This window comes from Chiloscyllium punctatum, chromosome 2 (genome assembly GCF_047496795.1).
Source record: "Chiloscyllium punctatum isolate Juve2018m chromosome 2, sChiPun1.3, whole genome shotgun sequence".
In the NCBI taxonomy this organism is placed as follows: Eukaryota; Metazoa; Chordata; class Chondrichthyes; order Orectolobiformes; family Hemiscylliidae; genus Chiloscyllium; species Chiloscyllium punctatum.
In genome coordinates, this window is record NC_092740.1 from 38,538,653 (window position 1) to 38,660,548 (window position 121,896).

Consider the following 121,896-nt stretch of genomic DNA (forward strand, 5'->3'; position numbering starts at 1 on the left):
AGTTCTTGCCTAATGCCGCCAAAATTGACCTTCCTCCAATTTAGAACTTCAACTTTTAGATCTGGTCTACCATTTTCCATCACTATTTTAAAACTATTAGAATTATGGTCGCTGTCCCCAAAGTCCTCCTCCATTGACATCTCAGTCACCTGCCCTGCCTTATTTCCCAACAGTAGGTCAAGTTTAGTACCTTGCTTAGTAGGAACATTCATATACTGAATCAGAAAATTTTCTTGTACACAGTTAACAAGTCCTCTCCATCTAAACCCTTAACAGTCCCAATCCCATAACCACCCTATTATTCTTACAAATAACTGAAATCTCCTTACAAATTTATTTTTCAATTTCCCACTGACTATTAGGGGGTCTAATAGGTGATCCAATAAAGTGATCATCCCTTTCTTATTTCTCAGTTCCACACAAATAACTGCCCTGAATGTATTCCCAGGAAAATCCTCCCTGCAATTAACTGCAGTAATGCTTTCCCTGATCAAAAACGCCACTCCTCCTTGTCTCTTGGCCCCTCACCTTTCTATCCTTCCTATAGCATTTGTATCCTGGAACATTAAGCTGCCAGTCCTGTCCATCCCTGAGCCACATTTCTGTTAATGCTATGATGTCCTGTTTTCCTAACCATGCCCTGAGTTCAACTGCCTTCCCTGTTCAGCCTTTTGCATCGAAGTAAATGCAGTTTAATTTATCAGTCCTGCTTTGTTCTCTGCTTTGTTCCTTCCTGCCCTGACTGCTTGATTCGCTCCCTTTCCCAACTGTTCCAGTCTCCTATTGATCTCTGTCCATACTGTTTTTCTGGGTTCCCCCCTCCCCCCACCATCTTATTAGTTTAAATCCTCCTGAGCAGCTCTAGCAAATCTCCCTGCCAATATATTAGTCCCTTTCCAATTCAGGTGTAATCCATCCTTCTTGTACAGGTCACCTCTACTCCAGAAAAGATTCCAATGATCCAAAAATATGAACCCTTCTCCCAAGCACCAGCTCCTCAGCCACACATTCATTTGCTCTATTCTCCTATTCCTACCCTCACTAGCTCATCGCAGTGGGAGTCATTTCTTTAAGGACACTGGGATAAAGATTATCAGGTCTTGAGGATTTCTCTTCCTTCAATCCCATCAATTTCCTGACTCATACTTCCCTACTAATACTGATTTTCTTCTATTCCACTCTCACTAGAACCTGCATGCCCAGTATTTTTAAAACCATAAGACATTGGAGTGGAAGTAAGGCCATACGGCCCATCGAGTCCACTCTGCCATTCATTCATGGCTGATGGACATTTCAACTCCATTTATCCACACTCTCCCTGTAGTCCTTAATTCCTTGCAAAATTAAGAATTCATCAATCTCTGCCTTGAAGACGTTTAATGTCCCTGTCTCCACTGCACTCCATGGCATTGAATTCCACAGGCCCACCACTCTCTGGCTGAAGAAATGTCTCCTCATTTTCGTTCTAAATTGACCCCGTTTAATTTTAAGGCTATGCCCACAGGTCCTAGTCTCCTCGCCTAACAGAAACAACTTCCCAGTGTCTATCCTTTCTAAGCCATCATTATCTTGTAATTTTCTATTAGATCTCCCCATAACCTTCTAAACTCTAATGAATACAATCCCAGGATCCTCAGCTGTTCATTGTATGTTAGACTTATCATTCCAGGGATCATCTGTGTGAATCTCTGCTGGACACAATCCAGTGCCAGTATGTCCTTCCTGAGGTGTGGGGCTATATTCCAACTCTCTTGATATAAATGACAACATTACATTCGCTTTCTTAATCACGGACTCAACCTGTAAGCTATCCCTTACAGAATCCTGGACTAGCACTCCCAGATCCCTTTGTACTTCAGCTTTATACTGTTTAGAAAATAGTCCCTGCCAGTATTCCTTTTTCCAAAGTGCAAGATCTCGCATCTGCTCACGTTGGATTTCATCAGCCATTTCTTGGACCACTCTCCTAAACTGTCTAAATCTTTCTGCAGCATCCCCATCTCCTCAGTACTACCTGCCTGTCCACCTAACTTCATATCATCAGCAAACTTCACCAGAATACCCCCAGTCCCTTCATCCAGATCATTTATATATAAAGTGAACAGCTGCAGCCCCAACACTGAACCCTGCGAGACACCACTTGTCACCCGGCTGCCATTCTAAAAAAGAACCTTTTATCCCAACTCTCTGCCTTCTAACAGACAGCCAAACCTCAATCCGTGCCAGTAACTCACCTCGAACACCATTGGCCCTCACCTTACTTGGCCGCCTCCTATGAGGCACCTTATCAAAGGCTCATGTCTAGGTAGATAACATCCACTGGGTTTCCTGGTCTAACCTATTTGTTACCTCTTCAAAAAATTCTAATAGGTTTGTCAGGTACGATGTCCCCTTATTAAATTCATGCTGACTTGTTCTAATCCAATCCTGCACTTCCAAGAATTTAGAAATCTCATCCTTAACGATGGATTCTAGAATTCTACCAACAACCAAGATTAGGCTAATTGGCCTACAATTTTCCATCATTTGTCTTGATCCTTTCTTGAACAAGGGGGTTACAACAGCAATTTTCCAAACATCTGGCACTTTCCCTGACTCCAGCGATTTTTGAAAGATCACAACCAATGCCTCCATTATTTCCTCAGCCACCTCCCTCAGAACTCTAAGATGTAGCTCATTGGGACCAGGAGATTTATCAATTTTCATATCTTTTAGCTTTCTAGTACTTTCACTTTTGTAATGCCTACCAACTCTGTCCCCTGACTCTCCTTAATTGTTGGGATATTACTCATGTCTTCCACTGTGAAGACTGATGCAAAGTACTTATTAAGATTTTCAGCTATTTCCTTATCTAACATCAGTAGCCTTCCAGCATCAATTTGGAGCGGCCCAATGTCTACTTTTGCTTCTCATTTGTTTCTTGTGAATTGAAAGAAACTTTTACTATCATTTCTAATATTACTGGCTAGCCTACCTTCAGATTTGATCCTCTCTTTCCTTATTTCTCTCTTTGTTATCCCCTGTTTGTTTTTGTAGTCTTCCCAATTTTCTGATTTCCCAGTGCTCTTGGCCACTTTATAGGCTCTCTCTATTTCTTTGATACATTTTCTGACTTCCTTTGTAAGCCATGGTTGTCTAATCCTCCCTGCCCTGATAATCTTTCTTTTCTTTGAGATGAACCACTGTATTGTGTCCTCAATTACACACAGAAACACTTGTCATTGTTGCGCTACTGTTTTCCCCACCTGCTCTGCTTCCAGTCGATTTTCGTCAGTTCCTCTCTCATGCCCCTGTAATTACGTTTCTTTAACTGTAACACCAGTATATCCGATTTTGTCTTTTCTCTTTCAAACTGCAGACTGAGCTCTACCATATTATGATCGCTGCCTCCTAAGTGTTCCCTTATTTTAAGATCTTTTAAGATCTATGGCTTATTACATAGAAGTAAGTCCAGAATAGACTGCTCCCTTGTGGGCTCCATTGCAAGCTGTTCCAAAAAGTCATCCTGTAAGCATTCCACTAATTCTCTTTCTTTGGATGCACTGGCAACATTATTCACCCAGTCCATTTGCATTGAAGACCCCTATGATCACCGTAACCTTGCCTTTCTGACATCCCCTATTTATTTCCTGGTACACCTTGCGCCCATGGTCCTGACCACTGCTGGGAGGCCTGTACATAACTCCCATGATGTTTTATTTGCCTTTGTAGTTCCTCAACTCTACCCACACAGACTCCACATCATCTGACTCTATGTCATTCAGGGCCAAAGATTTAATTTCATTCTTAACTAACAAGGCAACCCTGCCCCCTCTGCCCACTTTGTGGATTGTTTTTGGGATTGGATTTTGGGATGTTATTTGTATCGTTTTTGGGAAGGATGCTAAGACTAAGGCAGGTTTAAATGCTGTTGATTTACAGATCTAATACAAGTAAATTAATAGTTGAACATTTTCTCAGGGGCTGAATGACTGTGATAACTACTTGATATTTATTCATTTCATTATAGGACAAGATTTGCCTGACTCTTTCACATAAGCCCATCATAAGTAGAATTAGGCATCAAAGTTAATATATTTCAAAAAAATGGGCTGAATTTTACAGCCCAGGAGATATGATAGCAAAGGAGTTGAGCATAATTTTGAATGCCATGTCATTGGCACTGTGCCAACATCCACAAGCCCCCACCTTGGAGTAAGAAAGGCTTAAGGTGTATGCTAATTGAGTCCCCAAGTGCCACTCCCCCCCCAAGAAATACCCCACCTTTTCCTTCCCCATCTCCGGCTGTCCACCATGATCCCTCGAACTCTCATGTTGATCTGGGAACATGGTCCCACTGAGACCCTGCATTCACTTTGTCTGGATTGTAACTATAGCAGGCCTATGACTCCAGTTTGGAATCCATAAATGTTAGCTTTCAATTATATAACGCAGCCTAGAATTACAACAACTAATAAGATACTCTGAAGAAAAATGAAAATCTCTAACTTTCTGACCTTTAGAAAAAGAAAATCAGATGCAAGTTATTTGCAATGCAAGAAATATGTGTTGGGTTGAAAATGTTAATGAAAGTAACACATTTAAGGTGGAGACGTATATGTTTGGCACTAAAGCTGACAAACCTGTCAGAAAAATGAGGCATGTAATTTTCCACAGATCTTAGAAACTCCTTACCAAAAATACACTGCATCTCCACATCTTCTGGAAAGGAGTCTTGGGAAGTTACAAATTTCTGAAGGAATCAAGGTGAATTTTCAAGCTGTCATCAATGGTATTCTGGAGCAGCTGATTGGTATTTATTTTGATTGAAGTCAACGTTGACCAAAACCAGGAATTTGTTAGAACTGGTGTCTGTACCACATAATATAGTCGCAATTTGAAAATCATGATGTTTGGGAAATCAAATTCCTTAATTTGTAGTGATTTAAATTGGTTTACAGGAAGTTTCTGTCATCAGTAGAATTATAATGAAAGCTTATTACATTCCAAAATGAAGCACTAAGTTTTACAGCTCTAGGATGAGGTGAGGATTAAAATTAGGCAAATAATAATGACATCCTGATTGTTGTCAACATACCTCCCATTCTACTAGGTGAGGCAGACATTGGCCAGTCTGCTAGTACCTGAACCATTTGAGGCCCTTAAGTGGCTTGTTGAAGGGTTTCCCTGTGTTTCTCTACTCCATTCCTTGCTACTGTCTCTATCATGATCCCTCACCAGGACCCGCTAACCTGGCCCCAGTGAGATTCCAGATTTACCTTTATGGAGAAGCAGCAGTTTAGGTATAGTACATTAGTTAATTCAGCGATTCTGTAAAATGGAGGAGTAGAGGCAGCGCACATCCACTTTCCAAATGTCTTGCAGCCTTTAGTAGTGTTTGGTAGCAACAGTGTTTGGTCTTTCCTTGGGCTGGTGTAGAGGAACATTTTCCCAGAAGGAGATCATGGCTTGTCGCCCTGATTCCTTTTATACTCTGCTTTTCCTACCTAGCCCATTATTTTGGGCCTGGCCAGCTACGCTATGTCAATCAATTATCTGAAACTTTTGACCAATGACCATGGGCAGCTACTCATGATGATTGTTGTCCCCTTCTCCACCTCCATTTAAAGGTTATTTTTAATTCCTTCTAAGAAGAAAATCTACTTATTTTTTGAAACACTGCATTAATAATAGGGTTAATAATAATAATAATAATTTTTTTTTGGCAAATCATGAACTCATGTATTCATATACTGGAGATCTGTTTATATTTGCAGAAAGCTAGTTACTGCTGAAACACTCAGGCTACACAGAAAACACTAAATATGAAAGTCTGAAAGAATTTCTTTTTAAAGGAGGTTCCAATTTTCAACAACTCTCTATGGAAGATAATTTCAAAAACTAATGAACCTTTGAGAGAATAGGTCTCTCCTTGTCTTCATTTTAACTGTATTAAGGTCTGGAGCTGACTGGCACTGGTGAACTGCCCAAAATGCAGTACCTTATCAGTTTGCCTTTCTAATTAGCTGCATGGTAACTTTTAAAAATTATACTCTCCGTGTTTAATTATTTGGAAGTTACAAGTTGCTGTGCTTGTTCACGTCTGGAAAAGTTGACATTGATAAATCAGGTGCCAGTCAGAGAAGAATGTGGTAGGCAATGTGATAAAATGGCTAGATATAATATTTAATTATCTCATCTATATTTATGGAGCCAAGAACACATAAAGAGAAAACACTCAGAATGAAAGAACATTGATCCACAATATATAACCAGAGTTTTAAATTAGTTTGTAACTTTTTAATGACAACTGTAAGATTACTTTTGTGACTGGAGACATATGCATTAACGCAATATTTTCTGACTGTTTAGGGGAATTAAAGATGTATATGACATCTGGAAACAGACAACATAATCCAGCCATCATTTCACATTCTAATATACTAGGCTCATAAATTGCAAAAGCAAAGGTTCATGAACAGATGCAAGATAAAAACCACTTGGCTTGCATTTGAAGCTCCATTATCCTTGGCAACATGCTAAACTTCCTGTCGCGCGTTCTGAACCACTGAGGATACAGATGGTGGGTGGCTCTCCAACCAAACTAGGGCATGTGAAATGACAGGATGCTGCGCGTATAATTAGCAGAAAGTGTGGGGAGCCGTGCTGACGTCATCCGGTAATTGCTGTGCTCTGACGTCAGGGCCGAGCCGGAACGAGGCCGGCCGAGTCAGAGGTGGGTGACGGCGCTACGCCGTGACGCGCTGACGTTTATTTAAAGGTCGGGCGCACGCGGAGGGGGGGGGGAGGGGTGCGGGGAATTGGTATGGCCGGACAGAAGTGGTGGAGTCTGCGGGAGTGAGTGGAGCAGGAGCAGCGCTGCCCGCCTCCGACAAAGGCAGGGGGATGGATGGTGACGGTTGGAGCGCCGCGTGATTGGAATCTTGACCCGGCTGTTGCAGTCGCCTCGCGCCGGTTCGCTCACTCTCTGATTTTTTTGCAGCCGTTTCGGGGCCGCGGCTGGCGACCGCCCCCAACCTTCTCTCTTCACCCCCCCCCACCATCTCCCTCATTTCACCTCTAAGGCATCCGGACTGAAAAAGTGGGGGGAGGCGTCGCTTGGGGCACCGACGGGAGTTATCCGTGAGTGGCCGCTGTCTGTGGACGGGTCTCCGCGCCCCCCTCTCTCTCTCTCTCTCTCCCTGTATGTTCGGGGGTGAAATGATCCGCTCCGAGGTCTCTCTGAGCTGGGCTGAGAGCGCCTAAGTCTCGGCACCATCTCCCATCATTAACGCCATACAGCGAGAAGCGTCCCCCGCGGGCGGAGAATCGGCGTGTCTTCATCAGGAGGAGAGAGGAAAAAAATGGGGTGAGACGTTCCGTTCCTTGCTGCTGTTTGCGATATTGAGGGAGGAAAATAAAATAGACACTTTTTTTTTGCCCCCCCCGTGCTGGGTTGAGTCAGTCTGGGTTCTCGCCCCCTCGTTAAGTTTCAACATATACAGCTGCTTTCAGGTTAATGCCAGGTCGCTGACGCTGGTGCTTCGGGCGCTTGACATTAGTGAGTGTCCATGGACGAGGATCAGTTACAGCACCCACTCCAACTCATAGCGACGTCCCCATGGGTTTATGTTAGCACAGTTTTAGACACATAGTCGGGACTCTCCGGGGCATATTTTAGTCGCGTCAACCCTGCGAAGTTTCAGTGCACCTTTTTAGAATGTCCCGTTATAATAATTTGAAGTTTGAACGTTGGCTTGGTTTTGACCTGAGCATCGTTCCCGTAATTTATTGAGCGCTTTATTGCCTCAAATTGTGACCATATCCAGCAGCTCTGCATGAGCTCTTTTAAAACTTCTGTTCTAAGTGTTCACCGCCCTGAATCAAGGCTAGCCTCTGTATATCGACTACCCAGTTTATCTCCAGGAATGGTTATATAATTAAGCTACGAAAAGGGCTTAAAGTTAGATTATTGTTTAAACAAAAACGAAATATTCAAAATATTTTGAATTGAGGAAATCTCATCCTCTTTCTGGAAGGATCTTTCCTGAGCTTTTAGTACCCGAAAGGGCGAGAATTCTGTCTTCACTATACCGTTACACTTTAGCAGATTTATTTCGCTCTTATTTCAGTGTACTTCTCACATCTTTCAATAGGAAGCATTCTCCGAAAACTGCTTTGACATAGTTTCAGCCTTCACTGAAAACTTATTTAGTATAATTCACTACGTTAGTAGAACTTGAAAACAATTGTCACAGCATCTATTTTCCAATTTGGTTAGTTGAATGGTTTCTTGTCATATTTAATTAAAATGCAAAGCTCACTTGTATGGTTAAAACGCCATTCTACATTCATTGTTTATGTGAAGGAGCAGTGCTCCCAAAGCTAGTGCTTCCAAATAAACCTGTTGGGACTACAACCTGGTGTGTGATTTTTAACTTTGTACCCCCTAGTCCAACACCAACATCTCCAAATCATGACTTGTTTGTTGGTAGCTCTGGGTTTTATGGTTAAATTCTGAAACTTGCACATTACATTAGAGGAAACCTTAAAGGCAAGCTGCATGAAATGTGAAATCAGTTGTACCCATTTGTATTGTGGATGAAGTATCCACTGCACTTAAAATTTGTCATTCCACGGTGTCACTTGACCAGGTAATAATTGCTATTTGTCCTTGATAACACATGGTGACTACTGTTTGAAGTTTTTTTGCTTAACTTACACAATAATTAGTGCATTTACTGAAGTAAATGTGAATTAAATTGTGACTTTTATGAAATCTGTCTATTTTGTCGTTAAGTGGTCTGTCCAAATTATTTGTGCTAACTTTCTATAGTTAATTTTAAAAGTACTGACTTGACCTTTTTATCTTCAGGAGAATTGGTGCTTGAAGTTAACCTTTGTCAGTGAGCATCCAACGTTTGAGTTCCTCAGAAAATGAGCAGTTCTTCCAAATTGGTTTGAAGTCTATTCAGAATTTTTTTTGTAATCCAATTTATTTTCCTTCACTATTTTATAAGAATGGAAAACCTTTTGAATGTTTTCTGTAGAGCTACAGAAATATTTATACAGTGAAGGAATGCATTTTGTTGTAAATCATCTACTTTTATCTCAGAATTAATCCAACAGACATTATGCTAAGACTTGTGGCACTACAGGTTAGATGAGTTTTCTCCTCCAAATCTTAGCCAGCACGTTTGTGGATTTACTAACTGGTTGTATGTAATGGCTTTACTTGAGATGTAACAATGTGGTAGAGGAAAAGAGACTATCATTCCATGTTTATAGTCCCTTCAAGCTATGCTTCAAGCAGGGAGGCTATTGTTAGTTCTCTCCAGTTCTGCAGTGCATCCCACAGTTGTCATGTCTTCATTTAGGTTGATGTGCATTCAGTTTGTGATCTATGTTGTCCTTTTGGACACCGGTGTCTATCAAGCTGTCGTTGTCTACTTGCCGAGGAAAATCATTGAACAGCTGGGCACTTTTGAGAAATATTGCAAATGTGAGACTGAAATGTAAACAAAAACATTGGAAATGCATGGCAGATCTTTTAGCTAAAGTAGAAAGTTAGGCACATCAGGTTTACCTTTATGTGAGCTAAAATGTGTAATCTCTTGTTTAGTTTTACAAATTCAGTTGAAACTTGAAGTTCTTTGGAATTATTATTTGGATTTGATTGTTAAAATCAGTTATTTTTACTTTTTATTACATTAAGTTGCAGGCTAGATAGAGGAATCTGAAAGTGATGTATTTGGATTTGCAAAAGCATTCTATAACATACTGTACCAAGAGATTATTGCACAAAACTCAGACTTTACAGATTGGGGGTCAATTATCATGGATTAAGTTTTTGAAAATTGACAATATAGATGGTCAAAACGTAAATGTTCTACTTTGTGACTGTGTATCAGAGAGATTAGATTTTGGGTCTGACTATTAACAATCCATATCCAAGGCTTGATGAGGAGCAAAGCAGCACAATAGCAAAGCTTTGCCATTGCTGGCAATTTGAAATAAAGCACAAAATTAGGACAGATAATAGGGGTAGTTTCTTCACCCAGTAGTAGGGGCATGGAATGGTCTGTCTGCAACAGTAGTAGACTTGCTGACGTAAAGTGCATTTAAATGAGCATTGGCCATACATATGGATAATAAGGGTGGCACGGTGGTTCAGTGGTTAGCACTGTTGCGTCACAGCACCAGGGTCCCAGGTTTGATTCCAGCCTTGGGTGACTGTGGAGTTTGCACATTCTTCCCCCATGTCTGTGTGGGTTTCCTCCGGGTGCTCCGGTTTCCCCCCTCGGTCCAAAGATGTGCAGGTCAGGTGAATTGGCTATTCTAAATTGCCCATAGTGTTAGGTGCTTTAGTCAGAGGGCCATGGGTTTGGGTGGGTTTCCCTTTGGAGGGTCGGTGTGTGGAGCTGTTGGGCCAAAGGGCCTGTTTCCACATTGTAGGGAATCTAATCTAATAGAACGGTGTAGGTTAGATGGGCACAGGTTATTTTCACAGGTTGGTGCAACATTGAGGGCTGAAGGGCCTGTACTGCGCTATAACGTTCTACGTTCTATAAAATGCTTATCTGGTTGGCATGGACGGGTTGGACCAAAGGGTCTGTTTCCATGCTGTACATCTGACTATGTCTGACAGATTGAGATGTGGGGTGGATTGATGGCTAGTTTGCAGAAAACCTCAGTTTACTCCTTGGCTTTTATGTGGTGCTTCCAGAAAATATGTTGTTTTAATTGTCTACCTTGGTCTTTCTTGTCCCCTTGGTCCAATGAAGCTCCATTCAAGTTTGATGTAAGTAATGACTTGAGTCCTTTGCAAGCTACCTGACTCAATGTTGAGTGCAACAATTTCAGGCTATATCTTTACCCCCATTTTGTTTCCTTATCCATTATGTTTTGGTGTCTTATTTAATAACTAGTGAAGAGGAGTTTGTAAAAATGTTTGAGGGGCTTAGGCTAGTTGAGTGAGTTGCAAATGGAATATAATGTGGGTGAGAGATATTTTCCACTCTAGAAGGGAAAAAAGCTGCGTTGTGAATGGTGGGAAGCTGGGAAGTGTTGGTGTTCAAAGACATTTGGGTACTCTTATACATGAACCACAAAGTTGTCATGGAGATAAGGCAAGTACTTGATACAAGCAGGAGGCTGGAAGAGCACAACAAGCCAGGCAGCGTCAGGAGGTGAAGTCAACACTCAGCACTTAGGAAAGCAAATGGTCTATGTGATCAGGTTTTTTGTGATAAAGATGGGTGAAAAATTCTTAACAGCAATTGTGTAGGAAGGCCATTGATGGGAGGATATGTGGAGTACTGTGTACGCTTGTCTTGCATAAGTAATGGAAGCTGTGGAAAGAGTGCAAAAACTGTTTTTGCGTTGCAGTCCTTGACTGCCTGTCTTGATGAGAAGAGTGTGCATTGAAGAAAGACTTAATAGAATTGACTTTAAAGCATTTGACTATATTTCCTAGAATTTAGAAGGATGAAGATGATCTCATGGTAACACAAGATGCTTGACAATAAAGATGATGAGAAGATATGTGCCTTGGCTAGAAAGACTTGTGGCACAGTGGTCATGTCCATACCTCTGAGCCACTGGAACAGGGTCAAGTCCCGAAGTGTGTAATAACATCTCTGAGCTGGTTGATTTTAAAATATATCTTTTCCTTGGTTAGGGAATCTGGAGCTTGAAGTCACAGTCTCAGAATTAGGGCTTGGCTATTTAGGACTGCGGGTAAGAGAAATTCTTTTACTGCTTAAGGAATACTACCCTGGAAGGACATGGATGCTCAATTGTCAAACCTATTGCCTTTAAATCACTTTCTTAAATGTAATTGACAGCTCTGCACAGTGCAAAATATTATGGTTGGGTCATTTTCTTTGTAATCTGAAACAAATAATTGTCAAAATATTAATCAGATACTTAATTTGACCCACTTCTACAGTGTTATATTGAACATTCCTAACTGACCATGCTTATCATTATAATCTAAATATTTGTTCATTTCTTTTCTAAAAGCAGCTCTTTATTTTCACAATTTTCCCCAATCTTAACCTTGTTAACCATCTTTATCTAGGATTACTTAGAGTTATACATGTGCAAAATGGAAACTCACTTTGGTTCAATTCATCCATGCTGACCAGGTATTCTAAATTAATTTAGAATAAATTAATTAATTTGTCAGCATTTAGCCCTTATCCTTCTAACCTCCTCCTATTGATATATGCATCCAAATGCCTTTTAAATGTTGCAATTGTACCAGCCTCCACCACTTCCTTTGGCAGCTCATTCCATACAGATACCACCCTCTGTGTGAAAAGGTTCCCTCTTGGCTCCCTTATAAGTATTCCCCTCTCATCCTAAAACTATGCCTTCTAGTTTTGAACTCTACCACACAGGGAAAAGACCTTGTCTATTGAGCATATCCATGCACCTCATGATTTTGTAAAACTCTATAAGGTCACCCCCCCCCCCCCCCCCCCCCCAATCTCCAAACCTCCAGGGAGAACAGTCCCAGCCTATTTAGTCTCTTCCTATAGCTCAAACCATCCAACCCGGGCAACATACTTGTAAATCTTTTCTGAGCCCTTTCAAGTTTCACAGAGACCTCAATTGTGCATAATATTCCAAAAATGGCCTAACTAATGTCCTGTATGCTGCAGCATTACCTCCCAACTCCATACTTGATGCTCTGACCAAAATGGAAAGCATGCCAAATACTGCCTTCACTCTATCTACCGGACTCCATTATCTGCTATGTTTCCTTACTTTTTTTAATCGCATAATAACACAGTATACCGCTTGTCACTCTTTCTGTCATCTGTAGGAAAATGTGAAGATGCTTAAACTTAGTATCCACTTTAATTGCTGCCTTGTAACTGAAATTGGACCCACTCATTCAGTACACTCAATAAAATAAGTATGTTGTAGTGCTTTGGAATGCTGAAACGCAAAATAGTTTAACTAATTCCTTTACCTTCTCCACTTTTTGTCTTACCCCTCAAAAACACTGACTCATTTCATTTAATATTGTTCTATTTCTTTTTGGTTTGCAATTTGTTGTGCAACAGCTTTTTGACTAAACACAATTTACATATTGGGTCGTTTGTTCAACATATGGCATTTGTCAATTGCTTTGAGACATTTTACTGGCAATTACTCAGCTCTTGTGAGACATAGAAATATTAGGATGCATAAAATATTATTGGGAGAGGCAGCGGGATTTGAGGAAATTCTGTCCTATAATGTTCGTTCTTTGAATATTTAGCCATGCAAATACAGTTCATAATTATCCCAATAAATTAATGAATGACTTTGTCTGTCCCATTTAACTCACTCGTTCATGCAATTGACCAACTGGATACAACCCGCACATCTTGACAGCATAATGTCATCTTGAGTACAAAGAATTTCTTTACTCATGTACTTTACAGTTTGAGTAATTACATTGTAAAAGCACATCTGCATATTAACATTGGTGTAAGGTATTTGTTTTTGTACTCTGGACTGGCATACTCTTTATAGTGTCTACAAAAGTGAGTGAGTTTGCCTATATAAGTTAGTGACATCAATACTGATGTGTACATTGCTTTCTAGCTGTTGCATCAGTATTGTTGCTAGTCGATGCAAGAAAATCTTGAGACTTAATTGTGCATTTTCTTTAAAAGTTAATGCAAAGTTCCAAGCATTTTAATTCATGTTCAATATGGCTCACCAAGCAAGTTAGTTCATTGTAGAGAACCTAAATGCCATTGTTTTGATTTTCTTACATGTAAATTCTTACATCACTGCTTGGTGATGTCTAGTTGCGTGATAGGTGTCTTGAGTGCAGAATGTAACGAACTTGATCAAATTTTAATTTTAGAAGCAAGTTGACTGGTTACAAAATTAGTATGGGACACTTATCTGATCTTAACAGTTAATCACCACCTGATCAGATTGGAATAACTTGGATTTCTATAGTCACTTTTATAATGTCTGATCATCTGAGAATTACAACCTGTTAATAATTTCAATACTGTTATGGTTGCAGTGTAAGGAAACAAATCTGCCATGTCTATAGCAAGAAGCAATGATGTAAGAAAAAATTAGTCAGAACCCTGACAGAACTCCACACCTCTTCAAATTGTGCAAAGTGATCTCTTCCACCCACCTGACATGCCTGACCATATCTTAGTTTGGCATCATGTTGAACAGACCACACCTCCAGTGCAACATTTCCTTAGGATTAGACTGTTAGCATCAGACTGGATTGATTGTGTGCACAAGGCTATCAAGTGCAGTCTGAACTTTACGTCTTCTGACTAAGTGTCAGACTGAGCCAAGAACAGTTTGCTGTGTTGAAGATTGTGTGCATGTACTAGAATTGAAATGATCAATGTATGGTAATGTGTAGAACAAACTTACATGAAACAAGTTTATTTAAAAACCTGGGCACAATGTGACCTCTGAAAGTCACATTTGACTCCTGTATAAAATTTGTTAAAAGCCATTTAATCTACATGAAAGCTTCTCCATGTTGATAATGTGTGCTGACTTTTGAGATGCTCTCAATGTGGAAGATGGAAAATTAAAGTGATTTCAAAAGTTGACATCTTGATGGTTGATTAAGTTAGTTCTTCAACCTAATGGTTATTTCTGGATATCTCTGTACGTTTTGCACATTGAATACAGTTTGAGGTATTGGTGTGGCATTAAACAGGAAAACAAGATAAACAAAATTGTTTTGAGTGATTTAGGAGACGTGGGTATGGAGGGCACGAGTTACAGGAGATGCTTCTAGTGCAGTGCCATAACAAGATCAGAATAGATCAGTGTTCAGTTATGGAGAGTTTCTTGGCTGTTTATCTAATGTATAGCATCTGTGATTTACACTGCAGACAAGCTGATGTACTGTGTTTGTTTGTGTAATGCAAAAGCAAAAAATTAGATGCTGGAAATCTGAAATAAGGTGCTGACCAAACTCATCAGGTCATTAAGCATCTGTGGAGAGAGTTTATTCCAGGTTGATGACCTATCATCAGACATTTTTTACGAAAGGTCATTAACCTAAAACCTATTTCAGACACCGTCAAACCTGCTGAGTTTGTTCAGCTTTTTTGCTTATTCCTGTTTACTTTATTTGGATTTAAGCCCAATATCTGTCATCAGCCTAGTCTTATATCTAAACTGATGGTTTTCACCAATTCACTAAATAACTATAGAATTTTGGTATCAGCTGATTTGCACTAGTATTATTTGGTGTTGTCACATTGTAGACAGTCCCTTGGGGTTGTGGAGACTCTCTTCCATTCTAGTATTATGGATCCTGTGCTGACTAAATGGTACAATGCTGGATGGGTACACCCTCCTGCTCGTATGTGAAGTGATGAGTGGGATGCTCAAGTTTTCGCACCCTCCTCCTGTTTATGCTTGATACCATCTGTCCCTGTTGGAGAAATTCAAAATGGTTGGCACCTTGCGGCTGATGCTTCTCCAGTTTTGGTAGCCTTGGTTATAGATTTCCACATTGGACTATTTTCAAGGAGATTTTTAGGATGTCCTTGGGAGTGTTTTGTCTGCCATTCTGCTATCTGCTTGTCAATGTTGAGTTGAGAACTTTTTGTTTTTCTTTTTGGAAATCCTGTCCAGCTTATGGCTGATGTGGCCCACAATCAGATTGGAATCTGACCATAACTAGTGCCATGGGGATACTGGCCTGAGGGAAGATTTGCAGGATTTTGCAGAGGCATCATTGGTGATATTTCACAAGGAATTTGAGGCATCTGTTGTCGATACTCCATGTCTCCCATGCATATAGGAGGGCTCTAAACACTACTGTTGTGAAGGCTTATGATCATTGTGATCAAAAACACTTCATCAGATGGCTGAAAGCTGTGCTGGCACACTGAAGGCAATGTTGAATTATAAAATAATAAGAATAACATAACAAATGTCTGCACTGGACTTTAAACTTTGTTTTCTCTTCACAGATGCTGTCAGACTGGTTAATGTCCCTCAGCATTTCTTTTTGTTTTAGATCTACGGTATCTTCAGTTCTTTGTTATATTCTGTTTTTAATTATAGTGTGGAGGCCTCCAAAGTATGGGAAATGATCCACATTGTCCAGTGGACTCTTCCTGGATCCTAGTGGTTGGTAGACCAGTCTGGTAGAGGACCTTTGTTGTTTTCCAGGTGCTTAGTCTATCAAAATCTCAGAATCGTAGTTCGTCATAAACTTTAGAGTGTAGAAATACGCCATTGTGCCTAATATGCCTGTGCTTGCTCTTTAAAAGAGTAAGCGCCATTTGTCCCACTTCCTGACTTTGCTGTCAGTAGTCCTGCTATTTTCTTTGTGTCTGTAAGACCATAAGGTTTAGCAGCAGAATTACGGTTTTTTGTTAGCCTAACTGGTGTATCAGTATCTGAGGTGTGATCAGAATAATTATGTGGGAATCATAACTTGGATTCTTGGGCACAAATGTTGATTTTCTTTGAAAAGGAGAAAGCGAGGACTGCAGATGCTGGAGATCAATAGTGTGTGTGGTGCTCGCAAAGCACAGCAGTTCAGGCAGCATCCCAGAAGCAGGCGAATCGATGTTTCGGGCATAAGCACTTCAAATCAGAGCCTCATTCCTGATGAAGGGCTTATGCCCGAAACATTGACGCTCAGGTTTCCTGGATGCTACCTGATCTGCTCTGATTTGCTTTGAACTACTGTTCAGACATTGGCACATGTTAAGTTTTGTGATCATGGTTGTTATTCAGTATGAGTTAATCAGTGTTAATCACTTATTGAACCATTTCAGTGCACAAGGTTTAAAAAAAAAACTTTTTTTGGCAGGTTTGGAAATCAGGATATCCAAAAACATTCCCCATAATTCACTGTATCAAAAGTCTTAATTCAGAAGACCTCTCAGATTTTTCTCCCTGTGAGAATGTGTATCGGGTGTGAGCAGGTAGGGAAAGAATGAAGTTCTGAGTTTTGTGAAACAAAAGTTTCAGCTGAGCCTGATTCAGATCAGATGAGAACTTGCAGTTAACAATAGGGTGCTGGAGACACTGGTAATGGAAAAGGTGGAAAAATTCATTATGTAGAGCCATTGGAAGCATTCAGTAGGTAAGGTCAGTTTAACAAGGTGAAAGTATTCATTTAGTGAAGCCAGTTAAGGTTAAGAACATTCATTGTTTAACAGCACATGGCTTAATCTTTACTGTTGATGCTCGCTGATTGTAATGGCTACCCAATCAAATGTATATGCCTTATCTGGATGTGCCTCCCTGTAAAATGACTATATAATTCAGTAAGAACTGCTCTTCCAAAGAAGACAGTAAACTTGTGTCTCTGTGCACATGGCGATCGTTCTCTCTTCCCTACGGGCCCCAGAATAAAGATGGAGGAAAAGTATATGGTGTCTCTGAGCGTTTTGCTTTGATTGAGTGGGGGGCAGGGAATGGAACGACAATATTGGTTTAATTGGCAGGATCCAAATGAATAGTTATGATCGGACAGTATTGGCAGCCGCCCAGAGCATAGGTATCTCGAGACAGATACGCCCACAAGGTAATATTTTAAACCTTGGTCCCCCTCGAAATTCTGGTGTGTCTGAGATGGTTCCCTTGTTCCATTGCTAACTTCTAAGGATTCCTCAAAAGGTAAATAGTTCAGTTAAGAGACTCAGTTTTGCAAGCATGCTGCCAGGCAGAGGTTTGAGTCCTCTGCACTGTATTGGGGGTGGGGGGGGGGGGCGGGTAGAGGAGGTGTAACTGAGGTTCAATTCCTCCGCGTTGTGCTGAGGTCTGAGGCGATACAATGTTTGATTGAGGTTCGAGCCCCGGTGAGGAGTAAAGTGAGAAAAGTTAAAGTCGCCTAGTGATGAAATTTGAGTCTCTGCTCTGGTGGAAGAGAGTGGATTGGATTGCGGCGCCTTGTTGTCCACTGCGAAGGCTTTCTCTCTTAAAGTGTAATTTGAGTGAGAGGATGCAAAAAAAGTTGAAATTAAGGTTGTACTAATATTTGGGTTGAAAAAGGAAAGTTTTCAATGTAAATTGTGCCTTGCTGTGTTTCATGTTTAAAAATTTTGATTTAAAATACTGGTTTGGGAAATCCTTTTTTAAGTAACTGTTTTGTCTTGTTTGAATCAGGGTCTCCCTTCAGTGCGTTTTGTGGGCTGTGTGGTGGGGCAGTTGAAATTGTATGATAGAAATTGTGCAACATTGTCCTTTTTAAAATGATCAAACTTGTAACCTTAAAACTTAGTGCCTTCAGCCCCTGATTTGATTGAAATTCTACAATGCCTGTTCTTTTTAAAAAAAAATAGTTGGGTCGGTGGTTATGCTTTAGCCAGATGAAAGTATTTTGCTGCTGTGCTTTTAATGCAAAGCCTTCACAAAGAGTGCATTTTAGTTTGTTTTAAGATTTTAGAGCATATTAGAACTTGAGGCTGAGTTGTTTCAGCAAAGTTGCCCCTGTAATTTTGATTTTTATTTGGGACGTTTCATTTGGAGAAAATATTTTAAAATTATTTGTTTTACATATTTGAAATTTAAATCTGAACTGAAACTACCTCTTCAGTTGCTAAAGCACAGGAAACATTTTGTTTTCTTGCCGTTCCACATTTTTGAATTTTTTTTTCCTATAGGTTTCATAGGAGTCAAGTATCAATTTTTTTTAAAGGAAAATAATTTTTGAATAACCTGAATGGGGTCCCCTTAGGGTTTGATTTTAGGACCATTGGTTGTTGTTTATAATTGAATTGTTTAGGCAGTACAATTTAGAACTTTATGAATTGTATAAAACTTGATGTCATAAATAGTGAACAGAGTAACAGACTTCAAGAACTCAATGTTGAAATAGGCAGACACAATTTCGTGTAGTTAATTGTGTGACTGTCTTCGTACTGATAACCACCTTGCCACGGAAGGAATGAGAGAGGAAATGCAAAGATACTTTGGGCAGGGAACACCTTCTTTCGAGTTTCTCCTTTCACAAGAAAGCATGCTTTTGGACTACGGCCCACCCCTCCACAACCTGATCCAACAGATTGAATTAGCTCCCCAGTCATGAGCAAGGAAAGTGAAGAAATGAACAGTGAAGAGGAGATCGGTATGCTGTTTCAGTGACCTTCCCATGGACATTAAACCACGGGAGGTTTATCTTACCTTTCAATCATTTGAGATAAGAAGGTTCACTGATCAAGCTAACATCACAACAGCCAGTTGTCTTTGTTACATTTAACAGCAGAGTGGGATGAAAGAGTGGGGGGGGGGGGCGGGCAAGAGAAACGGATGACGTAAAAGGTGCAAAACCTGTGCCCGCACCCCTCCCTAGCCATCCGAGGCTACAAAGGATTATTCCACATAAAGACTTGCACATCCTTGAACCTCATTTACTGCATCCATTGCTCGAGGCGGTCTCCTCTATGTGGGGGAAACAGTGCAAACGCACGGAATGGTTCAGAGAACGTCTCTGCTTCATATGCACCCACCAACCTCATCTTCCTGTCACTATCCACTTCAACTCCCCACCCCACCCCCATATGACATGTCCATTCTGGGCCACCTCTACCACCTAACCAGGATCACCCACAAACTGGAGGAGGAACACTTGATTTTCCACCTTAAGAGCCTACAACCACGTGGCCTCAACATTTAAATTCACCAGTTTCCAAATCTCTGCTACCCTCACCCCATCCAGATCCAATCTTCCAATTGGACTTCACCCTCTTGACCTGATTTACCTGTCCATCTTCCTTTCCAGCCATTTGCTCCACACGTCCCACCACCCTAACGCAACCACCTCCCACTGTTGCCTACCTATTGCCATCCCAACTACCTTCCCCTAGCCTCATGCCCCCTCATTTATTTCTCAGCCCTCTTCCCCTTCCCCAATCCTGAGAAAGGGTTAAGCCTAAAACAGCAACTCTTGTGCTCCTCAAATGCTAACTGACCTGCTATGCTTTTTCCAGCGCAACACTTTATCAATCCCAGCATTTATTTTAACCAAAAAATTAAGTCATTGTCTATTCCCAGGAAGTGCCAAAGATGTGTACCTATTAAACTGGATGAAATGTTTTCAATCTATACAGGAATACATAATATCGAAACGATGCCTAATTTTTGTTAATGTTCAACCTTTAAAATGTCCTTTACGTCTATCTAAATGAATTGATTTTACTGTGAGCAGCTTCATTCAATTTGTGACAGGAGAAGTACTTTTCTACATTTAGCTTTTTTCAATTAAAATTTGAGTCACTTTTAAATATCCCAACTTGAGATAATATGGAACTTTTATCATCTGACATTGGTGATCTTAAATGGCATTCTGGCCCTACAACAGACTTACCTGCTACTAGCCCCCTCAAAGAGGGACTGGTTAGGCAGCTGGAAACCTCCCTCGTTAGATGGATAGAAGGTATTGGCATCTCAGTCATCTGATGACCAGTACAACTCAGCAGGGCTTCAAAGCTTCACATGCTACAGAAAGCCACTTCTATTGCTTGTGTATTTTGTGGGAAAAGAGATTATCTTAAACTGAGCCTGTGTGCCTTCATTTTGATAGTCACTTTATTGTCAACTACAGGCACCAGGTTTTCCAGATCTTTGGAAAACTCAGCAGTTTACAAAACCAGAAGGGTTGAATCTATAGGTAAATGCCTGAACAGAATTGCTTATCAACCAGGGCATTTTTCCAAAATTAATCTACCATATAAAGTGGCTAAGAACAGTGGGAAATCAGAAGATTGGGAAGGATACAAAAGCAAACAGAGGATAACAAAGAGTGTAATAAGAAATGAGAGGATCAAATATGAAGGTAGGCTAGCCAGTAATATTAGAAATAATAGTAAAAGTTTCTTTTAGTACATAAGAAACAAACGACAGGCAAAAGTAGACATTGGGCCACTTCAAACTGATGCAGGGAGCCTAGTGATGGGAGATAAGGAAATAGCAGGAGAACTTAACAAGTACTTTGCGTCAGTTTTCACAGTGGAAGACAGGAGTAATATCCCAAAAATTAAAGGGTGTCACGGGGCTGAGTTGAGTATGGTTGCCATTACGAAAGAGATAGTGCTAGAAAAGTTAAAAAGTCTTAAAATTGATAAATCTCCTGGCCCCGATGGGATACACCCTAGAGTTCTGAGAGAGGTTGCTGAGGAAATAGCAGAGGCATTGGTTGAGATCTTTCAAGAGTCACTGGAGTCAGGAAAGGTCCCGGACGATTGGAAGATGGCTGTAGTTAACCCCCTTGTTCAAGAAAGGATCAAGGCAAAAGATGGAAAATTATAGGCCAATCAGCTTAACCTCGGTTGTTGGTAAAATTCTAGAATCCATCATTAAGGATGAGGTTTCTAAATTCTTGGAAGAGCAGAGTCTGATTAGAACAAGTCAACATGGATTTAGTAAAGGGAGGTCATGCCTGACAAACCTGTTGGAATTTTTTGAAGAGGTAACAAGTAGGTTAGACCAGGGGAACCCAGTGGATGTGGTCTATCTGGACTTTCAAAAGGCCTTTGATAAGGTGCCACACGGGAGACTGCTGAGCAAGGTGAGGGCCCATGGTGTTCGAGGTGAGCTGCTGGGATGGATTGAGGATTGGCTATCTAACAGAAGGCAGAGAGTTGGGATAAAAGGTTCTTTTTCAGAATGGCAGCCGGTGACGAGCGGTGTCCCGCAGGGTTCGGTGCTGGGGCCACAGCTGTTCGCATTATATATTAATGATTTGGATGAGGGAACCGGGGGCATTCTAGCGAAGTTTGCCGATGATACAAAGTTAGGTAGACAGGCAGGTAGTACTGAGGAAGTGGGGAGGCTACAGAAGGATCTAGACAGGTTGGGAGAGTGGTCCAGGAAATGGCTGATGGAATTTAACGTGAGCAAGTGCGAGGTCTTGCACTTTGGCAAAAAGAATATAGGAATGGACTACTTTCTAAATGGTGAGAAACTTAATAAAGCCAAAGCACAAAGGGATCTGGGAGTGCTAGTCGAGGATTCTCTAAAGGTAAACATGCAGGTTGAGTCTGTGATTAAGAAAGCGAATGCAATGTTGTCTCTTATCTCAAGAGGGTTGGAATATAAAAGCAGAGATGTACTACTAAGACTTTATAAAGCTCTGGTTAGGCCCCATTTGGAGTACTGTGTCCAGTTTTGGTCCCCACACCTCAGGAAGGACATACTGGCACTGGAACGTGTCCAGCGGAGATTCACACGGATGATCCCTGGAATGACAGGTCTAGCATATGAGGAATGGCTGAGGATACTGGGATTGTATTCGTTGGAGTTTAGAAGATTAAGGGGAGATCTAATAGAGACGTACAAAATAATACATGGCTTTGAAAAGGTGGATGCTAGAAAATTGTTTCTGTTAGGCGAGGAGACTAGGACCCGTGGACACAGCCTTAGAATTAGAGGGGGTCATTTCAGAACGGAAATGCGGAGACATTTCTTCAGCCAGAGAGTGGTGGGCCTGTGGAATTCATTGCCACGGAGTGCAGTGGAAGCCGGGACGCTAAATGTCTTCAAGGCTGAGATTGATAGGTTCTTGTTGTCTAGAGGAATTAAGGGCTACGGGGAGAACGCTGGCAAGTGGAGCTGAAATGCGCATCAGCCATGATTGAATGGCGGAGTGGACTCGATGGGCCGAATGGCCTTACTTCCACTCCTATGTCTTATGGTCTTATATAAACCACACTTCCACTGCACACTCAAATTGCTGCATGATTCTTTCAATCTGCTTAGATCTTCCTGTCTTATTTCTGACATTCCCATTAAAATGATCAGATCTTGAAGGCTTCAGCCTGTGATGCAGGCTTATTGCCTGAACCAACCTTCTAGCAGCAAATCTAAATCAAAATTTCTAAAGCATGTGGTCCACAGGGTATCAATTTTTCGGTAATAAAATTTATATTGGAATGTTGCATTTATGGCTAAATATTTTGCTGAACTACTCTTCAAAATGTTGCCGCTGCTAGTCACAAATACTAAAGCTCTCTAAGAAACTTATGGAATTTAATATGATAGTTGAAACTGCACCATACGGTGCAGCATTAAAATAAACACTGTTATCAGCAATTGTTCACAGTTTTAGATCCTTTTCATCTGCTGTTCTGTTCTAGACATAAGTTTGGAAACTTCAAAATTTAATCACTAATAGAACAATCAATATATGTATCAGGCAGATCATTTAACATTTGCCATAAAATAAATGATTCCCATTGGAAATATTGAAGTTGAACTCATCAAGTAATCTGAAATATAGTGCTTTACTGCATGCCGAGCTGAAAACTAATGTAATAAGATAATGCACTAACAACTGTAAACCTTCCCTTTGAATTATGCTTCCCCATTTTTTACAATGTCTAAAAACGTAGATATCATTTGTTCAATGGGATATAGTGTATTTCAGGATCCTATAAAGATGAAGTACATCATTAGGCTTTTTATTTGATTGAGTTTGTCAAAACGTGTTTGTTTGGTACAGCCAGTGGCATATTTACTACTGCATCAGGTGCATGAAGGCTTGCATATCTACAACTATTGTACATAATCTCTGCTGGTAAGCCAGAGCAATAATGGTGTATTAGGACAGAGGTACAGTATCTAGATTCAGACCATTTGGTGTGGTAGTTCCTATGGTTATTAGTAATGAAATGGTGCCAACTCCAGAAGACTTTTGGCGTGTGGCTCATATCAATTCCTCAGCGCTCTCGAACAAAAATACATTAAAGGAAAAGAATGTGTACTTATGTTGCACTTTTCATGACCACCAGATATTTCAGAGCAACAATCAATAAAAGTACTTTTTGCAGTGTAACAGCTGTAATAAAAGAAAATTAAAACTAATGTTTGTGCCCAAAATGGCTGCATTCTTGACTACATAATAGTCATCAAGATATTAAAGGACAATTCATTGTATTTTGGAAATTTCTTAGCAAAATGGTAGGCTTGCAATTATGTAACACCTTAAGTCCCTTTCAAATTGAATGTCAGCTAACATTTTAATGAAGTACTAGTTTTATTGATTTTTTAAAAATAAAAGGTTGCAAAGGCTTTTTGGGTTTCAGTATTGCTTTTAAAACTTGTAAAACTTTTATTTGAATTTTTCCTGCATTAAAGACTAATTCAATGAACTAATCTTGCATATTCTTTTGAAATTTGCTGTGTTTCCAAATCAGCTCCAGGGAAGCGCTAGTAAACGGGATTGTTGAAGGTCAGGTCCCTCCCCCTCCCCCTCCCCCTCCCCCTCCCCCTCCCCCCATGCATGGTTGATGTGCGAAAGGGTTTCTTTTGCACTGTAATTCAATGATTCTATGAATGAAATGTCTTTATTACGCATCTTCACTTCCAAGCCAGCAATCTTGTTGCAAATTATTGTCCCTTGTATACCAGAGTCTTACACCTGCAAGAAACTAAATTAGAGGTCTCAAAGTTTAGAATTCACCATAAACTGATTTAAGCTATGTACAGACAGCAAACACGTACTAACAACTGCAATTTTATTTTTACTTCTGCAAGCCAAGTTTCCCAATTGTTACATTGTCATTTTTAAATTTTAGATGCAACGCACATTGTGCACTGTCACTTGAAAACCATAAGGTAAAAGATAGCCCAGTGCATAGTAAATTACAAAATAAGTTTAACTGTTAATTATTAAAACATCAAGAAAGTTTAATATTTCAAGGTAATTAACACCTTCAAAGATTTTGCAACTTGGAATTCAATGATTTAAGATGAAGTAATTTAGAATAAACTGCAGTTCAAACTTCAGCATGTTGCTTAATATGAAATACAGTACTAAAAGCTTTGATTCTTTGAAAAGAGCAATGGCATATAAATCCAAAAGCAGTGAAAAATTGAAGTTTCATTTTGGTTGTATTCCAATGAGCTGTTAAACTCATTTCTCAACCTAAACAAAACTGCATGATTACTGTTATTTATGGCAGAAAACCTCTGGCTTCAATGAGATTCGTACTAAACTACTATAGACTAGATAATGTGTGTAGTTCACTAAGTTTAGAATCAACAATATATGGGTTGGAAGGCTGAGATTAGGCAAATTGGAGGTTGTTGTCAGAGTAGCAAAAGTGCAGGTGTCATCTCGTTTTCTCCCATGCCCCACAACCCCAAAAATAGCAAAATACTCGGACTCTGTATAGTTTTACCTCCATCTTTATTCTGAGCCCTGGAAGGAAGAGAGAATGATTGCCCACGTGCACAGAGACATGAGTTCAGTCTTCTCCGAAAGAGCAGTTTCTTAATGAATTATATAGTCAATTTACAGGGAGGAGCATCCAGATAAGGTGACATACACTGATTGGGTGACCGTTCCAATCAGCGAGCATCAACAGTAAAGATTAAGCCATCTGCTATTAAACAATGAATGTTCTTAACCATAACTGGCTTCACTAAATGAATACTTTTCACCTTGTTAAATTGACCTTACTGAATGCTTCCAATATTGTTAAATGGCTCTACATAATGAATGTTTTTCCACTTTGTTAACCCATTACCCTTGCCTCCAGCACCCTATTGTTAACTGCAAGTTCTTATCTGATGTGAGTCATACTCAGCTGAACCTCTTGTTTCACAAAACTCAGAACTTAATTCTTTCCCTACCTGCTCGTACCTGATGCACATTCTCATTACGACAGCAGGGCAAGGTGCCAGGTATGGAGTGGGGGTTGGTGGAGAGTTATGGACCTAACAAGGAGTCTGAGGGAACAGTCCCTATAGAATGCAGATAGGAATGGGGAAGAAAACTGTTTTTTGTGAGATGGGGGGTCTCACTGTAGGTGGTGAAAATGGCAGAAGATGTTGTGTTGGATTTGCAGATTAGGGTGAAATGTGAGGACCTGGGCGATTCTATCCAAAATTGCAGTTGGGTGGGGTGAGGTTCAAGGGCAAAGGTGTGGGAAATGGAGATGTAATTGAGGGCATAGTTGATAACTGGGTTGGGGAAATTGCAACCTTGGAAGTAGGACATCTGGGATGTCCTTGAGTGGATTTGCTCATCCTGGGAACAGATATGGTAGAGGAATTAGGAATAAGGGATCGTGTTTTTACACAAGGAGTGGTTAGTAAGTGCTGCTTAGTTTTAAAAAAAAAATTAGCTAATGGATAAGTTTGTGACAAAACTATTTTTAGTGTAACCACAATCTTGTGTAAATTTAACTCAGTCAAAATCTATTATGAAACTGCTTTTGGCCAGGTTATTGATTGAGTCCGGTATTCAGTAATAGCAACAATCTTAAGCTAGTAGTCAATAACACTTGGATACGTTCCCATACTTGCGTTTCTCTAATTTTTAGTGTCTAAAACAGTTCAGCAGTCACTACATTTTAACAATTGTATATACAAACTCACCAGTCAATTTTCACTGGTTAAGATACCTTATATAAGTGAGATTAATGCACCTGTTTTGGTGGTGTGATGGGTATATTGGCATTGGTATGATACAGGGCCCCCTGCCCCCAAACTGTAATATTGCACTTTGTCAAGCTTGTATGTTGACCATCTTAGATGGTCAACTGACCCTTTGACTTTGTGTTGACAGCTGTCATTGCATGCTATTATGGCATTTTTGTTCAGTGATTCTTAATTGAAGTTGTAAAAAGGAATAGTGAAATAACTGATTTACCACAGTGATTCCATCATAATTTATATACTTTGAGATTTGCTTTCTTTGGAAGTGATTTTAATTATTTGCGTTTGGACATTATACATATACTTGTATGACTCTGATTAATAGTTTTCTGATCTGAGTACGGTGAAGGGAAATAATGAATAACCTTTTTCTGGATTAGGAAAGCAGAAAGGTGTCAGTAATTCCAGCTGGAAAGTATTGTATGTGAATGTTAAGTGAAAATCAAATTGAGTTTGGTGGTTGTCATACATACATGACTATATAGTTTGCTGATAATCTGTTTAGAAGTATTAAAGGGTGCGGAGAATTCAGCAGGGTAATAGGATATCTGGATTGCTTTTGGAGAAAAACGAAGCAAACTTCATAATCCAACTGGTGTTATTCTACTGCTATAACATTTAGTTACCAGTGATTCATGCATGAAGCATGCAGATTTTTCTAAGTCAGTGATGTAGCTGGAGTAAACTTCAGGCAACAAAAAGTTAGTGGCTTGCAAATATGTCAAATTATTTTGCTCTGGTGAAATGAATCATAATTTCTTATCACAAGCGCGGTACAGCCTAGTGAGTGGAGAGAAGGGCCGATAGTGGACTAACTTGTCTTGTTGCTCATGTATCTTTAACTGATAGGTGAGTTCAGAGCTACAGAGCATCACCCTCCCAGACCTGAATCCCCTTAACCAAGAAAGGCATGGGCATATAGGTAGGAAAAGTCCAAAATCTATTCAGTGATTTCTTTAATAAAGACTAAGACAAAGTAGAAGTAATAAAAAAAGCTTCAACTTGAAGAATGATTGGATTCACATCAAACAGAGCCTTGAGTGCACTTTTTTATTGCTTTCGTGCATATTTTGAGATGTAGCAAGATCCTCACTTAATTAAGATTTTTCAGTAATATCAAATGTGAATATTGTAGCTTGCATGTCCCTAGTGATATTGAGTTTTAATCCTACAATGGGAAGTTATAACTAGCAAGTACTTAAGAATAAGTAATTTAACGTTGCTCCTCAGTCAGTCCCTCTTTGGGAGTTCCATTTAGTTTTATTGTCCTCATCTTTGTGTCTGCTGAATATGAAATTTCTCATTCTTTCCTGAATGTTTGAGTCTAGGTTAACTGTAAGATGACAATTTCAAGTCCTATTTAGTCTGATTATGAAATAGTTCTTCAATAAATGTTTATGTTCAATAACATCTAATTCACTCTAGTATTAGAAAACCAATTTTATTTAATGAGAGATTAGAAAATTGACTCATTTTACTCATGATAACTTTTTCAATTTTAGCTCAGGGTGAAGTTCTAGTTTATGCATAAAAATTGGGTGCACACAGACTTTCCTCTTATCCTGCAAGTTAATCTGACAAATATGGATTTTCTAGGGTGGTTTTTGGAGGACAAAGGGTAATTATTTCTGAATTGATAAATCATCTAGCTTCCTCATTGTTAAAATGTTGAATTTTTTTGACACTTGTGTAGTGCAGGAACTAGTCTCTTGACTAGCCTCAGCCCTGTCAATTTTCTGTAATCTTCTGAACAGTGCATCTGGCTTTCCAAAAAGAGGGGTTGGTTTTATAGCTTATTTGTCAGCAAAGTTGTGATTTGAATACAGCAAGCTTCTTATCCACCTATACCTATGGGAACAGGTGTGTGCTGGTTGATCAAATATTCTGGATCTGCAGTTTATCATAAAGACACCTTTAATTGACTACTTTCCTGACTTGATAACATGACAAAACCATTTATAGCCTAAGTATGTACTTTCAGTTGCTTGGTTGTACAGAGCAGAATACAGTTGAAACTTTTTACCTTGCTCTGTCTGAACCTGTGACCTTTGCCAGGTATAAGCTAGCAGATGTGTGTGAACCCCATCTTCAAGTTCTCCTCCAGGCTGCACATTTTGGTTTGGAATTGTATTGCCCTTCTGTATTGAGATCCAAAATCCTGGGACTATCGAACAGTAACTTTGAGTGTTTTCCCATAAAATGGACTGTGCTAGTTTAAGACTGTGGCCCTACAGCAAATACTGACCCAGCTAGTGATAAATCTCTTTCACTGTCACCACCTCCTCCACCTCCAAAAAAGGGGAAATTTGTTTGAAAAACTGCTGTGCTTTGCAAACAAGGGTTGGTTGAAGACAGCGAATATGCTGTTTGGTATGAACATTTGAAGGGAGCTTGCTGTTTGATATCAAAATCCAACAGCTGGTACATAATCTTAAATCCCAGTGAATAGTGGAAAGAGTAATCTGGTGGGTCTCATTAGCAAAACTTCTTCAACACTACCTGGTTTTTTTGTGCAAGTTTCAAAGACTGTTCAGTGTGAGTGTTGCCGCTAAATTTGCATTTTATGGAGTATACCCAATTTAATGCAAACAAAACCTCTTCAGAAATATATTAAGAGTTTATTGTAAAATGAAAACTGTATCCTGTTTTGTGGACTGCTTAACATATTTTTACACTGTTAGTGAATTGCAGGTTGTATAATTTCATTAAGATGTTTTCAAACTTTTTTTTCTGAAAAAGAACAAGAACATAGATTTAAAATGGTATGCAGTAGTTAGGGTGTGTGGAATGCACTGAGGAAAGTGTGAAGGCAGATTCAATTGAAGCATCCATTACTAATTGGATATAAATGGTGTGCGTAGATATGGGGCAAAGGAAGGAAACTGTACTGTGTGAAAGAACTGGCAGAGGTGCAATGGACTGAATGACATTCCACATTATTTCTTAATTTTGTGATTCATTCAATTTCAAACCTTTCGGCTAACTATTGAGTCTTTACGAAACTTCCATTTTATGAAACTGCCTATTGCAGATGGTAGGGACAATGTCATTATTAATGAGCAAATTTGCAGCACCTCCATGTTAAGATAAATACTGTGAATCCCTAGAACTGTCTGGCTAACTTGTCACTCCATTAACTTGCACAGATCACTCCTGTAACTATGTAACATTTTTTAAAAGAACTTGCTGGACTTGTACATTAATTGGCTTCTAATTCTGCAGAAAGTAGAGCCTCCATAAGTAACTGTTGAAGTCCTTTTTTAAATTACCTGTTGTTACTGCGCTGCCAACCTATCACTCATGTCCAAAGAGGGAACCTGTTTAAAGTAACATTTTATTCTTGCATTTAAGTTCTCAATTTTTAAAATGTTTTTAAGCTAAGGAAAGATGCTTCAACTCTTTCTCCTGTCTTTTCTTTCGATCTTTCTTGAATGCACATCATATTTATGACAAAAATAATGCAAGGTGATCAATGCTGGGTACTAGGTATGCAAAGACATTTGACTTCTCTGAAGAACAGACGGGAAGGAAAGGGTGCTGAGGTGGCATTGTTGGAACAGGATGGAATAAGTATGATGGAAAGATGATTCTGCATGTTGTGACCCAAAATCAATCTAGTAGAGATAAATGACAGAAAGAAGTCACTGGTAGAAATATGCTACAAACCCTGTAGCAGGAGCTATACAGTGGGACAATAGATCAGGCAATCAGAGGGCATGTTTTTAAAAAGGGTTAGGATTAGGATAGTTGTATGTGATTTTTAAGCTTCAAATAGATTGGGATAGTCAGGTGGCAGAGAAAGTTATGAAGAATTCAGTGTCCAGGTCAGTTTCCTAGATTTAATGTTTATCCAAGCCATGATCAGGCTGTTTAGATCTCATAATTTGTAAGGAGATGGGTTTCATAAATGTCAGGATAAAAGATTCCCCCAACCCACCCTGGAAACAGTGACCGTAACATGATAGGATTTAGCATTCAGTTTGAGAGAGAGGAACTTGAGTTGGAAGCAACTTTGCTAAGCTTTAAAAAGGGTAATTGTAAAGGAATGAGGACAGAACTGTGTTGAGTGGACTGGGAGAGGAAGTTAAGTGAACTGGTTGAGGAACAATGGTAGATCTTCAGTTCATTGGCTCACAGCAATGATATATTCCAGTGAGAAAGAAGGATTCTGTGAAGGGAATGAGCAAACCATAATTAACCAAGGAAGTCAAGGATAATGTCATATTGAAAGAAAGTATGATGTAATAAAGATTAATGGCAAGCCCAAGAATTGAGAATTTTAAAAACCAACAAAAGATGACTTAAAGGGAAAAATGTACTTTAAAGATAAACTTAAAATATCAAGATGTATTGCAGGGCCTCCTGTACAAGTATAAAAAGGAAGCGAAGCCTTAGAGGAGTGGTTAGGAAAATGGCAGTGTTGATGAACTACTTTGAATAATTCTTCCCTGTTGGAGACACTAATAGCATTTCAAAATCAATAAATAGTAGGCAAACGGAGGAGTGGAAATAAATACAATAATTATCACTAGAGAAAATTTGAGATGAAGGGGTCCACAAACCCATAAATCCCTTGGTCCCGATGGGATGCCTTGGGAATATTAAAGGAAGTAACTAGGGATTTAGCTTGAAGTTGTTATTGGGAAAATGTTAGTCTGTTGGAATGATGTAAAAGAGCGTTTATGATCAAGCAGTGTCAGCATCTCTTCATGAAGAGGAAGTCATGCTTGAAAAAAATTAGTTCTGAGTTGATAACAAGCAGGATAGATAAAGGAGAAGCAGTGAATGTAACATGTCTGGATTTCCAAAAGGCTTTTAATAGGGAAACACCGCTACTTAAGAGTCCATGCTGACTAGTGGAGTGCCACAGGGATCAATGCTGGGGCCACAGTTAGTCACAATATAGGTTAATGACTTGGATGAGGAAAATGCATGTGCTATAGCCAAGTTTGTGAATAATAAACATAACTGGGAATGCCAGTAGTGAGGATGACAGACTTTGCAGAGGGATTTGGGCAGGTTAGACCAAGTGTGCAACAACTTGGCAGCTGCACGCAAAGTGTGAAAATGTGAGATCGTGGACTTGGGCAGAAAGAATAGAGGAGTTGCTTATTATTTAAATGGAGAAATATTACAAAACACAATTGAAGTCCTCATCTGTGTATTGCAAAGCTTGCATTCAAGTTCAGTGGGTAATAGGGAAAGCAAATTGAATATTTCAAAAGGAATGGAATGTAAAAGTGGGGAGGTGATAAATCTATACAAGGCACTAGTGGGCACAACTGGAATTTTGAGAACACATTTGGGCCCTTTTCTCAGGAAAGACATTGTGACATTGAAGGTGATCCAGAATAAGTTCACTACGTGCTGGGTATGGAGGGACTGTCTTGAGGAGAGGTTAAGTTGGGTCTGTACACATTGGAATTTCGAATGAGGTGATATTACTGAAATAAGACCATACGACAGGAGTGGAAGTCAGGCCATTCGGCCCATCGAGTCCACTCCGCCATTTAATCATGGCTGATGGGCATTTCAACTCCACTTACCAGCATTCTCCCCGCAGCCCTTAATTCCTTGTAACATCAAGAATTTATCAATCTCTGCCTTGAAGATATTTAGCATCCCGGCCTCCGCTGCACTCTGTGGCAGTGAATTCCACAGTCCCACCACTCTGGCTGAACAAGTGTCTCCGCATTTCTGTTCTGAATTTACCCCCTCTAATTCTAAGACTGTGCACACAGGTCCTAATCTCCTCGCGTAATGGAAACAATTTCTTAGCGTCCACCCTTTCCAAGCCATGTATTATCTTGTAAGTTTCTATTAGATCTCCCTTTAACCTTGTAAACTCCAATGAATACAATCCCAGGATCCTCAGCCGTTCCTCTTAGTTAGACCTGCCATTCCAGGGATCATCCATGTGAATCTCTGGACACGCTCCAGTGCCAGTATGTCCCTCCTGAGGTGTGGGGCCCAAAACTGGACACAGTACTCCAAATGGGGCCTAACCAGAGCTTTATAAAGTCTCAGCACATCGCTGCTTTTATATTCCAGCCCTCTTGAGATAAATGACAACATTGCATTTGTTTTCTTAATCACGAATTCAACCTGCATGTTTACCTTTTAGAGAATCCTCGACTAGCACTCCCAGATCCCTTTGTACTTTGGAAATATAACATTCTTGGGGGACTTGACACTGTAGATGCTGAAAGGTTGTCCCACTTTGGGTGTAGGACCAGAGGGCATAATATCAGAATAAAGGAACACTCATTTAAGATGTGAGAAGGAACGTCTTGATTGAGGGTTCTGTGAATCTGGAATTATTTACCAGAAGGGACTGTTATGGTGGAGTCATTGAATATATTCAAGGCTCAGATTTTTAATCAGTAAGGGAATTGAGGGTTATCAGAAAAAGGCAGGAAAGTGGCGTTGTGGGTTATCAGATCAGTCATTATTGGAGCAGATTTGAAGACCTGAATGGCCTACTTCTGCACCTGTTTGTTAGTCGTAATCTTCCCTTTTCCACTTCTATACCCACACTTAATTTGCTGCAGGTCACCATAATTCTCCCATTTTTACTGCTTTATCTTTTCTTAACACTCATACAAGGACATACTGGTACTTTTTTTTTCACTGCTCCTAATCTCCACATGGTATTTTCAGCTCATACTTGCAGCAAGTTATGGCATAAAATTACTTAAAAGTTGGAATGTGCAGTAGAATCCATGGTATGATATGCTCTAGCCCAGCAAGATTTAATCCATTAATTTGCAGTCTTAACATTTCATTTGATTTTCATATGCATGTAGAAGGTAATTCTCAAGATGGTTTTGTCCTAATCATATCCCATAGTGTCATTGATGGAATATAGTTAATGTACCTTTACTGAAGGAAGGGAATGAAGGAAATCCAGCACTTGGTATTTGAGGATTAGATTTTTTCCTTGTAAAATATTGACTATGGGAGACAAGTGCATAACAAACTTCTAAGTCTTAAAGCCTTACAATGATGAAAGGATCAAATTTGAGAATTAAGTCTATAATTGATTCTTTGATTAATAATTGACTACTGACTTTAACTTACACTAGTAGTAGCTTTTTTGATTTGTCTACATTTGCTAGTTGATTTGGAGGAGGTGGGGGGAGAAAATCTGAATTAAGATGGTGTTGCCTGGACTGAGGAAGCAGCAGACTCCATAGGCTAAGTGGCACTTCCTTATTTTGAACTATTTATCTTAATGCAGTATGCAACTTGACTACATCAAAAACATGAAGGCTGTAAATTTAATAAGGTATGAGGTTTGAGTAGTTGTGTTCCCTGGGTGTTGCTGCCTATCATTTAGATGAGAGGAAAATCCTTACCTCTTAGACACTCAGTCCCACCCTGTCACTCTGCTTCAATTAATTCCCAATAGTGCCAGACATCTTGCAACTTTGACTATAGGTCTTTGATGTGATTTTAATTTTATTGCTTATTAGTTATTCATTTACTGCAGTCACCAAGTGTATGTAAACTTTCAAATGTATACTTGACAGCGACCAGTGCCATATTTAATTTTACTGGCCAATTCTTTGCAATATTACACAAAACAGTAGAGCTTAGGTTCACCTAAACTCTTAACTCCTTACTTACCTTGGTGGGAGTCTAGAATATAAAACTCTTGCAGACAGCTTAGTTTAAATTATTATCTTTATTTACCAGTGGCATCAATGTTACACTATGACACAGATACCTACAAGCCAGGCTTGAGCTAAGGCTGTAAAACAATTGGCAGATTAGTGGGTATCCGCTCTTACCCCTAAGAGCTCTCTCCAGTTATTCCCCTTTGTTGCTGCAAACTAACTGTCCTCCTACAAAAATTGGTATTAAAGTTACAAAACTGCCCCATGTCCTTAATCAGTTAAGCAGTAATAAAACGGCAAAAGTTTGCAGAGGAAGAAAAACTCAGTGGCAGTCTGAGCACGCTGACTGACTAAACTACATTCCCATCAAAGTAGGAAACCCTGATCAAGCCAGACCAAATAGTCAGTTGCTTTGGCTAGTACATCATAACAAGTCACCAGTCTAAACTATGTGGAAAAGGACATGAGGTAACCTCGCTCAGCTGACATGCCCAGTATCATTGTCCTACAAAATGGCTATTTCTTTTAAAATTATCTTAGATTCCCAAAATGCAAATTAAATTGATAACATTCCCGGACCTCAAGCTCTAGGGAACAACACAAATGTTCAATTCATGACAAGCCAGTGTTTACTCAAGTCAGACCAGAGTTAATCTTTCCACCAGCTTCTGTCCTTCTGTCTGTCTCCATCTCTTTCCCCCTCTGCCTCCTTCCCCCACCCCCGGCTCCCGGCCGTGTCCCTTGAACCCTTCAGTGAACATAATTTACAGAATGTTTTTTTCTCTCTCTTACATGAACATCTTCCAACTTTCTTACTATGTCATGTTTTCCTAGTTTGTATGGGTAATGAGACATTCACCTTTCAAAACAGTCCAGATTAGGGAGCTGAGCTTCATAAATTCAAATCTGCTCAGTGTGGTATACACAAAAATGTATCAGGATTGTTCTATTCCGCCTGCATATTCCACTCAGCTTATTAAATTACAAGTTCTTTCCCTATTGAGTATGAGTTTTAAGAGTCTTTGAGATAAACAAGAAATTTTATTATCTGACATCCAACTGTGAAATATGCATGCCTCCAGCCCCCAAGGTGAGAAGGAAGTACTGCCACATGTTCTAAAAGAACAAATGCTATCACCTTATTTACAGCAATCCATTGACACTAAGAGCAGATGTCCTTAATTCTTCTGAACAAACTTCCCCAATCCCATGGTAAAGTGCTTTCCTGCATCTCCTTAGCAGATGTGTAAGGCTGCCAGCTTTCTCAACTGCTGCTTTGGTTAATTTGACTGAACAATCTTGTTTTGGTTTTAGAATGAACTTGTCAAAATATTTTCAGGTTTGATTAAATGATTTTTTGATATAAGATTTGTAACCTTAATTTAGCAAACAAAATAACCATTACTGTTCAGTTCAGCGCATTGCACTGGAAGATTTAGCGAAATTATGACTTTTATTCTGTACCCAAAATAGAAAAGGCAGTCTAGTTAAATGTTTGTTTGCACTTGTATGAAATGTTGTCAAGTTATTTGTCTCTTGGCAAATGAGGGTGTTTTCATGAGTGACATTGAAATGTCAGCTGTGAAATTGCTGGAATCCAGAGTCCCCTTCATTAGTTAATAAAGCTTCTTGGAGTTCAGGATATTAGAAACTACTTAGCTTGCACTCCATCCTGCAATGGAGAGTGTCTGTTGGATCTCTGGGTCCAAGTCTGGTCTCAAACAGTGAAGGATGAGTGTAATCTTTTCCCTTTTTAAATTCCATTGGGCATGTGCAGTCATTGCATGAGCTAGTACATATTGAGTATTCTGATCTTTAATCCATGATCCTGCATTTTAAAACTTTGTTTGCACTTTTTGTTCCATCTGTGTTTCCCCTCTGTAACTCTATCCACTAAATCATCTGTATCTTTTGTTTGCTTGGTAGTTAGGGGAAACAGTCTGGCATTTAAATTTAGTATTTGTAGAGCTTCAAAATCTTTGCTCTTTCAAGTGGAAATGTGTTTAATACAGTCCTTGAGTTAGAGATATTAACTGCCAAGTGAGTTCAGCTGTATTGTGACTAAACCTTTAGTTCTCCTATTTGCAGAAGTGGAATTGTAATATGCAGAAAAGAAACTTCATGCAGCTGAAGAAGTTGAAACTGGAGTCGCATGTTCTAATTTGGAAGGTACCATAAAATAGGATCATCAAGCTACCACTGGTGCCACAGACAAAGCACAGTTACACCCCTACTTCCTTGGGGCTAAGGAAATTTGGCATGTTCTAAAAGAGTTTTCACAATTTTTATAGATGCACCATAGAAAGCATTGTATCCAGGTGAATTGTAGCTTGGTGTGGCAACTGCTCTGCCCAGATCATAAAACATGAAGTTTTGAACAAGTCCAGTCTATCTCACAAGCCAGCCTTCTGTCCATTGACTCTATCTGTACTTCTCAATGCCTTGGGAAGGCAGTCAACATAATCAAAGACCCCTCCCACTCAGGTTAGAATCTCTGAGCCTCTTGTGTTGGCAGAATTTTAAACACGTGTCAACAGATTCAAGAACAGCTTTTTCCACACCTTAAGTTCTGAATTGACCTAAAATTTTAAATTCTGTCAATCTCTTGTGCACTTTGTCTGCAGCTGTGACATTGTGATCTTCACTCTGTTACCGTAATGCACTTTGTATGATATGGTCTGTCTGTACTGTATGCAAAACAACTTTTAACTGTGCCTAGGTACCTGTGACAACAATAAACCAAAACACAACATGCCATGTAGGTTGAACTTGAGTACATTTTGGTTTTTCTGCGAAGTGTTTTAAGTGAATTAGTTGCATAAAATGAATTGGGCTTGCTTCTGAGAGTGCTTTTAGGCACTTTTCACTCAATTTACTGATGATCAATGTGTATGCTGTTTTTAGTTTAACTGTTCAGTGTCATTTGTTGCTCCTGTATTTTAATAGTGTATGTTTTGAGAGCTAATTTTGACCAGTGATTTTATGTGCCCAGAATAAGTTAAGTCTTGACATTTTTCAAATTTTTGCTACAAATTTTCATGTCAACTCTAATGTTTATAGAGAACCCACGAATAAACAAAGGTTGTAGAATATTTTTGGAATAGGCTGTGATCAAGTAGCTTCAGGCTTTACATTTCTTTTAATATCCTTAAAATCTGACAAAAGCAATAAAAGTTTAGTTGAAAATGGATTTTGAAGTCTGTACAACCACTCCATTCAAACTCTGAAGAATAAAGACTTTACACACAACAGATCATTCAGCATTAATGATAGGTTACAGCAATGTACCAAGTCTGTTTTTATTTTGATTGAAATGTAATGTGCATCTCCTGTAGTCATGTGACTTCTATTATGAGGCACATAGTTTAACTTATCTCATTTGACCTCATTGATTATATTCTATTCAAAACAATGTTATATGTAACACATGAATGCAGAGCTGTGAGAAAGCACAGCTAGAGACAGGTATATGCAGAGCTGTGAACTACTAACACCCTGTATGGAGTTTGTACATTCTCCCCATGTCTGTGGGTTTCCTCCGGGTGCTGCGGTTTCCTCCACAGTCCAAAAATGTGCAGGTTAGGTTAGATGAATTGGCCATGCTAAATTGCCCATAGTGTTCAGTGAAGGGGTAAATGTAGGGGAATGGGTCTGCTTTGGTGGGTCGGTGTGGACTTGTTGGGCCGAAGGGCCTGTTTCCACACTAAGAAACCAAATAAAAATAAACCAGCCAGATTGGGGAAAATGGCTACAGTTTCCCCATAGCAGCTCCTGCTTGAAGGACAGGATATGAAGTAAAGTGAAATTTCTTCCAAGCACGAGGATCACATTATGGAGTAGCAACAGATTTGTTGAGCAAACCAGAACAGTAACACGATCAGTTGAGAAAGCAGTGCAGAAGTGTTAACGTCACTGAACAGTTTAACTAGTTGGGTTTGAATTCCACCATGGCAGACGATAACTTGAATTCAATAGATATCTGGAATTAAAAACCTAGTCTGATTACCACAATCAATTATGAAAATCCATTGGTTCACTAATGCCCTTTAGGGAAGGGAATCTGTTGTCCTTACCTGGTCAGGCTGGTGTGTAACTTCAGAAACATAACATTGTGGGCAGTTAGGGTGGGCAATAAATGCTGGCCTAGTCAGTGGCACCCATATCCTCAGAGCGAATTAAATAAACAATTTCTTCTGGCTCCTCAGAAGCTCTAGGAAAAGGCCGAAAGTTTGAAAGGTATGGTTTGAGTCCCCAAGTGAACTTTGAATACCAATGATACTGATGGAATGTTTTCACCAGTATGACAAAACTCCATTAATTTGTACCTAACACCATTTAACTCAATCGTAGACATCCATAAATTTGCACAATTGAAGGATAATAGAGACTTTTATAGCACAGAAGGAGGCTGTTTGGTAGATCATATCTATGCCACTTAGCAAACGTCTGACTACATCAATCCCATTTTCTGACTTCTGAAACATATCTTTGAAGACTTTGGCAACAGGTAACTGCTTAAATGTTAAGAGTTTCTGACTCTACCTCCTAGCTCAGCATATCTCTCACTACTATTAAGTCAAGAATCAACGCTGGCTCAATGAATGAGGGTAGTAATTGCCAAGTTGATCTATCTCTACCACCTCCAGATGGTCTCCGCTTCACAGATGCCAATCATCAAATTCGATTCAGTCCCTGTGATGTCAAGAAGTGGTAGGTTTGGATATTGCCAAGGCTATGGGGCCCTAACAATAATCCACTAATAGTACCCTATCCAAGCTGTCTCAGTACACTGTCTGCTTTGATGAAGAGACACTGGACTTAAAACATTAACTCCGTTTGCTCTCCACAGATGTTGCCAGACCTGTTGAGTTTTTCCAGAAATGTTTGCTTTTGTTTCAGCTACAACACTCTCATCAATTTGGAAAGTTAACCATTTATAGCTGTCTGATAGACACAAAGTGGGACAATTCCAATGCAGCCAACTGCGCTCCCATCAGCCTACTCCAGTCATCTGTAAAGTGATAGGTATCATGACACCTTCGAGCAAGCATTGACTGCTTAGCAGTAATCTGCTCACTGACACCCAGTTTGGATGACTCCAGAGCCATTCATCTCGTGATCTTATTTCATCCTTGATTCAAATATAGATGAAAGATGTGAAGTGAGTGCAAGCCATTACTCAACATTGTAGCACCAAGGAACCTGAGCAAAACTGGTATCAATTGGTAATCAAGGGCAAACTCTGATCGGAGTTCTACCAGGCACATAAGATAGTTGTAGTTGGAAGTCACCTCCAGGGCATTACTGCAAGAGTTCCTAAGGGAAGTGCCTTCACTGCTTAATCATGATCTTCACTCCATCATAAGTGGGAATATTAGTTGATAGCGCACTGTTCATTACTCTTCAAACACTGACGTAGTCCGTGCCCAGACACAAGACCAGAACAATATCTAGGCTTGAGCTGAAAATGGCAAGTAACATTTGTACCATGCAAACAGTGACCACCTACAATAAAAGACAATCTAAACAGTGTCCCTTGATATTTAGCAGTGTTATTAGAATTTCTCACCAACATTCATCGACTCAGTTGGACTTGTCGCAAAGCACAGTGGCAATGTAAGCAGGTCAGAGGCTAAGAATACTGCTGCAACTCATCACCTGATTTCCCAAAGCCTGCCCACCATTTGAGGGGCTCAGTTGGAAGTGTGATGGAATACTCCTCACTTGCCTGGATAAGTGTAGCTCCAACGACATTCAAGAAACTTGACGCCAAGGACAAAGCATCTCATACATAAACATTACCACTCCACTCAGCAGCAGTGTAAACGCATTGCAAAGATTAGATCACTTAGTGTGGAAACAGGCCCTTCGGCCCAACAAGTCCACAATTACCCTCCGAAGAGCACCCCACCAGACCCATTCCCCTACATTTACCCCTTCACCTAACACTACGAGCAATTTAGCATGGCCAATTCACCTAACCTGCACATCTTTGGACTGTGGGAGGAAACCGGAGCACCTGGAAGAAACCCACGCAGACACTGGGAGAATGTGCCAACTCCACACACATTTGCCCGAGGTGGGAATTGAATCCAGGTCTCTGGCGCTGTGAGGCAGCAGTGCTAACCACTGTGCCACCGTGTCGCCCCCACGATGGTGCCTTCAAACCCATGACCACTTAGATCTAGAAGGGCAAGGATAAATAAGAGTACTACCACCACCTCAAAGTTGCTATCTCAACCACACTCACCATCCTGATTTGGGAATATATCAATGTTCCTTTGGTCTCTCAAACTCCTGAAATTCCCTTTTCTAGCGTCATTGAGTTGACATGCAGGTTATGGACTGCAACAGTTCAAAACGGCAGTTCACCATCACCTAGAGGGTAATTAGGGATGGGCAATGAATGTCCATCCTGTAATGCCCACATCCCCTTAGTAAATTTAAAAGGCTGTGAGGGTATACATTGATCCAAAAGATCTAATTATAACCCTAAAGAGGTCTCACCACTCTGGATGTGAAGGTTGGTTTTCTGACTAGTGAAGTTGGATGAAAGCAGCTTTCTAACCACGTTTTGGGCACCCTATGGAAGATCCAGATCGTCACCCATGTGATTTGGCATTTCCACTGTTCGAGGTATATCAATGCAAAGAATGTATCCCTGGTTGGAAACTAAGTGGATGATCTTACTTGTGAATATGGGCATGCGATGGAAAAATCTAGTGCTGAGCAGGATCAAAACAATGGAGCTGCTGGCTAGGTGAGCCTGAAACTGAAGACTGAACAACTACCATTGAAGTTAAGTTTATAGGCCAAATTCTTGTCCAATTTGTTGACTCAATATGAATCATAATGCCAGATTGTGAACAAGAGTATGCAGTGATATATTGGGAAACGATGAAAAGCAGATTTTATTAAAATAAAGCCACTATTGACTGCGATGCTACTGCAGATGTGGCCAACGCATCTGCAGTAAGAACAGCTGATTGTTCTTGCTTACAGGATGCTAATAGAAACACACAGCATCTAGGTTGCAACTATGCCTGGCCGTGGACTTGCGAATATTTTCCAGAATAACTATGTGGAACAGACAGTGACCGCATCCATGTCCAAGCCACTGCAAAGTAGTTTCTCAAGCTACTACTACCTGCTCCAATTTGCAAAGAATGTTACCCCAGTTAGAGATGTCATCTGGATGTGTCATCTACACAAAGGAAGTAATATAATTGTGTAGGCATTCTTCGTTGGAAATGCTGCTGTCAATAGAAAATGAAAGATATGGCAAGTGTGTAAAATTTTTATTTCAAAAATTGACTTTTTATATGTAAAGTGTTTAGGAATAAAGTCACTAAAGCAGTTCAGTTTTGCATAGTGCTTGCATATGGAAAAACAAAAGCCTTCAGGCACTTTTGTGCAGGAGACTATTTACATATGAGGCATCTGAACGTGTCTTTTAACTGAAGAAGCCCTCATTTTACTTCAAAGGAAAGATTTTAGATGATCTGTCCCCACTGCACCCTGGTGGCAGCTGCCCCAAGCTTTAGTGTATGCCTCAGCGCATAGTCCTGGATCTTTGTGTGCCAGTCTGCAACACTTGGTCAAGGTCAACTCCTTGCTTGGAAAGACAATGTTTCAGGCAAACTAAAGAGCGTCTTTTGGAGTTGATGGTCCTTCAGATGCGGTCTGTTTTGTCATGGTGTACATCCAGCGGAATAGACATTAGAGCACAGAGTCCTGCATCATAGCTGCTTCATGTGAACCTTGTCAAAAACCTCTGCATCTTTCTTTAGACTTGAAATTGCCAAATGCCTAACAACCCACACCAGCTGTATGACACTTCTGACATTATTCCAGAAGATGTGTGACAGTCTCTACCTCACCACCTGCAGCTGCCTAGAGGGCAGCATACAGTGGCCCAGAGTCCAGATTTACATGAAGGATCTGATGGGCCACCAGCCCAAGTAATGTCTTGGTGCTTGTTGGAATGTTAAAGTTCTCCTGATGGGGCATTCTGCGAAGTGGCTTTTGACAGTTTGTTCAGTTTAAAAACTCAACAGGATTCACCTTTCTCCTTTTCCAGCAGGGATGCTACATGCTGATCACTTCCTGATGGACTTGTGGTCAAAAGTCTTTTTCATAATACAATTCTCCATGAAGGCCAGGTGAAAAGTGTAAATCTGAGCTTTTGACGTGCAGTATCAACTCCTACTGCTCTGGAAGTCCTTACCCCAGAGGCAGTCAGCAAACCACTTCTCTGTATTCAAATCAGTCAAGCTACCCAACAAGATGCAAATGTCCAAGCATTGAGAGTAGCGGTGATAAAAGGGATAACTTGACAACATTAGACATGGAAATGAATTAGCAGCTCAAGATGGCATGTTGCGGAAAGGAAATTCAGATTGTCATGAACGAGTTAAGAAGAGATGCAGAAGTGTATCCACATGAGCCACTAAGGAACTGAATCAAGTTTGAGGAAGGCAAGAGAGCTGATTTGCCAGGAAAGCACGAGTAGTGAAATTGAAGACCACAACAGCAGTTGTGATATGCTTGTAATATACCGAACTAATCAAGTTAGAGAGGCACTGATGAAACATGTCCCAGCTGGACCATCAATGGAGCTGGAAATAGATATTTTTACACTTGCAGGAACTGATTTTCTTGTCACATTAGAATAGAGATGGACCAGATGATTGCAATAACTAGAGTTGAAATTGCCAAATGCCTAAAAGCCCACACCAGCTGTATGATACTTCTGACATTATGCATGACAGTCATCGTCCAGTTAAGAATTCAATTGCTTAACAAAGTTCTACATCACTGTCTTCATTATCCGCGATCAAGTGTTTAAAAGAAAAACCAAGGTGGCAGTCAAAATTGCCACAGGAGCCATGACAGTTTAGACCAAATTCTGCACAGATATATGCAAGGCAATACTTGTAGAGAAACCTATCCACTGTCATGAGAAGTCAAGTACAGAACTAATTTCCAAACAACTGTTCCCTTGGCAAAAAGCTGCTGAAACCAGAAGAAATGAGAGAAAAATTTAAGGTGAAGCTGCACAAAGTCAAAATCTAGTAAACCATTACCAGATTTGAGTACTGGAGAGCCAGTCATAGTACAAAACTTGCATTGCTCTGAAGAAAGGCCAGCCCAAGTGGCAACTTGGAACCTGTGTAATAGATGACTTTGTCATGTGTTAATGATACACACTGGAAGTAAATGCCAGACACTCATGCAGTTGTAGGCGCTTATGCCCAACTGGAGAAGCTGTTCATGTACTCTAGGCAGTTGGTTGGGGAAAGGTGAGTATACCACCTCCACAGATCACCTGTCAACTATCAGAAGTTCACTTCCACGGAAATGGAACAACAGCAACAGCAGATAACATGGCAACCAAAAATGATGTAGGAGAAAGTTAGAACTAAATGTAGAGGTTCTACTTTGGTGATCTGGAATTTTTCCAATTCTCAGTTAGAAACTGGAAGAGGTTATTTGAAGCTAATAGTTGTTAATCCATCTGAATATTCATGGACTAGGCCATCAAACTCTCATTGGGATTCAAAACCGGTTTATTCAAACCTGTATATATGTTAGGAAAGGGAACTCTGATATTTGGTATTTAGAATATTGAATTTTGTTAATTTTCAAATTTTTATGTAAAACACCTAGTTTATATTGTACTTTTATATCATTAACTTCTGTTTTATTGTTAAAACCAATTTTGAAGCATTGTGTGCTTGTTTCAGTAAAAAACTAATTTAAATCAATTATAATTCATCGTGCCAGATTTCAGTCTGGAATCTGATTTATCCGGTAATACTGTAATAATATTGCCCAAGCCAGAAGGTTGTCCACGTCTTTGTGCGTTTGGACATAGATTGCTTTAGTCTTTGAGGACTCCTGAATGGTACTAAACATTGGCAATCATCAGTGAACATGTCCACTTACAATCTTACAGTGGAGGGAAGGTCACTGAAGCAACCGAAGATGATTGGGCTGAGGATACTGTCTGCAGGTGTTCCTCAGGGTAGATTCTGGGATTGAGGTGATTGTCATCCATTAGCCACAACTATTTTCCTTTGGATTTGATTTCATCAACCAAAGATGGGTCGTCACTGATGTATTTTAGCTGCAAATGATTTTGTTGACTTTTGTGCAGTGCAGAATTAATTGCACATACACAAAAGCCATTTCAGAATGGGGGTGTTTGTGAAGTCCATTCCTTCAGCCAGCTGTTTGATGTGGCAAGACTGGAGGACTTAGATTTGATATATTCACTGTGGAAATGCTGAGCTCTGTAATGCATGCTACTCATTCCGCGTAGCACGCAAATGGTCTTGTGACGTAGCTTCAGGTTGATGCCTTTCTGTGCACCTCATTGAACCAGGATTGATCACTTGATAGTAGGTAGGTGATATTCCGGGGAATTAGGTTACATATTGGTGTTGAATAGAATTCTGCTACTGTTGCACACCCCCTCAAATTCCTAGTCTTGAGTTGCTATGAATGTTCAAAACTTAGCCCATTGAGCATGGTAATAGTTCACACCAAGGGAATTCTTGCTAAGAAGTCAAACTTTATCTCTACAAGCTCTGTGCAGTGATTGCACCTACCAATATTATCATGAACCGTTATATCTGCGACATCTAGATTGATGAAAGTGAAGGCAAAGATGTTTCCTGCCATAGGCTTTGCTCAACAGGTGTGCACTCTTTAGGATTGGCCGGTTTGGTCAGTGGTAGTATCAAGCTGCTCTTGAGCATTGAAATCCTCTACCCAGAATACATTGTGTCCTTTCCATCTTCAATGCATCTTCCAAATAATCAGCGTGGAAAATGGATTTGTCAGCTCACGGTTAGTCTGGGAGGGGAAGTAGTGTAATGTGATCAGCAGGATTCCTTGTCCTGCTGTCATGTGACTTATTGGTGACCACACTCAACATTGAGAACTTCCACTATGCTGTCGACTTTTAAGAATATCCATGATCTGGGTGTGATTTACCAACTACTGACTAGCTTTCAATTCCCACTTTAATAGTTGAATTCAAATTTCACTATCTGCTGTGGTGAGTTGCAAACTTACACTACGGAGCATTATCCTGGGTGTCTGAATTACTAATCCAATGACAATACCACTACTTAGCTATCATTACCATTTACCTTAAACTTTATTTATTAAACAAGATTGTTACATGCTTACTGACTACTTTGTATGTGTTTATTTCCAGATTCCAGTTATGATTTTATCATGTTTGTGCAGTTTATTGCTATTATATGGTCTTTAAATTTAAAGCTTTGGCATTTGTTATAACAAATTAATTATAAATAATTTAGATTTAATTTTCATTTGGAAGATCAATCCTGAAAACACCACATTGAAAACTTCATCTAACTAAGGTTGAACTGCTGCTCAGTTGCCTGTTTTTTTTTTGCCTGTGTGCAAAATCCATAAATATTCTGCAATATTTAGCTGTGCTTTAATTGGATTCTACCTTTTTCGTTCTGTTATTTTCCCAAAATGTCATTCTTAAGGAAATATTTTTATGTTGAAATATTTGCTGTACAAATGCAAGGGAAGAAGAGAGATTATTGTGGATGTGTATATAGTAGTCAAACCTTCAAATTGCACAGCTACCATTTCCTAATTAGAAAAACCATGTACTAATGGAAGTTTCTTTCAATCTGTCAACTTTATTGGAAATTGATGTGATTGGTACTATTTGACTTCTCCACCTCCGTGTGATTGTGTGAGCAGTTTTGATTCAACCAAACTGAATTTCTACTTTGTGTACCCCTCCTCTCCAGGGAGCAGCCCATCTTCAGCACGCGAGCCCATGTCTTCCAGATTGATCCTACCACAAAGAAGAACTGGGTGCCCACCAGCAAACATGCGGTAACTGTGTCCTACTTCTATGATAATACACGCAATGTGTACAGGATAATCAGCCTTGATGGGTCAAAGGTGAGAAGTACGTGGAAATCCAATGTATAAAGATGGATTTTCTAACATATCTGTTTTTCTGTGACTGACTCTTCCCATAATCCCTAAAGGGACTGACAACTTAAGTTGTATCTGGGAATTCACACTAAAAGAATTAGACAAGATTTCAAATTTACATTTTAATGTAACAAAATAAATATTAAAAGCAAAACATTGTGAATGCTAGTGAGGATGAATCATAGTTTTGTGAATTTGTGAATGCTAGTGAGGATGACTTGAAATGTGAATTTTGTTTCTCTCTCAATAGACTGTCAAACTTGAGTTTCTCCAGCACTTTTGGCTAACTTTATTTAACTAAATACTATTTAATAGCTGGTTAATACAGATTTGAGAAAGACCATCCTTTATCAATGCTTTGACATGACTGATAACTGCAAAATAAATGTGTGGAATTATGTAGAGAGCAAGCTGGACTACTATCAGAAAGAAAGCCATCCAAAATCGTTGCCAGATTCCAACAGGTTCACGTCCTCCCCTTTTAACTGCATTGTAAGGTCAAGCATCCATCAAATGTTTCCCTGTGTTCCAAACAATTCCAAACCAATCTCTAGCATCACCAGAATCCTGATGATTCTTCCCCTCACCACTCCCTTCTCTTACCCTCCTTCCCACTCCACTCCCAGAAAAGCTGTGCCAGAATGAATTCTTCAGTTGCTCTCCTGGATGAAAGGACCAGCTACCATTTGCATTACACATAGTTCATGTAATGGAGCTTTTTCCTTTAGTGTTGCCTTGCTTTCACCTTATTTCTAGAAGGGAGGAAGAGATATTCAGCAGCAGAGTCTGTCTTTTGGCCAAGTATGACTGATAAACAATGAGTACTTGTTTAAAATTCCAGATTTGTTAATTGAATTCACATTTCACTATCTGCTATCATGTGATTCAAGCCCATGTTACAAGCATTAGCCTATATTTCTGGATGGCTAGTCCAGTGACAATACAACTACATAATTGTTTCATTGAACTTGTTCAGAATTTCAATTCACTGTCCACTTATTTGAGAGGTAAGCATTATGTTGCCATTTGTATTTATTCCTGAATTCTGTTTTGTTTTATCCGAATATGAGCAAGCTACCAAATTTGACAATATTCTGGCTTTACCCAAATCTTCCATCCATAGACTGAGCAAATAGGCTTTCCTGATGAACTTCAAATATTTGGGGATTGGAGATGTACAGCACAGGAAAACCCCCTTTGGTCCAACTTGTCCATGCTGACTTGATTTCCTAAATTGATCTAGTCCTATTTGCCAGCATTTGGCCCAAATCTCTCTCAACCTTCCCTGTTCATGTACCCATGTAGATGCCTTTTAAATGTTGTAATTATACTAGCCTCTACCACTTTCTCTGGCAGCTCATTCCATACACTCACCAACCTCTGCATGAAAAAGTTGCCCTTTAGGTCCCTTTTAAGTCTTTCCCTCCCATTAAACCTATGTCAAAACCTAGTTTTGGTCTCCCCCAGCCCAGGAAAAAGACCATGTCTATTTACCCTATCCGTGCCCCTCATGATTTTATAAACCTCTATAAAGTCACCCCTCAGCCTCCAACGCTCCCAGGGAAACAGTCCTAGCCTATTCAGCCCCTTCCTATAGTTCAAACCCTCCAATCTTGTAAATCTTTTTGAACCCTTTCAAAGTTCACAACATCCTTCCGATTGGAGGAGACCCGAACTCTGCATGCTAGTCCGAAAGTGGCCTAACCAATGTCCTGTACAGCTGCAATGTGACCTCCCAACCCCAATACTCAATGCTCTGACCAGTAAAGGAAAACATACCAAACACTGCCTTCACTATCCTATCTACCTGTGACTTCACTTTCAAGGAACTTCACAAACCAATCCAGATGTCTTTTAAATGTTGTAATTCTAACAGTCTCCTCCATTTACTATGGCAGCTCATTCCGTGCATGCACAATCCTGTGTTAAAAAGTTGCTCTTCAGGTCCCCTTTAAATCTTTCCCACCTCCCCTTAAACCTATAGCCTCTAGTTTTAGTCTCCCATGCCCTGGGGAAAAGACCATCTATCCAAGTCCCTCATGATTTTATAAACCTCTGTAAGGACACCCCTCAGCCTCTAATGATCCAGGGAAAATTGCACAGCCTGTTCAGCCTCTCCTTTATAGCTCAAACTTTCTAACCCTGGCAACATACTTTTAGATCTTTTTGAACCCTTTCAAGTTTCACAACATCCTTCCTATAGCAGGGATTGAATGCAGTACTCCAAGAGTGACCTAACCACTGTCGTGTACAGCTGCAACATGACCTCCAATTTCTATACTTAATGCACTGATCAATAAAGGCCAGCATACCAAATGCTGCCTTTAATACCCTATCTACTTGCGACTCTTTTCAAGGAATGAGCCTGCACTCCAAGGTCTCTTTGTTCACCAACACCCCCCAAGTCCTTAACATTAAATGCACATCTATCCAAATGTAGCATCTCGCATTAATCTAAAATAAACTCCATCCGCCACTCCTCAGCCCATTGGCCCATCTGGTCAAGGTCCCATTGCACTCTGAGGTAACTTTCTTTGCTGTCCATTACTCCAATTTTGAAATAATCTGCAGACTTACTAACTATGCATCTTATGCTCATATTCAAATCATTTATATATATTTTTTAAAAAACTGTGGGCGCACCATTATCCTTGTGGTGGCACTGATCCTTGTGGCGCATTCACCTCTGTCTAATCATCTGGTACTACTTTGGGGAGTGAAGATGCAAAGATCATTGCCAGAGGCATAGCAATTTCATTCCTTGCTTTCCATAGTAACCTTGGATAGGTCTGGTCTGACCCTGAGGGCTTACCTATCTTGATGCTTCCCAGAATTTCCAGCCACTTAATATCAATCTGCTCAAGTCAATTAACCTGGTCCACAGTGTTCTCACTATCAACAAGGTTCCCCTCTCTAGTGAATACTGAAGCAAAAGTCTTATTTAGGGCCTCCCCTATCTCCTTTAGACTCTAGGCACAATTTCTCTCCACTATCCCTGATTGGCCCTCCCCTCTCTCAGATCATTCTCTTATTCCTCACGTATGTGTAGAACACCTTCGCATTTTCCCTAATCCTTCTTGCGAAGGCTTTTTCGCTCCCAGCCCCCACAAAGCTCTCCTCAATCCATTTTTGACTTCTTTCCTGTAATCCTGTAATGCTGTGCTGGATCCTTGCTTCCTCAACCTTAAGTAAGCTTCCTTCTTGACAAGAAGCTCCTCTTCACTTGCCATCCAAGGTTCCTTCACCTTACCATTCCTTGGCTGTCTATGGGACAAAGTTATTCAGCATTTGCAGCAAGTGCTCCTTAAACAGCCTCCATACTCCTGTTGTGCATTTCTCATAGAAAAATTGTTCCTAATTTTTACTCCCCTCCCCCAATTAAATACTTTCCCATACTATCTGTTCCTATCCCTCTCCATGGCTATGATAAAGGTACGAGGCAGTTGTGGTCACTGTCACCAAAATGCTCTCCCACTGAGATCTGACACCTGGCTTAGCTCATTGCCGAGCACCAAATACAATAAGGCCAATCTGCATTGAGTCAGGAATCCTTCCTGGACACCTGAAAAAATTGACTCCATCCAGAACATCTGCACTAAGGTTCCAATTAATTTTTGGGGAAATTGAAGTCACCCTTAACAAATGTTACATCTGCACCTTTCCAAGATCTGCTGTTTAATCTGTTCTTCTAGCTCACCACTGCTATTGGGGTGTCTATAGAAAACTCCCAATAAAGTGATTGCTACTTTCCTATTATTGACTTCCACCCATACTGCCTCAGTAGACAAACCCTCCTCAACAATCTCTTTTTCTGCAGCTCTGATGCACTCTCTAATTAATAATGCTACTCGCCCTTCCCAGTTCTTTGTAAAATATCTAAACCCTGGAATAACCAGCAACCATTCCTGCCCGTGAAATCCATGTCTCTGTTATGGTCACATCGTAGTTCCAAGTACCAATCCATGCTCGAAGTTCATCACTGTTATTCCTGACACTCCTTGCATTGAAACAGACATACTTTAACTCATCCCTTTGCGCTATCAACTGTGAATCCTTCCTGACACACTGTATTCTACTTCTGTCCATTCTACAACTACCCTCTCCTCCGATTTGTAGCTCTGGTACCCATCCCCTGCCAAACTAGTTTAAACCCTCCCGAAATGCTCGAGTAAATCACCTGCCCACGACATTGGTGCTCCTCCAGCTTTTAAGTGCAACCCGCCCTTCATGTACAGGTCCCACCTTTCCCAATGATCTATGTATCTGAAGGTTTCCCTCCTGCACCAACCCTGTAGCCACATGTTTAGCTCCGTTCTCTCGCTCTCTCGCACTGTCCGTCCCTCACTGTTTACATCCTCATCCCTTTTCCTAGCTGTCTCATTGGTCACATAGACAACGTATCACCACCCTGCCTTCATCATTCCTCTGTTATTTAATCAAAAAAACTCAAATCAAGTTCATGTTACCTCTGATTATATCCCTAGTTAATGATTTGGGGACCAGTACACCTTGGTGTCCTAATTTGTTCAGATGTCATTTTGTGCCTGCATATCACTTTCATTTGGAATATCCTCTAGTTTGATTTTCAGTTTTTTTGGAATTTGGTTATTATAATCACTTTACTGAAGTATTGGTCTTGTCCACATACACAATTGTGTCACATCTTGTCATGCCCATTGGCCTACTAAATATCTTCCATGTTACACATGCATGTATTTTTGCCTTAGAAGTGTTGGTATATATTATTCATAAAAACTTATGAACTAGTACTTGGCAGTCCCCTTACCTCTTCAGTTTTTTAATTCACCTGTGGGATGTTGGTTTCACTAGCTGGCCAGCATTTATTGTCCATCCCCACTTGCTGTTGAGAAGACTATGGTGCGCTGCCTCCTTGAACTGCTGTGGGTTGACCCACAATGCCATGAGGGAGGGGATTCCAGCATTTTGACCCAGCGACGGTGAAGAAATGGCAATATGTTTTTAAATCAGGATAAGAGTGGCTTAGAGGCATTCTTGAAGGTGGTAGTGTTCCCATATATTTGCTGCCCTTGTCCCTCTACATGGAAGTGGTCATGGCATTGGAAGGCGCTGTCTGCGGATCTTTGACTTTCTGCAGTGCATCTTGTAGATAGTAGCAACAGTGTGTACTGAGTGTCTGTGTTGGAGGGAGCGGATGTTTGTGGATGCAGTGCCAATCAAGCAGCCTGTCTTGTCAAGCTGCTTATGGTATTAGGGCTGGACTCAACTAGCAAGTAGGGAAAATTCCATCACACTCCTGATTTGTTCCTTGTACATGGTGGACAGGCTTTGAGGAATCAGGTGAGTTTCTTTCCACAGTATTACTAGCTGTTTATCTGCTCTTGTAGCTACTGTGTTTACGTAGTGAATCTAGATGAATTCATGATAACCCCAGGCTGTTGGTAGTAGGGTTTCATCAATGGTAACACCGTTGAATGCCAAAGTGTGGTGGGTAGATTGTCTCTTATTAATGATGGTCATAGCTTAGCATTTGTGTGGCACGAATGCTACTTGCCACTTGTTACCCCAATCTGAATATTGTCCAGATCTTGTTGCATTTGAACATGGATGACTTCAGTGTCTGAGGAGTCATGAATGATGCTGAACGACCCCACTTCTGACTTTATGTTGGAGGGTAGAGCATCGATGAAGTAGCTGAAGATGGTTGGGCTGAGGGCACTACCGTGAGGAGCTCCTGTAGAGATGTCCTGGAGCTGAGATAACTGACCCCTAACAACTGTGACCCAGGTGTTGCGTATGACTCCAACCAGCAGACAGTTTGTCCCCTGATATCCATTGATGCCAGTTTTGCTAGGCTTCTTTGCAGCCTTGATGTCAAGGGTTGTCATTGTCACCTCATCTCTGGAATTAAGCTCTTTGGTCCATGTTTGGACGAAAACTTTAATGAAGTCAGGAGCTCATTGGCCCTGGCAGAACCCAAACTGGGCCTCACTTAGCAGGTTAATGCTGAGCAAGTGCTGCTTAATAGCATTGTTGGATGATATCTTCTATCACTTTGCTGATGATTTGAGAGTACACTGGGGCAGTAATTGGGTTGGTTGAATATGCCCAGCTTTTTACATACAGAACATAGCAATTTTCCACATTGTTGTAACTATTGTAAGAATTGAGTGGTGTGTTCTGGAGCACAAGCCTCCGGTGTTATTGCTGGAAGGTTATTTGGGCCCCATAGCCTTTTGCAGTATCTTGACATCACATGAACCAAACTGAATTTGATGAAGATTGGCATCTGTGAAGCTAAGACCACCTGGAGGAAGCCGAGGTTGATCAGCAATTATTGCTGAAGATTGTTGTAAATGTTTTTGAGCTGTTTTGCGTTTTTGTGCTAGGCTATTCCGTCATTGGGATGGGGCTATTTGTGGAGCTTCTCCCTCAGTGGGCTGGTTGTTCACCACGATTCACGACTGGATGTGGCAGGACTGCAGAGCTTAGATCTGCTCTGTTGGTTGTGAGATCATTGAGCTCGGTCTATCATTTACTGCTTAGGTTGGCATTTCATCTTGTGTGCCTGGTGCTGCTTCTGGGATGCCCTCCTGCACTCTCCATTGAACCAGGGTTGATCCACTGGCTTCATTGTATTAGTTGAGGGGATGTACTGGTCCTTGAGGTTACAAATTATGCTGGAGTACAATTTTGCTGCTCTTGATGTCCCACAGTGCCTTGTGGATGCCCCTTCTTGAGTTGCTAGATCTGTTTGAAGTCTGTCCCATTTAACATGATGGACATTATTCTCGATGTGAAAGCAGGACTTTGTCTCCAGAAAGACTGTGTGGTGGTCACCCTATCTGATACTGTTGTGGACAGATACATCTGCAGCTGGTAGATTGGTAAGAATGAGGTCAAGTATATGTTTCCCCCCTTGGTTCCCTCACCACCTGCCGTAGACCTAGTCTAGCAGCTATGCCCTTTAGGAGCCCAACCAGTTTGACTCATCAGAGGATGGTACGTGGTAATCAGGAGGTTTCCTTGCCATGAGACGTTATGGGGCGTCTGGAGTCACTGTTGAGGACTCCCAAAGCAACTTCCTCCCAACTATATACAACTGTGCCGCCACCTGTGCTTGGTCTGTCCTGCTAGTGAGACAGGATATATCCAGGGATGGGGATAGTGGTGCCTGGGACAGTCATTCTCGTGGAACCATACCCTACAGACTATGTCAAGCTGTTGTTTTTTTAGTCTGAGACAGCTCTCCTAACTTTGGCACTAGACCCTAGGTGTTAGTGAGGAGGACTTTGCAGAATTGACAGGGCGACTATTAGGTCATTGCATACCCCTAATGATCAAGTAAATCCAAAAAGTGAGATTTTTTTTTCTACCGCTTACCTACTTTGTACTAAAACCCACTGCACCACCTTATGTGAACAGCAGTAACAATTCTCCCCCCTCATTCAGTTTTGCATTTACACCACACTCTGTCTCTGTTTCAAAGTTTGTCCTTAATCTATCTGAGCATCTGGTTTTTCTTCTGGCGATAAAAAACCTTTTGCGCAGTAGCATGGATGTGATTACAACTTAAGATTTGGTGTTCAAATTTAACTTGAGCTTTCGGTGCTGCACTGAGATGCCCTCTATTGAATGCAACATTAAACCAAGGTCTTGTCTACTCTTTGCAGGAGGTTGAAAAACCTCCCACAGCACTCATTTGAAGAACAAGGGAGTTATTCACAGCATCCTTGCTGATGTTTATCCTTCAAACAGTATGATTAAAACAAATTGCCTGATGGACCCATTATGTTGCAGTTTGTTGAAACTTAGTGTACAAATTGGTTGCCATGTTTCCTACATGACAACTGTGACTACACTTCAAAAATTCTTTGGCTATGATGACACAGCACATGTTTGAAAATTTGCCTTTCTTTAGAAAAGATTTGATGCTGTATATGAACCTTTAATTAAAATTACTTACTTTGATTCTTGCCTGTACGATAAACAATTGTTAAATGTACAATTTTTTTGAATTAGCTATATTTTTGAATCAACGATCTTCCTTTGCCATTCAATATCTTGGGCAGGTTGGTTGTATACTAATGTTTGATATGAAGTTTAACACCAAAGTACACAACAATGAATACAAAGCAGTTAATATATGCTGTTAGCAGCTTAACTAGTGAATGGCATTCATGAGGCACTCTATTAATATTGAAGAAGTTTGTATTCCCCAGAAATACAGGAGTTTATTGCAATTTCCTGTTGAGATTTTCTTGGGAGAAGAAAAATCAGCGCAACTATTCTGCATATTTCTTCCCCATCAACTTGTAGCTGAAATGTGCAACCCTTGTATTGCAGTTTTGATTCTGACTGACGTCACTGTGGCCTGTTTAATCTATGACTCTGTTCTTTGTGTGAATTCCATCCCCAAACTGGAAGTTTATACAGTGCTTTTGCAAGGAGCTGTTAAACTCACTCACTGAAGTTATTTTGAACAGCTACGGTCGATAGGTGTTTATTGAACTGTTTTGTTTGAAGTTCCCCTCTCAGTTGATTAATGATCATGGGCCCCAATCCAAATTATAAACGCTACGCAATTTTCATGTCCAAGTGCTGCATGAAAAGTTTTTAATGCTGTTAAGAAACTGGTATTTACACATGCAATCAGTGAGCCTGCTTCTTGCATGATTTGTCTACCTTTGTAGTCTGCTACTAGTTGAAATGGCCAGCCCAATCTGTGCTATATAGTCCATCTATCATAACTTGGTTTGCATTTCAAATTATTTCACTGATTCCTTAGAAAGACGTTACAGATCCTTGAGGAATCACAAGAAATGGGAGTAAGCCATCTAGTCCTTTTCAGTTTATATGCTTTCATTCCCTCTCTATCAAAAAAAAACTCCTAATCTCTGCCTTGAATATGCTCAATGCCCTGAATATCCACAGCTGCTTATGGAAAAGAATTCCAAATGTCTGCACCCCTTGAGTGAAGAAATTCCATCTCAAAAGTGCTAAATGGCTGATTCTAAATTCTTGAGGTTGTGAACCCCTTATTCTCAACTTGCAAACCTGGGGAAACATCCCCTCAGTGTGTTAGGTCTCAAGAATTTTATACATTCCAAAGAGATTGCTATTTATTATTTTAAACTCCCAGGAGTAGAATTTACTCCATCACTTTGTAGGATAGTTTCTGCATTCCAGGAATCTATTTGATGAATTTCTTTTGTTCTCCCCAACATTTTAACTTGCCTGAATTGATTCTGCTGATTGCTTCTTCATTTCCCTAGCTAGCATTTGAACTCGCTCACTCATGCAGGCTGCTGGCCAGTTGGGGGGGGTCCTCTTACTGAAACCCTCACCAACGGAATGCACTATTTATCACCTTTGTTTTCTCTAAGTGCACTTGTCTCCACACACTGCAAAGAAGCCTGTCAGCCTGGTCCTAATGAGGTCCTGAATGTATTTCACTGTCCAGCTCCATCCTTGAATGTTACTCCCTCCATCTCCTCCCATTGTGCACAGCTACAGGCCTCAATTGATCAGCTTTATAAAGCAGAATGTCCTACTGGAAAGGCATGCACGTTGTGCCTCTTGGAAATTAAGGAGCTGTTAGCAAAACTTTTAAGTAGATGAGCCAGCTAAGCAGAGATGGGCTCGTCTCCAATATTTGTACTAGGATATGTCTGCAAGTGCTTAGACTTTATTCTGTAAGATACCATCTTGCATGCTTGTCAATTCCAATCTACTGCATCATTCATACACTTGATATTTCATATTTAATAAAATAAAAGATCTATACAAGGAACAAGTAAGAAATTGTACTGAAAATAATAAATGCTATTTGGGCATGGAGAGAGCGTAAGCTAATGTTTCGAGTCTAGATGTCTCTTCAAAAACTAAGTATTTCCATCAGATTTTTTTCTTTAATTTCTTGATGGGCTGAGTATCACTTGCACGGCCAACATTTATTGCCCATCCTGAAATAACCTTGAAATTTGTTAAGCTGCCATATGCAGTCCATGTGGTGTAAGTGTGCCCATTATGCAATTAAGTAGTAAATTTGAAGGTTTTTATCCACCACAGTAATGAAACATTGGTTTTCCAAGTTAGAATGGTGTGTGAAATACTAGGTTATTACATTATACCTACAAATGTATGCATTTGGGATTTTCTGCAACCTGTGTTTATGATAAATCTGAGCCAACCCAGTATATACTTGAGATGATAAAGACAAATTACAACTACTGAAATCACCTTACTTGGCACTAAAAGGCATGTGTTTGAGGTGCTGGTGATGATCTTTGAGTTGCTTGAGTTCATCTTGTAGATAGTAGTGGATTTACCATTGGGCTGGTGGTGAAGGGAATAAAGGAGTTGAACTGCCACTTAAGAGGCTGCTTTGTTCTCAGTGATAAGCCTCTTGGTGCACTGATCCTGGCAAGTTGGTCATATTCCATCATACTTCACTGTATGCATGTAGCTGGTGAACAAACTTTGGAAGTCTGGTCTGAGTTACTAGCTACAAAGCCAAGCTGCTGACCTGCCACAATATGTATTTGTCTGATCCATTTGAGTTTCAGGTGAATGTTGCCACCATGGATGTTGTTGATGGTAATGCTGAAAATGCCCAATGGAGATGGTGTAGACTATAATTGCCTGGATGTTGAGTGGTAGTACCATTTGTCACGTTCTGGGCTATGTTATGTTCTTTGCACACTACGTGAAGTTAATATCAACTGTGGTTCATTTTATAACACTCATCTGGGCCATAAGCTTGAGTTCAAGGTAATTGAATAGAAAAACCAGGCTGACCAAAGTGCTGTGTCTCTGCTAAAGTATTAAGTAGAGACTTCATCTGCTCTGCTTGAGTTCCAAATTCCATGGCATTATTTCAAAGGAGCACAGGTTATTTCAGTCTTTTATATTTATACGTAAATCTATATATCAAACAATATCTGATCATTTTATCACATTGCTATTTGAGAGAACCCAGAGGATCTCTGTTCAATTTGATTTTATTTCCTAATCATATGACTCTAGTTCAAAAGTCCTTCATTTGCTTACAAAATGCATTGGGATTTCCTGAAATGTATTATATAAATTGGAATTTTCTTTTTATATTGACAGCCTCTCTTCCTGATAGAACAATATGTCAAACATTTGTCCCTTTCAAATCTTTGGTACTTAGAGAAATTTGGAGGATGAGAAACAAGTTTGGTTAATTAACTAGCACCATTGAAAAGGATACAAATTAAGATGTGGAAAGGTCATAGTGCATTGGAATTTCAGAAGAATAAAGATAGCATTAAGAAAGTCGATCATTGTGAATATGAACAAATAGTTAAAGTTTGAAGCAGTTATGCAGTATATATTGGTCATTTTTATTTATCGCTAATATTTGAGTATGTCTTTTATGACTGTGTTCTCTATTTGTTCGTGGGCTGTGGGTGTCACTGGCTGAGCCAGCATTTGTTGCTTATCCCTAATTGGGAAACTTTTCAGCAAGACCTGGACAATATACAAGCTTAGACTGACAAGTGTCAGACAACAGCCATCACCAACAAAGAACTTAACCATCAATTCTTGATATTCATTGGCATTACCGTGGCTGAATTTCCCACTCTCAACATCTGGGGTTTATCATTGACCAGAAACTGTCTACAAGAACAGGTCAGAGACTGTAGGAAGTAACTCTCCACCTAACTCCCCAAAGCTTCTCCATCTCTAAGCATAATGAATACTTTCCATTGACCTGGATGAGTGAAGCTCTAACAATAATCAAGAAGCTTGATGCCATCTAGAACAAAGCAACCCTTTTGGCACTGCATCTGAAAATATTTGCACCCTTGACCAGTAGTGATCAGTTGCAGTAGTGTACCATCTAGAAGATGCAGTGTAGAAGTTCACTCAAGTTTCTTTAGACAGCACCTTTCAATTGCATGACCACTATGATCTAGAACTACAAAGGCAGCAGATACATCGAAATACCACCACCTTCAAGTTTGTCAAGCAACACACTGTTCTGAAATTTTATTCTTCCTTCAGTGTCAGTGGGTCAAAATCGTGGAACTTCCTCCCTAACAGCATTGTAGATGCACCTCTACTAAATGGACTTCAGTGGTTTAAGAAGACAGCCCTGCACCATCACCTCAAAGATATTCTAGCCAGCATTTATTACTCAAGTCCACATTCCTGAATGTTTTTTTTTTCTTAAGTCACTCAATTCAAGGATATTTACGAGGCTTTGAGAGCAGTTGTGTTGATCACACTTCTGTGGTTCTGAAGTCGCATCTAAGTTAGATCAGTTAGGAATAGTAGATTTCCTATCCTGAAGGGAATTAATGAATAGACGCTTTTTTTTGTTGCAATGGTTATTGCAGTTACAAAGCCCCCATTACTGAGGCTAATTTTCCATTCCAGATAAATTAATTTGAATTCTACCAATTGCCTTGGAGACATTTGACTTCTATCCCAAGAGTGTTAGTCTGAGTTTACAATTATACCATCTGACACAATCAACATGCATTGACATTATAGATTAAAGTCCATGAGATTCATATTGATTTGTATTCCTTTAGTTTGAAGTACTAACATTTTGGAACTTTTTTGTAAACTTTCCACTTTGCCCCTTGTTGATTACTTGTATCAACAGGATTGTTCTTCAATGAACAGATTTTGGGGTTTTCCTCTTTCAATGTGGGAAACAAATAGCCAACAGAGAGAGTGTTTGAGCAGCTTGTGCAATTCTCTTCCACGTGGGATGAAGGAACAACTAACCCACACACCTTTCAATGCCTATTTTCAAGAATTAGTTTGAATTAAATGGCATGTCTAAAATTATTTGGGAATGCAGGAGCCATTGATCTCGTTTGAAGGTTTCAGCTTGTAAAATCCAATTTCATGTTACAATAGTGTTTTCTTTCTTTCAGGCAATAATCAACAGCACAATCACTCCAAACATGACATTCACAAAAACATCTCAAAAGTTTGGTCAGTGGCCAGACAGTCGTGCAAATACTGTCTATGGTCTCGGTTTTTCCTCAGAGCATCATCTAACTAAAGTGAGTATAACCATATAGAATAGTAAATTGTTTTTATGGTTACATTTCTTAACTTGTACTGCTAGAGATCTTGGCAAATAAATACTCAAACACATGTATACTTGCATTCAATTTGGTTTTTATCAAATTTAAGCCCAATTTCTAGTGCATGACTAATGTGTTAAATGGCCAGTAATACATAACTTGAGATCCAATATCATTTTCAGCTTAATATTGTATTTGCATTAAAACGTACAACTGTAAATGAAAATGTTAAGTGAATCAGATCTTTGCATTATAAAACATAGAACATAGAACATAGAACATTACAGCGCAGTACAGGCCCTTCGGCCCTCGATGTTGCGCCGATCAAAGCACCCCTAACCTACACTAAGCCACTATCCTGCATATAACTATCCAATGCCCGCTTAAATACCCATAAAGAGGGAGAGTCCACTACTGCTACTGGCAGGGCATTCCATGAACTTACAACTCGCTGAGTGAAGAACCTACCCCTAACATCAGTCCTATATCTACCCCCCCTTAATTTAAAGCTATGCCCCCTTGTAATAGCTGACTCCATACGTGGAAAAAGGTTCTCACTGTCAACCCGATCTAACCCCCTAATCATCTTGTACACCTCTATCAAATCACCCCTAAACCTTCTTTTCTCCAATGAAAACAACCCCAAGTGCCTCAGCCTTTCCTCATAGGATTTTCCTACCATACCAGGCAACATCCTGGTAAACTTCCTCTGCACCCGTTCCAGTGCCTCCACATCCTTCCTATAGTATGGTGACCAAAACTGCACACAATATTCCAGATGCGGCCGCACCAGAGTCTTATACAACTGCAGCATGACCTCAGGACTCCGGAACTCAATTCCTCTACCAATAAAAGCCAGTACGCCATATGCCTTCTTCACTGCACTATTTACCTGGGTGGCAACTTTCAGAGATCTGTGTACATGGACACCAAGATCCCTCTGCTCTTCCACACTACCAAGTAGTCTACCATTAGCCCAGTAATCCATCTTTTTATTACTCTTACCAAAGTGAATCACTTCACACTTAGCTACATTGAACTCCATTTGCCACCTTTCTGCCCAGCTCTGCAGCTTCTCTATATCCCGCTGTAACCTGCCATATCCTTCCTCACTGTCTACAACTCCTCCGACTTTCGTATCATCCGCAAACTTGCTCACCCAACCTTCTAACCCTTCCTCCAGGTCATTTATAAAAATGACAAACAGCAATGGTCCCAAAACAGATCCTTGCGGAACACCACTAGTGACGGCACTCCAAGATGAACCTTTGCCATCAACTACTACCCTCTGTCTTCTTCCAGAGAGCCAATTCCTAATCCAAACCTCCAATTCACCTTCAATGCCATATCTCTGTATTTTCTGCAGTAGCCTACCATGGGGGACCTTATCAAAAGCCTTACTAAAATCCATATATACCACATCTACCGCTTTCCCCTCATCTACCTCCTTAGTCACCTTCTCAAAGAATTCAATAAGGTTTGTGAGGCACGACCTGCCCTTCACAAAACCATGCTGACTATCCTTGATCACATCACTCTTATCCAGATGTGCATAAATCCTATCCCTTACAATTCTCTCTAAGACTTTGCCCACAACAGAAGTGAGACTCACTGGCCTATAGTTACTAGGATTATCCCTACTCCCCTTCTTGAACAAGGGAACCACGTTTGCTAGCCTCCAGTCCTCTGGCACTACTCCTGTCGACAAAGAGGACACAAAAATCAAGGCCAATGGCTCTGCAATCTCCTCCCTTGCTTCCCAGAGAATCCTAGGATAAATACCATCAGGCCCAGGGGACTTATCTATTTTCACCCTTGCCAGAATTTCCAACACCTCTTCTCTACATATCTCAAAGCCATCCATTCTACTTATTCGTGCCTCAGTATTTATATCGACAACAATGTCCTGTTCCTGAGTGAATACTGACGAAAAGTATTCATTCAGCGCCTCCCCAATCTCTTCAGCCTCCACACGCAACTTCCCATTACTATCCTTGATTGGACCTATTCCTTCCCTAGTCATTCTTTTATTCCTAACATACCTATAGAAAGCCTTAGGGTTTTCCCTAATCCTACCAACTAAGGACCTTTCATGTCCCCTCCTTGCTGCTCTTAGCTCTCTCTTCAGGTCCTTCCGGGCTACCTTATAACTCTCAATTGCCCCTATTGAACCTTCACGCCTCATCTTTACAAAGGCCGCCCTCTTCCATTTAACAAGGGATTCCAACTCCTTATTAAACCACGGCTCCCTCACACGACCCTTTCCTCCCTGCCTGATAGGTACGTACTTATCAAGGACACTCAATAGTTGCTCCTTGAACAAGTTCCACATATCAATTACGCTCTTGCCTTGGAATCTACTTTTCCAATCCACACATCCTAAGTCATGCCTCAACGCATCATAATTTCCCTGCCCCCAGCTATAACTCTTGCCCTGTAGTACACACTTATCCCTCTCCATCACGAGAGTAAAAATCACCGAATTGTGGTCACTGTCCCCAAAGTGCTCACCTACCTCTAGTTCTAATACCTGGCCTGGTTTAGTTTGGTTCTGCAGGACCTTTTAATGTCATAAAGAATGCAACCTATAAGTTTAAATAGCAGTTATTTTTAAATTATCATAATTGTGAGCAAAATTAAATTTTTAAATGTAAGTTTACAAAACGCTAATTTCTTTCCACTTCCCAAGCCCTGCCCACAGCATCTCATGCTTTCCTGCATCCCAACTCAAGTCACCATAGGCCATTCTCCCAGCTCTTCTGTTAGCCAATTCTCACCCCAGAACACTCCTAATTAGCAAAGGTTCAGGAGATGAACAAATGGCACGAGGCATAAGAGAATCATACAGTACAGAAGAAGCCATTTGGCTCATCAGGTCTGTACCATGCAAACTCTGTTGCCACCTACTTTCCCACACTAGGTCCATTGACTCGAATGAGGGCTTGCAGTTTCAAAACATTCAAGTAATTTTTTTTTAAGGTTTCCTGGCATAGCTATCTTCCCAAAGGAGAGAGTACAGTATAGAGTTGCAGTGACACAGAGGCAAGTGAGCAGGAGAGCCAGCTCCAAAATGACGATTGTCTGGTTACATGCCCCCATATTACATATGGTGGAAAATGAGTTTAATGCAAATCCACTGCACTAGTTATGAATCCTGACCTTCATCAAAAACAAAGTTAAATGGAAACAATTGAGTTACTTAAATCAGCCAATTAAATATGCCATAAATTTAAATAAATTCATTTCTATTAAGAGAATATTCAGCCTGACACTTCTCAGACCCAGCTGAGATGTATTAAATTTCTTATCATATTGACAAATTAATAGCTTTACTACAGTCTTGAAAGTTAGTAAGTTTGATTTTTAGGTTGGTGTCAAGAGACTGCATGTTTTGCTAATTTGATTGCTGCAAAATTTGTCACATTAATTGACTCTTTAATATCAGTGTAGTATGTTGCCAAAGTAGTTGTATAAGAATGAGCTACACTAGTGTGACAAGATAAAGAATTACCAGTTCTGCCAAAGTGTGAATGGTGTAGTTAATGAATTTTACACAGCTGGAATTTAGTTTTTGTGATACACATGGACTTCAAAAGACACTTGTTCAAGTGTCAGATAATAGGCTTGTCAGCCAAGTTAAAGCCCATGTAGTACAGTGGCCAGTGAAAGAGTGGGTACGGAGTTAGCTAAACTGAAAACAACAGTGCTTGTCAGTGTTTGTTTCTTTGACTGGAATACATATACAATGGGGTTTTTCTGTGGTCACAACTGGATCCCTGCTATTCTTTATACATGTCAGTGATGTAACTTCAGTATGGCAGTTTGAAAATCTGTGAATAAGCATGGAACTTGGGAGTATTGTGAACTGTGGAGGATAGTGATAAACTTCAAAAAGGGCAAAGGCTGATGGAATGGATGACCTTATGGAGATGAGGCTTAAAGCAGAAGAGTGTCAGGTAGTTTAGTTTCATAAGACTGAAGGGAGGTGTCATATTTTAAACAAAAATACCTCAACAGGTTAGGGGAGGGACAGACCTGAGGGTATGTGTGCACAAATTGATGTCAGAACAGGTTGAACATGTGGTTAATAAGGTATGCACAATTGTGAACTTGATAGATAGGGGCATGGTGTATAAGAGCAAGGAAGTTATAGTGAACTTTTATAAAGACTGAATTAGTGATTTATAGTGTATTGTGTGACGTTTTGGGCACTTGGTCTCAAGCTTTTACGACAAAGAAAGAGATACTTTAGTCCATTGTACGGAAATTCGTCAAAGCACCTTCCAAAATCACAACTTCACCTAGAAGGACAAAGGCATAGATGCATAAGAGTACCAATGCCTGCAAGTTTCCCTCCAAGCTGCTCACCATCCTGACTGGGAAATACATTGCTGTTCCATCCACATCACTGAGTCAAAATCTTAGATTTGACACCCACCACCACCACTTGGCCCGAACAGTATTGAGATTCTTCTACCTGTAGTATTGTCTATAATGGTTCAAGAAGGCAGTTTGCTACCACCTTTGCAAGGGCAACTAGGCACAGACAGTAAATGCTGTCCCAGCCAGTGGTGCCCGCATTCCAGTGAATAGGGAGAGAAGAAAATCTGATGGTCATCGACATCCATATACCACAGTGCAACCTACTGAGAAAGGAGGGGAAAAATCAAAAGAACTGCGGATGTTGTAAACCAGACAAAAGTTCAGCTGGCTTGGCAGCATCTATGGAGAGAAATCAGAGTTACTGTTCTGACTCAAGTGACCTTTCCTCAAATTTCCTCCTGAGGAAAGATCACTCAACCCAAAATGTTACCTCTGATTTCTCTGCAGAGACGCTGCCAGATATGCTGAGAATGGAGTTTAGCAGTTTGGTAAGTGTGGAAGTTTGTCAATCTCTTGCGTTAGAATCTAGTACTAATTGCCAATTCTTTGATAGCATCAACTGATTAGTAGAGTTTATAACTTGATGGTTAAGTCTCTCTCTCTGTGCTGAGGAGAGTTTAAAAAAAAGTCTCTTGTTGAGGATGCTGTAGCTGGTTAGTTAACTGGGGCTAACACTTAATCCAGGTTAAACCAGTTACTGAAATTTGATTTGGAGAAATGCAAAGTCTTGCATTTTGGTAAGATGAACAAGGGCATAAATTATACAGCCTAATGGTTCAGCCCAAGGGAGTGTTGATGAATACAAAGACCTAGGAATTCAGGTACATCGTTCTTTGAAAGTTGCATCCTTGCTTTCATTGGTCAAGAGCAATGAGTGTAGGAGTGGAGATGTCATGTTTAGGTTGTACAAGAAGCTGGTGAGGCCACTTTGAGTACTGTGTGCAGTTCTGGTCACCTTGCTGTAGGAAGGATATTACGAAATTGGAAAGGGTGCAGAAAAGATTTAAGGGTGTTACTGAGACTGAAGGGTTTGAATTATAAGGTGAAGTGGGATAGGTTGGGATTCTTTTGTTTTCCCTGTAACATAAGAAGCTGAGAGGTGACCTTTGAGGTGTATAAAATCATGAGGGACCTAGATAATGCCATAGATGTTTTCTGTTGGGGGCGGGGGTGGAGTTCAAACTCGAGGGCATATTTAACGTGAGGGGAGAGATTTTAAAGGGACCTGGGTAGCAATATTTCATAGTGACTTATATTGGGAATGAACTGCCAGAGGTACAGTTACATTATTGAAAAGGCATTTGGGCCAAGTATATGAATGGGAAAGATTTAGACTGATATGGACCAAACTCAACCAAATGGGGGCCAGTTTCGTTTGGGAAACTTGGGTTGGCATAGATGAGATGAACCAAAGCATCTGTTTCTGTGCTGTATGACTCTTGAATCTATAACAGCTGAGGCAGAGCATAAAGAGGTCTCTGCAATCAGCACTGAGACCAGTCTGCAGAGAGTCATGTGGCAGTGTGGTAACTGTGGTAGTTATGTGAAGTAAGGGAGGGAGGTTTTTCTGCTGCTATTTCCAAGTTACGTTGATAGACCAACAGGGACAGGAGCAGACTTAACACCAAGAGCTGGGTGATTATTAAAGGATTAACTAAGATGCACCAGAGTTGTGTGGTGCTGAAAGGCACAGCAGGTCAGGCAGCATCCGAGGAGCAGGGGAATTATCAGGAAACCCTTTATTGCTTCCCAAATTCTTTCTTTTCGACAGCATTTCCCAGGGCCCTACTATTAATTGCATCAGTCCTGCCCTGATTTTGTTAGAATACAACTAGTGAATGTAACAAGATCAGCCAGGTGGGCCTTTTTAGAATGAGTTCCTTGACTGGGGGTATTTAATCTGGTCCGATTAGGGAGCCCTAGTTGACAGGTAAAACAAGTGTCAGACATCCTTTTCGCTCAGCTGTCAGAGATCTTGTGATCAGTGTTGAAGGATTCTCCCTTTGTAAAAAGAGGGTGACTTGTTGACAGGATGCCAGCTTCTGTGGAGATATTTCAAAGATAGAATGGAGTTGGGAGTCTAATGGATAGGTAATTTCTGTATGGCTCAAGACCCATATAACTCAGGTTGCCATGAAGATGAGTTTTGAGAGGGGAAGATTTCATAAGCAATTGGCTTGTAGGTTTCGATAAAAATATCACAACCTCAGACAGGATCAGTCTGGAAGAAACAAGCAAATTGCTGGAAAGGCTAAGCAGGTCTGGCAGCATCTGTGGAGATGGGGTGGAGTTGATGTTTCTGATCCATGACCCTTTCAAAAAAAAAAGTCCGACTTTCTTTTCACTGAGATCTGGATCAGTGTTAAGGACTCTCCATGTGTACATAAAAGGTGACTTGATGTTGGAATACAGGCCTCTTGAGCTATTTTAGCAATATTTCGCACTTATCTAAATTTAAACTCCATTTAGAATTCCTCAGTCCACTCGTCCAGTGGGTCAAGATCCTGTTGTACTCTTCGATAAGCACCTTCGCTGGCTACTAGACCATTGTTTTTGGTGTCATCCACAAACTTATTAACCATGCCTCTTATTCTCATTTAAATCTTTAATATAAATGACAAACAATAGTAGTCCCAGAAGCAATGCTTGCAGCCTACCATTGGTCACAGGCCTCCAGTTTGAAAAGCAACTCTCTACCACCAACATCTGTCTGGAAGCACTCCTGTGACTAAAGAGGATACAATGATTTTGTACAAGGCCCCTTCCCCGCTCAAGCCTTCAAAGATGGTTCCCATCAGGTCCTGAAAGCTTGTCTACCCTTTCTTTTAAAAAAAACACACATCACTACCTTTTTTTATATCGACATGCCCCAAAATATCAACATACCCCCTCACCAACCATTTTATCCGTCTGCTTTGTTAACACTAATGTAAAATATTCATTTAAGGACATCATCCACTTCCTCTAGCTTCATGGATAGATTCCCTCCTTTATCCTTAAGTGACTCTCCCTTTCCCTTGTGACCCTTTTGCTCTTTGTATGAGAGCAGATTAAAGCACCTGGAGATTTTACTCCTGTTTGCCAAAGACATTGCACAGCCTCTTTTAGTCCTTCTAATTTCTTGTTTGAGGTTTTTTGTGATCTTTGTGTCCTTCAGGGGCTCTCTATTTTCAGTTTCCTGAACTTTAAGTATACCTCCTTTTTTAATTTTTGACTAAGCTCTCAATTTCTTGTCACCCAAGATTCCCCAATCTTGCCATCCTTATCCTTTTATTTTCACAGGGATATGCTGGTCCAGAACTCTAATCAACTAGCCTCTAAAGGATTCCCACATGCTAGTTCCTGCCGAAGTTGTGTTAATTAACCTCCAGTTTAATGCTTTTCACCCAATGGCTACTTTCATTTTAGTCCATAAGTAACTTAAAACTTACAGACTTATAGTCACTCATCCCAAAATGATCCCCCACTTTAATCACCAGATGGATAGAAAATTGCTATTGCTCTTTATTGAAGGGTCGGTAACAATGGGGTGTAATCTTAACATGCAAGGCAGGAGGTTTGGAGAGTTAGTCATGGGGACATACAGAACAGAAACAGACCCTCTGGTCCAACTTGTCAACACCAGCCAGATATCCTAAATTAATTTATTCCCACTTGCCAGCACGTGGCCCATATCCCTGTAAACCCTTCCTGTTCATATACCCTCCAAGATGCTTTTTAAATGTTGTAATTGCACCAACCTCTGGCTGCTCGTTCCATAGATGCACCACCCTCTGTGAAAGTGTTGCCCTTTAGGTCCCTTTTAAATTTCCTCTCCTCACCCTAAATCTATGCCATCTAGTTCTGGACTCGCCCACCTCAGGAAAAAGACATTTGTCTATTTATTCTAACCATGCCCTCATGAATTTATAAACCTTGAGCTTGTATAAGGTCACTGCTTCGGGAAAACAGCTCCACCAATTCCGATTCTTCCTCTCGCTCAAACCCTCCAACTCTGGCAGCATCCTTGTAAATCTTTTCTGAACCCTTTCAAATTTCACAAGATCCTCTTTATAGGAGGGAGACCAGAATTGCAAACAATATTCCAAAAGAGATCTCATCAATATCCTGTACAGCCACATTATTTACCAACTCCTATACTCTACACACTGACCAATAAAGGCAAGCGTACCAAATGTTGCCTTCACGATCTTGGCTACCTGAGACTCCATTTTCAAGAAACTATGAACCTGCACTCCAAGGTCTATTTGTTCAGCAACACTCCTCAGGACCTTTACTTGTGTAAGTCCTGTCCTGACTTGCCTTTCCAAAATGCAGCAACTCACGTTCATCTAAATTAAACTCCATCTTCCACCCTTTTGCCTGTTGGCCCACCTAGTAAAACTGGACACCTCCAATTTTGGTGTCATCTGCAAACTTGCTAATCCTACTTCCTATGTTCACATTCAAATGATTTATATAAATAATGAAAAGCAGTGGACCCAGCACTGATCCTTGAGACACCACTGGTCACAGGCCTCCAGTCTGAAAATCAACCTTCCTCCACCATTCTCTGTCCTCCAACTTTGAGTCAGTTCTGTATCCAAATGGATCGTTCTCCCTGCATGTGATCTAACCTTACTAACTTGTCTACCATGAGGACCCTTATTGTATGCCTTTTTCAAGTCCATATAGATCGCATCCTCCACTCTGTGCTCATCAATCCTCTTCGTTACTTCAGAAAACTCAACCAAGTCAGTGAGCCATGGTTTTCCCCACACAGCCAGGTTGGCTATCCCCCTTCAATCCTTGCCTTTCCAAATAAATATAAATCTTGTCCCTCAGGATTCCCTCCAACAATTTGCCCACTAGTAAAGTCAGGCTCACTGGTCTATAATTCTCTGGCTTTTCCTTACCACCTTTCTTAAACAGTGGCACCACATTTGCCAACCTCCAATCTTCTGGCAGCTCACCTGTGACTATCGATGATTGATAGAAATATCTCAGCAAAGGTCCCAGCAATCACTTTCCAGAGTTCTAGGGTACACCTGAACAGGTCCTGGTAATTTACCCAAGCATATACATTTTAAGACCTCCACCACTGCATCTGTAATATAGACATTTTTCAAGATATCAGCATCGATTTCCCTACATTCTGTATCTTCCATGTCCTTCTCCATAGTAGACACTGATACAAAATATTCGTTCAGTATCTTCCCCATCTTCCAGCTCCACACAAAGGCAGGCTTGCTGATCTTTGAGGAGCCCTCTTTTCTCCCTAGTTACCCTTTTGTCTGTCATGTATTTGTAAAAATCCTTTGGCTTTTCCTTTTAATCCTATTTGCCACAGCTATTTCATGTCCCCTTTTTGTCCTCCTGATTTCCCTCTTAAGTATACACCTACTGCCTTTATACTCTAAGGATTCACTCAATCTATCTTGTCTATACCTGATGTATGCTTCCTTCTTTTTCTTTTCCTTCAATTTCTCCCGTCATCCAGCATTCCCTACACCTACCAGCCTTGCCCTTCACCCTAACGGGGACGTACTGTCTCTGGACTTTCGTGATCTCATTTTTGAAGGCTTCCCATTTTCCAGCCGTCCCTTTACCTGCAAACATCGACCCCCAATCAAACTTTTGAAAGTTCTTATCTAATACTGTCAAAATTGGCCATCCTCCAATTTAGAACTTTAACTTCTGGATTTGGCCTCTCCTTTTCCATCACTGTTTATAAAACTAAAACTAATAGAATTATGGTCACTGGTCCCAAAGTGCTCCCCCACTGACACCTTTGTCACCTACCCTGTCTTATTTCCCAAGAGTTGGTCAAGTTTTCGACCTTCTCTGGTCGATACGTATACCGAATCAGAGATTTTTCTTGTACACAGTTAACGAATTCCTGGCCATCTTAACACTTAATTTTTGAAACACTATGGCAGTCCAAGTTAAGATCCCCTACCATGGAAGATAGAACATTACAGTGCAGTGCAGGCCCTTCAGTCCTTGATATTTCACAGTTTGTAACAATCTGAAGCCCATCTCACCCATACAACTGTTATCAATGACCAATTTAATGTCCTTAAAGTTGGAGAGTCTACTACTGTTGCAGGCAGGATGTTCCAAGCCTTCCTTACTGAGTGAAAAACCTACCTCTGACGTCTGTCTATCTATCACACCTCAATTTAAACTACCCTATTCTTGCAGATAACAGATCTCCTTTATAAATTTATTAATTTCCTGCTGGGGGGGGTGTTTATAGTAAAACTCTAAGGTGAACATCCCTTTCTTATTTCTCAGTTCCACCCAAATAACTTCTGTGGATGTATTCCCAGGAATTCGCAAGGTTTGTGAAGGTTTGTAGCTCAGGTTGAGGTTTAGGGTGTAGGCTTGCTCGCTGAGCTGTAGGTTTGATATCCAGACGTTTCATTACCTGGCTAGGTAACATCAGTGGTGACCTCCTAGTGAAGCGAAGCTGTTGTCTCCTGCTTTTTATTTATATCTTTCTCCTGAATGGGGTTCCTGGGGTTTGTGGTGATGTCATTTCCTGTTCGTTTTCTGAGGGGTTGATAGATGGCATCTAGATCTGTTTGTTTATGGCGTTGTGGTTGGAGTGCCAGGCCTCTAGGAATTCTCTGGCATGTCTTTGCTTAGCCTGTCCCAGGATAGATGCGTTGTCCCAGTCTCACTACCCGGAACACCAACTTACAGACTGGCCAAAGAACTACATGCAAGACTGAACTACCTAGTAGAAGAGTCACAGCACTCCATCCACTCCACCCAGGAATTCCTAAAAATCATCAAAAAACAAAAATAGAGGAAGACGAAGCAATGATCACATTCGACGTAACAGCACTGTTCACCTCTATCAACATCGACCTAGCAAAGGAAACACTCGCCACACTTTTAGAACAGACCATCACACACCAAACACCATCAATCACATTACCAACGAAAACATCATGAAGCTAGTGGACCTGTGCCTCACCACCCACTTCACTTTCAACAATGTAGTCTACAAACAAACTAACGGCACACCCATGGGATCTCTGCTATCAGGATTCATAGCAGAAGTGGTAATGCAAAGGCTAGAACAAACAGTCCTACCAATCATCAAACCAAAATTCTGGGTTCGCTATGTAGATGATACCTTTGTCATCACAAAACACACACGCGCACGCACACGCACGCGCGCGCACACACACACACACACACACACCTGTATACTATTCCAACGAGCCACCACACACTGCAGCACAGACGAACTTCGAGAAACAGGAGAACCACCTATACGACGTATTCAAGAAGAACGGATACTCAAAAAAAAACTGCGCAGATTCCTCGAACAAACCACGACAAGCAGACAAAACACAGCCAGAAACCCTAACCACCTTACCATATATCAAAGAAGTTGTCAGAAATGACAGCCAGACTACTGAGACCCTCAGAATCCTAGTAGCGCACAAACCCACCAACACTCTCAAACAAAAACTAACAAGCTTAAAAGACCCAGTACAACCCATGGACAAAACCAATGTCATCTATAAAATTCCATGCAAGGACTGCCACAAACACTACGTAGGACAAACAGGAAGAAAGTTAGCCACCAGGATACATGAACACCAGCTAGCCACAAAAAGACACTACCCCCTCTCCCTCATAGCCCTACACACGGATGAAAAAAACCACCATTTCGACTGGGACAACACATCTATCCTGGGACAGGCTAAGCAAAGACATGCCAGAGAATTCCTAGAGGCCTGGCACTCCAACCACAACGCCATAAAGACATAGACCTAGATGCCATCTATCAACCCCTCAGAAAATGAACAGGAAATAACATAAGTACAACCCCAGGAACCCCATCCAGGAGAAAGATATAAATAGAAAGCAGGACACAACCGCTTTGCTTCACTTGGAGGTCGCCACTGATGATGTTACCTAGCCAGGTAATGAAACGTCTGGATATCAAACCTACAGCTCAGCGAGCAAACCTACACCCTAAATTCCCAGGAATATCCTTTTTTGAAGTACAACTGAAATGTTTTCCATTATAGAAAAAACGCACACCTCCTCTCTCGCCCCCCCCCCCCCCCCCACCCCCGCCCCCCCTTTCTGTCCTCCTTCTAGCATTTGTCTCCTGGAACATTAATCTGCCAGTCCTGTCTGTTACTGAGCCACATCTCTGTAATTGCTATGATATTCCAGTCCAATGTTCCTAACCATGCCCTGAGTTCATCTGTCTTCCCTTTTCGGCATCTTTCTTTGAAATAACTGCAACTTATCAGTCCTGCCTTGTTTTTTGCTTTGTTCCTGCCTGCCCTGACTGTTTGACTTGCTCCTTTTCCCAACTGAACCAGTCTCTGATGGATTTCTTTCCTCCCTGTCTCCCTGGGTCCCACCTTTACTGCTTTAAAACCTCCCTAATAGCTCCAGCACATCTCCCCATCAATATATTAGTCCCCTTCCAATTCAGGTGCAATCCATTGTCCTTATACAGGTCACTTTTTCTCCAGAAGAGATTCCAATGGTCCAAAAATATGAGCCCTTCTTCCTGTACCAGCCCCCCAGCCATGCATTCATCTGCTGTCTTGTATTCCTATCCTCACTAGCTTGTAGCATCTGACATTACTACTCATGCAGACTTGCTTTTTTAAATCCTGCCTAACTTCCTATATTCTTCCTTCAGAATTTCATCCTTTTCCCTTTTCCCATTCTATGTTGTTAGTTCCAATGTGGAAAACCACCACCTGCTAATCCCTCTACCCTTTGAGAATGACCTGTACTCTGAGACATGCTTGATCCTGGCACCAGGGAGGCAACACCATTGATTTCTTGCTGTCAGCCTCAAACGTCTGTCTGTGCCTCTGACTCAAATTATTTTTGTGTAGAAGGTGGTGGGAATATGGAAAGCATTTCTTGGCAGGGTAGTTCAGGTGGGAGATCTCAACCTTTTGAAGTACTTGAATGAGCATTTGAAGTGACATAACATTCAAGGCTATGGGCCATGTGCTTGAAAAGTAGTTTCTCCTGGTCTACGGCCCTCAAACTTTGTACACTGGAGTTATATCCCACTCCTTCTGCTTTAAGGCAAACAACCCCATCTGAAAGACTTAGTCTTAGCTGAATTGCTCCAGCTCAAGCAGCTTCCTGGTGAATCTCTTCGTATTCTTCCCTGGTGCCATTGCATCCTTGTGTGGCAACCGAAATTACACACAGTAGTTCTCTGGCCTAACATCTCCATTATAACTACTTTGTTCTTGTATTTAGTGCCTTGACCAATCCCAATTGTTTTGTTAGCCACCTTGTCCACCCCTCTTGCCTTCAAGGATCCAAGAACATGTACACAGAGGTCCTTCAGATCCCAGGATCCTACCACTCAACAGAAACTACCTTGCTTTGTTTATCCTTCCAACATACATCACCTCACACATTTTAGGAATAAATCCATTTGCTATTGTTCAGCTCATCTATATCCTCTAGTTGACTTTCCTCTCCAATACTTATCCCACCATCAATTTTCTGCGAACTTGCTGTTAAACCTCCTGCATTCATGTCTAGATGGCTTAATATACACAGCATGTAGTGTTTGGTGCTGGGCACCTTGTTACATCACTTGGACACAGGCTTCTAGTCTCTCTCACAACTTTCAACCAACACCCTCTCTTTCCTCATGCAAGCCCAATAATGGGTCCAAATTGGCCTACAACCCATGGGCTCTTAGCTTCTGAACCAGACTGCAATGGGAGACTTGTCAATTCCTTTGGATATGATTACAGAACATATTCATGAGTGATCCCAGAAATTAGGGGTTCGGCTGAGAATAGATGGGGAAAGTCTATCCATTGTTGGAAGGATTGAGAACCAGAGGACACTAATTTTAAGATGAAGACTGATGAGCCAAAGTTATCATGAGCTAAAATGCAGCAAGTAATTAAAATCTGAATGCAATGCCTTGAGAGTATGGTGGAATCAGATCCAATCCAAAATATCAAAAGGGAATTGGATGATTACCTGGAAAGAAAATGCAAGAATATATTAATAGAAGGACTAACTGAGTTGCTGTTCTGACATCTCTTCCTTCATATTACAATTGATAAATGAAAGTAATAACTGTTGTTCAAGAAGACAATTTAAAAAAATGGCTATATGTTGATATATTGAAGTATTCTTATCTTACAAGCTACATTTTCTAAAAATAAAACTTCTTCCCAATTTAGTTTGCAGAAAAGTTCCAAGAATTTAAAGATGCAGCACGGATAGCAAAAGAGAAAATGCAGGAAAAAATGGAATTAACCAGTACGCCTTCACAGGTGGGCATGACTACATGTTGAGATAGAATAAATACCTCCGAAATCAAAAACTGGTTTGTGCTGTTAGAATAAATAATATGCAAGAGAAGAAACCGTTCAATGGTAGTTTATTTTAACAGCGGTTTCAAAATTTTGTGGTGGAAATCCATGGTTGCAGTCTCTGAACACAGTGGTGCTTGTAGGCTGTAGTCAAGTGTTTGTTGAAAATTAGTATTGACCTATTATGCACTCAATTACCGAACATATATACAAGTGTTTAAAACATGTATTTCTTCAATTTCCTCAGGACATGAAGCTTAAACTAAAACTCCCAATCCTGCCATAATGAATGCTGTTCCATTAAGAATGCCTGTCTGATAAAAGAACCAGACCTGCAAGTTTGTTTTAGGGAAATATCATTCTTGACTTTTGTCAACTTTTGGCACTTAAAATGCCTAACTACACCACCAAGCACTTTCTGAAGTGCTGCAGAAAACATTTTGAGATTGAGACCTATGGCATAGAGGGAGACGGAAAATGTCAGCAGTGGTTGTGGCAAGAATTCTTCTGTCTAATCTGGGTTCATGTAATTGGCTGATAGTGGCGAATCTGGGAAGGGTAGGGCATTGAATAGATGAGGAAAAGAAAGAAAGCTCTTGCAGACTTTCTTATTTTCCAATGCTTTACTTTGGTATTTGGGTAAATATGTCCAGGCAAAGAAGGAGCAAAGGGATGGAAATGTGTAAATCCGTTAACCCTTAAATAGTGAGCAATTGATACATAAATTTATTAAAAATACAAGTAGGTGAGATTTTGACCTTTTTTTTATATTAAGAAATTTAACATACCAAAAAGTAATCATGACTATACAACTAATGTAACATTTGGATTAGTTTATTATTTTAATGTTTCACTAATATGTAGTGCAGTGTAGAAATGTGGACTTGGTATCCTGCAGTGTGAAACTCAGATTTGCTTGGTTAAAACTAATCCTGAAGAGTCTGGAAAATTAGGCATAGTTGAGCAACTTAATTCAGTATCATTTCATGAAGAAATTGAATAACTGTTCATCAAAATAACAAGAAAAAGCCAAATGAATTGCAGATTACTTTTTCTTTTGACAAATGAAAAGATGAAGCTGATTTCTCAATCTAAATACATCGAAGGGAGTGTTTCTTTTCCCTCCTGCAAGAACTATGCAAAAGTATGTGATGCTTGATGTTAAATCCAGCCTGAATATCAAAGATTCTACATATTCAAAATTTATTAACTGACTTCAAGGAGGAACTAAATTCTGTGCTGCAAGTGGGATGAAAGCTGTATTTTTTTTTATAAGTTGTAACTAAAATGTCTAAAATTAAGCATATTACTGTAAATATGAGGACTAATGAACCCAATAAGCTGTTAGCATTTTGAAAACTTGTGTCATGAGAAAATGGTTTTGTCTTCACAGTCCGGATTGTTGTTCATCCTATCCCAAATTGCAAGGCCTGGACTATTTTGATGTCATGTGATACTGTGACTTGTGGCTAGAAATATTTACCTTTCAAATTTATGTCAGACTCAGTAGTTCTCAGAAAAACTTGATTTTTTTTTGAGATGCTGAGGGAAAGGCTGGTCAAGGGTAGCTAGTTAGAGACAAAAAAAACTACAGATACTGGAATCCAAAGTAGACAGGCAGGAGCCTGGAAGAACACAGGAAGCCAGGCAGCATCAGGAGGTGAAGTCAACATTTCGGGGGAAACCCTTCTTCAGGACCTTCTTCAGAGTTGACTTCTCCACCACCTGATGCTGCCTGCCTTGTTGTGTTCTTCCAGCCTCCTGCCTGTCCACCAAGGATAACTGGTGGCTGTATAATCATTCCAAAGGTGCAAGACTGACCCAACGTGGGAGTAATAATTTCATTTACTGACTGGGATTAATTTGGAAGCTTTGCATTTGGTGTTTTATTTCTAGCCAAACAATGACTCCTTCAGAATGATTTGATTTTGATTTGAGGTTCTTGCTTCACAGGAATCTGCAGGAGGCGACTTGCAATCACCTTTGACACCTGAGAGTATCAATGGGACGGATGATGAAAGGTCTATTCAGGATGTAACGCAAGATTCTGATGCACGAGCTGAAATTAACCAGAGTTCTCTGCCTTTCACTCACAGGTAAGCACATGAAATGTGAAAATCTTGTTTGTCCCATGGGAATTGCAATTCTACTCTGGCTACTCCAATACAAGAGCAATGAATAAAATCTGCTTACTAAACTTTTTTGTTTTCTACATTTTAAAACTTTTCTATTGGGGTTCCAGGGCAATGTTTTAGTTTCTCCATTTAAAATGAAGAGCAAGGGCAATAATCCAAGGCCTTAAATTTAGGTTTAAGGCATGTTTTTTAATTGAATCAATAAAAATCAATCAATTTGCTGAGCTTGTGCTTTTCAAGTCTAGTCAAAATAAAGTCAAGTAAAAATAAAGCAAAAAGGGACATTTAAGGAATGCGAGATGTTATAGTTAGTGCAATGTCGGAAATCTTAACTGGTAGGATAATGTATTTAGACATAGGATGAGTAAGAGGAAAGCTCAAGAATGGAATCTACTTGCAAAATTGTACAGTTGTGTAGTTGAGCTGCCTTTTTCATGGAATCCCTACAGTGTGGAAGCAGGCTATTTGATGTAGAGTCCATACCACCTCTCTGAACAGTATCCCACCCAGAGTCAAACCCCACTACCTATCCCTGTAACTGTGCATGGCCAGTCCACTTAACCTGCGTGTCTTTGGACTGAGATGAAATGGAGTACCCAGAAGAAGCCCACGCAGACAGAAGTTGCAAACTACACACAGTCATCCAAGGGTGGAATCAAACCTAAGACCCTGGCATCATGAGGCAGTAGTGCTAACCATTGTGCTACCCCTATGTTGGAGTTTATATTTTCCCTGTTCTGGAGTATGAAAGATTGAGGAAGCTTTTCAAAAATGGGAACAGTGAGTCTTGGATTGACCAAAAAGTTTGAACTTTATTTTATAAAGCTTGAGAAACAAGCGCTAGATGAGTCAAGTGCCAGGTAGAGCCAATAATCGGTCTTTGTTGCTTAGACTCACGTATTCCTATTCCATATCTTTGACATGTGAACTGTCTCAATATAGTATTACTTTCAATCTTATATCAAACTCTGTAATGGCACTAGAAACCTCCTGAATTCTGCAAGTTTAGCAATAGTGTATTTAAAACTTAGTTTTATGGCTGTTAAGTAGCTCATCTTTTTGAAAATTGTTCCATACTGCCTCGAGTTAACTTTGATTAATTTTCCACAAAAGCTTGTTTGAGTACATAGCATAGTGAACTGTGGCAAAACTGGTACTTTTTGCCATTTTGAGAAAATAAAGCATCTTATTAGACTAATCTGTTTTGAATAGCCAGGAAGAACTTAGTTTCAACATTCTCTCTCTGAACATGTTCTGTTGGATTTACGTTTTGCTGTGGATGTGAATATTATGTCTGCCACACAGAAAATATGTTTGGCTTAAATGACCAATAAGTGTTCAGCCAAAGATGTGCATTTGCTCCAATAGTTCATTTGTTCCATTCAGGAAAAGCAGATCAATCAAGAACAAGTTGCTACTGCAACATTGAACAAACTCTCATCTGGGAATATTTTTAGAAGCATTGTGATATACCATAGAAGGAGGCAATTTGGCATTTGGACTTCAAGCAACTACCCAATTAGGCCCACTACATAGCTATTTTCCCAGAGCTCAGCACTCTTTTTAATACTTGCAGAATTCCCTATTGCAAACTGTATTTGATGCTGATTCCATACACCTGTCAAGGACAGCGTTCCAAGTCAGGATGTCTTTTCTTGAAGAAAAAACCCATCTGTTGCTTTTACTACTTTTGCTGAATACCTTTAAATGCCCTCTAGTTATTGAACCTTTGCCATTGAAAACTATTTGGCCTATTTACTCTATCAATGCCCTTGAGGACTTTGAACACTAGAAGGAAGGCAAGTCCGTACTTGTAATCTTAACTATTTTTTGTTTCCATTAAAAAATGTTTATACAAGTAAATGATTGTAAACATAAAGCAAGAGGAAAGCCATTTGTTGCTGCTTCCTAATCTTAAAATCCCTTTTGTAGAATTTCAAACTTCCTAGTTTACTGCACATACATGGAGCTTTTTGGAATGTTTTTTTGCTGAACAAAGTAGTAATGGACAATGTGTGCCAATGCCATTGTGAGAACTCTGAACCATAACTTCAAGTGTAGGCTGTTGTTACCCAATACCAGTTTGATAAAGGACTCCAAACAACAGGAAGTCAAACCACGTTCTTACGGAATTCTGATGATATCGAAGTGCATTTTTTCCCTTAGATATAGATTATTAACTTTTATTTTCTGTCAGCATCACTATTTTGATGTCTTTGCTTTCACAATCATTCAATTCTAATTTCTAAACATTATTTTGCTCCTTGACATTTTATTTTAGATGCTACAGTTATCCAGTTGTGAATGGGATCGCAGCATGTTTGAAATGAACTTTGTAAACTAAAATATCTCCTTGAACAATGGCTAAGGCATTCCAACGTAGGATGAGTATTGTACATCAAAGCAGTAGATTTGATGTACAATACCTCCATTATTGACATTTGGAGAGCTGTGTTTGAGTCAATTTGAGGCCACCCACTGCCACTTTTTGCATCTTGTAGGTCAGAATTTAACTGCTTGCTTGTCTTGTTCCAAAGCGATAAATTCCCCATTTCCTTCTTTGTTCCCTACATCAGCTATTCCAGGTACTGATTGCCTATCAGTATCCATGGCAATCATTTAGGATCGAAGCATAAGCTAGTGGTTGTGGTTGGCTTCTATAGGTGATAATTGTAAAGTAATTTAAAATCTTTACATTTTTAAGAAAGTTTCATACTTGGAAATGATATCTGTTTAATGTGTTCAAGCTTATTTGATAGACAGCTTCCAGTCATATATAATCTGTGCTCAGTAATCATGTAGCCGTTTTTAAACTGACCTATTTTAGTTTTGCATCATTTTAGTTTAAACCGATATTGAATTCAGGGCACAGATGGGCAGATTGCAGGAGTTACTCTTTCTGACCTGACCTAATTGAAATGCCAGTGAACATGATGTAATTGCAAGCTAGTCATTATTGTTACAAAGTTTGTGTATTTTCTTTCTATAAGCTGTAGAGCATATGGGAAGATTCACAAATGCTTTTCACTTCAGAATGTCTACAACAGCTTACTTTCAATGCAGCTCAAATCCTAACGTGTAAGGGCAAATGATGACCTGCAGGGTTAATCTTTAAAACACAGCAATTTCATATCTTCAGAGGTGTGAAAGGCATAGGGAGGCATTTCCAGAAAAAGAGGTCAAACAGCTGAAACACAGCTACCAGTGATTGATCAAGTTGAGGGAAGGAATGTAAGGCCTGAATGTGAAGATCTGTTTGTGTATAATGACTGCAGCCAGAAGCGAACATTTAAGCTTGTATAAAAGGTATATGAGGATGCCAGACAGCATTACTTTTCTTCGGCTGCAAAGTCTGTTGAAAGTTTTCAAGATAAGAAGTTTGGGCAGAATAAAATAAACCACTTACATTGTTCAGTAGCATTGCAACCAGGAAGAAATGTTGATTAGTTGGCATTGGATAGTTGCACCAGGAAAGGGTGGGAGGTTGTTGGGCAATTGGAAGGAAGAAAACTGAACATGTTCTGACATTAGATCTGTGTTTTTGCTGAATTTTTTAAATGTCATAACATATTTGTAATTTGATTTTTTTTAACTGAAAATCTATGCAATGCTTAATGAATTGTGCTTTTATTTAGTACTACAATTGGAAAGCATTGGGAGTCTGAATTGGCAACGTTAAAAACCAACAATGCTAAACTTACAGCAGCACTACTGGAATCTACAGCCAATGTTAAACAGTGGAAGCAGCAGCTTACAGCTTACCAGGATGAGGCAGAGCGACTACACAAACGAGTATGTATTGGTGCACTGCATAGGATTTGTCTACTGTAAATATGATTACATTAACAGCTATGATGAGTCTAATTTTAAACGCACTGCATTCTTCTTAATTTCATTACCAAGAAATATAATTGGATTATTTCATTCATGGCAAGGAGATTGGAGTACAGTAACTTTTATATAATTGTACGCGCTTTTGACACCAGTTTTGCTGTGTGCAGTTTAGGTCTCCATGCTAAAGAAAGTTTATCCTTGTGTTCTTGTGAATTTCTGTTATTCAAAACAGGCTTCGTATAGATTTAGGGTTTGAGATCTTTAGGTTCCCAAGATGATTAAAGATTGGCTGTACACTCTCAGCACATAATTTATAACTGAGCAAGACTAATAATTTCTCAAATTGATATAACTTCATTGCCATCAAATCCTCCTTTGTTTTGGCCTAACAAGTGAATAATGGTAAAGGATACACCATTGTACAAAGGTGGCACTGTTTTTATAAGATTTATTACATGTGAATTGCGTTTGATCAGGCATAATTGCTACCTTCAAAGGAGAGAGTAGACCACCTACAGACTGTGACATCAGGAGAATGGGTGGGGCTGTTATAACATGAGCATTAAGCCATTCTTATATGGTGCATCTGGTCTGTGTCCCCCACCATAGTTAATCCATTATACATAATGCATTACAAGGTATACTATGTTTACAACCACCCCATCTCCCCAAAGTATGACTTCTCACAGATATTCTGGACAATTCGCATTTTGCTTAAATGTATACTTTTCACATTTGGATGAATTTGAAGATATTAGGAGGAAGGTATGGAGTAGATATCAGAGGTAGGTTCTTTTTGCAGAGTTGTGAACGTATGGAATGCGTTGCCAGCTGAGGTGGTGGTGGAAGCGAAGTCATTGAGACGTTTAAGCGACTGCTGGACATGCACTTGGATAACAGTGAGTTGAGGGGTGCGTAGGTTAAGTTACTATATTTTACATTAGGATTAAGACTCGACACAACATCGTGCGCCAAAGGGCCTGTTCTGTACAGTACTTTTCTCTGTTCTGTGTTCTATGAATGTTAGGCCTCACCCTTGAGGGTTGTTGACTCTTATTCAGATCTGTGGACCACTTGTCTGCTGGAGGATCTTTGTCTTGGATAACCTTTGCATAGGATGTAATTCGTTTTGAAGATGTTGGTCAATTACTTTATCTGGGTGATCTATAATCTCTCTGCCAGGGAATTTCCATATCAAAGGAATTTCTCAGTGTTAGCTTAGAGTTGTCTAATAACAACAACTGAGGGAGCTCTTAATATTGTGAATGTCAATCAAGGAATGCAGCTGGGGTTCTGAACCAGCCAATTCACACTTTTTTGACTACCTTAAATCTGTGGATATTGGTCTGGCTGCCAAGGTTTATATGCAGCTCATCTCCCTTAAATCTCTAGAGTGTAGTTGCATTTTCAGCCGTGGCAATTGGTGTCCATTTTTCGTTCTTCCTCATCCACACTTTCTCCAATGTTTCTTACCAGCATAAAGTGAATTAAGTGTGCCTTTTTGGTATTTCCACAACTGTGGTTGCTGTATCTGTCAGTAATCACATTTCAAGCTGTTGACTGTTGTCTTAAAATGGTAAACTTAAATTGCTTGAAATTTTGTCTTTTGGGTCTAAATCAGTAATATTTTGTAGAGCATAAAGAACAAATGCAGATCCTCATTGAACTTAACTACTTTTAGAGAAAACCTTGGTATTTGGGTGATGGCTAAATAGATTTCAGATTAGGATTACATTATTGGGCAATTTCACATCACTTGAAATTGTTTCTTAAAGCCTTGTGAACATTTGTTTAAAAAAAACACAGAATTGATAATTTGTTGCAGTTAGATGGGAGGGCCATACAAATCATGTCTCCTGTACATCTTTCTGTTGATATTGATGTAGATATAAAAGCCTGTATGTTTGATTTTTTTAAAAAATTAGTATTCAAGTAGCAGCTACATATTGTACATTGATTGAGCAAACACAAATAGTGTTAGCTTTCCTTCCAGTAATGCCAGGTTACCAGTCCACAATACAGTTATGAGGAGGCAAGATGCATTCATGCAAAAAGTAGGAGGACAGCTGAGATCCAGTCTTGTTCCAGTAATGTTTATAGTGAACAATTCCAGTAGGCTGAGTTGCAAGTTACGTATCTTGTATTACTGTTAACACATGGCCTCTAATGACAAGCTAGTCCTTGGAAGAGCACAGAACAATGTGTTGGAAAATACAGTACATAATTATAAATTTTCTAAACCAGGAAAGTGGGAGTAGTTGATGGAGGTTCTGTGTAAACACTTGCCAAAAGTGAAAATTTTAACATTAATGAGAAAGATGATAGGTAAGAGTTGATTTGCAGGATAAAGAATAACTATTCCACAGTAACACTGTTCCATATTGTCAAGTTTTTGGTCAGAAAATCCTTGAGCTAGGATTTGTTGAAGGATGTTTTTATTGTTCTTAGACCATGATAATAATATGCATATCATGTTAAAAAAAAGCTGATTTGACGACATTTTGAACTTCAAGGTGGTGCAGGTGGCAGTCAGCCCACTGGTATCTCAAATGTGAAATATGCACTCGTATTCATTATAACTCTGCTTGCCAACTGAAATATTTGGCCCCTGCATTGTGTAGCTGGGGACAAAATGTTTTGTACTTGTGCTGAATTCATTTCTTTTTTGCTAAACCAAAAATAAGCTGTAAGCTTATTAAAAATTGAGCAGAAGATATGTAGAAATACCAGAATTATTATTGATCGTGCATGTAGACTGGAATGTTATAACTTTACTATAGGGAAGTAAGGACTGTTAATTCAGAGATCCAGATAATGTTTTGGGGACTCCGGTTCTAATCCTGCCATTTCATTTCAACAAAAATCTGGAACCAGGGTGTTAAAGATGACCATGGAATTGTTGTTAATGGAAAAAACCCATCTGGTTTACTATCTTTTCTGGGTCAGGAAGCTGCCATCCTTAAAACTTAGACTTGCTGACTTGCAATTCCAGACCCACCACACTAAACTGTTCTCTGAGCAATTAGGGATGGTCAGACTAACCAAACTGAAAGCTGGCCTGGCTATTAATACCCACATCCTGTCAATATTTGTTTACAATATTAATTCATAGGAAGAGTTTATAGCAATGTTTCATTTCAGAATAGCAATTATTTATAATAAATGTGATCAGAACAACTTTTAATAATACTGGAGATAAGAATTATCCAAATTTTTGGCCAGATCAAAGTCCAAAGTTCTGAAAGAATGAGAACCTTAATATATTTTGACTATTTGTAATATGAGTAGTAAGCCTATGTCAGGAGATTGATTGATTGTCATCTATATTGAACAAAACGTGTCTAATTCCTTCTAAAGTTTTTAAAAAGTGGAGTGATCACTTCATATCAAAAACTAAGCTGACTGATCATCTTTGCTAAGCATATCATCAAAATATGAGCAAGAATTGTGAATTTGCACAAGCTAATTCCAGTGTGTGTAGCTAGCACAAGTATTACATTGTATCATTAATGTCATTTGGAGGAATTTGGGCTGAAGTGAATATTTTCTGGACTAAGAAACAAACTACCAAGAAATAAAGTTTGAATTGGTCTAGTTTACAATTTGGTTAGCCTGCCCTCTTGTGTTTAAAGTTTTTACTAAAGTAATGAATGAGAAATCACTAAGCCACTTTTTGTTTTTGCACACTGATCTCTAATGAGAATAATAGTTTAGTAAAATAATAAACTCATTTATTTAATCTATACTCTTGTGTAAGGCATAATACAGAAAATTGAGTTGAGCTTGCACATTTGTAAATGTTTATTTTCATTTTTTGTTTTCACTAACTGGTAATGATTTGAGTATTGAATGACCTAAGATTTAGCATTTCTACAGCACTGCATTTTAACATTTAATTTTGGAATAATAGAATGGGAATAGTGATTTTTTCCAAGCTGCTGGAATTTCATATCTTAAAGAAATGTTTGGAATAACAAATTTCCATCAGTCAAAAATATGCTTCCTGATTTTGATTTTCTACATTTCAGGTTTCTGAACTTGAATGCCTGAGTGGTCAGGCAAATGTGCTTAAGACACACAAAACTGAGTTGAATAGGACAATAGAAGAACTAGAGGCACAAATGAAGGACAAAGAGGAGGTAAGTGTCTAACACACCTTCCTCCTTTCCTGTATTGACGCAGATTGCAATGTCAGGCACAAATTCAAGATTGATTTCATTTAAATTTAAAAGAAGAAATTGTTCGGATTCCTTGATCAGCTAAGTGTATAATCATATGATCTATCATGTTGAACTAATGGTTTAGTAAATGTCACTGCTATTTATTTGAAGTATTTTACAAGCACTAAAAGTTCAAAACAAGTACATGATGCATATCTCATGGGATTTAAAAAGTGATGTTGATTAAATAGAAACCAAATCTGCTTACATATTTGCATGTTGCTGAACTTCAAAGTACAACTTTTAATACCATTCAAAGTGTTTAATAAATATTGTAAGCACAAGTATTTTTAAATTTGACGTTGTTTTCACTTAACGTGTATCAGTGAGATCTGGAGTAGCAAATTTTCTGTTCTTCTCCTGCAATCGTGTGATTGTGACCTACCTGAAGGAATTCTTTGTTTCCATTTGTAATTTCTGCTTATCCCACCATGTCCATGTCAGTGTGTATACGCCACAAAAATAAGTCCTAAACACACTTATCCACCCATTTATCTCTGCTAAATCCTCAGTTTTCTTCCTGCTACCTGTGCACAGGTATCTGGATTTTCATATCTGTAAAATGCTCTGTCCTTTATTTTACAATTCTACAGTCAAATTAACGTTACTTGCTAAAGAAACTTGAAGTTTAATGAGAAAACTAAGGTGTCTTTACGTGCCAAAATTTAATAATCATGGTGATACCAGTATGTTACTGTTATATTTGATAGTGGCAAACTGCTGAATAATTTAAAAATATGGGCTCAGTCCATAATATAATCCTGCAATTCACCAGCACCATTCTGTAGAAGTCTTAAGCAGCAGTGGTGATCAAAATAGTATGTATTTAGCAAATTTGTGTTCACCATTGATTTTGACTGGGGAAGGAGGGTAGATAACATTGCCATAACTGTTGATGGAAATGTCTGACCCAGAATCATACTATCCAAAATGATGTTTGTTTCTCTTGTCACAGGTCTCATTCCTGTCTTTTAAAAATTCTAGTAATATTCTAGTAATAACTATAAATAGTTTTAATTTCTTTACATAACCATAAATAGCCTGTTCAAATTTTTAGAACCTTATTCTATACTGACAAATGCCAATTAGATTCCCTCAGTGCTCATTTGAGAAAATTAATTAAGAATAAATGTGAACAACTAAAGTCATTACTTTCATGTCCCAGAGATCTTGTGACACTGTAGTAGTGCCCTTAGCTCTGTGCCAGAAGTTCTGAGTTTTGAGTCCGATTCCAGGACTTGTTAGTAAATTTTGTCCAAACAGATTAATCTTAGAATCCCTACAGTGTGAAATAAGCCCTTCAGCCTAACAAATCCACACTGACCCTCTGAAGAATAACCCATCCAGACCCATTCCCCTACCCTATGTTTGCCCCTGACTAATGCATGTAACCTACACATCCCCTGAACACTTTGGGCAATTTCGCATGTTCAATTCATCTAACCTCCACATCTTTGGATTGTGGGAGGAAACTGGAGCACTTTGAGGAAATTCACGCAGACATGGGGAGAACGGGGAGAATGTGCAAACTCCACACAGCCAGTCGCCCAAGCTAGGAATTGAACCCAGGTCCCTGATGCTGAGAGGCAGCAGTGCTAACCACTGAGCCACTGTGCCACCAGCAATGAGACCAGCTGTATGGCTGGTCAGCCATACAGCAGAAGACCATGGCAAACCTCTGCAGTCATTTTTCCATAAATGTGGAGCAATCTAATAGAGTTCCATGGAGTTCCGTGGTCCAATTCTCAAAAATAAGGATGAGGGAAAAGACACTTGCTTCTCTTAGGTGTGAAACCAGTTCTAATAACTTAATTTCTTGCAACATCTATTTAGATCTACAAATGTAAAATTACAATTGTTATAAAGCATATGCTGCATGGAGTAACAAATGACTAAATTTGTATAACACATTAAGCATCTTTGGGCCCTAGAGTACTACATGTTACAGACATTTATTTAAAATATGCTCACTGTTATAGAAGTGCACGTAGCCATTTTGCAAACAGCTGGGCCTTGTTGATTCCAATTCCAATGTTCATTACTGAGAAAATGTGGACCATGACGCTGGAAGGATTCTTTCTTTCTCTGAGGAAGAACATAGGACCTTAACTATCCACTGACCTACTGAAGCACAAATGTATACTGTTTACTGTGAAGAATGGCATCGCAGCACTTCCTAAATGCAGTGCCATTGCGCAGCCCAAAATTACACCAAAGGCAAGGAGTGGAATTGGAGCAGCATTGAAATGCAAAATAGTGTCATTACAAATGGTATTCGCTTATTTTTCATTTTGTAGCAGTATTCAGATTTATGGTCCAAAACTATCAAAAGGATAGTATGATTTTCTAACCAGTTTTGCTGCTTCAATTTTGGTTCAATTTAATTTATCCCATTGGCAGTAAAATTTGAATATTTTTGCTCCTGTAAGCAATGTGGAAGGAAAATAAACTATGGTGCAAGTAGCAGCACGTTCACTTGGAGTAACAGCTTTCAATATCACTAATGTTGATTTTTTTTAGGAAATTGAGCGACTGAAGAAGGATATTGAAGGAGCTAAGGAATTGGAAACACAGAGGGACACTCTGTCACAGCAATTACAGGTAAGTGTTTCGGTTGATCCCCCACCGTTCAGATTTCTTGGTCACTCATGTATTACATCTCTGTAGATCCTGACTTCTACCATCTATTGTAATTGAATTGTATAGTCAGAAGTGCACTCAATCCAGAATTAGATTTTTATATTGCTTAGTATAAATTTCTAGACAGACAATAGTGCCTTCTGTTAATGACAAAATAGTCTTCTAAGAAGATGGTGCTTTCAGGATCAAGGGAGACTCCGGTGCCATGTCCAATGGTGATACTTCAGTAGAAAGTTTATTCTGATTTAAATGGCAAACAGCAATCTTCAATAAACCACCGTTCCATTTAATGCGGTGCCAAAAGTGAACTAACTTTGGTAATCGCATTATATACCCATTGCTTAGCGCATTTAAAAAAAAACTAAGGGGCAAGACTTGCACTTCCAGTTGCTGCATTTTTTTGAGTGATGGTCTGAATAAGCAGACTGAAGTAGAAGAGCGGCAGTGGGCAGAATCAGCAACTAGTATACACTCGGCATATTCACCTGTTTTATAATCCACTATTGGTAGATTTTTGATCCATTTTCTATTTTTTAATACTTTGGCTCCAAAAGAGCAAGAATATTCATTATAGATGTATTACACTTCCTGTGTTCTTAACATTCATGGAACTATTTTAGAACACTATCACAATTTTGTCCTTGTTCATGAGTGGGTATTATCTCTGGTCAGACTTGGATGTAGGCAATCACATTGCAGTAGGTGCACTCGGTGTGTGACTGTAGCATGAGTAGTTTCTTTTTTGACAGAGCTACTGCTTGAAATTCCTGTGAATAAGGTTGACAGTTTGAAATTTCAGTTTCTGGCAACTATTCCAAAATTCACAAGTGTTTTGCATCCTGGACAGTAATGGGACTTTGTTAAATGAGAGCACAGCATATAAGTTCAAGATAGTAAAACATTGTTTTGCATTGTCTGTGTTACAATGAAAATTCAGGAGCACTCTGGGCCCCTCTTTAAAGTTAAGGAATTTTGTTTTAAATTCAAGAGCTCTTGAGTTTCTCTTGACTCTTACTTACTGTGAGACCTTATGCTTTCATTCTAATTAAGAGCAATATTAGTTTCTCCAATTTTAGATTGTAGATGCTTTTTGTAATTGAACCATTTTTCCCTGTCCCTTTGCTCAGTGCCAACGAGCAATAGTTTACTTGAAATGTACCTCCATAAAGATGTGTTTCAATGCTCTTGTGGGAGTGTGGTTATAGCAACTTTTGCTTTTGAACTTTTTAAGGGTGCTTTTGTTTCTAAAATGGGACAATCCTTATTCCTACTAAATAAAAGCTTTCTAGATCTTCCATTTTGTTCATCTATGCTTTGCATCCCTGTAGTTTTTAAAAAAAAAGCATAGTCATGTAAAAGCAAGTGAGTCTTGTTCAGTACGCCATCTGTACAGTTTGGGAAAGGCTGTCAACTCAAGCCTCCTATGTCACTTTTAGACAACATCTCGTCTCCAATCTACTATTTGAAGAAATATAATGTATAAACAAAATAAATGATTGGGATTTTTCTACTAAGATTTAAGAACCTTCATTGGAAGGGTCACTAATTTGATTGCCAAACATCCCTCATCACTCTAAATACATTGCCAACCCTGATGGTGCTAATTTGAAGTCTTTTCTTTCAATAAATAATTCTAAAGGTAGATTCTGATTTATGTTGTCTGAAATTATGTATGTTCCACTTCCTGCCTTTGCACTCTATCCTGGATCAAAATGGATTAATACAGCAAATACAAAATACATTTTCCAAATGATCCAGTGTAGAACAAATAGAGCCATATGGTTAACTATTGATGTAGGTTTCATAAAAATGAAAATTTTAATATTATAAGTTTAAAACCTTAATCTAATTTACATTGTAACTTATTAAAGCTGTTAATACTTGAATAACTCAAACTTCAAGAGGTGTCGGTCCAAGTCTACATTGAGCATGTATCCTGAAAGCTACGATAACTTGCACCAAAAGTTAGCTATCTTATATTTTTGAGAGGATAGCAAATTTATTTGAAAATGTTGAAACAGACTTGAAGTTTGATTTGAAGTCTGGCAAATTTATACAAGTGAAATTATTTAAGTTTGTGCAAGACTGTTAACAAATTTAAAACCAAAGTAGGTTCCAATAATTTGTAGCCCCATATTCTAAGACTTATTTGAAGCATACTGTGTCTACTGTTTGAAGCAATTCTTGTATCAGGATTTAGGTTTCCCCATTCTGAATTGGACAAGATATTTTGCTTACAGTAAATGGTATCGTCACCTAGAGTGGGTTTGTATTTACTTGCACTGGCGTTCTTGCTAATTATTCAGCCTTGAGTTGCTTGAGATTAAAAGTGCTCAAAATGGAGAATGGAAACTGGTGATACAGACTTCAGCACTGTTGGAGTTCAAAGTTGGTAACAGTTGTGGGTGACAAATGATCTGAATTCAGATTGTATTCAGCAATAACTGTATTCTGTGCAAGAAATTGGTACATCCTTTTCTGAACTTGTTTAATAAACTTCACTAAAATATTCCTGCTTTATAAAAAAAATGGGGTGCACAAAGCCCTTGCTCCATCGTAGTTGCTACAACAGCCACATAGTGAAGTTCCAAAAGGATTTGCTTGCAACTGCTGTACAAAAATAGTTACAAGAACAGCATTTCTATTGTCATGTGATTATTGCTGAACCAGTGCTGATGTGCCAAGCCAGTGACACAACCGCGACCATACCTTTTCTGATGCAAGACTCGCATGGATGTGGAATACCAGCAACATGACCAACATACCAAGAGCACATTCAATTTTACATGAAATGTGACCACATTTGTTTAGCACATTACACAAGGTAGCCTTGTGTTCCCTTGACAGAAGAAATTCAAAGTCAACGCTTTGTCTGAAACAAGGAGAAAATTAATTTGGTCAATTGTGCAACTGTCTACTGGATACAGGCAAAATAACTCTACCATTCCGCTGGGCTTTGGTTTGCTTGGTAGACTACTATGGCTAGTTTTCTGCAAAGCTTGCTAGTGAACAATGATGTCTATCTTTGCTGTTACCATTAAAACTAAACACCTGGGCAATCAATATATTAAAACCAAAATAATTGATTTGGGAACCAAGATAGATTGAACTTCATGTGTAATGTGTTTGAGATGCCTATGATATAGAAGTGTGAAGTTGAAGCCTTCAGTAGTTTTGCAAGTTATGCTGTTAAATACTTACTGTATGTTGATAGTATGTAATCTCGTCCACAATGAACAGCTAAAATGTTATGAGCAAAATTAATGTTCAATTAAATTTGCTTCCTAAAATGTTCTTTTAGGAAATGAGAAGGATTTAAAGTTTAAGTGGGCAATTAGTTTTCTGCAAGGTTTATAGTTGGTCTGACCTTTTTCAGCTGAGTGTTCACCTCTGCTTCTGGCCTGAAGGAAAACTAAAATATGGTTTTAACAAAGACATTAGTGATTTTTGAAAGAAAGCTTTGAAGATGTTTTCTTAGGAAGACCATAAAGCTCAAACAAGGAACTAACCTGATCTTTGGATTTGGATTTAATTTATACAGAAGAAAAGTCTCCTTCAGTGGTAGGAGCTTAAGAATGTGAAATTTGATCTTCAATTAGTTAAGTCTTGAACATCTCATCTGTTGTTTTGCACTAATTTCTGAAAAGATTGTCTTTCTGCATTGTTTCAATAAAAAATTTACAAACCTGCAGTGTGGTCTGAAGTTTTTCTCTTGTTTTCCATTGGGGCATATACATAATTTTATTGTTTGTTTATTCTGGAAAGGTAATTTGCCTATTGTAGAATAGGAAAATGTTAGCTCTCCTGTACCATGTAATCCAGTATACCTTGTCAACGGAACAAGAATGTACCCCTGACTATGGTAATGAAGACAGTGAAAATAGATTTTTAAAAAACCCTTTAGATAATCCAGTTTCTTGCTAATGTTTGTAGCCAGTAGAATTTATGTTGCTCCTGCACAACATAATCTGTAGACACCTGCATTAGTGACACCATGCTCTTTTTGTTTTGATCAACTACTTCAGTGCTCTTAAAAACCTGTATATTATGCTTCACTGTTATATATTTCTTCCCACTTTTATCAATTATGATCCTCCTGATCACTCTTTAGTATGTTGTTTATAGAGTCTGGGGTGCTGGAAAAGCACAGCAGTTCAGGCAGTATCGGAGGAGCAGGAGAATCAACGTTTCGGGAAAAGCCCTTCATTACTGGCACCACACTCCCGACACTAATCTCTAGCATCTGCAATCCTCACTTTTACCTAGTATGTTTATCCCCAGTATGCACAGACAATTTTAAACTATATATTTGGCTATAAATCCATTTCCACTAGTGAATGTTTATACCCATATGTGAAGCTGAATTTTTGTAAAAATACTTGAGCTATATCAGTGAGCAATCAGAATTGTTTTATATAGCGTGAAAGAGGATCGACTGCCTTGCCAAATGCTTTAAAAAAAGAAATTGCTTGATGTGCTGGAGCTGTATTTGAAATGGTGTGTTCAAAGGCAAAAAGGAATGAGACTAGCTCTGGCAGGCAATTGTGCAGTGATAAGGTGAAGCAGCCGCTTGGCCATTGGTTCATAGAATGTGTTCTTGTCCAATGGCTGCAACAAAAAAAAATCATTTTTGTGGTTAGACCTTTAATGAAGTTGGCAAGCTGCCATTGAGCACAAAGCATATGGAGGTGATTTGTCTGTATGGTTTTAGAAGTTGGGAAGGGAGGGGGTGAGATGGAGGAGTGAAAAAGGAGGGGAGACTAGGGTAAAGGTGAAGCTAGTGGCCATTCTATGAAATTGAACTGAAAGTTCAGGTCTGAATGATTGGGTCAGATGTTCTCATGGGCACCGAATAACTTTGAACATTTTTACATGGATGAGAAGATCTAAGATTATGACTACTGGTTGTACAAAGGTGGCTCAACTCTCTGATCAATTCTTATCTGGCTTTTCATCTGTCTTTTTATTAAAGATCATGGATTAGACTGTAGAAGGTCTGTGCTTGGGCACTTCAGAAATTTGATGCTGAAGTGAAATGGCTGTGTCCTCCCAACTACTTTCAAATATTTAATGAGGCTCCTGTCAGTCTTCAAGCTAGAGCACGGCTGTCTATTTTGAGGTGCTGCTGAAAATTTACTTGAGTAAATTTTATTGAATGGGCAGCCATTACTTTTTTTTTTGTCCAATTTTCCAGCCTCTGTAGAACAAGCAGTTGAAAATTCTCTATACCTTCTTAACAGTGCTGACAATACTGGTGTCAGTATAACTGCAGCATTAATTCACTGGAAAACTTAGGTTTGGTTAGCTCCTTTGCAGAGCATCTCTTTTTCTTTGTAACAATGACAGACCTATATTCCTTTGAAATCCATTCAATGTTGGACGATGCAGCATTTCAGAGAAACGATGACCAAATGTTTACTATTAGAAAAGTTTAAATCCATTGCAGATTTAACGTTAGTGCTCCAGAAGACAAAACTTAGTGATTTCTTGTCGTATGCTGGAACTTGTTGAAAATCACCTTCAGTGAACTTTTAAATGTGTTATGATGGTGTTTTTCAAAGTACTCGCTGCTGCCTTCATTTGAAGATTAGGAAGTACATTCCAGCATTGAGTAAAGTTGAATCAGAGTCCCAACAGTGTGGAAACAGGCCCTTTAGGGCAGCAAGTCCACTGGCCCTCTGAAGAGTAACCCACCCAGACCTATTTCCCCTTTACCCTCTATTTACCCCTAACTAATGCACCTAACCTACACATCTGAGTACTAAGGACAATTTAGCACAGCCAGTTCACCTAACCTGCATATCTTTGGACTGTGGGAGGAAACCAGAGCACCTGAAGGAAACCCACACAGGCACAGAATGTATAAACTCCACACACAATTGCCTGAGGCTGGAATCGAACCCAGGTCCCTGCCGCTGAGAGGCAGCAGTGCTAACCACTGTGCTGCCCCAGCTGATGGCTCTTGGGAAATACTTCTAGGAGGCATGACTGAGGACAAGGGAGCAGTCAGTTTAGAGTTTTTGTTGGTGCGGATATAATTTAGTCTCTTGGAATCGGCTCAATGATGGCCTCCAATTTTTTTTTTTTATTCTTAACTTTTAATGGTGGTAACTCCTGCAGCCTCAACACTGAATCCAGTCATTAGAAATTGATTAGCCTGGTCTCCTTTGTGTGAGGGAAGGTTTATTAGAGCTTTGAAGAACGATGTTAATCTTCATGAAGAATGTGAGCTTTGAAGAACGATGTTAATCTTCATGAAGAATGCCAAAGTTGAGTATTCTACATGGACTTCAAAACACTAAATTGCACTTTACAGTACGAATGACTTTTCTATTGATTGGGTAATTTAAATTGGTAGATTAGAATGTTTTGGTGAAGATAATTTTAGAAGGTAGTCCTCATTCCACAATGCATTTGTCAGCTCAAGAAGTTGTTGGAGACTTAATTTGAAAGAAAATTAAAGTTGTGCAACTGCAGTAAACTTATTTGAAGAAGATTTAGCTGATGCTGGTTCAATTTGATTCCGAATTGAGCAAAAGGAAGGATTTCCACCTCCAATCTTTAGTTAATTGGAATTCATTTTAAATTCATGCTTGTTCTAACATTATTAATCACAACTTTGTAGTAGATTGGGTTTCTGTTGCTGTCTCATCTGAGCACTCTGCTTTTAATGGTAATAAGTAGCGGTATTTTTAGTGTGGTGTTCATTTTATTGCTATTAAAACAAAAGCATGATGAAGACAGAAGAATGTTAAGATTCGATTGGTTGTTGAATTTGTTCTGTATATCTGGGCAGCTGTGAAGCAAATCAAGGCTTGTACATTAGATGGGTAGACCTTAAAATTTACCTCCACACACACTGCATATTCAAAAAAGGCAAGAATGATGGGGTGCTTCAGTATTAATTGTGATTGCTTTGAGACTGAGTGGAAACTTAATGCAAGATTTTTTTGCATCTGACTCTGCTCTAGGCCCAATGGTCTCCTCACTGTTGTGGTTCTGTTCGCCGAGCTGGGAATTTGTATTGCAGACATTTCGTCCCCTGTCTAGGTGACATCCTCAGTGCTTGGGAGCCTCCTCACTGTCCTAAACACTGCAATACTAACCCCTACCCACCTCTGCATCATACTTGATTTATTAACGCTTAGCACCCTACTTCTACCCAGTGAACACCCTACCTTGCCACCCTCTTGCCTCATACTTCATTCCACTACCTTCCTTGTTAATTCCCATGCATTCTTACCATCTGGCAGTAGCTGTCAAAGTGACTGTGATTCTAGGCACAGACATTTCAGAATACAACAGCTGACTCTTGTACAAAGGGGGCATGATTTGCCTGTGCTTGTCACTTCAATCCTTTGAGAGACTGTCACAATGGAAGTATGGTCCTGCCTTTTTGAAGGCGATTTGATTAGAAACAGCAGTCAGAAATGTGGAGTGCACTTCCTTCATGTCTTGTTTTAAAGGTGTGGCAATGAAATAATTTCTCATTATAAATTTGCAATTTCCACTTGAGCAGAGTTTAAAAATGTAAGTGGGAAATGAGGTTCCATAAGAACTGACAGCTACAATATTTTTCTTTTTTGAAGTGTTTCTTCATCTAGCGTCAATCTGCACCAAAGTGAAGTTCTCTCGCATTTCCTCACTTATTTTCTAAGATAAGTTGATCATCTAAACAAATGCCATATTTTGTTCAGTGCATTTGTAGTTTTATGCTTCAATGATATTGGATTTTTGCCCAGTTGCTGTTTTTTTAAAACCTATTTATAAACATATTTATCAGATTGATTTGAATTGATCTTCAGGGACTTTTGAACTGAATACACTTGAGTCCTTTAAAGGAGAAGTAGCTTCCAATGTAACTCTTTTGGGAGGATCTTCATTGATGTTAGTCAACAATTTGTTTACAGACCTCTTGATCCAACCAGTACAGAAATTTGCTTTAGAGGAAGGGAGAATTAACTGATTAGGCACATTAAAGCAGAGAAAGGGAGGGTTGGTGGGGGAGGGAAGTGTACAGTAGAATGTCATTGGTCCAAATCAGATGTTGCAAATTGATAGTTGACCTGGTTACTCTTAAAGATGCTACATATTTTTAGTTATGTCAATGTGAATCTTTTCTAATATTTGACATTGAATTAACTTGAAATATAGTTACGGGAAAGACCACTTGAGGCAAAATTCGACCCTCTCATTGAAGATGCCCTCTGCCTTGTGCTGTACTACCAAGCTGTATGGGATAGATTTTGAACACATCTAGCAACTCCGCTGAGGGCTGTAACCTCAGAACCTAACATATTTACCACTCTACTCTGCACTGAATTAAGGTTGATCACCTGGCTTGATGATAAATAGAGTAGCATCAGGCATTCCTAAAAATGAGATGTCAGCCTAGTGCCTCACTACTACTGCAGAGACTATTTGCATGCCTGATAGTGTAAGCAACAGTCCCACAAGCACTGGCAAGATTTATGCTTTGCAGGCCCACCTGCATAATTAAGTGACTCAGTGGAGGAGTCATCCTCCCAAATATCCCCATTCTCAATGATTGGAGAAGTTCACATTGATGCTAAAGACAAGACTGTAGCACTTGCAAATGTTTTTTAACTAGATGAATTGGTGTCCAACGGAGATTCCCAACATTCACACTAGCCTGCAGCAAATTCAATTCAATCCTCCATCTGATATCAAGGAACAGGTGAAGATATTGGGCAGTACACCGGATATAGGCCCTGACCACATTCTGGTAATAGTACTGAAGACTTGTGCTTCAGAGCTAGCCCCATCAAAGCCGAGCTGTTCCAGTGCAGTTACAATGCTAACCTTGTCAATCTGCTGTCACCCATTCTTAAAGTGGTTGTTGTTGACTATGCTAATGGGTTCTGCCAGGCCAGTTCAGTTATTGCCAGTATCACAGCTTTGGTCCAAATATGGACTCGTGGAAAAGTGTGATTGACTGTCCCTATATTATGGCATTATTTGACTCTGCATTAAGGAGTCCTAGAAACACTAAATCACTGGGAATTGAGGGAAAATGCTCCTCTATTTGGAGTTATACCTAACACAAAAGAGGATAGTTACTAGAGTCCAGTCATCTCGCCTCCAGGCTATCACTGCAGGTGTTCCTAAGGATAGTGTTGTAGGCCAAAGCACCTCGAACTGCTTCACCAACAAGCCTTCTGAGATCAAAAGGTCAGAAGCATGGATGTTACTTGTTGAAGCCCAGGTTTAATACTGTTCCTCATATTGAAATCCATGGTCCATGTACAGAAAGGCCTGGACAACATTCCAGTTTAGGCTAATAGGTGGTAAGTAATATTCATGTTGCAAGTGTTAAGTGATGATCATTTCCAACAGGAGAAAATCTAACTTATCACCCTTTGACAGGTGATGCTGTTACCACCACTGAATTCCCTTCTATCAACAAGTTTTGGATTGCTAATGATCAGAAACTGAACATAAACCAGTCATATACTTACTGCGACTACATCAGCAAGTCAGAGGCTGAATGTGTATGGGGGGGGTAACTCCCCATCCGACTGACAGTCTGTCCACCCTCTATAAGACCTATCGGGAGTGGGTTTTTGTGTTCATGGGATTTGGGCATCAGTGACTCAGCTAGCGTTTATTGCTCATCCCTAATTGCCCAAAGGAGAGCTAAGAGTCCACCACAATTCTGTGGGTCTAGTTATATTGTAGGCTGGACCATATGAGGATGTCAGATTTCCTTACTTAAAGGACATCAGTGAAGCAGGTGGGTTTTTAAACAATACTTGACCTTGGTTGTAGAGATATTAGGCTTATGTTTCTGTTCAGGTTTTTTAAATTCAAGTTTCCCCATCCACCCTGGTGGGATTCAAACCAATGTTCTCAGCATTAAACTGGTATTCAGGATGAAGCAGCTTATTTTGTTAGCAACCCATCTCACCCGTTTAACATTCACACCTCTCATAACTGATACATACTCTCTAAGCTCCTTTTGACAGTGTCTGCCAACCTCCAATACCCAGAAGGCTAAGGACCGCAGCCACGCCATTCTCATTCCCCTCCACCTGAACCCCATTCTAAGAAATGCGTTGTCATACCTTCATGGATATGAGATAACATTCTGGGACTATGCCTATGGAACATCTATACTGGTGGGTCAAGAAGTCAGCATATCACAACCTTCTACCAAGCGATTACACACAAGAAATAAATGTTGGATTAGCCAGCAATGCTCATGTCTCATGACTGAGTTTTAAAATAAAATCACTTGCTGGATTCTGGGGCTTCTGTCTCAACTTTTACTCAAGAAATTTCGATGAGATCTTTGAGTGCCTTTTCAGGGACAATTCTGATGTTTTGAAAGATTTTGAACAAATTTTGTCAGGTTTGCATTCAAGTATTTTTGTCTTTAATTGGAGGTTATTCAGACACCAGAACACCCATTCACTCTAGGTATTCATTCCATCAATTTTAGTTGAATGAAAATTAGATGGATTCAGTATTGTGCAGATGAATACTCTGCCAGATTATTACCTGTTCCTCAAGATAAAACCTGTTTCAAAGTTTTTTGTTAATTATGTAAGTCACTTTATCAGTCTTGATCAGCTCAAGAAAATCCAGGCTAAACTCTGGAATAACATTATGCTTACTCAAATAGAGGATAAGTCATTATTTAGTGCAGTATTTTTTTAAAATATGAAGCTCAGCAAGATGAATTATCACTGGTTTATAAGCTAGTACCTCAAAGGAGGTAGTAAATGATGGTTTAATAGTAATGACAATGGCCTGCTTATTCAGAGGTCCAGGCTAATACTCTTGCATTATTTGGCTTACATCCCACAAAGACAGCTGGTGCAGTTTAAATTCAATTAAGAAAGTTTTTGTGGTCACCATTTCATACTATCTTTTCACTATCACCATCTTTCACTCTTAATGTGGAAAATCAGGGTAGGCATAGGCCATTTGGTCCCTTGAGCAACCTTTGCTATTCAATGTGATCATCCAACTCTACCCTGTTCCCCCTTTCTCCCCATTCCTTTTGATCACTTTAGTCCTAAAACCTAGATCTGACACCTTGAAAGCATACAATGATTTGGCTGTCTTTGCTTTGTGGTAGAAAATTACACAGGCTCACCACCCTCGCTGAAGAAATTTCTCTTCATCTCAGAAATGCTCACCCTGACCATATTTATTTGGGGTTGGGATGGGAAGATTGCTGAACTAAGTTTGAGAATCACAGGTTTTCCAGTCAATCATTAGAGTCCTGCATAATGATAAACCTACTATTTAAAATTTAGAAGTCATTTGGATTTGCAATGCAGTGATTCTGACATGGAAGGAGAACTAGTCTGTAGGTTAAGGAGTTATTTTTCAGAATGCAGTGTATAAAGATTGAAAGTTAATCCTCTACAAAGAGATAAAGGGGATCTCATGCTTCTGCTTCTCTAGCTAGACTATGTAGTTTAACGTTATCTCTTACAACATTCAAAGCTGTTAATTTCTTTATAACTTCGCCGCCCCCCCCCAAATACAGGGTCTATTGTCATCTATTTAGTTCATAACTTTTTAAGAATATCGTTAGTGTTTTATTCAAATTTGGGATATCTGATCAGCATGGTTATGTTAGACTGAAGGGTCTGTTTCTGTGCTGTACATCTGTATGACTCTATAACTATCATGATTCTTATTGACCTTCATAGCCAGAATGAGAGTGCAAAGATTGGTGGTAATAGTAGCTTATCTGGGCATCATTAGCTATGGTCAGATCACCATCAGAGTCGCACTGACCAAAGAGCAGGACTCAAAAGTACTATGGTCACTGGCTGATCACAAACAGGATCCTCAAGTTTGTGCAAGACATCTAGGAATATTGAGTAATGTTAATTTAGCATTTATCCAGAAAAGTTGCTGTTTCACCCCATGCCACAATTTTTATTATTTGGTCATGGGTCAGTCCAGCACTTATTTTCCATTCTGAATTATCCTGGAGAAGGTGGTTGTGGTGAGCTTCCCTCTTGAACTTGAAGTCTTTGGGATGTGGATGAAAGGAATTCCAGCATTTTGACCCAGAAACTCTGCAGAAAGGTGGTGTAGTTCTCAGTCAGTCGGTGTGGCTTGGAGGATAATGTGCAAATGGTAGTGTGCCCATGCATCTATTGACCTTGCCATTCAAGGTATTGGAAGTTGCAAGTTTGGAAAGTGCTGTTGGAGGAGCCTTGAGTTATACTGTATAATCACTGAGGGAGATGCCCCATCTACACATAATCTTTCCACAGTTGCTTAATTCCTGAGCAGCAACTAATATAATTGCAACTATCAGGAGAAAGTGAGGACTGCAGATGCTGGGGATCAGAATCAAGTGTGTAGTGCTGGAAAAGCACAGCAGGTCAGGCAGCATCTGAGGAGCAGGAGAATCGATGTTTTGGGCAAAAGCCCTTCATCAGGAATTGTAACTACCAGTCCTCTCTACATTATAGGCTTTTGAAGCAATTGATCAGGAAACTTGACAGCTATTGGAGTTTTCTACAAGATGCTCCATAAAGAATATCTCTCATTGTAGTTTTTGCTGTGTTTTTCATAGCTTTGATAAATAGAGACACCTATGTTTGGAGCAAATAACGCTATAGCATATGCCATCTGACAACAGCAGGTTATAGTCAAACAGGTTTATTTGGAAGCACTAGCTAGCGGAGCACTGCTCCTTCATCAGGTAGCTGTCTCAGAGCAGTGCTCCAAAATGTAGTGCTTCTAAATAAACCTGTTGGACTATAACATGGTGTTGTGATTTTTTTACCTTTTGTTCACCCCTGTCCAACACCGGCTCCTCCACACCTGATGAGAGAGTGGCAAAAGACAGTTTCCTCAATCCCTTCTGTGAAGGTGTATGAAGGGTCAACTGAATCAGTGTGCAAGTTCATAGATCACTGGAATCAAAGCTCAACCACTCAATAGTCTTGTTCGATCCCTCTGTCCCCCCCTCGATACTAAGGTGAAGAAAGAAATCCTTCAATTTCTGGGGCACTTATATAATGACTAGATATCTCCAAGTGCAATTTAGCCAATAAAATATTGCTTGGAAATGTGGCAACTAATCTGCATAGTGCAAGGTCCCACCTGAACATCGAGATAGCTCTCACCCTCTGCCATCTAAAAAGACCTATGGAAGTTCATTATTTGCAAGTTCCACTTCCTGACTTAACAATAAATCAGTGATATATTTACTGCCGCTAGGTCAGTGGTCCGAGCAGTGACAAGTGGAGTTTAATTTAGATAAATGCGAGCTGTTGCACTTTAAGACAAATGAGGGCAGGACCCTGGGGAATGTTATCAAAAAGATGGACCTAAGGATTCAGGTACATAGTTCCTTGAAAGTGGCATCACAGGTAGACATGATTGTGAAGAATGTATTTGGCATGCCTGCTTTTGTTGGTCAGAGTCAACAGAGCTGAAAATGTGTTGCTGGAAAAGCGCAGCAGGTCAGGCAGCATCCAAGGAACAGGAGAATCGACGTTTTGGACATAAGCCCTTCAGGAATTCAGAGTCAACAGTGTTACCAATTGAGCCACAGCTGACACATTAAAGAATTTTAAAATTATGCATGTCATTTCTTTATCTGTATTATACTGACAATGAAGTTGAATTAGCTACTTGAAAACACAACATAGGCCAAAATGTCAAATATACTAAAAGTATTTAGTTTAATATTGAACATGTCAATAAATTTGTTTCTCATTTCATGGACATATTCAAATAAAGTTTTATGATTCCAGTACTCCTTTAATTTGAATCTGTGGCGGAGTGACTTGGGATTTTTCTGATGTTTTGTGGATGCTTAGGCCTCGCTTTGAAGTAGAGTATCTCAGCATCTGCTAGGGCAGTCAGACCTAGCTGTTAGACAAAAGTAAGGACTGCAGATGCTGGAAACCAGAGTTTAGATCAGAATGGTGCTGAAAAAGCACAGCAGGTCAGGCAGCATCCAAGGAGCAGGAAAATCGACGTTTTGGGCAAAAGCCCTTCATCAGGAATGTGATGAAGGGCTTTTGCCCAAAGCGTTGATTTTTCCCAAAGCGTTGATTTTTCCCAAAGCGTTGATTTTTCCTGCTCCTCGGATGGTGCCTGACCTGCTGTGCTTTTCCAGCACCACTCTGATCCAAAGACCTAGCTCCTAGTATTACCGTAACAAGTGAGTGTGCAATAGGTGCTGCTCCCTTTGCATCCCTGCCAGTTTGACTTATTTGCAGCTGAACAGACTGAAAACAATTGATTATGGGACTGTATAACCCGACATGAGTTAGAATCAGAAGTCAGAAATTCAGTCACTTGGGCTGCTTTGCCATTCAATAGATTTAAAAAGGCAGCTTGCTACCACGTTAAGGATAGTTGAGGATGGACAATAAATGCTGGCCAGCCAGTGACTCCCACCTTCCACAAGTGAATAAGTAAAACAAAAATTGCTGATTGTAACATCAAAACCACATTACTGATGCTCCCGATAACTTTTCACCCACTGTTGTGTTTTGGATTTCACATTCCCATCCCTCCCTAATAATCTTTTGGCATGCCTGACAAGAATTTCTCTCCTTCCAACTTAAGAATAACTCCATGACTCCTGCCTCTACTGCTTTGAGGTGTCTCAAAGCCTCTCAAACTGGGAAGAGAAAAATAATGTACCTATTTCTGCTCTAAAGTGTAACCCCACCCCATTTCCAGACTCGTGCAGACTTCTGCACGAGAAGAGGAAATATCGTTTCCACATGTACTTTACAAGGCTGTTCAGGGTCTTAGAGTCATAGAGATGTACAGCATGGAAACAGACTCTTCGGTCCAACTTGTCCATACCGACCAGATATCCCAACCCAATCTAGTCCCACCTGCCAGCACCTGGCCCATATCCCTCCAAACCCTTCCTATTCATATACCTATCCAGATGCCTTTTAAATGTTGCAATTGTACCAGCCTCCTCCACTTCCTCTAGCAGCTCATTCCATACACGTACCACCCTCTGCGTGAAAAAGTTGCCCCTTAGGTCTCTTTGATATCTTTCCCCTCTCACCCTAAACCTATGCCCTCTAGTTCTGGACTCCCCGACCCCAGGGAAAAGACTTTGTCTATTTACCCTATCCACGCCCCTCATAATTTTGTAATCCTCTGTAATGGTCACCCCTCAGCCTCCAACGCTCCAGGGAAAACAGCCCCAGCCTGTTTAGCCTCGCCCTATAGCTCCAACCCCTCCAACCCTGTCAACATCCTTGTAAATCTTTTCCTGAACTCTTGCAAGTTACACAACATCTTTCCGATAGGAAGGAGGCCAGAATTTCCAACAGTGGCCTAACCAATGTCCTGTACAGCTGCAATATGACCTCCCAACTCCTGTACTCAATACTCTGACCAATAAAGAAAAGCATATCAGATTCCTTCTTCACTATCCTATCTACCTGCGACTCCACTTTCAAGGAGCTATATCTTGTATGCTTCAGTCAATTCACTCCTCACTGCACGAGTGGAAAAAGCCCAGTATGTCCAACCTTCCCTTATAAATAACCATTTGTTCCAGACAGCCATCTTGTAACATTGAATGTTGGTGCTGGAAGAGGCCATTTGGCTCTTTGAGCGTGCTCTGCCATTCAATATGATCTTGGTTGATCATCCATCACAATGCCAGATTCCTGTTTCACCTCTCTCTTCTCCCCGCACCCCCCTCCCCGTCCATTTCCTTTGATGTCTTTAAAATCTCAAAAATCCCCTCCTTAAATATAATTCAGTGAATTGGCCCACACAACCTTCTGTGGCAGTTAATTCTACAGGTTCACTGTCCTTTGAGTAAAGAATTATTTTCCTCATCTCAGTCCTGTATGGTCTGCCCTGTCTTCTGAGACTGTGACCTTTGGTTCCATTATCCTAAATCAGGAAAAACTTCCTGCATCTAGTTTGTCCAGGCTTGAAGGAATGTTATAGACTTCAGACCGATTCCCCCCTCTCATAATCAGTAAACTCTGGTGAATACAGATCTGGTCAATCCAATCTATCTTATGGAATCCCTACACTGTGGAAACAAACTCTTCAGCCCAACAAGTCCACACTGTCCCTCCGCAGAGTAACCCATCCAGATCCATTCCCCTACTACATCTACGTTTACCCCTGCCTAATGTACCTAATCTACACATCCCTGAACATCCCTGGTCAATTCATCTAATCTGCACATCTGTTGGATTGTGGGAGGAAACTGGAGCAAACCCATGCAGACACTGAGAAAGAATATGCAAACTCCGCACAGATAGTCGCCCGAGTTGAATCGAACCGGAGTCCATGGCGCTGTGAGGCAGCAGTGCTTACCACTGAGCCACCATGCCCTAGTGAGCCTTCACTATACTTCTGCTATGGGAAGTAATGAGATCAGAACTGCACAGAAATTCCGAGTGTGGTCTCAAAAGTGAACTAAGACATCCTTACTTCTGAATTCAAATCCTCTTGCATTGAAGGCCATACATTATGCTAATTATATTCCTAATTGCTTGCTGCGCCTTTGTCTACTTGGTGTACAAGGGCACCCAGATCCGTTTGCATATCCACACTTCCTATTTTATCACCATCTAAATAATGGTGTGAAAATTAGAAAGTGTAACTTCACATTTAGCTACATTGTACCGTATCTGTGTTTGTGCACAATCTCAACTTGTCTCAGTCACCTTGAAGCCTTCTTGACCCCTCTCGTAACCCAGGCTAGTTTCTATATGACTTTATGATAATGCTAATATAGTAACCCATATCCCAACAGCTTTAACTTTCCTCATTAAACTCTTATGAGGGACCCTTATCGAAAGCCTTCTCCAAATCCAAACTCACCTCATCCACTGGTTCTCCCTTGCCTATTCTATTCGCTACATCCTCCAATTTGTTAAGCAGGATTTTTCATAATCCTGTATTGGCTTTGTCCAATCCCATTGATGTTTTCCAAATGTTCTGGATCAAATATTTTTACACACCCTCTAGCATTTTCCCCACTATTTGTGTTAAGCTAATTGGTCTTTCCCATTTGAAATCGTGGAATTGCATTTGCCAATCTATATGAACTGCTCCAGAGTGTACAGAACTTTGGAAGATGACCACCAATGCATCCAATGTTCAGCGTACATTGGTCTGTAGACCACTCCCATTAGTTCTTTCTACTATTATTCCTTAACTCCACCCAAACTGATTCTACATCCTAATATCCTGAGTCAAGGTAATCTCTAAATTGCACCAATGCCACCCTTAATTAACATGGTACTCCTCCACATTTACCTACTTTCTTTTCCTGTTGAATGTCATTTATCACCTATTGAAGCCCCAATTCTTGCTATCATACAGTCATGGTTTCATAATGAGTACCAGATCATAGGACATCTTGATATTTGTTCACTTTGTTATGAAAGCTGTGTGTATCCAGGTACAGAGGCTTTAGTTTTACCCTTTTTTATTACTTTTATAGCATCTAGTCCTGACCGTTCATGTATTCTTAATTCTATTCTCTCTCAACCTTTTTGCCATTCTCTGACCTTCATTTCCTGTATTATCATTTTGCTATCCGGCTTTGTGGTCCCAATGTTTTACTCCAATGTATTAACCACAACTCTCTGGCCATCAGAATACCTGAGCCTAAGTTCGAGAAAAATTGTTTAAAATAAATAGCAGATGCTTAACCACCACCTTCTCAAGGGCAATGAATGCTGGCCTAGCCAGTGGTATCTATATCCCTAAATGAATAAAAATAAGATGAAAATTAAAACAGCGTAAAAATATACTGAAATCTTAAATCAATAAAGAGGAGAAAAAAGGTTACTATTCGGAATACATGGTACAACGTGGAAAGGTTATTGAGCATATCCTTGGCATTATGACTAACTAAGTGTCAATGCAATAGTTAGCTATAGCAGTCAGGAAAGATGATAGATATTAATAACTGCAAAGGAAAAAGCCAGAACAGCTGTTGAAAGGCCTACATTTGTACATATGTCTAACTAGATTCCTACAGGGGCCATAGTTATAGAGTGAAGAATGAAAACTTTAAACCCTATATAGAACAATAAAAGTATGCATGACTCACAGACAGAAACTTTGAACAAGGTAGGCAAGCTATAATACAAAAATTAAAATACAATTATGTGCATCTGTCGTGTTTTTCTGAAGTCATCAAATGCCTCTATGACTTGGCAGAGGAATTAAGTTCAAATGAAAGTGTAATGCAATAGCTACTTGGCTTGTAGTTAATGAAGGTTACTTGAAAAAGAATTGGAAAAAATTGGGCTGGCATTTACCATTGGTTTCTGGCACCAAGATCTATTTGTTACTGTATGCCTGCCAGAAACATTCATGTTCTTTGGAATATTTACAAGTGAACAGGATGCTGTAAGATATGAAAAACAACATATTGATTTTAACTACTTTTGATTGCCATGCATTTCTTGAGCATCTTGAAATATGTTTTCATCCAATTAATTGGGAATAGAAGAGTTAACATTTTTGATTTGTTTGCAAAGAACAGCAGATACATAAAATTGGGTGAATCTTTAACAGCAATCAAAAATACAGGTCGGAGACTACTAACCTTTTGGTTCAGTTTTGTTAGAAAAGGGTAAAATTCTTTTTGAGCAACGGGAATGTAGAACAATTCTTCTTCTTGAGTTCTCTGCCTGAAGACAAGTCACAAGACCACCCCAGTTGTATTGGGGATTAGACCCTATGGTATTAGCACAAATCTGATCCACACTTGCTACCCAACCAATTGAGGCACCAGATTTCAAGGAGGACAAGTTGCTCTGGCACAGTCAACTCCGACATTCATTCGACATGCACCATGTCAAGACCCCTCAGGATCTTATAGAATCACAGAATCCCTACAGTGTGAAAAGAGTTCATTTGGTCCATTGAGTGTGCACTGACCCTCCAAAGAACATCCCGCCCTATCCTCATAACACAACATTTACCTAACCCATCTAATCTGCACATCACTGGGCGCTACAGGGCAATTTAGCGCAACCACTCCACCTAACCTCCACATCTTTGAGAGGAGGTTAGGAGAGCAGCTGGACCACCCAGTAGAAATCCACACAAACGTGAATGGAATACGCAAACTCCACACAGACAGTCAACCAACAATGGAATCAAATCCAAGTCTGTAGCACTGAGAGGCAGCAATGCTAACCACTGAGTCACTCTGTCACCTGATAAGTTTCGGTAAAGCCACAATTTACTCTTCTAATCTCAAGTAGGTGCAAGCCTAGCCTGTCTAATCTTTCCTCATGTAACTATCTTTACAAAAGTTTTTGTCCTGTATTAATTGTAAGAATATTTCCATGTTGATGTGGAAAATCCTTTTTTAGATTATAGTTAATCCAACCAGTCTTGTCCTACTGTTGTATATCTTCCCCCTTTTGAGTCTATAGACACAATCATGCCCTGCTGCAGACAGTTGTGACTCTACAGTCTGGATTAATATCCACTGAAGTAGGTCTGTTGCATTTGTGAGCCCCACTTCCACCTCCAGTGCCGCAGTGGTGGATTAGGAGATCTTCACGAACTTTCTACTACATAAAGGTTAACATTTCAGACAGCAGGTATAATCTGGCTATGAAAACTGAAATAAGAAGCTGGTGATGTCAATATATTCTAATCAGGATATGCCAAAAAAAAAACACACTATGTTTACATATATGTAGTTCATTTATGAATGAATTATATGTGACTTTACATCTTGCCCACCTAAGTTAGATACCTAGCAATTTTCCTTCATTTCACTTTATTTAGAAAAGAAAATGCATGTTATGTAGATTTGATTTGGATTGAGCATCCAAAGAAATATAAACTATGAGAAGATAGTAATAATGTCACTGGACTAGTAATCCTTGGGCCCTGGGTAAGGCTTTGGTGACGTGGATTTGGTCCCTGCGTGGCAGCAGGTAGAATTTTTAGAAATGAGTAGTAAATCCAGAATGAAGAAAAACTGTAATGTTACCACAAAAGCTAACATAGATTTTTCAACTATCAGTGTTGTTTACTGATGTCCTTTAGGAGAGGAAATCTGCTATCCTTCCACAGTCTGGACTACATGTGACTCTGCACATTTTGGTTGACTCCTAACTGTCCTCTGAAATGGTCAACTAAGCCACTCCATTTAAGGGCAGTTAGGGATGGGCAACAAATGCTGGACTGACGACACCAAAGAATAAAGAAAAGTATGATTGTTGTCACACTATTCCTATTCTTAAATTTGCTGAATTTTGGTTGTCTGTTTTCATTTGGTTATTAATAGTCAGGATGTAAACACCATGGAATGAATTAATTAATTCTTTATTTTTATCTTTCTATAGGAAGTAGAAACCCGCAATCGAGACCTGGTGGAGCAATTAGCAGACTTTGAGCAACGTCTGGAGAAGAGTCAGAATGAGCAAGGGGTCTTCCGCAATAACTTAAAAACGCTTCTAGAAATTCTAGATGGGAAAATTTTTGAACTAACAGAATTACGAGATAATTTGGCAAAGTTAATCGAAGGTAGCTAAAATGAGAAGCTCTGCATCAGCTTTGTCATCCAAATACAGTACATATAAAGGCCAGATTGAAATCTATCTTTCTTCACAGTGGAAGGAATACCGTTGGCTCCCTTTAGCATTCAGTATCAGCAAAAGATTTGCTTTGCGCTCTTTATTTAGTGTTTTATATCCATTACTTAAGGAGGAGCAAGCGTCTAAAAGCTAACAGCAAATGAACGTTTCCCCATATAATTTCTCTTTGATTGCTATGGTCGACAATTTTGTAAATTTAGATTTTGAAACTCCCATTATTTCATGAATCTGCGTCAAAATGTATTGTAGGCAACTTGAAAAGATCAATGATAGGACAATTGAAGCCTTTTAATTGCAAACAAATGGATTTTACTGAATAAAAGAGACAGTATCCCTTTATATAGTTATGTAAAGGCTATTAATAGTAACATCCCCACCCTGTTTGCATCTTAACCAAGTTTCATTCATTTTTGCTGTAAAATTATTAGAACAGTGAAAAATGATGCACTGAAAGATGTATTTATTTATGGGCTCCAAAGAAATTCTTTATAAGAATGATTTTTCAATTTATTAAGAACACTAAATAGTTCTTTAACAAGGATTAGAAATGTTTGTGTGGTGTACAGTTTGATTCTGAGATATACTCTGTGCAGGTCGAAAAAAGGGATGATGTCTCTTTAAATAAAAGTGTCAGTTTAATATAACTGCTACCTTGTTATTTACAAAATATATGTATTGTGGTTTCCAAAGTAGTGCTGTTGCACTCGCCATACAGACATCTCAAAGTAAACTTATGAAAATCCAAAAATGAAATATTGGGCAGATGTTAGTTTTTAAGGTGTGTACTATACAGCAATAATAGAATGCCACTATAATTTTAAAAATGTATAATTTATTGAAATGTGTTTTATTCAGAGTATTATTTTATTGTGCTCTTAAGTAATTTATAGGTCTGTAAGCAAACCTAAGTAATGATTAATTGGTTATTTTTCACAGCATATTTGAAAAGTGCATTTTGGTTAAAGTTTATGAAGCTTCTTGTACCTTGGAGAATAATTTACATTTTTAAAATGAAACTCTTGTTTCAGCGTTGGTGCTGTTAGGTCTATGAATTTTCATTCTCTGAAGGCTCCAACAAATAGTTGACTGAAAAAAACAGCAGGAACAGATTATAAGTGAGAAATCTATTTACTGTACATGCTATAAGGGATGTGAACAGTGGCTTACAATGTACCTATGAATCTAAAATAATATGGTAGTCTTGGAGAGTTACACTTTTAAATGTTTATCAAGCTCTCTGAGAAGTTATACTTAACCTATAAGCGACTGAAAGTATGGACTAATGTTGCAATAATTGACAGATTAGTTAAGACTACACTGGCATGGATCATTTAAGAGAAGTCTCCATTGCAAATGATCTGAAAGAGAAAGAGAACCAGGATGGTGATAAATAATGATTGAGTTGAGGAATCACAGAACTAAGCTGGTGAACAGAAGCGAAAATAAAACTTTCAAAATGTGAACGTGCTGCTAGAATTGTAGTCTAGAATAGAACTTGATTGAGCCTGCTGATGAGATATATATAAAAAATGACTTAATTATGAATGTTTATTTAAGAAATGTTTGAAGGACAGATTTCCTAACATTGCAGTAAAACAATGTAAAATGTAATTTCTGAAAATCGTTTCTCCCCCCCCTTAGTCCCATTAGCAATTTAATATAGCTCAGTAAAGGAGGAGCTTTGTTCAGACAGAAATGAACATTTGGCACTTTCTGGAGCTTGATTATTGCTGAATGATCACTAACTTGAGATGAAAACTAACTTCATTGCAGTTGAATCTCCTAAAGGAAGTGTAAAGATTGTGTGAGATAAACAGCAAAATGTTTTGAATATAAAAAGCCTACATAAAAGATTCATGAAGTCCTTACTTCTGGACAACCCACTCATCTCAAAATAAATTGGAATGGTTCCAGTTTGTTGCCAGTTTACTAATATGAACCCTAATTAACAAAAATATGATTGCTTTTTACAACTATTCATATAATAAGATTGTTCTTAAATGGGATAATGAAATATTCATCTGCCCCCTAGTGACTTTTTGAATATTGTGTCATCTCTCATTCACTCAATTTGGGGGTCAGATCTGTTTTTCATGTTTTTAAACTTTATTGTTACACTGGGATCAGGAAATATGACAGAGCCTTGACCCAATACTGCATGCTAATGAAACAGAGGCCACTCTGTGTTTATAGTTACAATAATTACAGTACATTTATTAGTGCAGCAAGACTGCACTAAATAGTTTTGTGTAGCAAGTTCAAAGAGGTTTGATAAAGGGAAAAGGAGTTGCAACTTTATGTTCTATAGTTTGTTAGGGCATTCTGCAGAACGAGCATAAATGAGCATAAGTGAACTATTTCACTTGGTTTTCAGAAGATAGTGCCACTGGAGTTTCTCTGGTATTTTGAGATGTAAATAATGAAATATTGTTAACACTGCAAAGTCTAATTTATTTTCCAATATGTTGAATCCTGAAGAAGAATGCTCAGTGGCATCTCAAACTGATGTTTAATTAAAGGTTGTATCTGACTTTGCTAACCTGTCTAATCTAAATTACATTGCTCACGTATTTCCTTTCTCTATTTTATGTAAGTGTTTTGAGAACACTCATCAAAACAGTGGATTTAAACTACAGACACGCCTGTGATTTTATAGATCCACAAAAATCAATTTGTACCTTCCAACGCAACTTCCTGGAGATGCAGTGTGGGCGTATTTGTTTGAAAGGCAGTGAGTTAAAGTATTTTAAGACACATGAATAATCTTTGATTGTGTCTTAGGTTGGTAGCATTCTTTTAATCATGTTACCGAAATATGACAACAGTTGCATGTTGAAGTTTTGAGTTAAATGGTGTTATGCTTAGATAATTCTGTATGGTGTTAACTTTGAACCAGAGTAAGTTGGTAGGGTTTTGAAGCACTTGGCAATTGACATAATCAGCTTCAGGTCCTTCATTATGACATGGAACAGGTGTGCTTGAATGTTATAATTGATAAGTAGGTGCAAATCTAATAATGTATAATACAGAGCTCTCCTAATCTGAGCATGTACAGTATGGTGGGTCAACGCTCAAGGCAATTCTGTTGTTATGCCACTATTTATGGTGTAACTGTATAATTTCTCAATATGTGGCTGGTCAACAGCTGTGCCAAAATTGACAAACCCAGTGTCCTTTTTACAAAAACTGTCAGTGATTCTTTTTTATATGTGAATGTCTTTCCAAATATGGAGTCATTGATTTATTGCAATACTGTAATATTCTTATGGTGTGTCTTAAGGTGGATTTTATGATTTTAGAATCCATGTAAGCCCTTGTGCCAAAAGAACCTGTTTGTACTGTATTAAAAACTGCAACATTGCAGACTTCAATTGCTGTTGGTTAATTTATATTAATTCATGCTTTTTTTTCAGTTTAAAATGAAGAATGAATAATCTGACTCCACAAAGCACACAATAGTCTGTGTGGTTAAGCATTTCTGAAGACACTCAAATTTCAAGTAACCTGCTCTTGTCTCTATTTGTCTACAATTAGTAACATTAATAATACAAAAATAGCCTTCCATTTCAATTGAATATTTTTTTTCAATTAACAAGCACAGTCATCAGAGTCTGATGCTAATAATGCTTGTAAAATTTGATATAATTTATATTTTTTCAAAAAATCATTCATGGGATGTGGGCACTGCCACCTAAACCACCATTTATTGTCCATAACCAGTTGTTTTGGTGAGCTGCTTTCTTGAACTACTGCTCTTGTCTCTATTTGTCTACAATTAGTAACATTAATGATACAAAAATGGCCTTCCATTTCAATTGAGTATTCATTTTTCTCGAATCACTTTCCAACCTGAGAAATAGAATGTTGAGAGCTCTGCTCAAAGTTTTCATATTGATCCAAATGAGTTGTTACTTCAGAGTCGGAAACTTTTGAGTTTCATCTCCAGTCATCAATTTGACAGCACAGCCTTTGTGAAAAAATATTAGTATATGATAATAATTAGTTAATTAGAAATTTGCATGTGCTTTAGTTGACTTCCTTTTCTCTGCATACATAATTGGCTTTGTCAAAGTAAACCAATTATGTTTTCATTCTTCCTTCCACAGTGAAGGTGCTGCAGTGCCACCATTAATGCAAAGATGTAATTGCCTTGAAACAAGTTTATATACACAGTTTTGTGTGATAAAATGTTATTGGTAATAAGATCGATAATGTAGACAATATCACTACAGATAGTTTGCACATGATAATGTTCTACAAATAGGACAGTGAGAAATCACATATTAATTACATATTGTAATTATCTGGTTTTATTGGTTTGGGGAAGGTACTAACTAGCTGGCTTCTACGGTTACTTGAGATCAATTATAGTAAGCGCCTAAATAACACTTTGCCGACTCAGTGCTTGCAATAAAGCAAAGTACTTCCAAAAAACATATAATTGAGAAAACAGTTTGAGTTTACATTTTGGGAGAGTAATCCTGGTGAAACCCAAATTTCTATTGCAAATAATTTTGTTTTATATACCTTTCTTCATTACAAATCACTAATGGAAATGCCCGTCTAAGTAATGCTAAGCATGGCATACTCACAGCTTGTTCACATGCAACTGTATATCAGCTGGATGAACTCATACTGTTGATTGACATGGATTTCTTCCTTTTTCAAATGCAATTGAACTATTGAATCTATGGAGTGGACTTAACATATGAACTTCTGATTCAGAACTGTTATGACTGAGCTAAGGCTGACACCCGACCTGTAAGTACATAGATTTGGCTTACAACAAAATGATAAACTTGTTATTATGTAAATTCAGTAAAATTATTAAACACTGATAGTCTCAAATTAAAGGTATTCCCTCTGATTAATTATTTGAAAATAATGTGTAGGATTAGAACATGGTACCAGTTAATCTGAACTACCAAGGTAATGTGTTCAGTGTCTATGCAGTTCACTGTAAATGATAATATTCTCAAAATTTTATTTATTTTGACGACATTTTAGAATTACTTAGATATTTTGGACAATTAGAAAAAATTCTCACATTTTATTGAGATCATACAAATTCACAGTATACATTTATGAGTAGATTAATCGGTTTTAAATATAGATTTCACCCTTCAAAAATTTAAGCACTTAAATTTCATGTAGAATTCCATTGCTCATATCCTAATTACATCACCTTGACTACATTGGCTCCCAGTTGAACATCTGAGACTTTAAACACTGGCTCCAGGATTCTATCCCTCAACATGCATTTAAAATACTTCATAAAAATCTACCTCCTCGACCAATGTTTTGGGTCACTTGCCCTATAAACTCCTTAAGTGGTTCAATATTGTATTTTAATACCCTTACGAAGCACCTTGAGACATTTTACTCCATTAAAGGTACAGTGTTTAAAATGCAGCCATTTGAAAACTAGGCAGTTTTTTAAAGTTGCTATGTATTTTAAATACTATTAGATGAGCAAAGTGACAGCTGGATTGCTGAGGTATTGCGTTGACATGTGGCTTATATTGCCTTTGCATGTCTGAGCAAGCCCTGACACAACCCAACCCAGCTCATACCTCCTAACCTGAAAACTGACAAGATCTCGAATCAAGCACAGACCCAGTTCCAAAGTTGCTAATTTTGAGAGACTATGTGTACACCATAAATGCAAACTGTGGTTGTACATCTGACTTTTAAATTGAGCTTATTAAAACATCACTAAGCATAACAAGAGTTTGCTGATAGCATCAGCCTATATTATGTAATGGTATGAAGAACATAATTGATGTTTTTAATATCATTTTTCAACTATGATGCAATATTTTTTATTGTGCTGGCAATGTACAAGATACAATTGCTCCAGTGATGTGAATAACATTGTCTCCAAAAATTTGATAGCTAGACCAACAGAGTCAGAGCAAAACACCAAGAAATACACAGTTTACCAATTGAAACAATCTACATGACCCAAGATATTTGATAACATCAAGTGGTATTGCCATTATGTTCCTTAACCATAATTAATATATATTATTTTACTGGTTAAGATTTCCTGTGTTTTTTTTTTGTCCCCAGGTATGAGAATTTTCCTCCTAACGGTGAATATTTTTCCAAAAGACACACATGCTCTCTTTTGAAATTTATAAAGCAGTACAGAAATTGGCTTATGTTGGTAGTAATTAGACTTTTGTTTTGAAACTAGAGTAATTCAGTAAAACCAAAAGGATGGTTTATTATCCTACATGCAGAATCTCAATGACTATTGGCTGAGCCAAACTGATTGTGATTGCAAAATAACAAGGTTTATAATGTCAATTTAAAATACCAACACACACTTTCTAAAAGTTTAAACATTGGGCTTTGTTGGGTTAAGCCTAATTTTATCTGTTGGAAATTGATGCATCATTTATAAGTAAACCTGCTCTTTCATGCTAAAATTTAGTCTACTTTTCTTTGTTCAGACTGCTCTTGGTAAACTAATATGTACAAATCAAATCAGATTTTACAGAAGTACAGACATTGAGCTCCACCACCTTGCACTGCTCCTTTAGTGCCTCTATGTGACATCTGGTTCTGGATGAGACATAACTTCTTCTGGGCAAACATTGGGAAGAATAAAGCTGCATGTTTAGTCTCTGTGATAATCTCTGTAGCCTGATAATGACTGTATCCACCTCTCTGGCCATTGTCTCAGATTGAACTAGACTATTTCTTTCTTCAGCAATCTGTTCAATCCCAGACTGACCTCTAGTCCCATATTCTCATCATCACATGCTCTGCTTTGGAACTTTCATCCATTTTCATGCTTAGTTCAGCCAATCTGTCACTTGAATATTTCTCCTACAAACTCTTCTGACGTCTGGCCTCAGGCTCCCACCCCAATCCCACCGTTATCAGTCTGGAGATTCTTTTTCTAAATTTTTCAGTCTTTCCTCCTTTGGAATCTTCGCTAAAATCTTTAACCAAGTTTTATTCTGCCCCTGCATAGCATTTTCTTTCGTCCAACATCCATTTTTATCTCAAGGTTGTGTTTCATGGTATGGGATATTGTTCGAACTTAAAAGTATCAGGATAAATATTCCCATATTTTAGCCAAGTGTTAATTTTGCAGAGATTCATGGAATGTTTCAGTCTGCGATCTCTGGTGACTTTTCACATGCAATTTTCTGCAGTAATGCTTCCAGCCTTCACTGCACTGCTCTCTTCTTGTCTTGTTGTCAAAGTTAAAAACCTCACAATGCCATGAGTACTTCCAAATAAACCTGTTAGACTGTAGCCTGGTGTTATGTGATTTTTAACTTTGCGAAAGTGAGGACTGCAGATGCTGGAGATTAGAGTTGAGAGTGTGATGCTAGAAAAGCACATCAGGTCAAGGCACCGTCCGAGGAGCAGAGAGTTGACGTTTTGGGCAAAAGCCCTTCAGGAATAAGGCTGTGAGCCAAAGTGTGGTGCGGTAAATGGGAGGGGGGTGGGGCTGGGGGCAAGATAGTTGAGAGTGTGATAGGTAGATGGAGGTGATAGGTCAGAGGGGATAGGTAGGAAGGAAGATGGACAGGTAGTACAGGTCATGAGGGTGGTGCTGAGTTGAAAGGTTGGATCTGGGATAAGATTGGGGGAGGGGAAATGAGGAAACTGGTGAAATCCACGATGGCATGGGGTTGAAGAGTCCCGAGGCGGAAGATGAGACGTTCTTCCTCCAGCATCGGGTGGTGAGGGTGAGGCGATAGAGGAGGCCCAGGACCTGCATGTCCTCTGCGGAGTGGGAGGGGGTGTTGAAGTGTTCAGCCACGATGCCATGAGGTTGGTTGGTGTGGGTGTCCTGGAGATGTTCTCCGAAGCGCTCTGCGAGTAGATCTCCTGTCTCCCCAACGTAGAGGAGACTGCATCGGGAGCAACGGATACAGTAAATGACGTATGGAAGTGCAGGTGAAACTTTGATGGATGTGGAAGCCTTCTTTGAGGCCTTGGACGGAGGTGAGGTGGCAGGTGTGGGCGCATGTTTTGCAATTCCTGGGAAGGGTGGGTTGGTGGGAGGCGTGGACCTGATGGAGTCGCCGAGGGAATGGTCTTTTTGGAAAGTGGATAAGGGTGCGGAGGGATATACATCTCTAGTGGTGGGGTCCATTAGTAGGTGGTGGAAATGGCAGAGGATGATTCGATGTATACGGACGTTGGTGGGGTGGAAGGTGAGAAGCTGGGGGGGGTTGGGGGGGTGTTCTGTCCTTGTTGCGGTTGGAGGGGTGGAGTTCGAGGGTAGAGGTGTGGGAAGTGGATGAGATGCTGGAGGGGACATTGCAGTATTTAAAGGAGGCCATCGGGTGTGTTCTGTGGTGGAACTAGTCCTCCTTGGAGCAGATGCGACGGAGGCAGGGGAATTGAGAATAATTTACCAGGACCAGTTCCACCTCTGAACACACCAGATGGCCTCTTTCTTTAGATAATGAATTTCCCCTTCCATGTGGTTGATGATGCCCTCCAGCACATCTCATCCACTCCACCCTTGAACCCCACCGCTTCAACCGCAACAAGGCCAGAACCTCCAGGTCCTTACCTTCCACTCCACCAACCTCCATATACATCGCACCATCCTCCGCCATTTCTGCCACCTATAATCGGACCCCACCACCAGAAATATATTTCCCTCCCCACCCCTATCCACTTTCTGAAAAGAATGTTCCCTCTGACACTCCCTCACCAGGCCCATGCCCCCCCCCCCAGCAACTTCCCCTGCCATCGCAGGAATTGCAAAACCTGCTCCCACATCTCCACCGCCCCCCCCCCCCAACTCACCAACCTTCCAACTCGGCATTGCCCTCATGACCTGTCCATCTTCCTTCCAACCTATCCACTCCACCCTCCTCTCCGACCTATCACTATTACCCCCCACCTCCACCTACGTAACGTACTCTCAGCTACCTTCCCCTCCTCTCCACCCCCCGTCCATTTATCTCACCACTCCCTAGACTCACAGCCTCATTCCTGATGAAGGGTTTTGCCCAATATGTCAACTCTCCTGCTTCCCAGATGCTGCCTGACCGGCTGTGCTTTTCCAACACCACACTCTCGACTCTGATTTTTAACTTGGTCCACCCCTATCCAACACCAGCACCTCTTCAAGTCTTGTAATCAGCAGAGGTGGAAGTGATTGGTGATGCTAGCATCTTCCAGTGTTCATGACATGAACATTTCTATTTAAATTGCAGCTGGGCATGACTTCAAATAACTACAGTTCACAATGTGGGTAGTTTCGCAATTGGCACTCTGCTTCACCCACAGGTACCTGGAGGTCCTGTTGGAGGGGTGCTTGACTGAAGGATTATCCTCTTTCCCAGCACTAACAAAGAAGACCGTAGTGCCAAGCACTATGGGTCAATATGGTGTTATCAGTCTGGAGGAACACCCAGCCACACAGCAAGAAGGTTAATGGTTTTCTGTATTCTCCAAGAGTATGTCCTACTATCTTTTTTTCCCTGCTACTACACACTCTAATACTGCCACTGCAACCACCTCCCACCAAGCTTCATGGTCTTATCATTCCCACTATTGGGTGCAGCATCTTCCTTCTATGGCTCTCATTCACTCTATTCCCCAAAACTATTAAAGCTTCCTCCCCTCTGCATTCAGTCATGACACCTCAATATCTTTTCTGCTTCTACACCACTACTAATGCCTCTTTCAGCCTCTTCTATCACACTTGATTCCTCCCTTTGTCTCATTGCAGAAGAAAATGGCTCAATTGGGCTGAAAGTGCCAAGACTGGTGATGGGGTGGCCAAATTTTCACTCCTTGTGAAGAGAAAATTCTTGATTTCACAAAAGAGAGCTATGACTGTTCAGATGGATTCCAAAGCTTCCATGTCCCAACAACCAAGTAAGCTTTATTGTTATGTGCTGTCCTGATCCCCATTACAACCAATATGAAATTCTTAAGCATTATGTTTCTACTCCTATTGTGCAACTCATTCCCTGTCTTAATTTTGCAGTTGCCAGCTATACCCACACAGCCTCTGTCCACCAGAGACCAGCCCCTCCAGATATTATCTCCTCCACCTCTCAGGAAAAAGCCACAGCTATCTCATAGGATGTAACAGCAAGGCTTTCTCCTGCAATCTCCATTAGCTCAGTGACCTTCACCTTGGGGTATTCACTTTCTAGATTAGATTTAGGAGTACATTCTGGTGAGTACATCATTGTCACATCTCTGCAGCTGGCCAAGGAGTAAACAGTTTAGGTTGCTGACACTCAGCCCAGATCCTGACTGATTTCTGTGCAGCCCTCCAACTGACTTACTGTGCTTTGCAGACTGGTTGGGTTTGATCTGCAGGACTGACTGTGGCACAATTCCCAGACTGGATTGACATGGTTTCCTGGATCCTGATTGCACCAAGTAACTGATTGACTGTGGACAGCCTAGGGGACTGAGATTATACTCTTGACTGACTGTGGAGGGACCCCCTGACATGATACCCTTGACTCAACTAAGCACTATTCCCCTTAGACTTTGTGATATAGCCATTTGTTTGAAGCACCTTCCGTGTTTGCTGTACATGATGTGGGTGTTACATTGCTATAGCAAAATGCTGTACACCAACACTTCCAATTCTTTGACTGTCCAGTGTGGGTGACCGTGACAAGCTGCCTGGATTTCTGTCCATGCTAAAATTCAAGGCAAGACAAAAATACTGTGAGCCTAAGTTCTGGATGAAGCAGCATGGCATAGTAGAGATGCGGTGAGTATCAAAGTAAGTGCAAAGTAATTGTATGTGAAGGAAGAGAGCAGAGCGTCCTGAAATGCACACTGTTCAGATGTATTAGATGGGTGCATGTCACTGTGTGCAAGATCATCTAACAATAGCATTACAGTGTAAGGTATTAGTGAGCTCCATAATGCAGTAGGGAGGTATTGAACTGTATTATAATTTAGTATGAGATGTGCCATGATGTGCATATGTGAAGTGATGTATTTTGGGAGATAAAAAGAATGGAAAGTATACAGTAAATAGGACTTTTAGGAGCATTGATATACAGAGGGATTTTGGGGTGCAAGTCCATAGCTCCTTGAAAGTGGCAACACAGTTGGATAAGGTGGTAAAGATGCATTTGGCAAGCTTGCCTTCATGAGTCAGGGCATTCAGTGTAGAAGTTGTCAAGGCATGTTGTAGCTGTATAAGCCTTTAGTTGGGCCACATTTGGAGTATCATGTGCAGTTTTGGTCACCACACTACAGGAAGGATGTAGAGGCCTTGGAGAGAGTGCAAGAGAGGTTTACCAGGATGTTGCTTGGGTTAGAATGTATTAGCTATAAGGAGAGTTTGGAGAAACTTGGATTGTTTTTGCTGGAGTGTTGGAGGCTGAGGGGCAATTGAAAGAAGTATGTAAATAGAGATGCATGGACAGGGTGGATAGTCAGAGTTTGCTTACCAGGATGGAAATGTCATTACTAGGAGCATAGATTTAAGGTGATGGAGGAAAGTTTAAAAGAGATGTATTAGGCAAGCTTTTTTTAGACAGAAGGTGGTAGGTACCTGGAACGCACAGTCAGGGGATGTGATAGAAGCAGATATGATAGCAACGTTAAGAGACATTTTGATAGACATAAACAACCACTGTATAGAAGGATATGGACCACATGCAGGCAGATGGGATTAGTTTAGAATGGCATTATAGTCAGCACATAAATGGTGGGCTGAAACTGTGTTGTACCGTTCTGTGAGGTGAGACAAAGAATGGAGGCAATTGATGACCATGGAGCATGGCCCGAGCTGTTGGGGAATGATGGCTAACATGGAAGCCTGGAGAAGATGCTGGTGAGCTGCACAGCACTGAGAGGTGATCTCACTGAAACATATCAGATTCTTAAAGGGCTTGACAGGGTAATTGCTTAGAGGATATTTCCCTTCGTGGGAGAGTCTAAGTCCAGAAGGCATAGTCTCAGAATATAGGGGCATCAATTTAAGACTGAGATGAGGATTGAGATTCTTTGGAGCTCTTTACCACAGAGAGCTGATGGGTCAGAGTCTTTGGGTATATTTACATCTAAGATAAATTCTTCATCAGTAAGGGAACCAAGAGTTATGTGGAAAGGGCAGGTAAGTGGAAATGAAGATTATCAGATCAGCCATGATTCTCCTGAATGGCAGAGCAGGCTTGAGGGGTTGAATGCCCTACTCCTGTTCCTATTTATGGGCTTACAGTTTTATGGATTTGTAAATCAGAAATTGGTGCTGTCTAGTTTCTGACTAGTACCTCCTGAAGATAAGAACCTGCATAGAACAGAGGTGAGGATACTTAATAATGAGATGTTGAATGTATGAAAATGTATGTATGACCTCACTGCTTACTACTACAGATCTCATCTTGCCATTGAAACGCCAACAGGAAAGTCAGGTCTTCTTTTCTCATCATCTACAACATTTTTTCATTCTTGCCATAATTTCTGAACATTCTCACCATTGCCCATATCATTCAGACACTGGGAAAATTATGCCCACTACTTTTAATGCAAATAGTTGTCCCCCAACAATGCACAGTGATGTTCAGATCTGTGTCATTGTTTGGGTGAGCATCAAAAATTATCAGGATGCAGATGGACATCTGTATAGTGTAAGATCCATGTTTTGCACCCCATATCCCAAATTATGAAGACCAATGAAGTGGTTCTCACCACAGTTACTGAGGTTTGCGTACTTTTATGGACTAGAGTTGCAGCTGGATATAAGCAATAGTTTTCAATAAGACGTTTATGGCATTAGTCGAACTTGTGAAGTTGTCATTCAGTGCTATTCACCGTGTCTGTTATGTTCTTAAAATATGTTATTTGTAAGTTTTTACAATATGATTTATAAAAATTGTTTTTATCTGCTTGGATTTCAATTGAAGTTTCCTCCAAATTATTTTTAAAAATTGTATGCTCCAGAATTTAAGTTGATGTCATGACCTCATTCTGGTTTAAGGTTTTTTAATTCTTTATATTCTTTTGAATAGCTCTACTTGCCTATTCTTCCTTGCCCCTTCCTACAAAACCATTACTTCATGTTAACTATAGTAAGCAGTGTTTTGTAGCTTGATACTATTTAATTCTTATTTTAAAGTTCTGACATTTATCCTCACATAAACCTGAATTTACAAATTCTACATTAATCTCATTCATAATGATTTGCCATAAAATTACTCTGACAAAAGACCATTATTTTGAAATATCTCCTTCTTTCCACAATTACTGCCTGACCTTGATTTTCAGCATTACAGTTTTTATTTTGGATCTCCAGCATCCAGTTTTTTTGCTTTTGCATTTTTAAACATTACATTGAAAGTGCCTCTGGAACTGGCAGACTATATTAATACAATACCATTACATCTGCACATCTCAATATTTGTGGATATGTGTCCAACGAATTGAAAGCTGATCACTGACCTGAATTCATTTAGATCTTCAGTTTGCTTTTAGATATGTATTCACTTTATACAAACCATGTTGTTCATTCAGTTTGATTACATCTGAAGATCTAAGCCCCATTCTGGACTTAAGTGTAGTCAAATCACAGAATTGATACAGTGCAAAAAGAGGCCATCCGGTCTATTGTTCATCTGCCAACTCTCCAAATGATCATCATGACTTAGTGCCATTCTACTGTCTTTTCCCTGTGACCCGACACAGTGTTTCTATTTAAATAATCATCTGCTAAACCTTTGAATGCTTTTGAAGCAGTGTCTCACTTCCAGGCACTGCATTCTAGATCCTCACTACTTGCTTTGTGAAAAGGTTGTTCTCATTGTAACATTTGTTTCTTTGCAATTTACTTTAAAGCTGTGCCCTTTTCTCTTATAATTGGGAGCTTCTTCCATATCTACTCTGTACAGGTCTCTCTTAGCCTTCACTCTCCAAGGACACCTGTGCCATCTTTCTGCCCATTTCGCCAGCTAGTCCACGGCCTATTTCCTAAGCAATTCACAATGCTTCCAAGTTTTGTCTCCTGAATAACAAAATTATTAAATCATTAAAATATCAGGGAAAACAAAAACTCCCAATTCCAAGTCTTGGGAAACTCCACTATAAAACTTCCTACACCCCAAAAAGACCTATTAAACATTACTTTGCTTCCTAACAATTGGCCAGTTTTGCATCCCTGTAGGTACTGTCTCTTTTATTCCAAGAACTCCATGTTTGCTCAAACATCTATTTTGTGACATTGTCTCAAGTGTCTTTTGAAATCATGTACAATAAATCAGTCACATTACCCTCAATATTCTCAGTTACACTTACAACAGCTTCCAGAAAGTTAATAAATATATTTTTTCCTTAGCTATATCCTCTTAATTAATCCATATTTGACCATGTGACTGTTAACACTGTCCCACATTATTGGGCAGAATATTACGCTCCCTTGAGTGTCTCGGACAAGGCCAGGAAATGTGAGAAATTATGGCCAAAAATTCAGAACCTCGATGTTGAGAACATATTTTCTGATTTTCCCCTTAAGGTTTGAATGGCAAATTTAGAATCTCACTAATGAGAGGTGGCAGCCTTACTTCTATGCATTTTATCTCATTATTAGTCCAACGTGCCACATTCCTGTAATAAAACCAAGAACCACAGATGCTGGCAATCTGAAACAAAGACTGAAAGTGCTGGAGAAACTCAGTAGGTTTGATGGTATCTGGAGAGAAAAACAGTGCGGATATTTCAAGTCCAGTTACCCTTCCTCAGAACCTTCTGACTTGAAAT

The 121,896-nt window shown here is 39.6% G+C and overlaps 1 protein-coding gene across 2 annotated transcripts; it reads left to right on the forward strand.

Moving 5' to 3' along the window:
* The first annotated feature begins 6,796 nt into the window (after positions 1–6,796).
* homer1b (homer scaffold protein 1b) lies at positions 6,797–110,546 on the forward strand. Of its 2 annotated transcripts, none has more exons than XM_072596162.1 (9): positions 6,797–7,348; positions 45,806–45,962; positions 58,895–59,026; positions 73,630–73,722; positions 75,715–75,857; positions 79,532–79,688; positions 83,759–83,869; positions 86,471–86,551; positions 106,924–110,546. In XM_072596162.1, the coding sequence occupies exons 1-9, from the start codon at positions 7,344–7,346 to the stop codon at positions 107,110–107,112; spliced, it is 1,068 nt and encodes a 355-aa protein (XP_072452263.1). In that variant the 5' UTR covers positions 6,797–7,343; the 3' UTR covers positions 107,113–110,546. The 2 variants fall into 2 exon arrangements, with proteins under 2 accessions (XP_072452263.1, XP_072452271.1); XM_072596170.1 differs by lacking the exon at positions 106,924–110,546 and adding an exon at positions 89,261–90,228.
* Positions 110,547–121,896: the final 11,350 nt, after the last annotated feature.

Excerpts from the sequence above, each read along its gene's own strand:
- homer1b (XM_072596162.1), top strand. Across the intron at positions 75,858-79,531 it reads TCTCTGCCTTTCACTCACAG|TACTACAATTGGAAAGCATT; the intron begins GTAAGCACATGA and ends GCTTTTATTTAG. Across the intron at positions 79,689-83,758 it reads CAGAGCGACTACACAAACGA|GTTTCTGAACTTGAATGCCT; the intron begins GTATGTATTGGT and ends TCTACATTTCAG.